The sequence below is a fragment of the Amphiura filiformis genome, chromosome 19 (genome assembly GCF_039555335.1).
Source record: "Amphiura filiformis chromosome 19, Afil_fr2py, whole genome shotgun sequence".
NCBI lineage: Eukaryota > Metazoa > Echinodermata > Ophiuroidea > Amphilepidida > Amphiuridae > Amphiura > Amphiura filiformis.
The window spans coordinates 32,412,048-32,531,135 of NC_092646.1; the positions used below are offsets into that span (position 1 = coordinate 32,412,048).

General features: G+C 37.4%; 2 protein-coding genes and 1 long non-coding RNA gene across 3 annotated transcripts; all 3 read right to left on the reverse strand.

Moving 5' to 3' along the window:
- Nucleotides 1-3,169: 3,169 nt before the first annotated feature.
- LOC140141190 (uncharacterized) lies at nt 3,170-10,212 on the reverse strand. The gene has a single exon (XM_072162986.1). The coding sequence runs from the start codon at nt 9,768-9,770 to the stop codon at nt 7,476-7,478; it is 2,295 nt and encodes a 764-aa protein (XP_072019087.1). The 5' UTR covers nt 9,771-10,212; the 3' UTR covers nt 3,170-7,475.
- Nucleotides 10,213-48,963: 38,751 nt separating this feature from the next.
- Nucleotides 48,964-105,659, reverse strand: LOC140140349 (uncharacterized). The gene is made up of 4 exons (XR_011857263.1): nt 105,590-105,659; nt 74,283-74,353; nt 65,995-66,088; nt 48,964-49,189 (listed from the first exon to the last, which is right to left on the reverse strand). It is a non-coding gene; the product is annotated as an uncharacterized lncRNA (long non-coding RNA).
- Nucleotides 105,660-105,674: 15 nt separating this feature from the next.
- Nucleotides 105,675-113,767, reverse strand: LOC140141614 (testis-expressed protein 11-like). The gene is made up of 10 exons (XM_072163526.1): nt 113,761-113,767; nt 111,731-111,841; nt 111,265-111,335; nt 110,509-110,625; nt 109,970-110,051; nt 109,349-109,504; nt 107,454-107,562; nt 106,255-106,338; nt 105,902-106,025; nt 105,675-105,713 (listed from the first exon to the last, which is right to left on the reverse strand). The coding sequence occupies exons 1-10, from the start codon at nt 113,765-113,767 to the stop codon at nt 105,675-105,677; spliced, it is 900 nt and encodes a 299-aa protein (XP_072019627.1).
- Nucleotides 113,768-119,088: the final 5,321 nt, after the last annotated feature.

The following is a 119,088-nucleotide window of genomic DNA, read 5'->3' on the forward strand; positions in this document are numbered from 1 at the left end:
ATTATTTGCAAACATATTTCCCCAAATATTTTGTTAACATTTAAATACCATTATGTTAGAATATTTGCAGTAACTTTATATACCCGTTATACCGTATGTCATTTATATAGCCGTTTTCTCGCAACCATACTTTTGCGAATTGTGTCGAAAACGTTTTGTGTTTGTAGGGGTGGGATGTTATATTGTCTGCAATATCTCGGTTTGTGCATTTTTTGTAATAGTTTTTGTTATCAATAAGGATATTAAACCACACATTATTTATGCTATAGGCCAACATTGTATACATTGTGTAAAACTTATGTTCAGATTGTTTTTAGATCTATATAATCTGGTTCTATTCTTGAACTTCGGAAATAGGCCTACATGACCACTTCCAATTCCGTCAATTCAACTTGTCTGCTATTCTAGGTGACCCTATTTCAGTTATTTACATGGACTTCATTTGGTATCACAGTGTTGATGACGCAAACGGCAAACGTTGAAAAGGCTATCAGAAATTTTCTGTACAAAATAGATTATACAGATTGTCTATTTTTTATTAAAACAAATGAGCTAAAATAAATACAAACACCTCAGTTTGGCACTGGATTGCCAAAACTGCCGCTCAAGAGCCGCAGAAAACCTTCAGAATCACGAAAAATAAAAATGTTTGACCGATTTTCTCTAAAATGTAGTGATATATTAGTTGGTGTTGTTATTTTTGCTGTTGTTTTTGGCAGTGGTGATGCTCAATGATTTTGTACTGGCGGTGCACAGTGTCATCGCCCCGATATCTTCATGGCAGAAATCGTCATGGTAGGTTGAATCCACAGCCACGCATGGCCATTTTGTTCCGACCTTTGAGACGCATAATGAGCCGAGGGACATCCCGACTAAGGCTACTGACAATAGCCCGGTAATTGATATCTCTGTGTGTGTAAGTAAGCTTGTATACGCCATGTGAGGGGGTGCTCACACTACGCTGTGTGTGACCTCTGTGTGTGAGTCAACATATAGGCCTATACGCAATGTGAGTGAATGCTCACATCAGAAAATCAGATTGTTTTTGTCAATTTTTGAGTTCAAGACGCACGCATCTTTCTCAAGACGCAAGCTAACGACTATTATATCCGTTGAACATATATTCAAGTGCAAGGAACCATATCTGGTTTCTTTAGACGAAATCATTTACGGGAGATATTCATCACTTTCTACCCCGGTATCCAAAGATATATCGTCTGAATATCAATCGTGCATAGCACATTCACGTGTATCGATCCCGGGTATTGATTTCAGTGTCTCTGGCTGTATAATGTAATTATTAACCGGGCGATGTCGGTGTGCGGTGGCGACTGTTCAGCGGTTGTCGGTATTGTTGTTATCGTTGTTGTTGTTAAGCATGGTGTTGGTGGCGGTCCCGGTGGCGGTACGTGGGTTTAGAGGCGATATTGTTGTTGTCGTTTTTATGGTGGTTGTTGGAGGTGTTGGTGGCGGTCGCAATGGTGGTGCCAGAGGGTTTGGCGGCGATATTGTTGTTGGTCGTTTTTATGGTGGTTGTGGGGGTGTTGGGGCGGAGGCAAGTACCGGAGGGTTTGGCGGCGATATTGTAGTTGTCGTTGTGGAGGTGTTGGTGGCGGTGGCGATGGTGGTGTCGGAGGATTTGGCGGCGATATTGTTGTTGTTGTTTTTATGGTGGCTGTGGGGTTGTTGATGGCCATGGTGGTGTTTTCAATCATCACAAAATCTTTATTAGGAGGAACCCTTTCCACAAAAATCAGGAATAATATGTCGAAATTTTATCTTTAATGTGACTCTGAAGATCAGAAAATTATTGGAGATAAGGTACAACTTGTCAAGGGTTCTATCAGATACTAGCGATTCTGAGAAATAATGCAGTGAATTATTCCATTACGATTTTACAATGGAATTTGAAGATGAACTTGCAGTTGAAGTTTTTTTTACAGCATTACAGTAGTAATGTGTTATACAACCATGATGTGTCAGATTCCTTAGGGCTCCAACTTATTTGATGCAGGATGATCTCTTGAGCATTTTGACACCAACAAATGAGGTGGTGCCGGCCAAAACACTTATTCGGACAGGGGGTCTGAGGTCTGCATCAAAAACACTATTCTATGCCTTATTCTATATTGGTGTTGTTTTATGTGTTATTGGAACCAAAGAATCTATTTTTGAAAGTTGAATAAGATTCAGGGCATCCGTATTCTTGGAAACTGTCGTTTTATATCAAAATTAGGGTATGAGGGCTCTTTGCTCTTAGCACGCACACGTTCTTTCAACTGTAAAAAAAAATGATCAAGAAATTTGAATTATGACCTTCAGTTGTAGCCTATGGAAGATATAGGTCTACATGTTTTTCTCAAAAAGACATTAAAAACAATTCAGAATACATCTTAATGTGTCTGATGTGCACTCAGGTCCCACAAAAAATACTGTGCAAATGTGCAGCCTATATTAAGACCCGGGTACCTTAATTTAAGGCAGCCATGAATTTTGTTTTTATTTGTTTAAAACTAATTTGAGTGAACTATTTAAAAATATGATCTTGAAGGGGGCAATTGATGGAATATTGTTGGAAAATATTGCATTTTTGTGATATAAAACCTTTTTGAGTCACTTATATTCGGAAGTTCAAAGTGGCCTATTTAACGTAATTGAGATAATTTTTCGGCAACATGCTGAATAATAATCTACAGCATATACAAAAACAGGTCAACAAGAACAGGAGATCTTGAAGCCTATTTACATGATACATATTCAGCATGTTTTCCCTTTCATTTAATATTCAAATAATTTTTCCTTCAAATTTGTGCATTTAGATCATAAGTTACACAAGAAATATGTGGGTCTGCCGGAATATTCATAGTTTTCGTGGGAGATTGAATCGATTAGTTTGCGTCTACTCTGACGTCAATACAAAAGCGCGACGTGATTGGTCGCTGACCTGCGCAGTACGGCATTTTTGATCTGCTTGACAGAACGTCATACGCAAAGTCGCAAACTAGACTCTTTTTAATTCAATTATAATAAGTAATATCAGAATTAATTTATATTTACACTTCAAAAATATTAACGGTGTTAGGATGAAGCTGTAATTAGCCTCATTTTCATTATCACACTTGTTTATACATAAACCATAATAAAATCACACGATTAAATACATGATAAATTCGTTTCATCAATGAATTGGTTGTCGTATTTATTATAAAATTAATAATTAATATGATATAATACACCTGTGCAATATAAGCAACGGTTTTATAACCGAAAATTCAAATATCCGTCCTTGGCCATTTTTCCGCAGAGGATCGTCAATTTATAACTTTACAAAACAACAACACACAAACAAATAAACTTGGCGCCAAATTTATGATTGATATCGTTTTTGCACCAATGAGAACGATATCTCATGTTGCACACGTGAACAGTAATATAAAACAATTGAATCATATAGGTTACATAATACTATGAAGGCTCGTATCTTTATACATGATTTCAAAGTCGAAATGCTTCCATCAAATTATTTTGATTCTCAAAAACCCTAAAACCTCTACGCACCATATTGTGGGGAATCTGTAACTGCTTGAGGGAATCGCGTAATGATTCTCAATAAGATGGCCATATTACATACAAACTACTATACACCAGGCACAAAAAGAAACTCGTCAGTTATATTCATCCTTGCTGTTCAATAACTTGATAATTTTGGATTATTCTGAAATATACATTTTGTTAATTGGATTTTGCTTTCTCATTTGACACCCTGTTCGTGAAAAACGAACAAGAATTGACCAAGACATTGGCCTCTAAAGCCTCAAACCCCAAAATCAAAAGTTTTTCACGATTTTCTATGGGACGCATCGTTGTATTGCACACAAGCACCAATCAATAAAGCACACAATGTAACAGGCACAATTGAATCGCTAAAATTGCCACTTTTCATTTTGGGGTTTGAGAGTTTGGAGGCGCATATCTTGGTCAATTATTGCTCAATGTTCACGAACATGGTGTCAAATGAGAAAGAAAAGTCCAATTAACAAAATGTATATTTCAGAATAATCCAAAATTATCAAGTTATTGAACAGCAAGAATGAATATAACTGACGAGTTTCTTTTTGTGCCTGGTGTATTTCTCAACACTGGTTTTCAATTTGTCTATAGATGCGGGAATCGACAATACAATAATATATATATTCCGAATTGAGTCATAAAAAGATAAGACATTTTCCGACATAAGCCAGAAATATACATATTATACAGACAGACGTCATTTCATTGACATAAAAATTCATTATAAAGTTGTTAAAAATATTGATGGATACATCCAGAATAGCGCCAAATGATTGGGGTTCTGTCGATAGAAGTCGCCTGCTGTAACATGAAACCAACAGCTAAAAGCACCGAAAATACCAACTACGAGTATAGTTGTTATACTGCCCTCCCTAGTTTCATGGTAATGTTGTCAAAAAATATCGTTGGATATATTCAAAATATTGCGCCAAATTATTGCAATTTTACAGCCGACAGAGTCGTTTGCTGCACGGAATCACTCGAAAATGTATTATACCGCCCTCCCAAGTTCAAATGTAACACACACTGCGTTTTACTTGGGAATGCATGATCTTCTATGTACTACCGTAAAACCGCGTCTACAAGCATATAGAGTGGTTTTGATGAAAGCTAAATTAATCGAGACGCCGTCCATCTAAAAACTTACAATATTATGTAGTCTGAGCAAATTAATCACCGTACAAGTGCTATTGTAAGACCAATCTATTGTAGCCTATTGGCATATATTTACGGCTGTCTCGTATAAATTTACTTTTCATCAAAAACACACTATATGCTTGTAGACGAGGTTTTACGGTATATTTATACCAAAATAAGACTGTATAAAAAACTTTTGATCAAGAAAATCAAATTTAGAATTGCAGTGCAATTACATGAAAATATAAAGCAACGCGGTCATAAAATGACCAAAATCATTAGGCCTTCTGGATTTACTGAAAAAACAATTCGCTGTCGTAGTGCACGTTAGTAACAATTGTTTACTACTCCAAGCCTGGGTTCATACACCTGTTCCGAAATTTGATATGCCATAGGCTTTGTGTTGTGATCACTTCGATCAGTGGTTTGTAACAAGGAAAGCGTGATCCAGTTGACCTAGCAACGGTAATATTCTGACGTGCACAACGACACTGAGCGAATACCGAATCTAGGCAAAGTTCCTTCCAAATTCAGTAATAGTTAATACATCTTTTAATATGATCTATATACTTATGAGAAGTCTGTGAGATGATTTTCTGATCTGCGTATGATAATTCAAATGGAAGCTTCTATTAAATCATAATCAACCAGATACATGGTTTACTTTCGCATACTGACAAATAGCATCCAACTATAATCCGTCCGTACCGCACGCCCCTTTGTATTATATACAGAGGGCGACATATACAGAATTTACAATGGCTTTCGGGAATTACCCAATTGCTAGTGTTATTTAATGGTTTTGATATAACAATAGCAATTGGGTAATTCCTGAAAACCATTGTAAATTCCACCAAGAATACGCCACCGTCGACGCGTCACTGTGACCTCTTCACCAGTTGGACATGCGCAGTGACAATGACGTATTCTCCATAAAATTTGCACAGGCTTTCGGGATATACCATAGGTGAATATCTGACCACGCATTCGGCAATAATTATGAGACACAAACAAATAAGTAAACACGTGGGATGCGGTATTTGTTTACGTCCTAGGATATATGCAAGTTTTGCAATTTGATAGAAATCGCAAACGCTAGTAGTTATACGAGTCGTAAAATGGAGACTATCTTTTAGTGTGTTGTAAAAGTATTGTTACTATTCTGGATTTTACCAAGTTGGACAATACTTAAAAATCGACTGCTCAGTGCCAGAAGTGGGTAAGTGCAATAGCTTCCCTGTGAACATTTGTACACATATTATATTGTAGCCTACTCATCTACACATGGCAGCTATTGCACTTGCCCAATTCTGGCACTGAGCAGTCAAAATGTTCTCATATAGAATAGCAGAAATGAATGTCATATTTAATGCACAGTATTTCTAGCTATCTGTTCAACTGATGACGTGTAAAAGCTAGCGACTATATAGTAAACGATGGTAAATATACGTTGTGGACCAATCAGCTTCTAAAACAGCAAAAAACGCACTACTTGATTGGTCAAAAATCAATCGCTTGTCACACAGCCACAGATAAGTGTATTATAGCTTATATGAATTAGAATCTGAAACGTACACTTCCCTTACATGTGTCATCTTACATTGTGGACGCGATGAAACATCTACTATTACTAAGATCCACAACATGTTCATCTATCAGGGCACAGTTCTTTAACCCCAATACATTTATATTTGCACATTTATTGAATGATCTTAGACAATTTGGGTACAAAAACTCATACTCTGCAACTTGAGGTCAAATTTTGCATTATGAGTGTTTAATTGAGGTTATTGAACTATGCCATTGGGATGAGTGTATAGTATTTATCTTACAGCCCGTGCCTAGTGTCTAGACTAAACCATACCTGATACATGGTTTTATAATAATTTATTTCTCACAATATAAATTACAATTGTGACGATACCAATAATTTCTTTATTTTACATTTTGGTTTTTAGAAAAATAAGGTTTATCATGAATATCACAAAAGGATCACAACGAGTTCTTATGTACTGCAAATTAGGAGAGTATATGACTTTTCGTACTTATCCACGTCAAGTAAAAACACAGCAATGTTATTACGTTGGAACGTATACTCGCACTTGCAACTTATTATCTACCTCCTAAAAGCTCAAACACAGTAACTGAATGTCATTACGACATTTCACGACATATATGTTGAATAATTAACTCGCACTCGCAACTTGTTCCTATTATCTGTCTCCTAAAAAGTTCAACTAGATTAACTGCAATGCCATTAACCTGCCTTTTTAGATTTGGAAACAAAATTTCACGACATATATGTTGAATAATTAACTCGCACTGGTAACGTACGTGTTCCTTTTATTTGCCTCCTAAAAAGTTCAAACTAGATTAACTGCAATGCCATTAACATGCCTTTTTGCTTTGGAAACATAGTTTTACTACATGTATGTTGGATAATTAACTCGCACTTGTAACTTGTTCCTCACGCCACACTGTAGCATAAGCAGGTAGTTGATCTGTAGGCTCTGAATCTCCTCCTTGCGTTTTATCCTTAGCTTTCCCATCTGTCGACCCATGATTTACAACATTTTCCAACCACGATTGCCATGATAATGTTTTACTAACTTTATTTTTAGGTGACTTGGGTGATTTTGGCGATTTAGGTGTCTCAATTCGTGATTTCTTTTTCGACTTATCAACTTTGGCATAAACTGGCATTTTGGGTTTTTTAGAAGAAGTAGTGTGATGAGAGGCATTTTCTTGCTCTGCTTCTAGAATGTCTTCTATTGATACGATAACCATGTCATCTGGGTCGCCACTATCTGCACTGGGGAACTCGGTGGTGCAGGTGGCACATAAATCTGATTTAGACATTGTCTATTTCTTCGTGCTTGTTCATCACTTATTGTTGCATAAGGACATTCATCTGAAGTCAAAGCTTCCATTGAAGAACCACTACCCAAAGCCGAGTCTTCCTGACTTTCTACTGAAGGCGTAGAAGACATTTCACCAATACTTTTTAGCCGCGTTAACTCTCCTGTCGTCTGCTGTGACGATTGTTTGTACACAGACGATTTTTGAGCCATGTCGCTAATTTCGGCATAATCGTCTTCGCCCAATGCCTCCATACATGACACACGTTGAGTGTCCAAAAGACGTGGACTAAGAGGAGGAGATGTATGTACAGGACTCGTATCTGTGTTAAATTCTAACGGTGCCATGTAGGTGTAACGTTTTGGAGTAGTAGATTTTAGCAGTGGAGATTTTGGCTCCGCTGGTAGGGGGCGCTGTAAACTGTTACAGCGTTGTGACGGTCGTGCCGTACGCGGTAATGGCGGGGTATCCATGGTATCGGAGAGAGTTGTAGAAGTTGTGACGTTTGAAATAGCATAAGCAGAAATACTAGAATTCAAACTATCTCTTATACTACTTGAATATGTTCTATACACATTATCATTTTGTTTTTTAGAATCTTGTAAATCACTATTTGCGGCGAGGACTTCGTTACTCATTCGGAAACCGCTCAAAGAATCATCGTCAACATTATTAGGATCAAGTACTGCGTAATCCACATTAGTCTCTTTAATACCCCCTTCTTTACCTTTCACTTGTTTTGGTGAGGTATGTACATATCCTGCATTGGAGTCTACTGAATCTTCAGTAGTGACGACTCCTAATGGCACAGTTTCGCCTTTAGATCCCTCTTTTTCGTCAGCACCGTCACCAAGGTCCGTGCGTCTTTGCCTCGATTGCCGAGCCAAAAACATCAAAAGCACAACGATTAAAATAATCAATAACAATCCTACAAGAACAGAACCAAGTATAAAAGCTGTCATGAAATCACTGTCTTCTGAAGATGAAGATTTTCCAGATCCGTCTTTTCTGGGGTTCTCGATCTCTACATTTACCGGCGTCGGTATCTCGGTGTTACTATCAACACTAGTAGCTTGTGGAATTTTGCTGCCAGGGATCGCTTTAATTTTAGGTCCAGGTCTTGTGCTGGTGTCCATTCTTGAAGTTGACGTTTCCGTTTTCTCTGAATTTGATACCAAACCTATAGCTTTCGTATCTGCGATAGTTGTTGCTTTGTTTGTAGTCGCAGGGCCCGTCGGTGTTGTCGAAGGCCGAGGTACGACTAACAACATGGCGTCATTTTCTCCCGATAGTCCACTTTCAGAATCTCGAACTTTACAAGTAACAATGGTTCCATTATTTGAAGCATGTACACTTAACTCAAGTACATCTGTTGATTCTTGCTGTAGAACCCCATCAACAAACCACGAATAGGTGAGCGAAGTTTTGGCAAATCCTGTGGTACATTGAAATGAGGCAACATCACCGTCATAAGCGGTGGTTAATCGATCTTGCACAATAACAGATATCTGTCTATGAAGGGGTACAATTTGACAGGCTTTTCGTTGATATTCAGTAGCTTGAAGGCACATAAAAGGTACATCGTAGTCTTGTTCAGTCAAGGTGTGTTGTATAACCGACAATGTTGTTGATGATAAATTGGGTAGACTTTGAATTAATCTACCTTTACTTAACCAATGTAGCTGAACGTTTGGATCAGTGCTGTAAGAACGACAGGATAGTCTTATGACGTTCCCGACATCAACAGGGAGGTTTGCTTGTAATGTACATTCAGGTGTCTCACGCACGACATTTAAATTTACCTGACGTGAAAAATGCCACAATGTACCGTCCCAAATTCGGCACGAATATGTCGCGATATCCGCATAAGTCGCAGAACTTATATGAAAGTTAAATTCGCCTTGAGCTGGATCACCAGTAATACTATATCGGTCAATTTGGTCCTGTGATAAATATCTAGCACCAATACGGGTATTGTCATTTATTGCTCTTGATGCGTTTATATTCCACCAAAATACAGACACTCCTTCTAAGTTCCCATCTACGGCACAGTGTAGAGTCACAGATTCGCCAACTGATATTTCTTTACTCATTGGTTCTTCACGAAAACTAGCTCCAAAAGCAGACGATATAAAAATCACTAAAAATGGAAGTAAAGATAGTGTTTGCAGACGATGTATTCGACAATTATAATATCCCGCCATTTTTCAGCTGATGTAGGTAATAAATATTATATTATTAGCAGACTAGTAAAGTTGTACATGTATGTATCATGATATCCGTAAGTCAGTATCGTCTGCATATAAATGCTCTATCTCTGGCAAGTGCATCTGCATAAACTGAAGTCATTATCAGTTGGCATGGTTGGTATGATCCTTTAAACGTGATTGCCAAGTGACTTATTAACATAACATCACGTTTCCGCTTCTGTGCAACTGCTAACAACACACTTACGTCGATTGTTTATAAGTGATTTCCACTGACGAGCGGAGGTGGCATTGAAATTATTAATTAAAAATAACTATAAATGATGTCATAAAGTCTTCATATCATCACAGTCATGGCTACTTTGCGTTTTCCAGTTTACCATGAATTTGTCGGCGCGTCTTGCCCGGTGTGCGGCGGCGTATGGTCACTCGATCAAGATGTTAGTCTGATGTGGAAATGATATGATTTCTAGCTAGTGGTGGCAGGCTAGGTTCATCCCGGGTAAAAATACACAGGCCAAATTTTAAAAAGTCAGTTGTTTGTCGGGCATGGATAGAGTTGTTCTAGGATAATAGTTTTTAGCCTTGGGTGTTTTTCTGGAATACTGTTGGCACACTGGTAGTTGGGACCGACTATCACATAACATAAATAAGGTCCCATCTCATTCCTATCAACTTTGTTCGCCCACTAATATACCTATGTCTCGAATATGAATAATAATAGGGTTAGAACTAGCTTTAGGGTTAGGGTAAGGGTTAGTAGGACAAGCTTTAGGGTTTCGGGTTGGGGTGAGGCTAGGACAATCTTTAAGGTTAGGGTTAGGGTTCATTTAGTATAACCAGTTTTAGGGTTAGGGTTGGGATGAGGTTTAGTATGACTAGTTTTGGGGTTAGCATGGTTAGGGTGAGGGTTAGTATGACTAGTTTTAGTGTTAGCGTTGTGGTTAGGGTGAGGGTTAGTATGACTAGTTTTAGTGTTAGCGTTGGGGTTAGGGTGAGGGTTAGTATGACTAGTTTTAGTGTTAGCGTTGTGGTTAGGGTGAGGGTTAGTATGACTAGTTTTAGTGTTAGCGTTGTGGTTAGGGTGAGGGTTAGTATGACTAGTTTTAGTGTTAGCGTTGGGGTTAGGGTGAGGGTTAGTATGACTAGTTTTAGTGTTAGCGTTGTGGTTAGGGTGAGGGTTAGTATGACTAGTTTTAGTGTTAGCGTTGGGGTTAGGGTGAGGGTTAGTATGACTAGTTTTAGTGTTAGCGTTGGGGTTAGGGTGAGGGTTAGTATGACTAGTTTTAGTGTTAGCGTTGGGGTTAGGGTGAGGGTTAGTATGACTAGTTTTAGTGTTAGCGTTGTGGTTAGGGTGAGGGTTAGTATGACTAGTTTTAGTGTTAGCGTTGTGGTTAGGGTGAGGGTTAGTATGACTAGTTTTAGTGTTAGCGTTGTGGTTAGGGTGAGGGTTAGTATGACTAGTTTTAGTGTTAGCGTTGTGGTTAGGGTGAGGGTTAGTATGACTAGTTTTAGTGTTAGCGTTGGGGTTAGGGTGAGGGTTAGTATGACTAGTTTTAGTGTTAGCGTTGTGGTTAGGGGTGAGGGTTAGTATGACTAGTTTTAGTGTTAGCGTTGTGGTTGGGGTGAGGGTTAGTATGACTAGTTTTAGTGTTAGCGTTGTGGTTAGGGTGAGGGTTAGTATGACTAGTTTTAGTGTTAGCGTTGTGGTTAGGGTGAGGGTTAGTATGACTAGTTTTAGTGTTAGCGTTGTGGTTAGGGTGAGGGTTAGTATGACTAGTTTTAGTGTTAGCGTTGTGGTTAGGGTGAGGGTTAGTATGACTAGTTTTAGTGTTAGCGTTGGGGTTAGGGTGAGGGTTAGTATGACTAGTTTTAGTGTTAGCGTTGTGGTTAGGGTGAGGGTTAGTATGACTAGTTTTAGTGTTAGCGTTGGGGTTAGGGTGAGGGTTAGTATGACTAGTTTTAGTGTTAGCGTTGTGGTTAGGGGTGAGGGTTAGTATGACTAGTTTTAGTGTTAGCGTTGGGGTTAGGGTGAGGGTTAGTATGACTAGTTTTAGTGTTAGCGTTGGGGTTAGGGTGAGGGTTAGTATGACTAGTTTTAGGGTTAGGGTTGGGGTTAGGGTGAGGGTTATTATGACTTGTTTTAGTGTTAGCGTTAGGGTGAGGTTAGTATGACTAGTTTTAGGGTTAGGGTTGGGTTAGAGTAGGGTTTGTACATGTAGGGTACCGTAAACGTTCGCCTAATGGCGGTATGGAATTCATGGAAATGAGAGAGCGCCATCCCTGTAAAAGCCGACTATTATCACTGATCATTAAGGGTACGTGTAGTTAAAGGATGAAACCTATCGACACATACAATTATGAGCAAGATCAAACCAGAGAAGATGTCAAACAAACTTGTTCATGATAATGCGGTAATCATTCACCTGATACGTTGTGGCCCAGTGAGCAGAGCATTAGACTATAGTGCGAGGATAAAGAGAACTTGTGGAGAAGATTGATGGTTCGAATCTCATGCAGTAATTTCTGACAGATTATGATGTCTGTCAATGTTTTTTTCTGATTTGAGGAAATTTTATTCTCTATTTTCTTGATTTTATCTTTAACATTGTTTATATGATTTTATGATTTTATTATTTTATCTTGTATGTGTCTTTTTTCATGATTCTTTGTTTTTTCGTTTCATTGTAGAGTAACTCAGTCCATTCGATCAAATGTTGTAATGAACCTATTTGATTGTATAGGCATTTGTTATGTGTGTGAGACGAACTGTCGCGTGCGCCAAGTCTTTCAATTCGCGCGAGTGTCCTTGCTATGCATCAGTGGTCATAAGAGGTAGGCTATATAATTTTATTCGAAAGGGGGGGTCCCAAATATACGGGGGTCATAAAGTCTTGGAAAGAATAATAGCAGGGGGTCATAACATGTTTTATGACCAAAATGTAGGGAGTCACACGATGACCACAGAAAGTGTGTTATTTTATTCAAAAAGACTGATTTCAATACAATTTTGGGGTTTGGGATCATAAAATTTTTGTTGCCGAAATAAGGGGTGCGCAAGTTTATTGACGCAGACTTTTTGTAAATTTGGGACCCCCCTTCCGAAAAAAATGATATCCCTCTAAGAGGATTCAAAAGATAACCTCTGCCCCAATAATCTCTAGCTCTATTTGTTTGAAACTGTTCCACGAGGATGTATCATAATAGGCTCAGTCTTCAAATGATATAAATAAAATTTGAATGAGTGAACGAACAAAATCATACAACGACCAACTGAATAGAGGCTGTGCATATGACGTATCATCCCGTAAATCTAGTGGCGGACTACTCAAATGCATACAATAAAAGCATAATTGCATCTACCGCGACAGTTCGTCTCACACACATAACAAAATGCACTACGATCAAATAGGTTGATGACAACATTTGATTGAATGGACTACGGGGAAGAAACCGGTTCAAATCTTTTGTTTGGAGCCAATCGATAAACACAAGGCCTCTATAGCTATCATTGAATACTGGCTAGGATTCCACAACACAATGAGAACATGTTATAAGGCGCTTTGGAATGCACACAATACCCCAATGGCTTTCCATATTATGTGCACTCAACAACTATTCAGTATCGAAGCCCGGTATCGAAGTTACGTAATGTTACTATGTCAACGGGATCACGCGCTTAAGTAATGAACCACGATCGAAACAATCAGTACACAAAAAAGGCATGCCAAAATAGCGTGATCGTAAGGCTGCGTTCACATAGAGGTATACTATTCGGGTATGCGGTGCACGTTTTGTAGGTGCACGCGTATAGCTTAAATCGAGCAAGGCAATTCCATAGTACCGGGTCACATAAGGCTACGATCACATAGAAGTATACTATTCGGGTATACGGTGCACGTTTTGCAGGTACACGCGTATAGTTTAAATCGGGCAAGGTAATTTCATAGTACCGGGTCACATAAGCATGATAAGGCACTATTCGAAAAGGCCGTATACCTGCGTAGAGTATAGTATAGTGGGAATCGTGCGTGCTCGATTTTAGTGCAGCGTATACCGTCCTAATTTTAAAACTAAACCATATGTGGGTAAATTCAGTTTTTTGTAATAGATGCACTGTCTAATTCTGCACATTATGACACCTCATTCAATGCAATGTGACCTCAAGAAGTAAAGTTACAAGCATTTGATTAGACGAAGAAAATTGGTAAACTGACCTACAAATGTATACTCGCTATTAGCTATACGAAATACGCTCATCTGACCAGGCTGAGTTCACATAGTATACTCCTATATGAACTCAGCCTGATCGAATGAGCGTATTTCGTATAGCGAATACCGTATACCGTATACTTCTATGTGAACTCAGCCTAATGATCGCCGGCGCCATATAAACAGTGCTGCTTGGTTCCGATACCAACGCGGAGTTACGTAACTACTTCGTGGTTTGATTACTAGATATATGATCAATGTCTGATCTTCTTGGGTTCGATCCTTTTAAGAAAAGAAAAAATAGCTGATCATTTATAATGCATAAATGAATAAAGTAATGTAGTTAACATTTGAAACATTGAGGCCGTTCTATTTTTCAAAGGTCATTTAACTGTTAAATGTAGTGGAATATGTCACGCATTGATAGGTAGCAGGTGGAGCAAATTTTGTCAGCGGTTTTTGTTGCCGTTTGTTCGCAGTGCCTATTTATCTATAAAAAAAAAAGAAAATTAAAATTAAATTAAAAAAAAATCACAATATTCTTTCGTAAAATGGGGACAAAATCCAAAAACATTTCTTGACCCTTCTTCACATAAAAGTGGGGGCAGCAATCAAGAATCGAACAAGTACCATTCACCATTCAAGGCGCACCCTCTACCGACTGAGCTAACGGGTGTAATTTTGAAGAATATTTAAAAAAATAAGAAAATTAAAATTAAATTTATAAAAATTCACAATATTCTTTCGTAAAATGGGGACAAAATCCAAAAACATTTCTTGACCCTTTCTTCATATAAAAGTGGGGGCAGAAATCAGAAGGCAGAAATGAAGAATATTAAAAAAATAAGAAAATTAAAATTAAATTTAAAAAAATTCACAATATTCTTTCGTAAAATGGGGACAAAATCCAAAAACATTTCTTGACCCTTCTTCACATAAAAGTGGGGCAGAAATCAAGATTCGAACAAGTACCATTCACCATTCAAGGCGCACCCTCTACCGACTGAGCTAACGGGTCAGACAATAGAAGGTGTAATTTTGAACTGAAGAATATTAAAAAAATATGAAGACATTACAATGTTATAAAAAGATTTACCAAAATGAGCTAGGTATAACGTATTAAGTCCAATGACACTTTGAGAAAGAATACCTGAAGAAACCCCAAAACATTTGCTGCTCTAGCAACTAACCTAGTGACCTAAAGTATTGGGTCATGTCACGATATTTTTTTCTGAGGCATTATGTCCAGGTTGCTCAATTTAACATACACGTATCCTAAATGCTGTTGAGATTTTACAAGGATGGCGCTCTCACATTTCTAAGAATCCAAAAGCGCCATTAGGCGAACGTTTACGGTATGCTTTTAAGGTTAGGGTTGGGGTCATAAAGGTAAGGGTTCGAAAGACAAGCTTTAAGATGAGGGTTGGGTTAGGGTGAGGCATAACCTTATTTCATATTCGATTTAGCGGAACTAATTTTCAACATAGCGAATCAATATTTTCGATCTATTCTGCAGTAGCCTAAATGTACATTAATTGTATCAGAATCTGTGATTGTATTTAATAATCCCCATGCTTCAGCACAACTATTCTCAATGTCAAAATGAGCATTAACCAAAATTATACATGTGTCTGCTATGTATGGGCAGGTTTATGCTGCAGGAAAAAAGAATTGTTTAGTACTGCATGGTTGTTTTACCGAGAAACGGCATTTAATTTAATTTGGGACTTAACCAGGTTGTATGATTTCCTGTGTAATCCCAAGCTTGTAGGCGGATTGTCAGACTCCGCCCTTAGGGTCACGTGGATAGGGGAGAGTGGGGTAAGTTGAGCCACTTTTTACATTTTCTTTCACTACGCTCAAATAAATAAAGCAGGACCCAAATGCAGTGTTACAAATGAAACATGTGTATGTTTACTTGGTTATGATACCACAAAATTTTAATCAATATTTTGCACTTTCTCACAGTGAGATGCCAAAAATTATTTGCAAATTGGCTCAACTTACCCCAACGGTGGGGCAAGTTGAGCCAGTCGCGGGGGCAAGTTGAGCCGCCATAGAAATGCACAGTATATGCCATAGCTGTTAAATCCAATTTGGCCTTTTTTTTTAATTGTTGTTTTCAGGTATTTATTTCGAAAAATAGTTTGATATAGAAGTAGTTTGATCTAAACATTGCATACAAGTAATTTCTGACAAGATTTTACGTTGAATAAAAAATTTGGGGAAATTCTGCAGGTTTTTCCTATGCTCAACTTGCCCCATGGCCTGTGGCTCAACTTACCCCATGTGACCCTTTTTGTCAACAATCAAGCCTCCCGCCTTACTAAAACTTGTTACTGTTGTAAAAAGTTTTCTAAAATAGTTTTCATATACCACATCCTCAATACCCAGAATGCTATAATTTTATCCTTTTTCTTTCTGGGTGAAACATGAAAAAAATTGTTTTTTGCCAAAAGTTCAACAAAAGTGCGAAAACTGAACTTTCGAATACAGCTTTCTTACCCTATGTGCAAATGATTTCATATTACACTTGAGAAGCCTCTGTTATGTCATATACAAATCAGTGGAACTGCAAAGTAAAATAAGTTTTTACTTTTCTTTCTAGAGGGGGTGGCTCAACTTACCCCTTGGCTCAACTTACCCCACTCTCCCCTATGTCAATCATTACTGGCTTAATTGGTTTTACTTTGATGGATATCTGTAAACCGTGTGTATTTGACTGAAATAAAAAATGAAACGCGGTGAAACGCCGTATATCCAATCATAACGAGAAAAACTGTGAAAGTCACATGAGTATCGGGAAAAGTACCGGATTTCTTGCAATATTTGTCATGTCTTTAATAAGGTGGTACTACACCCTTGATAAATTTGTGACTAATTTTGTATTTTTCTCAAAAAATAATAACACACTGGTAACAAAATGTATGTATATTATAGGGGCAAAGAATCCAAATACTTCACTGAAATTTCCGTGATTCAAGACAAGTGGTTTATATAGAAGTGAGGTACATTCTAGCGTTACCTCTTTTCTTATCATAGATAATGACCGCTTGTCTTGAGTCACTGAAATTCCAGTGTAGTAACTGGATTCCTTGCTCCTATAATATACATAACTTTTGTTACCAGTGTGTTATTATTTTTTGAGAAAAATGCAAAAATAGTCACAAATTTATCAAGGGGTGTAGTACCACCTTAACATGTTTAATGACAATAATAACAGTTTAGATTAATGGTTAATTTACCCTAATTTCATGAGCATTTGTTTGAGATACAGAATCATAGTTTCCAAAAGTAAAGAAACCAAAGGTTAAGACGTACATTAACGGTTCCCAAAAATTTCCTGGAAATGGCTTTCCTGATTTCCCAATATTTTCCCACCAGATGAAGTAATATCAACACAGTAGCAAAAGGTTGACGAATTATAGTTAACTTCGTAAGTAGGTCTATCTTGTATCATCGCACTATCATAGTTTCACCAGTGGAGGATCATCGAGTGCAGTGTTCGGGTACGGTGTGGGCCTGTTGGTGTGAAGGAATGGCAGTGTAATGAAACAAAGCAAACCTATTTCAGAAGTTGTCCATATTCATTGAATTCATGCTGTACTTTATTTAGAACAAATATCAACAGATTTGCACCGAAAACCAAATTATTGTCGAAAATGTTTCTTATGATGCGCCGGTATGATTTAAATGTGTCTAAAATGTAGCTGGTGTGGTGATGTAAATCAATTAACTTCAAGCTCAGTGGCGGCGCTACAGGGGGGGGCAAGGGGACATTTCCCCCACTTTTGAGGCAAAACCCTAAAATACACTTTCCACTTTTTGCGGCAATTTTGCGCAAAATTTGCCAATTTTTCCCCCTGAAATTCACTTTGCCACCCCCCCCCCCCCCCCGAAAAAAATTCCTGGCGCCGCCACTGTTCAAGCTTCATCCTTCACGTTCATGATAAAGCCAGCAAACACAAAAATGTTCTGAAAACGTTTATTCAAATCGATAACATTCAAATGTTGGGTTATATAAAGATTATAAAATTCTTGGGCCAACAATTTTTGCAAAATATTTTGTTAATAACATTCCAGCTGTTAATGTCTTGCATCGCGTTTTCCAAAAACATTTTATAAATGTAATTATTAAAACTTTTTTATATCCTTTATCTAACCCGACTTAAACCTCAAACGTTGTGTGTGAATAAAAACCAATAAATATTGAAAGATAAAAAAAAGTTACAAGACCTCTCATCTTCCTTTATCATGTTTATGTTACAATCTGGTCTTAATAAAAAAATGAGAAATCTGGTATATCCTTCTTTTGTTTTTTCCTTTAAACTATCATAAATAAAAGAAATTTGGGGCTTAGAAATATGTCTCTTGTCAGTGAAAATGTTTATCGCGTTTATGAAAGATTTCACTTGACACGTGCATATTACAAGGAAAATCACTAAAGATACTAGTATGCACTTAAAAAAAAAAATACGGCCAGTAGTTTTTGGTATCGTGCGTGCTGCCAGTAGCGAAACCCATTTCGACACGATGTAGAGCATTATAATTGAGTGCAAATCTAAGACAAATCTGTCATGTTAAGCTTATCACAACTCAGATGTTCCTTAGATTCGAGTTTAACCTTTTAAGGCTTAAGTGTAATCCGCACGGAATGCCCGTGTTTGTGTTATTAATGCTTAAAAATGCCCCCGGATTTATCTGAAGATATGTAAGATTATAAACATGGTAATGATCGAAAGCGAAAGTTACGAACCAAATATGGTTCTATGGAAAAATGGATAACTACTCCTTGTCTGTTCTTCTTTCCTTGGATAGAACGATAGACATGATAAAACTCAAAATGGGTTAGTCCATTTGAAATCCGTACACCCCCTGTGGAATACATGGCCTTGAATCTTCCACACAGGGTGTGTAGATTTCAAATGGAGTCATAACTTAAACATTGAAGATGAAGTCATGTTTTCCCTTACGGGGTGTGTGGATTTCATCTGGAACAGCTCAATGACTCATCCGCCTCTAAGGTTTCAACTTGTACAATTTTATTCCAGGATCTGTGATTTTATTGAGGAAAAGTAAATGGGCAGAGAAGAGTGAACATAATGAAAAAGGGGGTAAAAGTTGTGCCGGAGCAAAGCCATGCAATCGTCCCGTCTACTTTTCCTTCATCATACCAGTTTGGTACTAACTTGTAGGGCTAAAACAAATAATGCTTAATTTTCGAAAATGGCATCTTAAAAGATGTCATTTTCAAGTGTTCAAAGTACGCAGTATTAAATTGTGGTTGATTTGTACAACTGAAGTACAATACAAATATCAGTTATTGTTCTATACCGAAATAATGCGAGTATCGAATCAAGTAAATTTTCTTCAAAATAAAGTCTCAGAATTTCATGATTTTACGACAAAAAAAACTATTAAAAAAATCAATAACAAATGAAATGAACGATTTACTTATTTCCCCAGTAAATTTTAAAATTGACAATGTATGCATCACCTAAAATGGATCCACTTGGTAGGGTTAGCCTTCTGGCTTAGGAAGCCTGACCACTAGCCAAGCTCCGAGAAACCGACCCATAATAATGTCTTAACCTCAATGTACTATCATGAAAAAACATCTGACCGCCACCTTTAAAAGAAAGTCAGAGAGAAAGTAATGTGACGATGTGCTATTTATTGTATTTTATATTGGAAGTACACCGATTAAGGTAAAGTATCTTCCCAGGCAAAACGGCCGTATCTGCTCTGTTATTTCTTCCCAGAAACTGTATTTTACTTTAGAGGACAGAAACAGGGTTATCGCTGAGAGGTTATGTTTACAAGCTGTACAACTCAAACGGAAGATTTAATTAAACTAATTCGGCAACTAATTTTGACAGCTGGAAATGTTGCAACTTGTATATTGGCTCGTGAGACATGTGACCTTAATTAATTACTTCACCAAATGTGTTAAATAGAATCAGGCCTATGATTAACATTTATATATGCTGCTTGAATGGTATAAACTATACAGTGTGTTTCATTACAATATTATAGGCCAAAAGATCTCGTCGAATTAGACTGGATATCCCATAAAATATCACACACATTTTCTAGTCATTCAATTTCGACCAGAAATCGTGCCAAACAGACCTATACCCGCGGATTGAATCAAATTCAACGTGATTTGACTCGAATTTTGTTCAAATTTGACTAGAATACGTGTGAGATCTTATTTTACTTGGAATCTGACTGATTAACATCGACTAGATCTTTGTAAGACTATAACATCATTTCAATGTCTTTTTTATTTTATTTAAAGGGGCATTTCGTGATCCACAGCCTCATCCCCCACTTTTCTCAAAAAAAGTTGAGATTTTCATATCACTGGAAACCTCTGGCTACATAATGTTTATGTACAAAATATTTCTTGCAGATTAATTCGTTTTGCAAAGATATCGTGAAATTTGAATTTCGTTCTGGTGCACCAGAACGAAATTACAACGCATTGTCTATAGAGCAGTGTAATACACATAATCATGCATAACTCGCAAACGCAAAATCGAAATCAACTGAAATTTTGGGAATAGGCTTTTTTCGTGGATATGTACTGAAAAATGTCACAAAAAGAGGATGCTAGGATCACGAAATCCTCCTTTAACTTAAATATAGCAATATATTTTTTTTCTTTTGGATTGCTTTATAACTTCCGTCCACAGGCGATTGTGATGTAATTTCAAAAAGTACAAATTTAAAGGAGGACTTCGTGATATCCTCTTTTCATGACATTTTTCGGTAGAGATCCACGAAAAAGCTTATTCCAAAAATTTCATTTGGTTTCGATTTTGCGTTTGCGAGTTATGCATGATTATAGGTGACTGTTGTAATTTCGTTCTGGTATACTATTTTTGCTAAAGGAATTAATCTGCAAGAAATGTTTGGTACATATGAGTCTAAACATTATGTAGCCAGAGGTTTCCAGTGGTATACAAATCTCAACTTCTTTTGAGAAAAGTGGGGGGATGAGGCTGTGGATCACGAAATGCCCTCTTAACATGTTCAGGTTTTTTAAAGTAACGGGTCACAAATATTGTTTTTTGTTTATTCCAAAAAGAAAACAAATGTGATCAAAAAAACTCGACGGTATTCGTTTTTAGCTTGGGACATTCTGTATGTTATGGATTCCATATTGAAGTTCTCGACCATGAACATGATGAAGGGGTTATTACATTTTGCACTCAGATGAAACATGATCAACACTTTCTTTTATTATTTCATTCATTCATTTATGGTTTATTAACACAATGCATTGTAGCCCGCAGGCTAAATTACAGCAAAGTTTACATTAAAAGACATATATAATATACACAATAAAGAATTATGACAAAATGCAAGTGAACAACAAAATAAATAAACACAATATTGCAGCAAACCCTATAGCACAAACCATACGAAGCAAAACAAGTTAATAATCCACCCCAAGAAATCCAACCCAGACTACTCACAAGCACACAACATTTGCACAGCACAATCCACTTACAGCTAGTCCATACAGGACCAACGTAATATTTAGCACCATAATCAACGCCGTCAGGCGTTGGTCCTTACAAATCCGTTCGCTACCCCCAGCAGTGCACCTCATTATAATAAACAGTGACCAAAACCAAACCAGTCGATAAGTTACGTCATGAATCCAAATATGGAAAATAGCCCCGCCCATCATTCGGGCCATCATTCAACCGCATCTATTACATAACTTGGACTCTTAAGTCATCTCAAGTACTTGGTATCCCAATCGATTGATTTTGATAATGCAATCAAAGCAATACAAACTTTTGAGGTCGCTTACCTGTGCATGGAAATAGTAGATATATACTATTTCCATGACCAGTGTAAATCGGGCTGGTATGAATTAAATGAAAGTTTTTTGTTGCTATATCAGATATCAGTGCAGAGATAATGTAGGCCTAATCAGTGTTAACAAAAAGTCATTTGTATGATTCTAGGTTTGTTTTCTTTTTTTATTTAATATTGTCACATTTGTCGATAGGCCTAACCGTGATACCATTAAAAAGCTAAAAGAACATCAATTCTACACACCGTTTATTTGGAACTGAACTTTGATTTATTAAAGTCATAATGTACGATCTTATAATATGAATTTGGTTAATTTTTTTCAAACCTGATTTTATGGCATATTTGTAATGTATACACATGTCACTTGCATCTAAATGGAATCAGCCAAATTTGCTGTGTTTGTAGGTAAACAGAGCAAAGTTCGACATAAAGTCATAATTCAAGAATTATGACTTTATGTCCTCCTATGTTTACCTGGTTATTTCAGTTCAAAATGGACAGAAGCCATTCCCGATAATTAGGGCCTATTACTGGTATTATTTCAGCATTTTGAATATATAATGACAAATTTAAAATTTGAAGAAATCGTACATTAAGCCTTTAACACCTAACTGGAAGTAACAGAGTGAGTAAAATAAAATAAAAGGCGATGCAACTCGCAAGTAGGCCTACTGTTGAATGTGTTGATATTTCAAATGCATGTGAAAAAAAGGAACGGTCACAATATATTTCTTTAATCCCAAAGGCATGAAAGGGCCTGTGATTACTATTTGAATTTAGGGTTTTGATTTAAACTATTTTAATATCAAATCTTTAAAAAACAACATGGTCTTCTCGTTTTAACCGAGGGGCATGGGATTCACCACTTTTAACTATACGTCATTCACGGACGGAGCTGAGGCAACGGCTCTCCGCTCCGTTGATAGTAATACTTTCCTGGTCTTTGTTTTATTTCAAAGTTACAAACAAGAAAAGGCAAGACAAGACAAAATTTTAAAAAGTGCACTGCTTTCATCGTTTTTCAATTTTTGGCAGCCGTCTGTTTGTATGAGGCGAGGTCCAAAAGAGGAACACTGCAAAATCTAAATGTTTATAGGCCTAATTTGCCATATTTGGTAGAGATACAGTACTTAAAGAGCTAAGGGAACGTTCATAAATACTTGGGGGCTGGAAAATTTGATTTCGGTATGTCAAAACTTTTTTGACCCCCCTACATAATATGTTAAACTTTTAGATCCACTTTTTTATAGACTCAAAACTTTTGGATCCTTTTTTGTATACACCAAAATATTTTGTACCCCACACCAAAATCACTAAAACACCCGTTTTAGACCTACTTATGAATTCCAAGGGGTCATAGGTCAAAAACCATAGGTCGCAGAAAAATGTTATGATTGACGTTTTTGATCCAAACATCCATCTTAGTAAACTAATACACTTTGCAAGATGTATATGCCATTTTTATACCCATAAATTAAATGTATTGAATTAAGCGATGGTCTTTTTTGCTTTATTCCAGGGTCCTAAAATAATGGAGAAAATTTGAACATCATTAAATGAAGAGTTTAGTTCCAAAAGGCATTAAGTCCAAAGACTGTTTTATTTGAAAATATTGAGTAGCAGTAACCTTGCCACTCTAATAACATTGGCGTAGTAGAATATATAGTTATAACAATTTTGGTAAATAATTGCAAATCTCTTTAACTTCCCACGTGCGAAGAAGAAAAAAAGGCATCAAGTGCAATGGCAGCCATTTTAAAACCTTGGATTTGACAATTTTAGGGGACAAATCTATTATTGAACGAGAATAAGCCATATGTGCACACATATCCATTCCAATCGTTAAATGTCACTTAAACTTTAGAATGTAAAAATATTCCAGCAAAATGTTACACAAGGCAGCTATTGAACTAATGCCTTTTGAAACAAACTCTTGAAATATTGTGTTAGTAAAGAAAGTGAATAGGCCTACTTCACTTTAATAGGAATTGGACTAAACTACAAATCAAGTAAATGACTACATTTGGCGCTGACTGGAAAATAAAGCTCTTCCCATATCATGTCGGAAAACCATGTCCATGTAAAAAATTTGTAACCCCCTTCGTCTGTTGGCGGGTAACTTCTTGAATTCCTAGTTTATTCGAAGCATGCAAAATAGCGGCGTCATCCATTTTTATATTATTGTAAAACAAATAATAATAACTGAGGCCTAATGATAAAATAAAACGATGGCCACCCCCCCCCCAAAAAAACCCCATGTATAATGTGCGCAACCTACAAAGTGAAGAACTTGAAAAAGAACATTTCAGCCCGAATCACGGGTCAAATAATCGCCAAGTATCTTCTTAACCATTGATTTATATGGGACAGGAATAGAGGTTATCCATGTTCTATAAGCTGCATGTCCTATCAACGACTGCTATACGTTGTTTAGGACATTCTAAAGAAGTACCTGCATGTGCAACCATGGCTGTTTCAAAATAGCCCCCCCCCAAAGTCATGCCGGTAACTCCGAGGTCGTGCATTGAATTAGTTTGAATGAGGAATACTACGGGAACCAGTGCCTTTTGTTAGAAGTCACACATGAGTGAAGTGGATAACCTCTATTATCAAAAGTCCCGGGGAAAATCTTCAATAGTTGCCCAATTGCCTACCACCTCGCCGGTTTAGTATCCCTGTGAAGAGGTAAAATCAGATCAATGCTCATTCACGTGGATGATGAACATTGATCGCGATTGAAAAGGACATAGATAAATTGAATGAATGAATGAATGAATGGACAGGATTATCGATATTGTTACGCAATAGTGGTGTTAGATCCAAAGCTGGAAGCTAGTAGTTGGCAGGTGGAAGGCAAGTCTAATCTGATTGGCTAAATATCGTCAGTAGCTGTCAGTAGGCGTGGTTAGTCAGTTTGACATTTCCCTTGACTTTCCAAGGGAGGATATGTCGGATCTATAAGGACCAACGCCTGACGGCGTTGATTATAGTACTAAATATTGCGTTGGTCCTGTATGGACTACTTACAGCACACTGGAAGGGCACATAACCACTCACAACAGTTGCTCACACACACCACTCAGCATGACACTAGACACATCCTGAATTATAACACAATCAGAGTCCTCACACTAACAAAACTCACATATCATAGTCTACTCTCCCACCCCACCCCCTATACTTTCAATACAACAATACAATAAGATAATATCAAGAATTTGAAAAATAAACACATCAATATAAAAACAGTTAGCCAGCAACATGATTAAAATTAGAGCACATTATTACATGAGTTCATTGAGCAAATCGACAAAATAAGGAATTGCACTATTTTGAAACCGATTGGTTCTGCACTTGATTTTGTTAAAATGGTTTGCATTTCTCAGAGAATATTGCACTTTATCTTTGACTTTTAAAGGCAACCAGGCACTGAACTCATCTGACTTGTACATATCCATGGCAAATTTAACACACAGCATTTTACGCCTTTCCTGAAGGCTGGTAAGGTTGCACAGTTCAAGAGCATGGTCATACGACAGATAATCTGGACCAAGAATGATCCTGAGGGCTCTTTTTTGCACCCTCTCTAGCATTAAGACCTGAGATTCGGTTATTCCTGCATTCCACACAGGTACGGCATACTCTAATAAAGGCCGCACATAACATCTGTAAATAGTAATCAAATCATCAACAGAAAGGCTGAATTTCTTAAGCACTTTAAGCATGTACAATTTATTGCTAGCCTTACGCTTAACTTGAGACAAATGAAGATCCCATTTCAAGTCGGAAGAAATTGTAACACCTAAAATTTTCACTTTGTCCACAATTGCCAAATTCTCGGAACACATTTGGACAGGTGCACTGTCAGGTGGGTTCTTCATAAAGGTAACATTCATGTTAACACACTTGTCAGGATTTAATTTCATATCATTTTGCTTTGCCCAGTCACAAAAACCATCAAGAACATTTTGCAAAGATTCAGTATCACCAATACGGGTTTTCTCAACAATTGTCATGTCATCAACATACTTTAAACTCAGAACCCGGCCATCGGTGACATTTGTGCGGACAGCTTCATTAAATTTGGCCAGAAAACCAAGAGGGCCAAACTTGGTACCCTGCGGAAGACCACCTTTTAGGGTAACAAACTCAGAACTGTGATTTTGATAACGAACACACTGCATTCGTTCTTCTAAGAAACTGCACACCCAAGGGATCACCGATGGACGAGTTCCCAAGTTAAGAAGGTCCTTTATGACGATATTATGATTGATAAGGTCAAAAGCCTTACTGAAGTCGGTTATGACAACCGAACACTTTGATTTCAATTGGTCCGTATGAGAACACAAATTGTTAACCAGTTTGACTAGATAATGTGAAGTTGAAACACCCTTGCGGTTACCAAATTGATTTGGGTCAAGATTGTGTTCAATATCCGACATAATCCATTCGGTGACAAATCCCTCAGCTAACTTCGCGAAATGGTCAGTTAATGAGACAATAAATTCTAAAATTACCATTTAGGTTTCTCTTAGGAAATATCTACACCATTATTTAGAGGAATGAACACAGTTATATATATACGAAAACTGAAATAGCTGACAAATGTTTTTAGGGGGTACCTAACATAAATAACCATACGGGTGTCATAATGCTCCTAGGAAAATGCCTGTTTTGGGACCGCGCAGCTCTGAAAGGTCCCTGAATTTTATAATTTCAGCTCTAAAACATGCTAAAAGACATCTAAATTACTCATTCCTCACATTTCTGGGTGTTTTTTTTCTAAGCGAATTTCAACCAGAAAACCAAGAAATACCACTGATTTTTACCGTTCGCAACTCCGAAAGGCTCCTTTCATATACCGGTACGCCGTCAGCTCCAAATGACTCACCATTCTCCGTATTTTGGGGGTACATCCCTACCAAAAACATATGCCCCCCCCACTCGGATTTATATAAGACCTAGGCCTAACTTATTTTCTACAGCTACAACAAATTTCTATTCAATTTCACTGTTTGCAGACTTCAAAACACCTTATTTTAGCTTGAAACAATGAAATATAAAAAATAGTTACGGGGTTCAGCGACCTAATTAAAACCGAGTAGGCCTTGTTTGAAGGCCTATGCTAAAACCACACCAACAGGTGCCCCTCCTTGTAGAGCTTATGTTGAAAGCCGGTCAAAATTTATTTTGATAATTACTATAAATAATAGCCGGCCAACCATGATGAATGCAGACTCATCTAGATTGAAAAAAGAAATGCGTATACAAAAGACCCGGGTTCAGACAAACTCATAATAACCCCTAGATACGCTGCCGTCTCAGCAGGAAATGGGTCTCTGGGTAACGAGAGGGCAACATGTCACCCACGGGGGATGATGTGTCACGGAGTTATCTGTGATTGATAGGGTGGGCTAATGTAGCATTATAGAAATACATAGCATTAAATAAATATTGATATATGATGCATGATGAGTCGGTGAAGAGAAAATAGCTTTAAACGAAATTGTGTGTTGGTTTCATTTAACAGATCCCAATTTTGAAAATAAGTTAAAATATCTGAGACAAAGTATAACCGCAGTCTGTGGCTCTCTCACGGACTTAGCAGTCGCGTAGTGCGAGGCCAGCCCGAAGTGCTAGACCGAGCGCAAACTGGCGCAACCTCCATGGATGTAAAGCAGCAGAGTCCAAAACAGGGGCGTAGCCAGAGCCCGGGGCCCCAGATAACATGGCGATATTGGTCCGATGGTGGCCCGATATATGTTCAATAATGCCCAAAATATCATTTGCTCATGGGCCCAAGATTGGTCCAAGATTGGGCTTGGGCCAAATACTGGGCCTATACTGGACCAATATAGGCTGCCATGACTGATTACCGATGCCGATGCCAAGACTGGCGTTCGAAAACCAACGTTGGGCCAATAATTATATGCATGTTATCTGGGGGGGATTTTGAGTATGTTCACCCGGAATTTTGAGGTGGTGGATCTTCGGGAGCTGACGGCGTACCCCGGGCGGCGTACCGGTAAAAGGGGGTCTTTTGGAGCTGCGAACAAGTAAAATGGGAACTTTTGGAGCTGCGAACAACAGTCGAAATCAAAGGTCTTTCTTGGCTTTAAGGGGGTACTACACCCATTGCATTTTTTTTTTGCATTTTTTGCATTTTGTGAAGAAATGAGAAAAGAAATTGGACAAAGTGGTATGCAAAATGAAGGGGCAAATCTTCTCGTTCAATTGGTGGCATCAGTATCAATGACGCGTACATGCTTCTAATGGTATAAGCCAAAAAGTGGTACATCACTGATGTTTTAAATTCATATCATTTTGGAAAGCTTACTATCAACGGATTTCGTTATAATTTTGGATATGTGTTGCTAACACATTAGGGAAATAATGTTGATATGTAAAATGGGAATAAGTGGTCCCTGATTTCTTTTATGACTTCATGAACTTGGTGCTCCACAACTATCAAAAAACGAACAGGTTAAAATGCTTCTATTTTCAATGTCGAGCTATATTTTGTATTTTGAACTTGTGACACTATGTCACTGAAACTTAATTAAGCCATAGGTAACAGGTTACCACAACCACACTACAGCAATGTTGAAAAAGATTGTATTTTTTGTCACCTATACCACCATATTAGGTACTTTTCCGTAAGCTTCATTTTTGTGATTTTGGTAACTATTTTATATTGATTTGCCCAATCCATCTCAACTAGGCAATCTAAATTGTGCTCACCATTTACATCCCAAGGTATTTTAGTATATCCACCTCACACATTTCCATTATATATCCAGTAACAGACAAAATATCAAAATTGATGCCTCATTATGACATGTATGATATCACAGACTATCACATGTATTCAAAATTGATTCCTGAATTTGACCTGAACCAATTGACCTATAACCTGACCTTTGATGACCTTATAGCCTTTTTTAATCTCTTTTCCTAACAACACATTATAGAAGATACATACATGGTATAGTATTAAATTGTCTATGTGGAAGAGATTAGGCCTATTTAATTTATTCAGTGTTATAATCAGTGAGTACATTTCTATAGATAGTATAACAAAGGATTTAATGTATTCTATTCATGTATTCTACTTGGACATGTTCAATAGAATAAATTATGGTTTGTTATGAAACACACATCTCAGTTACCAGGATACAGTAAACAAAAAAATATATAGGGCTAAAATGAGCTGCGAAATCCAAAAAGGGGTGTCTTTCCGGGGGAACATACCCATATGGTCATTTGTGTTAAGTGCCCCTCCCCCCGGTATATACTGTACACTCTAAATTACAAGGATCATTAAGGGATCAGGAATGAGCGTTTATTGCGTTTCGATAGTAGGCCTATTTTTTGTGGGACATGAGAGCACCTCAGACATATCGAATTGCATTCTGAATACGAAGAATGTCTTTCTGATATCAAATAATTTTCATTTTTGAAATTCACGATATAACACAAATTTAATGACAAATTATTAAAATTTGATAATTTTCACATTTTTGATATAACAGTCCTCGAAGTAAATTTTATAAATCTAATGACATATTCTTAAAGTGTACGTAGCTGGGAGGAAAAGCCGACGATCAATTGAAAATTTTGACCTTTCGTATTGAAGATATGGATTTTTTTGGTGTTTTGGGGAAACAAAACCATATCTTCAATACGAAAGGTCAAAATTTTCAATTGATCGTCGGCTTTTCATCCCACCTACGTAGGCCTACACTTTAAGTATAAATCATCAGATTTATAAAGTTTACTTAGCTATATCAAAAATATCAATTTTAACTATTCTGCCATAATATAAGTATTACATTGCGAATTTCAAAAAATCAAAATTATTTGATATCAGAAGGACTTCTTCGTATTCAGAATGCAATTCGATATGTGTGATGTGCTCTAATGTCCCACAATAAATACTGTCCAAACATTCATACCCCACCCCTTAAGGATTGAAATTAGGGACCAATCAATTTTAGATTTAAAATTAATCTTATGAGATTCGAATTTTAAATTTTAAAGATTTAAATCTGTAAGATATAATTTTAAATCTAATACTTGATTGGTCCCAAATCACAATCCTTTAGGATTTATTCAAATCCTTGAAGGGCAAAAAAAAAACCACAAGTTGATTCCAAGCTATGGAATTTGTCACATTTGGACTCTGATCAGGGCACTGTCCGTACGTCTGATGCTATACGTCACTGTTATTTTTATTATGTATGCCTATCAAGACTTTCAAAAATTAAGGGAGGTATTACCATGGCAACGTATTCTGCAAATCCCCAAACAATGACAATTTATGCTCTGACATATCCTTTCTCTATCAGTAAGATAGCCAGCAACTGAACTCACTATACAAGTATTCCATTGTCTCTTTATTGAATCTTAGCCTGATGAATCTAAACTTTTCTTAAAGCTTGACCCGACCACCCTCAGGATTCTGTGGACAGTATACAGAGCTTGGGCGTACAAGAAGACCACGAAGACAGAGATGGATCATTGTATTAATCCGATACGCTCTAATTTCTGCTGATGGACGGAACGCCTGAAGGGACTCATGCACCGCCTTCTTATAATGACCACCCGGACACACGGTTTGGGAATGAATCTATCTTTGTCCGATTATTTTGAGCAACATTATGATGATGAGAGCACCAGATAGGCAGAAAGTGCAACCAATCAGGGTAGATCATATAGGCCCTAGGTCAACAATGGTGATGCTTAAGGGTCCACTATGCTCATCTATCAGGGGCACAGTTCTTTAACCCCAATACATTTAGTACATTCATTGAATGACCTTTGAAAATTTGGGTACTAAAACTCATTCTCTGCAACTTGAGGTCAAACTTTGCACTATGATAGTTTAATTGAGGTTATTGAACTATGCCATTGGGATGAGGCCATTGTGGTCCATTGGTCTGTGTTTAAATTGACAGATGTGGCATGAACTTGAATACAATGAATATGAACCAGAATAGTCTCACAGGCATCGGCGCAGTTCAACAACCTTCATTCAACAACATTGCCTTAAAATTTGACCTCAACTTAAAGAATGAGTTTTTGTACCCAACACATTCAAAGGTCAACTTGTGAGTATACATGCATATGGGGGTTAAGGGACTTTGTCTTGGCACATTGTATTGTTTGGGATCTTCGTGACGTTCATCTTCATTAGACGGGTCATTAGCCTGACATTGGATCGGTTTAGTCGATTAAACTTAACATGCTTGAGGACGTTGAAAGAAGATCAGCCCCTAATATTTTGAATGGAAAAATAGCCCATTTCCCCCCCCTCAATTTTCAGGGATAAAATGGGGACGACAAAGAGTAAACTGCCATTAAAATGACTAAAGCTCCCGTCATACTTTCCTGCCGCTTTCCGCTGCGGCAGGGCGTTTCAACCAAATTTGTGTCCGTTTGTCTGCAATGCGCGTGCGCCACGCCGCTCAACGGCAAGCGGCAGGGTAGTATGAAACCAGCATTAAATGGGACCAATAATTGACAAATGGGACGAAAATCTGGCTCTGTCCCCAACACTAAAATCCTGGCTACACGCCACTGGTTTCAAGGGCATGAAGGGTAGGTCTATTCCCTGAATTTATCAACCATTTTAAGCGACTTCCAAAAATGTTACAGATTTGTTTGAACCTCCCTTTAAATAATTTGAATACATGTATTGCATTAGACTATGCCATAGTCGAATTTTATTAAAAATATGTTATTATTAGTCATGATGAACCCATTTCGTTGAACTCAAAATTATACTGATGTTTATTAAAATTAAAGTATTCAATAGTAAAATGGTCATAAACAGTTAAAAATATCAGACGATTAGTGACAATAAAAGTAATTGAATGCAACATTATCTTGCATAATTATAACGGCTCACCACTTTAATACTGAACAATTCTGATTTTGGAATCTACCAGTTTATTGATAGCGAACCCAGAAATTGGCCTAACTCTCCATAGAGTCCCGTGTTAAAAATCTTAACCGCAAGGCAATGTCAGTAGTCCACTTGGGAAGGTAACAAACAGAGGGAGTAGGGTGACTGATCAGATGTGAAAATCTATCAATTGTGCACACATTAATTAAATCAGAGTTTTAAGCTTAAATACAATATCCAGAGTATGCACAATGGGCAAGTGGACTACGGGGTAGTCTAGTATTGCATAGGTATTATAGAGAAGATACGTGCGCATACACCATTCTCTTATCTTGTCTCTATATCATAATATCACTTATATTGCAATATTAGATTTTAATAATTCGGTCTATGTGCTCTAGACGACAGCTGTCAAAGAAAAATATATAGAGTTCAGTGCTCTTGCTCTTCTTTTCGTTTCCTGTGATTCTCTTTGGCCTGAAAACATGCAAGGATTTCATTTTTTGATCCGTATAAGTCGTGATATGACTCATACGTGTATATTTACAAGGATCAATGTATGGTATCCAGGCATTCCAGGGTAAACACGGTGCATAAAGCCGGTGTATTGAGGAAATCGATATGTGTTCCAAATGTCGAAATGTATCCTTCAAAAACTGTCATTTAAAAGTGCTTTTACTTTAGTAACTAAAATTTAGATACATATGTCACGACTGAAAATTGGCTGATGCACAAAAAGTTTTCGTCTTTTGATCTTAAGGTCGCATGTAAGTATGGCAATGAAGAAAGTAAACTTGGCGATGTCTTTATATAATTCTTTATATTTTCCCAAATCTAATGGTGCGCCTCATAAGGACCTGGTAATAACAAACATGACATTAGTAATAATAAACGTGTACGTTTCCCTTTTGACATCACATTTAAATGCAATTATTCCGGGAATTATTCTTAGAAACGTTTTTATCAAGACGTATAACCAATCAAAGCAAGGAATAATAACAATATTACATGCATGGTTTCATTAGCACGGTGTATTTAGTTTTCTTACATTATGAGACGATATTACCGGACAACATCTGTCTGATGCTCCTAACCGTGACGTTTAACATAATTATATTTTCTGCTCAAAGACAGGCCAGTATATACCGACCGGTGTTTCACATCCGGTAAATTATTACACACACAAAACATTTCAGCTTCAGCATTTCCAGGCACTTATCAATACAACATTATGGGGGAAGTGACAGTGATTAAAGTGGCAGTGATTAATAGTGCGTTACGCAAAGGTATAACGCCCTAGACGTTGATCCACGTTGATCCACAAGCCTCAGCACACTTTACAGGTTGTTGCTGACCACTACGGCCCCATACCATTCCGAAAACCATTTAACAACAACTCAGAGACTTTGCAGCTTAGGAGCGTATACTCTAGACATTCAACCATCGCAGCCAGGATCACTGAGCTTCCCGAGTTTCTTACGGGTAACAACGAGACAATTAGCAGTATAAGTTCCTTGTCCAGAGAATTTCAAGCTAACTCATTTTTTTCATGAGAGCATACTAAATCACCGCCATGGTTCGAACTTGCAACCTCTCTCACACAACGAAACATAATCTTCATTCGTGGTTGTGTCTTTTTTTCGTGGCGACAAACGCCGCCGTTTTCGATTCTCAGCTGTGGTTTTCAGTTCTCTGCTACGAGCTTCGGTCCTCCGCTAAGAGCTACGGTCCTCTGCTAAGAGCTACGGTCCTCTGCTAAGAGCTTAGGTCCTCTGCTCACGAGCTTCGGTCCTCTGCTGCAAGCTTCGGTCCTCTGGTACGAGCTTCGGCCCTCTGCTGCGAGCTTCGGTCCTCCGCTACGCCTTCGGTCCTCTGCTACGAGCTCCGGTCCTCTGCTACGAGCTCCGGTCCTCTGCTACGAGCTCCGGTCCTCTGCTACGAGCTCCGGTCCTCTGCTACGAGCATCGGTCCTTCGCTGTGATTTCTTATCAAATAATTAGCTTCATCAGGTGATGCAGAGACGTCTTTCCGGCGCGGTGCGACAGTTTACTTTTCCACAGTCAACGTCGAATACAAGAACAAAGTCTCAAACAAACCCTACTTTAATATATCTACATGATCTAAGAGGTTATAAGCTATGAATTCTGGTTTCAAGAGAACCCAATGCTCTATTTGGACATGTTGGAAGAAGCAGGCTTTTCATACCTAATGGGCATATTAACAATATTTCCACTTTGAAGGTTGGCTCGTCGACCACATCCTCATTATACCATTACTGATGGTGATTGAGGATGTAAATGTTGTTTTTCATACGATTATATGCGCAATATTGACGTCCCTTTATCATGTTTTGGTTTGCCAAAATAAGTGAAACAATGGTCCATTAGACGAGTTAAAAGGCGTATATATACCGCACATTACATAATTAAGTTCATGTCGGTAAAGAAAGAGCGAGCTTCTCAAAGCAAACGTTGGCCCAGCATTGACCCAACGTGGTCTTGCTTTATCTGGGAGACTGGGAGGCTCAAGTGAAATCAGCAATAAGTGGCATCAAAACTGTACACGTAGCATCTTAGTTCAGCGTCTTAAACCCGGGCGTTTTCTGTGACAGACGCAACGGCAAATTATTCTCTATATAACATCTAAAAGTTGCCGAAAAAGTTGCTGCAAAAATCATAATTAGGGCGCAATATCTGCTACTTGATATAATCAGTAGCTTTTATAACAAATCGAAATAAATGCCGAAGGCTTTAGCTTGCACCGCATTAATTAAGCCATGTATACATAATGCTATTTTATATAATTTTTCATATTAATTTAGATAACATTTTCAATTTCAGTCTTTGCAAGTCAGCCGCGCAGACAACAAAAACATTTGACGTAATCGTGGTAATACAGCAACGTCTCCAGTTGAAAAAAAAAACCATATCGAGAAGGCGAAAAGCCTAAAGCCCCCGAACAAAGCTAATTCGCAGTCCTGAACCGACACTCTACAGCATCAGAGAACAAAAATTACTATGGGGAACCACAAATCACTGCCGGGAACCGAAATCAGTGCGGAGAGCTGAAAATCACTGCGGAAAATCACTGCGGAGAACCGAAAATCATTGCGGAAAACCGAAACCGAACCGAAAATCACTGCGGGGAATAGAAAACCACTCATGAGGAGAATCAACTGTTGGAGAACCAAAAATCGTTGAGGAAAACAGAAAATAATTGAGGAAAACCAACAATTGCTGCAGAGAACCAAGAATCACTGCGGGGAACCGAAAATCTCTGCGGAGAACTGAAAATCACTGTGGAAAACCGAAAATGCAGCGTCTATAGTGGGCACACTTTAAGCGTGGAAATGGCCTATAATTCGAGACCGAATTAAAAGGTTTGCGTATGACGTCCTATCAACAAGACCGAATGCCGATACTTATGAACTCAGCGCCTTTGCCCTGACGTCAGACGCAAACTAGTCTTTTTTTTAATTCGGTCTTGATTATAGCTGTAAAACTAATGGACCACGCATGAGTATGAAGTTCAATGAAAAAAATATCAGGAATATCATGAGGAAAACACATAAAACAAGTGATCTAAAATATAAATAAAAGTGCGTTATTACTTCGAGCAAAAAACACACCAAGAATTCCTCTTTAAACTTCAAGTTCGCATACCTGCATGGGCTATGCGGGACAATTTGGGAGTTAAAATGGTCAAACCTCACTAATTTCTGAACACGCAAGACAAATTAAGCACATATGCCTACACGAATCCAGACTAGACATCGCAATTTCATAGGCCGGATTTGCAATAATGTTAGCCCATAAAACCTTCAGAGGGTGGACGCAACCTATTACGAAAATGACAACATTTCTTGATATTATGGAGTAATACACTTTGGCATCAGTCAAGCATTTCCTAATATGTCGACACCTTAAGTTCCAGGTACTTGAACGCAGACACATTATCATGATGAACATATTATTTCTGAACTGTCTATAATAATATATCCGTAACATAATGATGTCCATATAGACAATGTGCAAGCAATGTAAATAATGTTTTAGATCGGGCCAAGTGAATGTAAAATTACATTGCCGTGACCCAAATTTCTTGAGAAAAATGAAGCACAACCCACAACATACATGACTATAAATACAAAAAACTTATACATTTTCATACCAAAATAGACCAATAATGTAAGTTGTCTTCTTTTTATTTCTTTTTTTTACTTTTCTTTTCTTTTTAGTCCGCGACCCCTGATCATCATGCTGATGAAGTGCGTCGCGACCTACAGTTTAGTTTGGGAACCATGTTTCAAAGACAGTGTTCTTCAAGTTTATTACGGAGTATTTTTGTATTATAAACGATTTTTTTTATCTCAAGACATCTAAATCAAAGTTTCCTATAATTTTCATGATCTGATTTAACCATCATATTAACTTGTCACAGACGGACGGACCTTAGGTTCGGTCGGTCGGAACTTTTGTTTTTTATTTATGAACCAAAAATCAACAAAATCTATAATGTTTAGCATTAACGCCTGATTTCCAAACTTTTTGCATTAAAGGGCACCTACTTTAAAACAATCCAATGCAAATTTGTGAAACTATGATAAACTTAGACAGCACGTATTTTCTTATTATGCTCTTTATCAGTCCGGTCCGACTGCCTGATCAGGAAGTACTGCCGAATCAGGCAGCATGTTGCCGAGTTAGGCAACACAGGCTTTGGTAACCCTTCCGAATTCGACAGACTAAGGACTAAATTGTTCATGGTGATTTTATAAAAGATCGGGGGAAATTTTACTTTGACACACATGAGCTACATGTAAGTTGACAATTTTTCACCGGGCGAAAAAAAAATTCCACCGGGAGAAAAATAATTTAAATAACAAAACAATTTCTAACGGTTTTTTAAACATTTAATTTAAATATGCAAATTAACTTTATTTTAACTAAAATTGATGAAAAATTACTACTAATGGTACATTCATTGATAATTTTATATATTTTACCTACTTCTTTAATCTAAACCAAGAAATAACGGCATATTAAAAGATGCTCTATTTGAAATAGAGCATTGCATTGTGGGATACCATACTGCCTGACTCGGCAACATACTGCCTGATTCGGCAGTACTTCCTGATCAGGCAGTCGGACCGGACTGTTTATAGATCTCAAAGCGGCAGATCGAAAAAATGGATACATCGTTTTTTGCATTTGAACTCTGTGATCATGTTCAGCAAAAATCATAATTAGGGCGCAATATCTGCCATATCTGCTATCACAAATCAAAATACATGCCGAAGGCTTTAGCTTGCACCGCATTAATTAAGCCATGTATACATAATGCTATTTTATATAATTTCATTTTAATTAAAAACATTTCTTTAAATAACATTTTCAATTTCAGTCTTGCAAGTCAGCCGCGCAGACAACAAAAACATTTGACGTAATCGTGGTAATACAGAATACAAGAGATCATCTATAATTATCTATATAGTTTCCTGCATATTTCCGACATTAAACAAGGAATTCTCGCTACGTTGAAATTCAAAAACCATAAACTTGTCACATCCGACAGATTTCACCTTCAAGGCACGTTATGCGATGGTATAAAATAGGAATACAGACCAAATGACATGCCTAATTTACGTTATAATTTGCGGTACAGGTTTTACACATGCACGGACTCTCTTCTAGTAATTTGCTTCTTTGGGAGCCTCCAGTTGATCCTATGGAAGACATGATCGTCTCCAACACAAGGGGGAGTAGATTTCAATGAAGTCACTCGGGCAATCAGGTAACCCCATTTGATATTCACACTTACTGTGTGAGAGATTAAGGTCATATCTTCCATATGGTGTCATCATCATCAGTCGGCTGCGGAGCAGGCAAGCTTTCTCCAACTAATGCGATCTTGGGCAAGCGAAACAATTTTGTTTGGCTGCAGCATCCCTTCAGGCTGGACATACTGTAAGTACAGTGTGCGCGGCCGTCTCGGTTTCCTCTTCCCATGTGGTGGAATATAAAGCGCATATTCTTTCACAGGCTCGCCATCTTCAAGACGCAGTATATGGCCGAGAAATTTGAGTTGATGAATCTTGACTTATTTGGCAACCAGTGGAATGGTGTTGGTCAGGTTGTAGATGGTTTCATTTGGAATCCGATCCACACGCTTGATGTTTAACATGACTCTGTAGTCTGTAGCAAGATGTTGCAAATGCATTGATCCATAGGGTGTATAGATTTTTAAAAACTGCTTAATGTCATTTTGTTTCTATATACAAACACGAGTCGGGCCCCCTCGTCTCTATTCATGGTGTTTGGAACTCTCTTACTTATACACATGGATTCTTTGATGCGGTAAGCCCTCAAATCACATTCCTTGTCGATAATTTTTGCGCCGTCCCAATAACTTATGTTGAACTATGTGGTCTGCGATTGCCGATTTGGATTGTTCGCTTTTAGAAAATATAAAATGACGCCCCATTTTGGTTCCAGAATAGGTTTCCCTCTCTGTGGTCTCTTGCATATATGTTGTAATTTCTGGTAATTTCCTAACGTTGACATATTGCTTAATTTTCCATGCAAGAGAAATATGTAGAGTACAGTGATCTCAATAAAATGATAAAGATATACTTTGATGCTCATCTTTTTCAAGCATCAATTCTTTTCCTTTCTATTAAATACTGATGATATCCATACTCAATTGCATCATCATCATGATTGTCATCATGGTCATTTAAAAGTGCATGACTTGTCTACCATGTCTACTTCAGACAGCCATCAGTGGCTGCCAGTATTGGGCAATTACAGACACTAGCACCATATGCCCGTATTCATGACAGCACACATTCGTTGAACATTTGGTATTTATTTTAATTTAAATTTGCTGTAATTGGTTTACCAAGTTTATACCCAATTTGGCATGTTTTGACATTTTTCTCCATTATGACATTTGACCTTGAATGAACCCACTCACCAAGTTTTAATAGCCCAACCGGACAAACTATAAACTTTGAGACCGTGTTCAAAAAAAGACCCACTAACCGCTAAATATGATTATCCAATTAAGTTGCCCCGCAGGGCAACAAAGAACCATTAACCGCCAAATATGTATACATCCAAGAAGCTAAACTATAAATTAGCCCCCGATAGAGGGCAGGGATTGAAGAATGAGGGAAATTATGGGGTAAAAGTTTTAAAAAGTAAAACATGTAATTATTCTATGGTGTCAAGGTCACTGGACTTTGTTGTCCTGCGGGGCCCTTTTATATTGGAACTTTCTTGGAGTGTTTAGTCGTCGTATGGAAGTTTCCGGCCTCGGGCCTGCCGCCCTGCGGCCTTGATATTTTTTAATTGATACTGGGGGCCAAGTATCAACTAAAAAACATCCAAGGCCGCAAACCCATGGTCATGACGGTTAAGAACCAAATAAGAAAAGTCTTTACATTCCTGTAATTATTTTATTATCAATATAGTGTATGACAAGAATTAAAATTCTTCAAAAATTAAAGACCCAACAGTCGGGTGGTAATAATTAATGCTGAATACATCATCTGACAACATTTAACCGTTTTTTAAACTCATCTTTTTCAGTATTGCTCCCCAAAGTACAATTACCTCGTTAAGAAAATGAGTCAGGCAATGATTACCAGCTATATATGTCTTTGTTAATTAATTTGTTGAGGAGAATTGGAACAATGACTTGTCAAAAGCACATGGAAATCATTAAACTGTCGTAGAATATTGAACCACAGTGTGTATTCACAGATCCAAGAAATAACTTCATTGCAGCTGCTGATTGGTCACCTGGTCACGTTTGTTTTTGTATTCAAAGCGAAGTCCTTCAGGGGCTCCGAATTTTCTCATGATTCTGTTAGCATTGCCTGTAAAAAATGTTTTCTGTCACTGTCACAAGGTACACGAACTAATAATGGCGGGATCCATAACACGCGATAAATTTGAGTGCAAATGTCTGCTATTAAATTTGACCCCAACTGCAGGCATGGGAATGATCATCCATGAAAAAACCTAAAAAGTTTGAAAAAGCGCGTGAAATGAGGCCAAAAAGGCCAAACACGGGCTGAAATTAAAAGAAAGTGCGGAGATTTGGACCACAAAAAACTTCCTGCAAAAGCAGGGAAATTGTCATGCCTGCAACTGCGTCCCGTTTTGTTTGCTAAATAAAATTAAATGGTTTAAGAAGTTATTTGCATGTCGCACTGTATCGAAGCGACACGTCGCGCACCGATCGGTGAGCACAATATGATATACAAAAAGTTTTAAAATTATTTTCAGAAATCTTTCAAAAGTTGTACCACGTCGAGTGGATAAGTACTTCTACAACCTTTAAAATGTGTCATACTCTACGCCGCCAATATTGGTAAATCCATTTTTCTTTATACAAAATTGAATTTCCAGAAAGAAAATCCAGTATGTTTCATCTTACAGATCATAACATCGTCTACAAGGATTTAAAAATCTTCAGCTATAGCATGCAATGCATGGATTAGGGATAGGTCAAAATGCTGTGTACAAATGGAACCATGTATACTGCGCCAAGAAAGTATCCTTACACTTGGAAAAATAATCACAATTTTAAAATTGAACCATATTGGGGTAAATTTGTATTTTTAATAGATGCACTATCTATAATCCGGCACATTTTGACACCCCATTGAATCCAATGTGACTTCAAGAAGCAAAGTTACAAGCATTTGATAAGACGAAGGTCCAGTGACACACTGGCCTATTCAAAACTCCACAGACTAGACATTTGGTTTGAGAGTGGTAAATGGCTAATTTGTGTGTGCCTTTAATTTAAAACAAAAAAGGAACAAAAGAAAACTGAAACAAAAGAGCTGACAAATAAAATGCAAGTTATGAAAAGTACAGAAAAGTAAAAACTGAAATGAATACTGCTTTAAGTTAAGTTTCATTGAAGAAACTGCGTTGTCTCTTTGTTGCACTTTTTGCGCCTTGTATAGAGCAATTTGTCACTTTTAAAACGGGACCTTCGTCTATTCAATTGCTTATAACTTTACTTCTTAAGGTCACATTGGATTCAATGTGGTGTCATAATGTGCAGGATTAGATAGTGCGTCTATTACAAAAACAAATTTACACCAATACGGTCCAGTTTAGAAATTTTTATTATTTTTCCAAGTGTAAGGATACTTTCTTGGCGCAGTATATAATGGGTTGCAGCGTTCGAAATTTTGGTTGTCCGGTTGCCCGGGACAACTAATGATGGGTTGTAACTGAGTTCCTCTTGCCTTCTCCACTCCGATATCCATGATATCGACGTCCCATATTGGACAATATCAGTCTGAGCACTGAGCAACCTCGGACTAAAGGGATTAGAGTGCTCGCTTGGTAGCCTATATCGATATTTTTTTATTCCGTATACTTTTTTAAACCATGTAAGAAATGCGACTATATTTCTGATTTTTGTGATGGTATTTGCTGTGCTCATCAAAATAACAAATTATATACTAGTAACCATGGTAACTTGGCAGAGACAGCTATTGGAGCTGTTTCATGATCGCGATGTTGTCGAATGTCGATTCCAAACCGGTGTGTGGGTATTGCCTATGATGCGTCGACCACCCCCACTGTATCACTCTGGCCTGTTCTAGGCATGAAAATTAGCCGTTACCCCACACCTTTATGGGCAACCTAATGCTTATCCAAGATAACACACTTTGCTATTGAAACTCTTCATGGTAGATCTCTTGAACTCTCTGGTTTGTCTACATACGCCTATATACAATTTCAATAAAATTAGTTTAATATACCAACATAAAATGACTCATACAACATAAATCTATAGCGGAATACTTTATTACGCAGATTATTCCACAATACATGTATATAAAAGCAAAGTATCATTACATGTTATACCACAAAAAGAAAGTGACTTCTAACAACAAATTAAAACCTCAGAACCTGAACCTGAATTGTGATCAGATATTTGAGATCCTGTGACAGAACTAGAACCCGGGTTCTTTGGTTTCCGGGTTGCTGATCGACCTCAGCAATGTGGTATGTATAGCATCTTGCACAGTGGTAAATCTCTAAGGTCCTGGGTTCAAATCTGGAATGGTCTGTACATTTGTCCTGGCTCTCATTCGTTGCTCTATTATTATGATTACTATTACATTATGTATCATGTATATTTCAATTAGTGTTTCAAGAATCATAAACTTTAGAATATTGTGCAAGTTCAGAAACATCGTATTCAAAAGATGCGGTGCCTAACTGTCTGAACATCAAAATATGAACAACTTTCACTTTGGAACTTTTTGAGGGGATTCTTTTCTTCATATAACTCAAGATAAGAACTGCAAACACCAGAAACTGCAAGCGCAACATTTGACTTCCTGGACAAAAAAAAACCCACTATATTTGATTCTTAAAAGGTCAGTCAGTGATTGAAATCAGAACACCCTAAACTAAAAGTCATTACAATTCAGATTTTTCATTTTGGAAAAATAAAATGTTATAAGGGATGCACCATTTGACTTCGATGGGGGGGGGAAAGCCTTGAAATAAGTTGCGCTGGGAGCAAATTTGCTCTGGTAAAGCCACCAATTGCTCCTGGTCCTTGTTAAATTAACATGAACCAGGAGCAATTTTCTGAAAGAAATTGCTCCTGGTTCTAATTTTGCACTTGATTCAATAGTGCTGTATGCTGTATTGTATATGCAGAAAAGGATTTACTATTTCAAAATTGCTCCTGTTTCTTTAGAAATTGCTCCTGGTTCTTGTAAAATCCAGTGAACCAGGAGCAACGTTCAAAAACAAATTGCTCCTGGTTCCAGTTTGCTTATTTCAAGGCTTGGGGGGGCTGGCTCGAAGTTGAAGCAATTTTTTTTGACGCCAAAGTGTTTTTTTAATTTTCATGCATGCATTATTGTATCAGTCTATAGGTGGGGTGTTTTTTATTGACAGTGGGGAAAGTTGTTTTTTGTTTGTTTATTTTTGCTCATAAATTATAGTGGGGAAGTTTTTTTCTTCAAAACTTCCAGGTCCCCCACCTGGAAGTCAAATGGTGCATCTCGAATTATCTATGATTCAGATGATGAAGGTGAATGCAATCTCAGAACAACAAAATCTGACTGAGATTTTATTTAACTTGAAACCAGCAAACACAAAATGTTTTTAAAACATTATAAACATGTTATAAACATGCTTTGGTTTACATCAAAACGTTTTAATAACATTTAAGGGTCACAAAACATTTTGGAAAAAACACCACACTGTTGGCCTGCAACAACATTTTCAGAAGGTTGTCAAAATTGGCAAACATTTTAGCACAGTATTTTGTCAACACCTAGAAACAATATCAAAAACGTTTTTGAATGTTATTAAAACGTTTTATACCCTTTATATTAACCAAACGTTTTCTGCATGTAATGTTTTGTGTTTACTGGGAAGGTAATCATGGTAATTGCATATAAATATATACTTATACTTGCTGTGGTTGCAAGTAGTGATGGATTCTGGCCCAAGATTCTGGACAGTCATTAACACTTACGCAATGAGTTATCTATTATCCATCTATCTTTATGGAACAGTTTATAGAAAAAAATACCCCTTTTATTAAAATTACCTGGCCTTGAAATATTTTGAAATAACACACTACTTCTTTACAAGATGTATAAGGGTGGAACAGTTAGGATGAGCATGCGTGACCTTAAAGTGACCTGATTGACAGCCTCACCCCACTTTACCTTAGGGGGGGGGGTGGTTTTTCATTACAAAAGACCACACAGGGACATGCCACAAACATGGCATGATGCAGTCATGTCTACAGTAGAATTCATCTCGACCTTTGCAGGACTTAACCCCATTAAAAGCTGTTAAACCAAGATAACACTCATTGAAACAGCTCAACTGATTAAATCGGATCTTCTCTGGTTGTGCACAAGTGTCTGTTTTCATGTGCGATATCGCAATAAAGCTGGTATTCATAGCTTCAGTTGGGTAACCGATTATAAAGGAAACAATGGTATGTGTAGCTTTGTTCACGAAATGAGACAATGGCGTGCTTTTTGTAAACCAGCATTCTTGAAAATGAGCAACATAATGATTGTTGACTTAACACGGTTTGGAAATAATTTCTTCATATTTTTGGTGTTATCTGTCGCTTACATGTCCTTCCTAAAACATAAAAGTACGACCCTCTCCAAACACCTAACTTAGCTAAAAATTTAGGACATGTTACAAAACTATATTGTCTAGAATTTTAGAAGAGTACTTTTAATATTGGCGGTTATTTTTCACACAGCGACGTTAACTAGGCAATGTACTATTACCTATAACATTAACTAAAACACCAAAGTACGAATATTTCCAAACATCTAAATTAGCTAAAAAATTAGGACATGTTAAAAAACTATATTTTCTAGAATTTAGAAGAGTACTTTTAATAGAGGGCGGTTATTTTTCACACAGCGACGTTAACTAGTCATATCCCCATACTTTTAACGTAGGGCTATTTGTAGAGGTCACGCGTCAATGGGAAAGAGCACTGTGTATTGTGTATAGGAAAACGGACAGTAACTGCAGTATGGGGAGCATTTTCGGCCATTTGGTATATAAATGACCCCTTTTTCTAGGCCAAATTTGGTATATGGATGGGTCCTTTTTTCAAAATTTTCTCAATTTTTTTGGAAAATAGCCAAATTTTGCCTCACTGTAGCCAATAATTTTAAAATGTCCCCCAAATTTGGGGAAAAGTTGTAAAATTGAAGACAATTTGTGCTAAAATATGGACGATAAATTTTGAGTTTTGGAATTGGTATATCGATGGGTCCACTTCAAATTCTTAGCGGCACAACCCTACCCAAACCAAACTTGGGTAACCCACCCGCTTTAACCCCATCAAATTTAGTGTCACTTGGAAGCTACACCTCCAGTTACATTTTAGATGTGAAATTTGTTTTGTTTAGACAGTATGAACAAACACATGGTAGTTTGGTCACTTTGGTGGTACCATATATTTTAGGCATGAGTCATGCCCATGAACATGCCAAGATCTTGCCATGAACATGCCAAGAACATGCCTTATTTTCGCTAGCAACGGGCATGAATTTTCATGAATTTGGGAAATTTTGATGGGTCATTCATGCTCACCCATGAATATTCATGCCCTTGCATGCTTTTTTTTTTTCATGCGCGCGTGTAGTCTAAGCCTTGACATGTTCAGGGCATGTTCATGGGCAACTCATGGGCATGAATCGCGGTCAATGTCAAATTCTCTCTACTTTCATGCCCATAAGTTCCTTATTCATGGGTAACTCATGGCATGAATCATGGTCAATGTCAAATTTTCTCTACTTCCATGCCCATTAATTTTTAGTCAAGGGCGTCAATTACAATTTTAATGGGTTCAAAATTAACCACTCATGAATCCTTGATAGAGGATTTTCATGCCATATGCAAAACAAACGAATCAGAATGTCTTGCCATGTTCATGGCATGAACATGCCATGTTTATGGCATGATTTGCATAGCAACCAGTAGCGAATTTTGGGAATACCCATGAATTATTTTTGCCTGGGCATGGTGGTATAGGCCACTGTCATCAAGCACATATTTTGCTTCTAGAATCCAACCTGCTGAAGAATTGAAACCTTAGAATTACAATTTTTGGCTGATAGGCCTCTAGTGGGGTGGATACATGTGTTACATAAATTGGGTCAACCCATACACCTTCAAATGTAGGACCTAAACTTTGATCAGCTCATAATCGGCGGGTCTTACAACATTGCGGATTAATATCAAAATATTTTGAGAATTTTCCTATGATATCTCGCCAGAATCAGCACAAATTATTAATTCAAGTCCTAACACAAAAACTCATTGTACTTTGATCAGCTCATAATCGGCGGGTCTTACAACATTGCGGATTAATATCAAAATATTTTGAGAATTTTCCTATGATATCTCGCCAGAATCAGCACAAATTATTAATTCAAGTCCCAACACAAAAACTCAAGACCAGATAGGTCAGCTAATAGCACTCTTAATGTGGGTCTACTTTTCGGCGTAGTAGTAAAAGCCTAACATTTCCCGCCTAATACGAGCTGATCAATATAATGCAAAATTAAGATAATTATGAACATTTAGAAAATAAAGATACTGTTTTTAGCTGCTGTCATGCATCTATCGTCTCATATAACACTGGTGATATCATTATTTTAAGTAAAACAATGAAGTGAAACCGAGTTGGTTTACGCCAAAAATAATGATGTCGCCCGTGTTATATGAGATGATAGATGCACGACAGCAGATAAAAACAAAACCTTAAACACTTCAATTCAAATAAAAATATCATAAGTATTTAATACAAAATCTTAATCAAATTAAATCCTACATTATGCTAGCTACCATATGATATCATGTCATATCACACAGGTAAGAACCAATAAGATTGCAGGAATGTTCTCAAGTGTTTCACATGTTCAGTGATGTTTCACTTTCAGGCTATTAAAGGGAAATGTTTGTCACCAAAACATAGATGAAACTTCCTGGTTTCAAAACAATTTCTTTCCCGTTACTTTACGAAAGCAGGTAGTATTTAAGTTCCTGTCAGGTGAAAAACTGCCGCCGGATAAACATTGAAAGTAATGCATGTGACATAACAAAATACATGTGACATAGCAAAATATTATCTGACAGTAACCTTTACCTTGAAATTGGGTACAAGTTCTTTCTCTGACAGGTCTGCACCTTTGAAGTTGTTCTGAATTATCTTCAATGCAATGCAGATAAAGTATGCAGTATAAGCATGAGATAGAGCAATCATAGCAAGTTTAGCCCGGCTTCGTGTAGTAAGCAATCAAGAGCAGGTTTTGTAGTGTTAGATCTAAATATAGGGGACCATGGTGAAGTTGAGCCTAGGCATGCTAGGAGAGGAGACAGTAGGAGGGGAGAGGAGACAAGAGGGAGAGGGGAGGAGAGGAAAGGCTGGGGAAGAGAGGAGATGAGAGGGAAGAGGGGAGAAGAGCAGAGGCAAGGAGAGGAGAAATGAGGAGAGGAGAGGGGAGGAGGGGAAGGACTGTCTTCCCCCAACAGTTAAGGCCTTATTATTAGCCTTTCTTTTGAATTCATACAGCATACGTATTCAAGTTGACCCATTATAAATTCCATATCTTTAGTGGCCAAAGGGGGGTGGCAGCTGGCCCCCTGTAAAAAGTCTTTCTCCCCTATCTTCTCTATCTTTGAATAAACTTAAAAACAAAGAACAGGATCATTTCAAATTTCTTGAGACATCCATTTGCTGCAGTATAATAGGCTACTATAAAGCTGTCAGCAGAAACCAAAAATACTGCACTAAAAATATATTCCTAACTTACAGTTATGTCAATCCACAAATTTCATAATGTAGTGTCATTACTGCATAATTCCTTATTGCTGCACAGGAAGTGTGAAAAGATGTGAAAAAGATAAGGTGTTACCACTACTAACTAGTGATTCACTGGACATAAAAACCATCAAAAATGATGTTGCAAGTTGCAGGGTTTTTTCTAAAGTATTGATCACACCCCCAGCAAACACAAAATTGTTTTTAAAATGTTATAAATGTGTTACAAATGCACTACTTTGGTTTTGGTCAAAATATGTTATTTGCGACGGTGAACCTGATGAAAAATAATGTTTATTTAAAATATGTTACATCATATGAACCCCCATATGCAGGCCCGTCGCAGGATTTCTTTTTGGGTGCTGATTTTTAAAAGTGGACTTTTTTTCCGGGGGAAATTTTGTGAAAAGTGGACTTTCTTCCCCAAATTTGGACCTTTTTGACCAAAAAGCATAAAAACCTGATTTTTTTTGTTCGCTACGCTCGCAAATTCTGATATTTGGGCACTTTTTGTATACTTTTGCAAATTTGGGGAGGTGCGGTCGCATATGAATGTCAAGAAAACATTTTTACAATGTTTGATAGGAAAAAAACACTGCAACAGCATGTTCAAAATGTTTTCAAAATGTTATATTTTTTTTGGCAAACATTTGTGCAAAGTATTTTATATATGTGACACGATCTGCTCCACGGGGGCCAAAGGAGGCATTTTTGAAAATTGAGTTACTATAATAACCTTGTAGTAACATTAGGCTATCATATACTGAAAACACCAAAGATCTAGCATACTTGGTTCTAAAGTTATGAGGTTCTGTGATGTGTTTTTTCTTATGTATTTTATTGTTTTTTACTCCATATTTTTGCCTTTATCTCGGTTTCAAATTTGCCGCCTTTGGCCCCCATGGACCAGATCGTGTCACATATAATAACATTATGTTAGAATATTTTGCAAAAAATGTATTCGGAATGTTAATAAAACATTTCATTCCCTTTAATTATATAACCCGACATTGTATTCATTTTCTGTAAAACGTTTTATATTTGCAAGAGATGTTGCTGCTTTTCTGTCTGTGCAGACACACACTTTTTCAATTGAAACAGTGGCGCAGCCAGGGGCGAAGGAGGGCAACTTCTTTTTCTTAAAACCAGGGATATGAGACAGACATAATGTCATGAACATTTACTTTGCTCATTCATTAAGTTATACCTCCACTCTTGTAACTTTGCTTCTGTAAATGGCAGCTTAATGTAACATGGTTATGCATTGGAATGCTATATGAAAGAATGAAAGCAAACATATATTAATACCTGTTCAAGATTTTTGTAGGTGATATCCACAGAATTAGAGAAAGAGAACCGGGACTCAACCGCCATTTTGATACAGGCATGGAGCAAATATTGGGGTGCTCGAGGCATTCGTTGTCTAGCAAGCGACTTGGATGATGGGCGCATTTGAGAGACGCACTCAGATGAGACACAGAATTGTTTTTGTTCGTCTCCGCGCACCGTCGGCAAGGACCCGAATACCCCCAATTTTCTCCCCATAGCTGGCGGTGCAATTGTACATGGCGGTATAGGGAGTCCTGGTTCTCCTATAATTCTGTGGTGACATCAGAACCCAAACAAGATTTGATACACCAGAAAGGGTGAAAAAGTCATAAGACATTTTACATGAAATATGTGTGAATCCCTCCTACAAGATTACCTCGAAATGTGAGCAGCAGTTTGGTGGGTTTTTTTTGGGGGAGAAGTTAATTTCAGGGGGCAAAAATTTTGTGCAAAATTGTGGCAAAAAGTGGACATTTTGTAATTTGGGGTCTGGGGTTTTTAATGGGGGAAAGAGTTCTGACTGGGGGTTTTCTCCCTTCCCCCATGGTGCCGCCACTGTATGCAAGTGTTCTTTGTTCAAAATCATCATTTAAATTACACTAATATTAAACTAAGAATCAACACACTAATCTACTCATCCGATGTACTTGGTCTATTTTTTTCATTGCAGTGAAGTCATATTCCAGGCAGTTTATTCTTCCATGTTACTTGTCAGTTTGCTGGTTTCTATTTTAGCCAGGAGTTCGGTGTAGATATTGTTCATCTGTAAAATACATAAGAAAACACACATCATAAATCTTCTATAAATTTTAATAATGGATGCATGCATAGGTATATTCTATAATTAAAGCGTCATTGGGCTAGCTTCAGCAGACAAATTTCGGCTTTGATGGCTACGGCAACGAAACACCCAGTGGGGACGAGCATATTTTTTCCGATTTTACTGGGATTTTCCCCCCTATTTGGGCTCAAAACACATTGCTAGATTTGTTCTTCCATCATAATCTTTATGGGCGACGTCTCCCCCCCCCCCTCGCCTTGCAAAAATTTAGCAGGGATGTGCCCCCTTTCCACCACCTATGGAAAACAAAACAGCAAACCTGTGGTATATGGGCCCATGTATTATTCAAACAATTTTTGTTTGTTGGGCATTTTCTTGTTGCAAATGATCCTAAAAATCACAAACATCCAATTTACTTTTTTTGTTTTTTTACAGTCAAAATCAATCCAGTTTCGGCAAAAATGGCAAAAATAACAACAACAACAACAACAACAACAACAACAACAACAACAACAACAACAACAATAAAAAAACAACAACAACAACAACAATAAAAAACAACAACATAACAACAACAACAACAACAACAACAACAACAACAACAATAAAAAAACAACAACATATTAATACCCCCAAACATAACCCAGGCTGGTTGGGCACCATAGAACAGGGTTTTTATGTCACCCATCCAGCAAACAAATAAAGTTTTACAGAAAACATTTATTATATGTTGTGTTATAAAGGGTATAAAACATTTCAATAACATACAAAAACCGTTTTTGAAAACTTGATGCAAAACATTCAAAGATAAAGCCTTTTTTCAAAAAAATATTTAGCAAAAATATTGGACCCAAATCTAGAATATTTTACAATAACAATTTTTCAAATGTTGTTGAAGTGCTTTTTCATATAAACTGTGTTTTAAAAACGTTTGAAGAACTTTATAATAATCTGACATTTTGTTTATAACACTTTAAAAACATTTTTGTGTTTGCTGGGTAAGGACTCAAGTTCTTAATTCATTTTAACATAAGTACGCCATAAAAATAGATTTATAATTCATAAAGATGTGCTATTCAAAAGTACACAAGCTTTAATATAGCCATCGCATGACACATCTCAATATGAACACAAATAAACAATATCATACATGCATGAGCAAAATTGCAAGCCATGCATTCCGTAACTAAGCATGGGACTTCCCATTTAATTAATAGCCTATATAATTGTATGAAAACCAAAAGAAGTAAAAATACAAACAATAGAAATTTATTAAACTAACTTTGCTTTCCCATAACATGTATTAGGTCAGAGAAGATGAGAAAAGCTTTTCTCATCATCTCTGATTAGGCATATGTTTTCCTTTTTCATATGATGGGTCACTAGTAGGGGATTAATTACTAGACAAAAAGGATGGATACCATACTGCCTAGCTACAGATTATATAGATGACCAGTGATTAGGGTTTGTTTACCAGAACTCATCATCATTGTCATTTGGAGTAATTATACCCCTAATTACTTGCTGCAGGCATCATCATAGTCATCTGTTAACCTTTACTACTGAAGTCATAAAGCGGTTCGTAATTAAGGTGGCCCACGCAAAGATGTGCACAAAACAAAGGTTTGCAAATACAAATAATATGCAATATGCAAAAAAAGCTAAGTAATATTCACTAATATGCAAATAAAATGACACAAAATTATACAGCACACCAGGCCACCATATCCTATCCCCATACCAATTTGAAGTTTTGTTTTGTTTGATTGGTTATTGCGTTGGAGCTGCACAGTGGATTAATGAATTTACTTCTGCCCAGACAGCCAACCAAACAAAGAACTTGACAAACAGCCAGGCAGGCAACCATTTGGATGATAACATAAGCCCTGCATAATGTGTGGGGTAAAAAAATTAAACTGTTTTAAGTAGAAGCTAAAAAAATGTTATTGACTTGTAATAGAACCTTAAAAAAAACAGTTCTGAAAAGATTGGAAAGAATCATGTTGGGGTTCTTTCCATTTTCAAGAACCATTTTCTCTTGAGGGCTCTAAATACAGATAGGACAGGAAAAAGTAAACACTATAATGTTGTGCTTGCTCAAAATCAAATGACTGATTGTACAATGATTAAAGTTGAGAAAATGTTTGTGTGTGTGTGTGGGGGGGTTAGGGGTAAGTGTGTGTGGTTCAAAGTTGAGGGGACATGCCCTCCCCCCTTTGATGCCCCTGGCTCCCCAAGTCTGTGAGGGGTGCAGACTGCAGTAGTGATACCAAACATGGATCCATGTCAGAAAAGGAAAATATGAGTAACAAAGATCTTTGCAAAGATATAAAAGAAACACCTTTGATATGTTCTTAGCTCACATCTTAAGTTAATGCCACAGTTGCCAAAGTGATAATTAGCTAATCCAGCACTTAATGTAAAGACGTCAAATGATTAAGCTCCCGATACCTTCAGCTAATCACCTGATTTCCTCTATTAACAAGTGCACTGAGCCAGAGTTGTTAAAATAATCATGATAGCTTTGATATGCTATCTTTGCACATGTATGGTCAATTTGAAATGCCGAGAATCCCAGTGGGTTCAGTTTGTATTTAAAGGTAGGACGTATGACCGTTCCAGGATTTGAAAATGACCCCTATTTTACGGGGAATCAAGGACATTTGCAGCAATTTTACCCCCTATTTTGCGCGAAATCAAGGAAAATTTGCCTCCAAATACCTCCCCTATTTTTATCATTTTGAGGACACATTTTCATTTCACCCCTTATCACAAGGAATCGAGGACATTTTTCCAAAATAAATAAATACCCCTATTTTATCATTTCAAGGATGCTTTTGAATTTTCCAGGCTATTTCACGGGGAAATGAGGACAATTTTTATGGGAAAAAATACCCTATCAATTTTTGTGTGGAACTACTAAAAAAACGGACAGAAAGAATACAAAAAAACGAAAACTACAGCGGTAAAACACAGACAAAAGTCCTAGAAACACACCCTACTTTTCATTTCAAGGACAATTTTGCTCCAAAACACCCCTAATTTGTACAATCACAAACAATTTTGTCCTCGAAAATTCCGCGGACATTTCTTGAAAAGTACCCCTAATTGGAACATTGTCAGTGAAGACTGAACCCACCGGGCCGAGAATGCTTGCTTGTTGAGCCAATTAAAGTCGTATCTTTGCACATGTATGGTCAATTTGAAATGACGATGCTTGCTTGTTGAGCCAAAGTTGTCACTGTAATGATAACTTTGATACTATCTTTGTAAACTTATGGTCAATTTACATTAGCAGAATATGTGAATACTAGATGACGCCTTGGCAGTGTCTATTCCACTTCCCAATTGGATATCTAAAAATTGTTGCAAAGACGACCCTAGTTTAATAAATTTTCGTACTTCTGCCATCAAAAGTTAAATAAAATTAAAAACTTCGGTCGAAGTTTTGCCACAAGTTTTAAAAAATAACGGTTAGTTCATGAAAAGAAGAAGTGAAATTTAGCAAAACGCGACGAGGTTTATTTGCCCGTAAGAGAGCTCTATTGTTCCGCTATTGTATCCGCTATTGTATCCACTATTGTATTCTATTCATAAAAGCTACTGCAGGAATCGCGGCAATCCCTGATATTGCTGATGTCTACCGGGCGTTTCGCATTTATTAACAATCAAAATTATCCCATACTCTTACATTTATAGTCTTATTCTCACCTTTTATATAATATTCAGAAATTGCAATTTGGAAAACTACTAACTTTTCAAGTGAAAATATATATTCCATCGAAAATATATCAGACTTAATTGTATACATAGAAATCTATTATACCCAACCCATAAGTGCCCAATGCACCCAAATATCCTCGACCCTCTATGACTTGTTCACAAGTTGATGCTTTACAAATTACCCTCACTTGACCAAACACGCATAATACATGATCGAAACACCCAGCAGAGTTTCACATAAGATTATGTGGCTTGTCTTAATGATTCAAAAGATGCTACTTTTTACCCACTGACACTAGCTAATTTGCATGGCAGAAATCTATAGTGCGGACACTCTTTAGTCGCAAACTAACAAAATTCGTGCTATTTTGGCGTTCTTGCAAAAGAAATCTCGTGAATCGAGTGCCCTCTCAACAATATCCCTAGATGTTTGCCAATAATGACACACTCTAGAAACGCCAACATAAATCACCCAACAGCTTCATTTTAAGAATTATTTCAGTATCCAAATCAATAGGAACAGAATGAGTATGGTCTACACATTCCAGGAAAATGTTTTATTTGTTTCTTCCGCCATTCTATATTTCCCTAAAATTATCACATTTTTTCTCCAAAATCCTATGTAAATGATTCTCCACGCCACGCAGAAAATATGTGCGATAAATCATACAAATTTGCCACAATTTTACATCACTTTAGACAGTATTGCAATATCTTGATGATTTTTAGGCATTTTGAACGGCAACTTGAGTATTTTCAGAAATCAAATATCGCGCCAAGTGGATGACACTCTTATTCACGCATTCATTTACAACGCTAACTTGTATCGAATCCCGGTGGTTTGCGACCAATGAAATGTCCGCACCCCTGGATTTATTAATCCCTGGTATGAATTATGTATTAGATTTGTCAAGGCAATAACCACGATCCGTTTTGTAATAATATAAAAGCACTTGCAATAGAATCCCGCTGAGTTCAATGAACTGCGCCCTGAAACCGATGTAGAAGTGCCCCATAAAGAAGCTATCCCATTGAGCTCTATTAACAGGTCAGTGAGCTCTCCATACACAAATGAACAAGTACAATAGGACAAGGCCAGCACCTATTACCTGCTTAGTAACATGTTATTTTGAAGTCTTGAAGATTAGTAATCGTCTGTGCATATGAACTGCGCATTTATGATGCAAAATATTAGTTCTATATAATATTAAATTACAAATACTGGTATTATGATATACAAAACGACTAATAAAATCATGTCATCATGGCGTCATGTCAAAGGTTCATTATATCCCGTATGTTTGTCTAAATTCATATATATATTTGAAAACAATTTCTACACCAATTTAATATGTACTCAGGTGGAACCTTGCTTTTTTTAATTTTCATTTCTTTTTATGTAACAAATTCAGGTTTTTCCATTACGCAGGGCCACTTGGCAATACAAATTTAATGCTAACATTGAATGAACGAGAATCAAGAATGGGCGTTTCTAGTACATACAGCGTCTGACTCTACCTGAGGACCTAGCCTAAGTCCCATGGGCTCCAAGAGTGGCTCTCCATACACACATGAACAAATACAATGACGGGTCGCCATTGCTCTCCATACACAAATGATCAAATACAATGGCGAGTCCGACTGCCATGCAATGAGCCAAATGAGCAGACCCTCTCAAGGGTCTGCTCTGTGATACCACACTGATCATACTGATCTTTATGTTATTACAGCGAGGCCCACATACAATGTTCAACACAAAGTGAACGATGTTATAACTTGGAGGGCTAACAAACCAACACCGCCAAATTCGACTGACGTGTGTACAACGTGGGATGCTATGAGGAAATTGAATACTCGTTGTCTGATCATGCATGACTGTGTGTTTATGGTTCGGATAGCGGTTACTTAGCAACTCTCGTTCCGCCTTGGGTTTATTGAATACACTCTATAAGTCATCAATATGTCGTTTCCAGTCCTTGGCTGAACTATTGGGTTCAGCTATTTTTTAATAATTCTGTTACCCCATAGCATTAAAAAACTAGTATTTTGATAATTAAAATAGCTGGATGCGGTATGCAGCTGACTGGGGTAGTTACAGGTTACTAGAACCACAAACCGCGAAATATGGATATCAGACTAGTTTACCCCGCCGGGCTACAAAGAACCACTAACCGCGAAATATGGATATCCAACTAGTTTGCCCATGAGGGTTACAAAGAACCGCTAACATGAAATATGGATATCCAACTAGTTTGCCCTCGGAGCTTCAAAAACCACTCACCCGAAATATGGATATCCAACTAGTTTGCCCGTAGGGACTACAAAGCACCATTAACCGCGAAATATGGATATCCAACTAGTTCACCTCGCATGGCTACAAAGAACCACTTAGCGCGCAATATTTTTTTACCTCAAAAAAGAATTAATATCTACCAAAAAACGTTTCAAAAGCGTAAAAGCGGCCAAAGTTTAAAAATCTTTCCTGTGTGGCTTTTCACCCTTTTTTAAACTTGGTCCCATTTATGAAAGTTTTAAAGACCCATACTGAAGTCATCTATAGGCTACTTGTTGGTTTTCTTAGTTGTCAATGTTTATTTTGTAGAGCAAATGAATTAATGTTCGTGCGTAATTGAATTTTTTTTCTTTATAGACGTTATGTATTTTGTAGCAAATACTCACTTTGTTAAATTCTTCATCGTCATGTGCGATTCTGCGCCTTATGTACAGATGTAGGGCCTATATGTAGCAGGTTGACACACAGTCAATTTGCTAAGTATATAATACTCTACTACTCTTTATGATCACGCAATATAATAAAACATAAACCTTGAAATGTTTTTGATAATACATATAGTAGCCTAAGTCATATTGCACCGCTTTCGAACAGTCTTAAACCTATAAGAGTACATTGTTGCATGTAAAAAGTAGGACTCATTCTTCATGTTAATACTACTTTACTAAATGGGACCAAGTTTTAAAAAAGGGTGAAAAGCCACACAGGAAAGATTTTTAAACTTTGGCGCTTTTTACGTTTTGAAACGCTTTTTTGGTAGATACCTATTAGCTCATGTGAAAGTTTAGAGGTGGCCGGCTGCGAAGTGGCTATCGCACTGTGTGCCAGAAACGGGGCCAGAAAGAGCTTCCTTATCACCTCAGCACTGAAGTGCTATATACCAGTGGAGAGGTATCATCCCGGGGTATCATGGTAGACATCCGCATGGGGCCTTTGGGATGCTATGGTTTTGTGTACATCACACAATGAAGTTTCACAAAATAAGCTGCCTCATGGTCTTTAGTTGAAAAAAAAATGCAGAAACTTTGGAAAGAAAAAACATTCTTTAGGAGAATGTGGTCTTTAGGTGAAAGCATGTCTTGGATCATAACAGTCTGACTCTGCCAGTGTCCCACACCAGTACCACTAGAGGCACATTATGTATCATTTGGCACACCTTTCTGCATGTTTAAGGGAGTAATGCTGAGGATGATAAGCCACCAGAATTTGAACTTGGTCAGTATGATTTGATAATGAAAGTGTTCCATTACAGAATTCACACAGGATAGGGCGTAAGCATAACACTTATCCTTGTTGTGACCGGATACCCGCAGATCCTAATTAGGTCTGATTGAAGGTGTTAAAAATTGGTACTTGATATCTCTAGTCAATTAGCAGGTTGAGGTGATGTTACTCTACTAGACAAATCCTGCTCTCATAAACAAAGCAAGCGGGTCAAGCGGCATCTGTTTTAGCAGACATCGGGGGTTTGCGGCCGTTTGCCTATGCTATAATACCCTTCAATCCTGGAATTCTCTCCGAAAACTAACAAAAAAGTAATACTTCAGCTAGTTATATCATAAAGATTTATTAAAACTGAAGAGTCAACAGCTCTTTTTTTAGATAGAATCAAACTAAGAAAACTTAAACTCTGTTTTAAACCTTTGGCCCAATTTGGCTCAAGAATCACAAAAACTCTTCATGCAGTTTTCAACTCAAAATTGTTACAATTATTTGACATCCAGCGATGGGGCCACAGGAGATCGCAATTCCCCCCTCCCAGTCAGAACTCATGTACCCCAGTAAGAACCCAAAATTACCAAAATGTTCACTTTTTGCAGCAATTTTGGCAAAATTTGTTGATTTTCCACCCAATCCCCCCAAAAAAAAATTCCTGCCACCACAACTGTTGACATCTCTATGGTACACTGGATACAAGATCCTTTTTGTTCGGACTGCTGTTGGCAAAATACTTTTGTATAGATACCACTAAAAGTTTTTTTTGAAATATAAAATCTTTTCACGTTCCGCTATATGAAATATAAATCAGAACCATGAAAATTTGAATTACCCAGAAAAAACGAAAATCACTATGACACATAGTCTCCGCATATCAACACTACTCATTTATCCCCATGTGATGAAGCCCGCATTACATGGTGCACGTGGGTGACAAGCGCAGCCGATATTGGCATCAAAGGCTTTCAACTTCCTTTTTGTGGTGGCATATGGCCAGTGCTAAAATACAAGTTCTGTCAATATTTGATGACACAATATATTTTATGAGTTGGTAACATTGACTGCTCAGTGCTAGAAGTGGGTAAGTGCATATAGCTGCCATGTGTAGTTGTCATGTGTAGATGAGTACAATATATTGTGTGTAAGTTGCCAAATGTTCACAGGGCAGCTATTGCACTTACCCACTTCTGGCACTGAGCATTTGATATGTGGGAGTTGCAGAAATGATGTCATATTTTATTAGACAGTAAACGGAGCAGAGAAACACTTGCTCTACTAATCACAAATACATGATAATACCATTACCCTATTATAGTCGGTAAAAGTTGAATTAAACCAGACATACGTGACGCCATCCAGCATGATTAGTCGTCTCTGGCTAAAATTATTATGAGATACAATTATTGTAACAAGTGTCAAACTGTTTTCATATTTCATATCATATCACTCCAATCTGCTGTGATTTGGTTGGCTTCCAATATTAGGACTATATGATGTATAAAATTCTACCACTTCCATGCACAGAACTTGGAAGTCTTCAGGCCCGTAATCACCAAAAAGTCCCCCTTTTTGACTCAAAAATTCCCATTAGCAAGCGTAGTGCGCGAAAAATAGGGGTTTTTTATGCCTTTTTTGTCAAAAAGGTCCAAAAGGAAGAAAAGTTTTCATCCTTTTTGTTTCATAATAAAAAATCTCCAAAGTAATGACATGCAATTGTAAAGACTTATCATTCAGTTTTACTCAAGAAAATTTGGTACTCCTTTTGCAGGATCACATCATCACATGTAAGTGTCAATGACATCAAGGAAGTACTGCGTAAGTAGTTCTCATTAAGCATATAACAAGAACACAAAACCTGTTCATATTAAATTAACAAGGTAGATTTAAGGAACTCAAATTAACAGATCTAATTAATTACATGCAGGACATCACAGGCTTCTTGGAACTTCCTTCTCATGTGAGGGCTCAATAGCGAATGTGAAGGGAAATAAACAATACACTGATCGGCGCCTTGATTAAGTTCAGTTTCATAGCAACATAGTTACTGAAATTTTAGTAACTGTAACTCCACAATTTTGTGTTTATTAATTTTTAAATGAATAAAAATCAATATCATTGATTTTAATTGATTTTCGTTTTTAAAATCATTTGCCATAAAATGTGTATTGCATCCCGAATTTCAAAAATCAAAATTATTTGATATAAAAGGAAATGCCTGAATTTGCCAACTAACATTCTGATTTGCGCAAGTCATAATAGCAATTTAGGGTGTGGTCATACAATGTGACGCTTAAGTAGTTCCTAATCTTTTGTAAAATTATTTCATCTTCAAAATCGTTAGAGTAAATTGGCAAAGAGTAAACATGCTGAAGCTTCCTGCAAAAAAAAAGGTTACATGTAGATTTTTGAAAATAATCTAAGTTAATCTTAACAAATAGAAATATTATTACCCTTAGACCGAGAAAGCCAAAAAGGACAAGGACACAAAGATTTTGCTAATCATGGATGGCACTCCATCAAGTTGCCTTTTATTGAGCGTTTGAATTTGTTTCAGAATTAACACCAATTACCTTTGATCTCGCCGAAATAAAATTAACAAAATATATTCTCATAGAGAAAACGTTATTGGACACAATTTCTTTCCGATGTTTACTAGATTGAATGACATTCATAAATGACCAACAAACTCAATCACGCACTACATGTAGATGTTTACAAAATCGATGTCACCTATTGATCCCCATGCCAACACCACAACACACACACAGCAGGGAGCTAGCATGACCGTACCCGGATCGACTAACACAAAAGGGATCGTCCATTTCTCGCCATGGGTAAATTTGTTTTCCTTTCGCTTTGCTCGTAAAACATTATTTTCATTACATACTCTATGTACCCTCTACTAGTACCCCTGTGAATGTCAAGTTCACAACCTTCGTACTTAATCCGCATTCCACGCATTCCTGAGCAAGCTCTTTCCGTCACAGCCACCATGCATTTGGCGGGGCACTTGAGTAGGCCAAGCCATAGCATGGCAGATGCAGTATTTTATTCTGATAAACAAAGAATGAAACTTTTTCATTTTTTATTTCAAGAGTTCAGTCAGAAATGTAAAAACAAACAGCAGCGATTTCAGGTTAACAAAATCCAAAAGATTGTTCATTTCACTATGTTGATGAATACAGCGTGCAGAACTGCTTTCACCAAAAACGCGTTTTTCTCTAATGACCACCTTCCTTTATTTGTAACCACCAAGAGTCAAGAAGTTCTAAAACTGAGTTATATTAAGTGTACAATATTTTATTTTTCAATATTTCTTTTGTTCAATAAGTTCAACAATGAAAAATAAGAGAAACATAGAAGGTAATAAAGAAAAAATCTGAAAACAAAGTTGTGCTTGTGTTTAACTTTCGTTGTGCGATATTTTGATGGTTAGACACTCTTGACACCCCTGTCATCTTGCACTCATAAGTTCAGTTTCTTTAAAGATATGGAATTGAAACTTAGCAAACAGTTACAAGAAGAATGAATAAATAATATCTGAAGAAATGACATTGTTTTGTTGCACCATCACAAAATGCGCTTCATTTTCTACATTTTTAAAAGTTTAAATGACATTTAACAATTGGAATGGATATGTTTGTAACTCTAGCTTATTCGCTAACTATTTTCAATATCATTTTGTCCCCTAAAATTCTCCAATGCCAGGTTTAAAAATGGCTGCCATTAGAACAAAAATTTTTTTTTATTGTTTTCTTCTTTACATGTGGGAGGTTAAAGAGATTTGCAATTATTTTTTTAAAGATAACCAAAAAATAGTTCTAACTATTCTACTGCTTTAAGGGCTGGGGTATGAACGTTTGGACAGTATTTATTGTGGGACATTAGAGCACACCAGACATATCGAATTGCATTCTGAATAATGAAGAATGTCCTTCTGATATCAAATAATTTTGATTTTTTAAAATTCGCAATGTAATACACAATTTATGGCAAAAGATTAAAAATTGATATTTTTGATATTTAACAGTACTTGAAGTAAACTTTATAAATCTGATGATTTATAATTAAAGTGTATGTAGGTGGGATGAAAAGCCGACGATCAATTGAAAATTTTGACATTTCGTATTGAAGATATGAATTTTTTTTCTAAAACACCAACAAAAATTAGGTCTTTTTGGGAAAAAAAATCCATATCTTCAATATGAATGGTTAAAATTTTCAATTGATCGTCGGCTTTTCCTCCCAGCTACATACACTTTAAGAATATATCATTAGATTTACAAAATTTACTTCAAGACTGTTATTTATCAAAATGTGAAAAATATCAAATTTTAATAATTTGTCATAAAATTTGTATTATATCGTGAATTTCAAAAATGAAAATTATTTGATATCAGAAAGACATTCTTCGTATTCAGAATGCAATTCGATATGTCTGATGTGCTCTCATGTCCCACAATAAATACTGTCGAAACACTCAATACGCTCATTCCAGATCCCTTAATGTTATTAGATTGGCAAGGTTACTGCTACTCTTAGGAATATTTACAAATAAAAAATTCCACAAAGCAGCCTTGATGCTTTTTGGAACCAAACACTTCACATTAATTTGAAGTTACAAAACAATGATATTGATTAAGTTGTCTATGTTTGGAGAAGTTCATGCAGTATGCATGGAATAATTTAATAAGGGAAATTTTATTAGATTTGTACAAATAATTTTACTAACTAAAACAAAAACAATTACTCAACAAACCTATCAGACAAAATAAAACTATGCTGGTGAATACACACCTTTATGTCCGTATGTACAAAAGAATAAGATCGGGTCTAAAGTTAGACCTGGCCTAAGTGGAATTAAAATTCCATCAGGAATGGTCTTTCACTATTAGTATTATTACCTTCCAATAGTAGCTAGCAAATTCTAAAGATTTGAATGCAAAGTTTCAAAAATAATACAAAATAACTTAAGCAAATGTAAGGAAAATGTCCTTTCTCCTGAGACTAAATTCCACCTAGACCAGGTCTAACTTTAGACCTGGTCTAACTCTTTTGTGCATACAGACCTTAGGTTTCTCTACCGGATGTCAATTTATTTATATAGATTGTAGGTTTTGGAAACTCAAAAATCTGAACAGATCGAATTTGTGTACCATTGGCAGATATGAGACTAGTGTTTCTGTATTTGTTTAGGTTAAGAAAGGGTGTGGTGATTCCTTCATCAAAATCGGCCCATAGGTAATTATTCATGATTACCCTATTACCTGTCTATGTTTCCTACAATTACAATACAGCATAAACAATATTCGCTTTTTAAGAGCCCTTATGATGACAAGAGTTTGGACATATTTAAAGTGCAGTCTAGTGACTAGGGCACACAAGAACTCTTAGGGTACACCATGCATAAATAAAAAATAAAAATAAATAAATGTAGATATTTATATAGCGCTTTATGCCGTAAACAGCCTCAAAGCGCTTTTACATTTATTCCGCCGTCATTAGAATATGTCGGAACCACGTTTGCAGCTTACAACCCCTAACAGCTCCCCATTGCAAACCCTCTGATTACCCCAGGTCCCGAGACTGCCCCCTAACTCTTATCGCAAAATATTTAGTGACCACTGTCACAGTGTTCAAATATGCCTCAAAGTTACAGGTCAACCGGCTTGACCTTAAAAGTTACCGACCAGCCGGGCCGGCAACTAGATGCCGAGTCAGAAAAGTTACCGGCCAGGCCAAAAAGTTACAGGCCATTGGCCGGCTGACCGGCCCTATTTCGAACGCTGCACTGTCAGCCATATCTAGTGCAGCTCAGAGCGGGTAGGTCATGGTTTTAGCAATAACAAGTCTTTGTTGAGGACTCATCTAGCTGAGCTAAAACAATATCAGAGCTGCCAACAATAGAATATGTAAATGCAGAAGATTTCTGCGAAGTGTAAAAAAGCTTAGGATGTGGCGCTCTCGGGCCAAGGGCAGCGGCCCTTGCGTGGGATCAGCACCCCCGAAAGCTGGATGTTAGCTTTTTGAGACCCCTAAAAATGCCTTTCCAAGGGTACTCAACCTTTTTTTTTGCAAAAGGACAGGACAATGGGTGTATAATTGATTTTGTTTTGATTTTTTTAGCCAGGTGACTGGAAATCGAGAAGATTTAGCCAGATGGCTGCAAATGCAGAAGATTGTCAGCAAATGAGGAAGTCTTCTGCATGATCAAGAAGGGATGGCAGCTCTGCAATATGTAACTTCTTTTTTCCTTCTTCTTTATACTGATAGGGGTGATCTATACTCAATTCAAATCAATGTGGTCCTTCTGTAATCCAGATCTATGTGGACCTGTTTTGCACCCTAGGATCTAATTCTGCATTCAATTGTTTACTCTGAACACCAATAACGCCTCTGCATACTACGCACGGGTGATCAACACAGGATACTTAATCCGCATCGATGTGGTTCTTCTGTAATCCAGATCAACATGGACTATAATTAGTAGAAGGCTTTGGAAAAGCTTTCTGTATAAGTTCTTGGCTGTTTTGGGTCTTTTTCAGACATTTTTGCTGAACCATGAAATGGTATCAGCCTATAAGAGTGAATGTTACTAGCTTACTTACTAGCTTACTAGGTTACTAGCTTACTAACTGACTAACCATTTGGTCTGAAATGGACATCTCTAAATGCCACGAAGGTATGACCCCATGAGTGGTGTCATATGAAAGAGAAAAACATAAAGAATATGAATAAAAATATTTCCAAACGTCGGAGGTCATCCAGGGGTCACAGGGGTCAAAAAAGGTCATTTTAACTGAAAATGCTCCGATTGAGCTTAAATTTAAATGCAATGATCCTTGTGACATTCTAAACATGTTTTGGTGACCAGGCCAGCCAAGCACCATATCTGTCACCAATAGCACCCATAAAATTTGACCTTATTGACCTTTTTTCTATTTCCAAGATTCAAACCCGTTTACAAGTTGTCAAATTCCTTATACTAGATCGTAAAAAATGCCATTATCCAATTATGAACACCTCCCTGGTGTATGTAGTTGGGGTGGTCAATACGGCCCTTTAAGGTCATTAAGGGGTCATAAAGGGGTCAAAGGTCAAGGTTCTCAAAATGCTCCAATTGAGCTGAAATTTAAATGCAATGATCCTTATGACATTCTAAACATTTAAAACATATTTTAAGATTCATTTAAGGTCATTAAGGGGTCATAAAGGGGTCAAAGGTCAAGTTTTCCAAAATGCTCCAATTGAGCTGAAATTTAAACGCAATGATCCTTATGACATTCTAAACATGTTGAAAATATTTTGAAATTCATTTAAGGTCATTGAGAGGGTCATACAGAGGTCAAAATCAAGTTTTCAAAATGCCAGCTTCTCACGATCAAGGTATATTAAAACGGCAATTAATAAAACAGTCTTATTAAAATTAATACTATCCTGCACAGTATTGCTGCTTGATCAGATCGTCACAGTCATCCGCCTAACTTACCTCGTGCCCTTGCAAAGGGCACAGTTGCTCTAGTTTATTTTATATTCTTTACTTTTCCTTTTTCATTAACACCACTTGGGCGATCATACCTTCGTAGCATTTCGAGATTATGTCCATTACAGACTCCGGGTGACAGTGGTATAGGCCTACCACAATATACTGCCAAAGCCACATGGTTCAGCTATGGTGCGGTTATCGCTCTAGTTACTCAAAAAGTGCACCTTATATGAATTATTCTTCCAAATTAGGACCTTTTTGGAGACATTTCAACAGAGTAATATTTTAAAAACAACATGTTGAAGTATGTGCGGCCCAAATGGGTGTTTTTCACAACCAATACCGACACCAAAAATTCTTAGACATTGGTCCATGAGTTGACAAATTGCTCCAAGAGCAAAAAAATCATTGTTTTTGAGTAAAAATTACCCTTGGGTAGGGCTTTCAAACTTGGGCAGTACACACTGTCAAAAAATCATTTACGTACCCTCTGGCCTGTACTGCTGCTAAAGGCCTGCTGATGCAGATTAACATCACTGGTGTAGGCAGCACTTTTTCAGAGAGTGGGCAGGCAAGGGGGGGGGGGAGCAGGGCAACTTTCAAGGGGGGTAAACTTTGACGAAAATGGTCAAAATAGGTCAAAAAGTACAAAAAAAAAGAGCCTAAAAATCTTAAATATCAGGGTGTCAGCATCCCACGAGGGAGGGGGAAGAGGGGGGAAAGACTTCTCACAGGTTGGGAGCTGCCCCCCTTGCCCCCTGGCTACGCTACTGATTAACATGGATCTCCTCCACTGTTTATATTATTCTTAATCATGTTAATATTACTTGATAAGTGAACTTAACAGTTGATTGGTTTAATAGAACTAGGGCACAGAGACTAATCAAATTTGCTGCTAAATTAGGTAGAGGGGAAGTGCAGTGTGTCAATGCAGTCTGGGCCAATCCTGGGAGAATTATACATGGATTTATAATAATATATGATGATGAACGTTATTATTAGGATGATACCATGGTAGACAAAGATATCCTAGATTCAAATCCAACTAATTTTCCCTTCTATGTTTTGAAGAATTGAATAATGTGAAAAAAAAAAAAATCTGTGTGGGAGATTAAGGTCATGTCTTCCACAGGGGGTGTATGGATTTGAACCAAGCCACCATAATTTCCTTCTATTTTGCTTAGAGTTAGCACAGGCGCTGTGCTGTTCTGATACCAATGATCCAAGATATCGCTACGCTCTCTATTCGAGTAGTTTGAGAACGGGGCTAGGACTAGCTTAGAGTCAAAGAAATAAGGTGACAGTTTACTGCAAATACAATAACAACCAGTAATGGCATTTGGACAAACCAAAAGTTGCTATAGACACCAAAGAAACCACATAAACATCCTTTTGTAGGCTTTCAACAGGAAACCTCTGCCACAAGACCAGAATGATATCACTGCTGGTGCTTGACTTGTACAGGGAGTGCTAGAGACTAGTATCTTACCCGATTGAGTTAACCGGACTGCCTTTTACTGTAGTAAGTCGGCATCAAAGTGGTTACGTAATTCTCTTGGTTACCGGGATCACACTATTTTGGTATGCCTTCGAGCACCATATACTTTTGTGTGGTGATTGTTTCGATCGTGGTTCATTACTCAAGCGTGTGATCCTGTTGACATAGTACATTACGTAACTTCGCAGGGGAATTCCATTAGAAACAACAACTTGGCATTGCGGCAAGTCATACGTTGCTAGACACCATAGAAACCATAAACATCCTTTTAGGCTTTATGTAAAGATAACAGGAAACCATGGTACCACCTGTTAAACCATTAGAAAGGTGAACAATTGGCTACTAGGTCATTAAAAGATACAATAATGGTTGCAAATTAAGACCGGTCCACTTGAGCATGTTTTTGCCTGTTAATTGCAATCATGTTGTGTGTGAAAATTAAATTTTGTGCACACTAATTTGCAATTCTGTATTACAATTGGTCAATTTAAGGAATTTTTGAGCCAAAATTGGGGAAAAATGTTTCATCAGGCACATCATACCCCCCCCCCCCCCCATCCGATACTAACCTTTTCTTCATAGTTTGCCTGTAGAGACGTTAAATGTTTCAGTAGACGCATGCTCAGTCCACACCATCTCTCTGCATTGTCAAACTGATCAGCACTGCATGGATAAAATAATTCGAATTAAAATAATGAGAGATAGCATCAATAACCAAAATTAATTTTGAGTTGGTGCTTTGAAAGAATGGTTTATAATGTCAAAAATTGACAATCATCTAAACAGAGGTGGTTCTTTGGGGCTGGCCGGGGCTTGATCTGATTTCCACGATTTGTAACATTAAAGCATTAAAAAAAACTCCCCAAAACAAGTAAATTCATGAAAAAAAAAACCAGAACAAAAAAAACCCTGAATACTGCTTTAAGACCAAACGTGACGGAATGTCTCTTTGAGATATGTGGAATGCTCACTAAGACAAAAATGTGATTGAGTGTCCCTTTAAGACAACAACATGGCATGCCCCTTTAATTAAAAAAATTCAATTGTATGAATACCCCTTTAAAACTAAAATATGACAGAGTGCCCCTTTAAGCTCACATTGTGAGGCAGGATGTAAGTGACATTTGCCCTTGTAGGCTGGACCTCCCCCCTGTTTCCCCCAGTAAAAACCCAAAATTATGAAAATGTCTACTTTTTGTACCAATTTTGCTGTTGATTTTGATCCCCCCTGAAATTCACTTTGCCCCTTCGATGCCCACCCCCACCCCAAAAAAAAATTCCCAGTGCCGCTACTGGTAGTTTGGTGGTTACCATCCCGTAAGTCATATACACTGTTTTATGGACCAGGGGCAGAGTTTTGTCTTAGAATCCAAATCGCTGGAGCAACTAAAAACTAGGAATAAAAATGTTTGGTTGATGGATCTCAATGTGAGGTAAAATCACTATGTGTTCTAACTGTTCTATACAATATAGGATAACATACCTTTTAAGGATAGGGGGAAGAAAGGAAGGAAGACAAAGTTAGTTTCCTACATGTACAACATGTCTCTTATCACAGTCATATATTATTTTTACAGTTGAGTTCCCAAAAAAATGTTAATTCCAAAAATAGAAAACTTGCTTGCAGTACATTGAATTGCATCCGCAGCATGCATCTCATATAAATAAGTAATGAGAGAGAACTAGGAAACTGGGGTGTGTGAAAGGAAACATATCTGCTGACATATCCGACTATCGCAAATCACTTCATAAGAGGCGTTTTCCCCTCTGAAATTCAGTCATCTTGTTAAAATTAACATGTTTCCTGAAACATTTCAAGTTGATCAATCAGTTTAACTTTTCATGTGTCAAAACTTATTGCATGCAGTATTAGACCGATAATCTGGGGGTGGTCACCGTAGGGGACAACTGATCTGCGGCCCTCCCCCTTATTATTTCATTTCATTTCATTTCATTTTATTTAGGATTCAAACCAAGGATAAAAAACACAGAAAAGAATACATTTAAAAGCACACTTATTTCCACTGTGGTCCTTGATGAGCCTAAGACTTAAAGGTACAAAATTAAAGAAATATTTGGATTGCACTTTACATATGATATTACACACATCAAGGTGGTACCACACCCCCTGACAAATCCTGTGACCAGTTTCGCACTCCTCCCAAGAAACAACCACACACCGGCAACAAAAAGCCATGCACACTACAAGGGCAAGGCGCCCAATCGCCCACCGAGAACCCAGCGACTCAAGACCAGCGGCCCATTTCATATGTCAAGAAAAAGAGGTACATTCTAGTGGTACCTCCTTTCCTCAAACAAAACAAATGCACCGCCCCTCCTGAGCCACCGAAAATTCCAGCGCAGCAACCGGACTCCCCGCCCCCACAACACACACGACTCCTCCCACCCATGCACGACTATCCCCCCCGAGAAAACTACAAAAATAGTCACACACCCATCAAGGGGTGTAGTACCACCCTAAATTTAAACTGTTCAGCAAGCATAAGACATAAAATATTACAAATACTATTATCATTACCTACAAATTTTGAAAACAAAAAATAAAATAATATTAAAAACACACAATATATTAATGTTGAAAAAACATGCATCAGGTCCAGCCTTAGTTAAAAAGATAAATTGCACGTTCATTTTTTGAAATTTCCTTAAATAAAAATTCCCTTTAAAAGGGAAAGCCAGCCGCAATGTAGAAGAGGTCTTGTAATTAGTTTTGGTCAATGTGAAAGGCATTTTTAGGATCACGCTTACATCTACATGACAGTCCACCAAACCATCAACGATGAGAACATGCACACTGAAACAGCAGAAAACATTAATTCCTAATCTCATGTCAACTCTTTTAATTCATTACATGTACTCCAAATTGTTCTGGTCTGTTTGTTTTGTTGTTGTTGTTGTTGTTGTTGTTGTCGTTGGTTTTTTTTGTCTTTTCAGCTTTTTACCCACGATATCTCAATTTCCAATTTTGTAATACCAGAACTTACGAACTCAATATCTTCGCTTAGGAATGTCCGATTTCACTGCTTTCGATATATACACTGCCGGTTTGAGTTAACTTACATGTACATTTTATTTTAAAATAACTTAATTAATTCGCAATGTATAGTTTGAGCCTACTATATTATAATAGATAGTGGCCAGCACATTTATAAAGGACTGGTTACTCACTACAATCTTCACTCTTAAACTGTGTTTTTCTGAATGTGCTGATCATGTTGATTGCTAGTCGGAAACTCCTGCGAAGCTATGGACATGGCATCTTACATACTCCATTCTATAACAGTCTGCCTAGTGCCTTGTGTGTTTTCTCTTCAATCATTTTGTTGAATGTAATTTTATGAATCAAATAGTTATGTGTCATTTTATTTATAATAAAGAAGTTATTAAATTAATAAAGTAAGACAATTTATTTATCTATAAGTGCATGTCAAATGGGGTACATTGTTCAATACTATATGCATAAATTATGCCCATATTATAGCTAGGCCCTAAAAACTTTATTTTGCATCGGATTTTTCCGTTGAAAAGACAAAACTGATGTTTATGATAGCAACCATTTCATCAATAACATTTTGAGTCATTTTTATCCATAAAACGACACAGGATATGATAGATAACTACTTTCACATCAATATGGTCCATATGATCACATATTGTTGAGAATCTGTGATATGATCCGGGGATTTGATGAAGATTTTGATTCTATAGATCTGTTATCAACATGATATCACGCTGTTCAGTGGTCAAGGACACTGATATGACATCATAGGTGATGTCAGATTTTCTTCTGCTGACCATATGATGCTATATATATTAACTATTATTGTTACATTTAGGCCTTTAAACTTTTAAAGTCATAATTAATTAGTTCAAACATAACTTTGGTAATACTCACTCGTTTTAGTTCGTTGAAACGGCAAAACATACTTACTTTTCCTAACAAATCGAATTAAAATATTTAAAAAAAAATTTAACCACAAAAAGTAAAAAAGAAAAATCATTCCAATACCACTAAAATATAATCTCTTGAGTAAACTGACCCCAAACCTGAAACAGGTACCAGCCCCGAATGGGCTGGCGAAAAGTGATGTTTGACCTCTTTCCTGAAAATGTCTTGACATAGCTGGGATTGCACAGAATTTGGAAGCGAGTTCCACACATTTATTGCATTATAAATAAAGGTTTTTTGCCCATGGGTGCCCATACGAGGCTTGAATAAAGCATATGTTCCTGACCTGGTTGAATGTTTGTGTACGTTTTTAGACTTAGAAATACCTTCAAGAAAATAAGTAGGACTTTTGCCATTCAGGATCCTAAACATGTGATTTGTCATAATCTGGAAAACCCTAACCCTTATAAGAATATCTCATAACTTTTTCCCACCTACAAGATAAGTCATCAATCAGAATGATATTCATGATCTTGATCTTGCTGAAGAGTGCACGTGCTAGTAACCTCTCCTCTCCTGGGTTATTTCTCGCCTTATGTGCCGGTCACATTCGCTTAAACCCCATGCTTTATATTATTGTTTATTTGTTACTTTATAATGTGCAATTAACACCCAGCCCAACTTACCATTCAATGGGAGCAAGATGCTGTTGCCTTTATCTTGCTGAGAGTGCACGTGCTAGTAACCTCTCCTCTCCTGGGTTATTTCTACCTCATGTGCCGGTCACATTTAAGCTTACTTCCATACTTTGTATTATTGTTCATGTATAATGTTATATTGTGCATTAATTTTAATAACACCCAGCCCAACTTACCATTCAATGGGAGCAAGATGCTGTTGATCTTCGCTGAGAGTGCAAGTGCTGGTAACCTCTCCTCTCCTGGGTTATCATGCTTTTTCATGTGCCGGTCACATCACCAAATGTGTTTTGTATGATATCATATTTTGTATTTTAATTTGTACATTTTATATTACTTGCTACTTGTATTGATTTTAAAAACAATTTGCCTATTCTCATGTTATAGTAATATTATTGTATTTTGTATATATTATCATGTTGTATCATGTGTAAGTTTAAGTTATTTTTGGTAGTTTTTAAGGTTTTGCATTGTTTTATCTGTAAAGCGCCCTGAGGCTTTTTCTGCATAGGGCGCTATATTAAATCTTTGTTTATTATTATTATTATATATTCATGTGTCAAACTTTATTGCATGCAGTATTTGACCCACCCAAGAATCTGGGGGGTATTATCATTTGGATATCCCCCACTTACAAGATAAGCCCATGTGTCAAACTTACTGCATGCAGTATAGACCCACAAATCCGGGCGTGGTGGGGACAATTGACCTGTGGCCCGGGCCTGTGGCCCCCTTATGATATTACCATACTCCCCAGACCCTGGCCCACCTAGGATGACAAATCATATTGCCAAAATCAAAATGTTCAATGACTTTTCATATGTCAAACTTACTGAATGTAGTATTAGACTCACAAATCTGGGGGTGGTAAGGGGACAACTGATCCATGGCCCCCTTATTAGCATGAGGATCTCCCCTGACTGATCCTCCCCCACCAAGAATGACAAATCATATTGCCAAAATTAAAATGTTCAATGAATTTGCATGTATCAACCTTATTGCATGAGTATTTTAGACTCACAAATCTGGGGGTGGTAGGGGACAACAGTTACACTGATCTGTGGCCCCCTTATTATCGTAAGGATATCCCATGACCCTCTCCCAACTAGAGTGATAAGTCACTGACCGATAACTTTTTATGTGTCAAACTTATTGCATGAGCATTAGACCCACACATATGATGGTGGTAGGGATAACTGATCTGGGGCCCCCTTATGATAAAATCAAATCATCAAAATTCAGATTTTGGTACCTTTGTCGTTGTCATTGATGTGCTAACATAGCCGGCTATTGGTTCAACTGAAAGTCATGTATTTAAGACAAAATAAGGGACAAAGTATAGGACTTCAATTAATAATTTGTAATACTTCTGGTGAGATGTCACAAGACAATTTTCCTATATTGATAGTAATCCACCATATTAAAGGCCAATTACAAGCTAATCAAACTATAGGTAGTTGGCACTGTCTCAATTCTTTCACACATTACATCACCATTCGGGGTCATCGTCTTGTTCACCCTTAGTTCCGGACAGACTCCACTGACAAATAAAGTACCTGTAAACATATTTCAATTTTCTCAATTTGACTTTTGACATGTCTTGTGGACCATATCTCCTTAACATTTCTGGCGACTTCCCTTTGTGATCATGGGAAAAGTTTGGTTTTGTGTATTCTATTATATTTATTCATATTCTTTTAAATAGAAAAAGCTGCTTAAAATACAAAATAAAAGTTGTCTTGGATAAGCACATAGCACGCAGGGCCATAGCAGGGGAGGCAGGCTCTTAAAAAGGAGGCCACCTCACTTTTTGAAAAATGTTGTGTCATTTTTTCAAAATTTTCCCAAAGTTTAAAAAATAAGCTTAAGTTTTCCCAACTGTAGCCAAAATTTGGTGCAATTTTCATTATATCTGGTCAAAAAATTGTTGTTAGAGTGATGGATCAAAATTTCTTGAAAAATTGGTATATGGATGGATCCGCTTTCAAATTCTCAGCAGCACATCTCTATACATAACCCAAACTTGAGTACTCCCCAGTCTCGAGCCCCAAAAAACCACTCCAGTCACACACCTGCAACCATGCTCTAAGGCCTGGCAAAGTCGATTTTGAGTTTCCGTCAGCCCGCCAAGCACTTCATTTTTGGGCCCGCACTTGAATTCATTATTGCGAAAAAAGAAAAAAAAAAATAAAATCTTATCATTTTTGCAAAAAACCCGATGAAATCCGTGCATTTTTAGTGGAAAAATCAAATTCAAAACATCGATTTCGCTACCGGCAGTAAACTCATTGCGGCCGGTTGATTGGCATCTGATAGTGATAGCCTAGATCCTGTAGGCCCGGTTCGCAACGCTTTGTAAATATGTTGACGTCGACGTCGCTGTCCTTTTCCACGTGCGTATCATATACTGGACTGACAGATTAATGCTGTCATGCAGATCAATGATTCTACAGTGCTGTTCGCGAAATCGCACAATGAATAGTGATGTTTGTGCGAATTAAAAAAAATATATTGATTCTGTTATTTTTTGGTTTCTTTTCATAAATATCAATCATATATTTTAAAATAGTACTTGGTATCGTTTTACATTAATTTGATTGTACAAAAATGGCAAACTTTATATATTTCAACTCTGCTCTATTGTGACACTGTTGCACGAAATATGCGGTCGAACAAAAATATTTTTTTCAAGAATGGCTGCTCGGCTCTGGCGAACCGAACACATCAAATGCCAATTGTTCAATTAAATTAAGTACATTTTCGACCTAATATTCCATCTCCAGTCGCTACGATATATGGTTTCATTTCTGTGTCAGTTTTGGTCCAAAACATGGTCAGAAACAGGTGCAAAAACATGCATAAACTCGGCCAATTTCTAGCAAATTTTTGTACTTCCGGGTCCGCGCTAAAACACGTGGTGCCACAATAATACAAAAAAAATTATCATTTCGATTTTGCCTTTAAAATTGCTTTTACACAACGTAACAATAATATTAATAAAGGAAACGTGGATTATTTATGATGCAATAAAGTTAAAACATTAAAAACTGGATATTTTCAGGTTGTGATAAATAAGTAAATAAACATTAACCTCATGTTGTCAGGCCGCCACGCCCACGCCTGTAATACACAAAACAAAGTGTGATTTCATCAACTGGTCGCCCGGCTGGGACTGGCTGGGATTTCCCCATCAAACCATCGTTCACGGAAATTAAAGCATCACGGTACACAAAGTGCAAGATTTCCTGACGTTGTATTTACAAATATTGCAGAATTTACTTCAATTCTTAGCAGGTTGGTCAAAATTTTGGGGCTTTTATTATTAAAAAAATATTGATAAGAATTAAGAATGGAAATTTCTAATTTTCATCTTCAACTAGGCCCTAATGATTAAATTTGAAGTTTTGTCTGCGTCCCACATACAACAAATGCATGGGATATGGACGCAGATCGATCTGCCTTCATGTTCAATTGGGAGCACAAATTGAGCTCCTCGGTTCTACCAGGAGTGTAATTTTAAGTGCTCAAAGTTGCGCTCCTGAACAATTCCAGGAGAGCAATTAATTGAGCTCCAATGATTTCTTTAAACGAAGGACTGAATTGGTATCAATTTTGACCTTGCAGCCTCTTTGCAAGTTTATATCTTTGGTTAAACATCCTTTGAGTGAGTGAGCGGTAAATAACAACAGCTAACAACATGTTTTACACTCGCATTTTGTCATATAATGAAAGTCACGAAAATAATGAATAATGAATAATGAAAAAGTTACCTCACTTGTTTTCAAAAATTATGTGACGGAAACTCAAAATCGATTGTTCGGGGCCTAATATGGATGTTGTCATTTTTACAAATCCTACAAAGACATCTATTTAGCCATGCGCCATGAAAGTTCTAAAATGGTTAATATTCTTTTGCTTTGATAGATACGTTACGTAACAGATACAACTGATGCACAATCAATAAACCCCAAAAATGGCCTAGCTAGGGGGCTTAGAGCTTATTTTCTTATTAAATGTTATGGATTGCTGTCATTCTCTCATAAATAAGGATGAGGTGTAATAAAACAAATACTACATGGTATTTCAAGGAAAATATGGTCAGTGTTTTCAGGCTACATGCCTACCACTCCTCACCCTTCAAGTTCAGGGTGGTAGGCCTGTAGCCAGTACCTTGGGAGATATATTTTCCCTTCAAACCATGTAGTATTTGTATAATACATTTCTTTTCACATCATAGTATTAAACTTACCATAAGAGATGTATGCCAGTATTCCATGCCTTGGTCATCAGCCAAACTATCTCCATCTCTGGAAAATTCTCCTAGTTGTACAAAAAAAAAAATGCAAATGAATGAATGAAATTGTTGTCAGGTTTTTTTTCTGGAAGGGGGGGTGAGGGATGGAGTTCACAAATGTTGACTGCTCAGTGTCAGAAGTGGGTAAGTGCTTAGTACAATAGCTGCCATGTGTAGATGAGTTGATAATCTTTTGATATAAAATCTTTGGTTTATAATTAGGGAGTGTTCAGAAATACTTTGGTGTGGGGGGGCTGGTAAAAAGAAAGAAAACCAAAAAAGTTTTGGACCTTAAAAGAGGGGGGGACCAAAAGTTTTAGGTGGTAGGAAAGGGGGGACAAAAAGTTTTCCTCTTCAAAACCCAAAATTTTCGCGTGCTTCGAGAGCCTCTATATCACTTTTAACATGGACAAGTTTGGGTTTCAGTGCTTTGGTTTGAAAAAAATGATGGCACTTAGTGTACACATATCTATTAATTATATAACATTAAAGATAATCAGCAACATGCAACATCTGGGTTGGTTTAAGAAATACTGGCACTTTTATCATAGAATTTTATATCTCTTCAAAGTAGGCTACAAATATGAATATGTACCAATCTGATCAAAATACAACTTAATTGGATTTCTTTGCACGTAAACTGCACACTTCAGTTTACTATTTCTCATTGCAAAATTATTTTGTACACATAGGCCCATGGTTAAATTTACCATAGGGCAGAGTGGGCACAGGCCCAGGTACCACGGTCTTTAGGGGCCAAAACTGATACATGTGTACATGTTACATGACAGTTCACCAAACCATCAATGGTGAGAACATGCACACTGAAACAGCAAAACACATTAACTCCTAAACTCCTGTCAACTCTTTAATTCATTACTCCAAATTGTTCTGTATTTTTGTCTTTACTGCTTTTTACCCATGCTTATTATAAAAATCAAGAAATACACTACAGTTGTTAGTTAATTCGCTATGTTAACTCAACTTACATGCACATTTTATTTTAAAATAATTTTATATTATTTCGCAATGTATAGTTTACTATAAAGTAGATAGTGGCAAGCACATGATAAAGGACTGATCATTCACTACAATCTTCACTTTTAAACTGTATTTTTTAATGTGTTGATTGTTAGTCCGAAACTCCTGCAAAGCTATGGACATGGCATCTTACCTACTCCATTCTGTAGTCTGCATTGTGTGTTTTCTCAGTCTTCAATCATTTTGTTGAATGTAATTTTATGAATCAAATAAAAAAGATAGAAATTGGCCTCACTTTAGTTATGTGTCATTTTACAGTATTTATCATAAGTAAGACAATAATTTATTTATTTTCTATAAGTGCATGTCAAAATATGGGATATATTGTTCAATATTATAGCTAGCCCCTAAAAACTTTATTTTCAATCGGATTTTTCCTGTTGAAAAGACAAAACTGATGTTAAAGATAGCAATAATATCATCAATAACATTTTGAGTCAATTTTATCCATAAAACGATACAGGATAGGATAGATAATTACTTTGACTTCAATGTGGTCCATATAAAGAAGATTTTGATTCCACAACATTATTAGATCTGTTATCAACATATCAATTATGCACTCACGGGCAACCAAACATCAGTAGTCCACTGATATGACCTCGTGATCATTCCCCCGCTTTGACCATGTCATTTTTTTGATATGCTGATTGCTGAACAAGTTTATGTTTATATGGGTAGGCCTAACCTATGATAACTTTTTAAGTCATAATTAATTCAAACATAACTTTGGCAATACTCAATCGTTTTCGTTCGTTGAAACGGCAAAACATACTTTCTTTTCCTTGCAAATCGAATTAGCAGACATCAAAAACATTTCCACCACGAGAAGTAAAAAAATAATTCATACCAATAGAAGAAGGCTATAATCTTAGCTAATCTTTAGTGTACACAAACCCCATCTCAGAATTAGGTACCAGCGCCCTATGCGCTGGCGAAAAGTGGACATATGTTTTTATGGGAGGGGGACTGCAAAGGTGACCTCTCCCCCATGCCCTGGCTCTGCCCTTGCTGCACCTTATAAGTTATATTAAATTGTTGCAAAAGCTCTCTGCTGCAAATAGCCAAGGAGGCAGGCACATCTCCATTCCTCCAAGCAAGGAAAAACTCTCTCTTTTTATCCTTCACTTTGTAGTTCTGTCAATACTTTATCATGTTCAGACACATTTTATACTGAAAACTTTGAATAAAGATCTCCAAAATTTGAACAAATACATGCATGGAAACATTTTTGGATCTCCATTCTTTCAGGGCATATGGGGTGGGCTTGCTTTTTTTTTCAGGTTGACACACACCATTGTTGCCTTAAAATAAACTAGTTTGTCATAACATTGGGTTATTCCAGTTGAAATCCATACACCCTGTGAAAGACATGACCTTAATCCACACAGAGAGAATTTCAAATGGGTTTACCTGAATGGGTGTCTCCATTTGAAATCTACACCCCTTGTGTGGACGATTAAGGTTATGTATTATACAGGGGGTGTATGGATTTCAACTGGAATAGCCCATTTATGTTGTACACTTGGCCTTGTTCCTGTATCCTCTAATAACATAAATGTCTATTTGATATACATGTGTACATCCTATTGAAACAGATTTCCGATACCCATGTCAATTATATTATATGCCTATGTGTCATTTTTAGCATTTTGTTGTTACAAAGTCCAATATAAGTCAATTAACTTTTAGAAATTCAAATAAAGTTTACCCTTTCAACATGAGTCACCTTTGTGAGATAAACAACAAACAAAACAAAACAAACAAAATACATATGCAGTAAGTTTTTAATTTTTCTGTGATCGGGGTGCGCACTTGTGATTGGCTGTCGTGTAGAAGTGGCGAGGTCCCTACTTGCCGATGAACAATGGGTCAACTGTTGTGCTGTCAATCAACGGTCTTGACAACACAACGGTTGACCCATTGGGCTGTTCCAGATAATAATCATGTCCCCCCCTATACGCCGTAGAAGTGACGTAGTTAATCGGATTAACTACCATAGCAATAGATGAATACAATTTTGACTATACCGCCCTGCACTACAACGTTCACGCGATACCGATGCATTGAACCATCGATGTCAAAGAAAGGCTAATCACTTGCACCTGTAAGAAAAGTATCTTTGAAAAGAGCGGTATTGTATTCAATCTATGTTTGCTGACATACCAGGGATGTAAGTAAGCCTGAAGAAAAATACGGAAAATTTGGAAAAAAGCGCGGAAATTCGGGCTAAAAAGCCCCAAAACAGGCTGAAAATAAAAGAAATTGCATAAATCTGGACTACAAAAAATACGGAATTCTGTAAAAATACAGAAAACTTACATCCCTGACATACACAGGTGATTAGTGCAATCTGCTTGTAGTGCAGGGCGGTCTATGCAAAAATTGTATTCATCTATTGCTATGGTAGTTAATCCGATTATGACGTCACTTCTACGGCGTATAGAGGGCACTGGAATTCCATGCTCTTTTTGTATGTATTCTGGTCTGGAGTTCCAGACTTTTTTCACCCAAATTCCTTCACATCATATAATCCAAACCTATAGAGGGCATCGGAATTCCAGGCTTTTTCCCCCAAATGCGTCGGAATTGTTCGTTGGCAAGTAGAAGCAGTGTGATTGTTAATCACTTCTGTGTTAACGCTTGTGTACGTGATATGTACAGCCCAGATCACAGAAGAAGTAAACAAGGCGGTTCTCGAACCACGAGTCTCGCCTGCTTTCGCAACCACCTGCCTTTGTGATTACTTTTGGTAGAGGTAAATGAATTTGGCGGTTATTGGCTAGGCACGATTATCTGGCTGATGGTGACTGTGCCCATCAAGTTTCATGCCCATGCAACAGTTTTTACTAATTTGACCCCTGGTGACCCTGAAATGACCTTCCAAAACTTTGGCTCTAAATGTTGACTGTATCCACTAAGTTTCATACCCACACCACAGTTTTTACTAATTTGACCTCAGATGACCCCTGGTGGCCTCGAAATGATCTTCCAAAAATTTGGCTTTAAATGTTGACTGTACCCACCAAGTTTCATGTCCATCGACAGTTTTTACTAATTTGACCTCAGATGACCCCTGGTGACCTCGAAATGACCTTCCAAAAATTTGGCTTTAAATGTTGACTGTACCCACCAAGTTTCATGCACATCCGATAGTTTTTACTAATTTGACCTCAGATGACCCCTGGTGACCCCAAAATGACCTTCCAAAAATTTAGCTTTAAATGTTGACTGTACCCACCAAGTTTCATGCCCATCCGACAGTTTTTACTAATTTGACCTCAGATGACCCCTGGTGACCCCGAAATGACCTTCCAAAAATTTGGCTTTAAATGTTGACTGTACCCACCAAGTTTCATGCCCATCCGACAGTTTTTACTAATTTGACCTCAGATGACCCCTGGTGACCTTGAAATGACCTTCAAAAAATTTGGCTTGAAATGTTGACTGTACCTACCAAGTTTCATGCCCATAAGACAGTTTTTACTAATTTGACCTCAGATGACCTCTAGAGGTCCTCAGTGACCTTGACCCACTAACCAATACAAACCGGTTTTGTCTCGGGTCAAGATGCACCCACCCACCAAGTATGAGGGCACGGTGGCTCAGTGGTTACGGCCTTGGACTCATAATCTGAGAGCTTGCTTTACGTGCGTGGGTTCGAGTCCCTGTCACGCCACCGTGTTGCGCCCTTGGGCAAGGCGCTTTGTCTCGCTTGCTTCACCCCACCCAGGTGCAATGGGAAGCTGTTAGGGGTAGTCACAGTCGTTGTACTGATGAACCCTGCGCCATTTGTAGGCAGCAAACGTTAAACGTGGTTCCGACATATTCTAATAACGGCGGAATAAATGTAAAGCGCTTTGAGGCTGTTTACGGCATAAAGCGCTATATAAATATCTACATTTATTTATTTTTAAGTTTGAGAAACGTGCGACTCCTAGTCTCCGAGAAAATAGGCGAAAACCAAAACTTTAATCAAATTTGTCACACATGCACACACCCCCACACACACACATACATACGTAAAAGTGATTATATAGTCTCCTGCCTTATCAGGCGAGACAAAAATTAACTTTTAGATAAGATAGGCAATAGCCATAGCACCATTAGGCGAACATTTACGGTATGATGTCACTGTCCTCGGATCGAACCTGACAGTTGCATATCCACACGCTTTGTGCGTAACGCACGTATCTATTATCCATGGTTAGTATCTCATTAGGTTCATAAGCATGCTCATCTATCAGGACAGTTCCATAAGCATAATATGTTTGTACATTGACATAATGACCTTTGAATATGTTGGGTACAAAAACTCATGTTCCATAACTTATAGGTCAAAATGTGTGCTTTGCTTGTTTACTGGAGGTCACTGAGCTTTGCCATTAGGCATGAGATCATTATTGATTATGCCAAAGATCTGTCAAGACAATAGTCTGCAAATCAAGCAGAAAATATACATTCCCAAATGAGCATCAGAAAAAACAAAATGAAGAATATTACTCATTTCATAAGGGAAAACTAAATAAATACAGATAGTTTTGTAAATTGTACCTTATGGATCTTATCTCCCTAACAGTAGGAATCATTATGACTGTAGCCTATATTTTTTTATTTAAGGCTGAACCCAGGCCAAAGAAAGTTGATTTTAAGTTTACTGTCACAAAGACAGGTGGAAGTTTTCTTAAATTTGTGTTAAATTGTCACTTATTTTGAATAAAAATTCAATTTTCCTGAAAAAGGTGAATTCAAAATAGGAATATATGTGCCACAAACAAATCTTCTGATGTGAGCTTTACCATTTTCATTTAGTATAGGGTTATTGTATATTACATAAAAAATAATAATGAAACTGGTATCATTCCCTTGTCTCATGTTTCAAACAGTGCCATAAATCAGTCTTTTAAGACTGAGAATTTTTTTTTTAAACTCGCGCATCAATCAGCCTTAAAAACTCGAACGAGGGCCTCAGTAGATGTTACAATATGGCCAATAAGGGGACAATAATAAATCTATCTATCTATAAAAATGAGAAGGGGGCATTTGGTCCAAATTATCAAAGAATAGCTGGAAAGAGCAAACAATGGCTCATTTGTCAAATAGTGGGGCGATGTCCCCCAATGGCAGCCCTCCCTCCTGCCCCCAGGATTGGCACTCATGGTTTCAAAATGAAACCTTTAAGGGAGGATTAGTGGCAGAAATGTGCCCAATCCAAATGGGCTATTCCAGAAAATAAATGCACACTCCCTATAGAGGAGTAAATTTTCAATAAAAGAAATGTCTGGATTTCCAGGTGTGCTCCCTGAAAACAACTGGAATTCCAGTTGCCAATGTTACTGAAAAAAGCCTGGAAATACAATAAAATGAATAAAAAATCACGGAATTTTCAGAAATGAGCTCTCAAATTGAGGATTTCTGATTTTGTGCAATTTTTATGCTGGATATTTTCGCCTATGGGCACATTATAAGTATGGATTTCCAACACTTACGACCGGACAAAAAGTCCGGAAATCCGAACTCCTCTATAGGGGTGTGCATCTATTTCCTGGAATAGCACAATATAGGCTGCTTTTTCAAGCTTAGTTAAACCCAGGGCTTGGGCATTGGCATACAGATGTCATCCTTTAATAACCCAAGCTAATGTGATTAGAAACTCAAAATCAACTTTGCATGGCCTAAAATTTGTCACTGCAATGACTATATTGATGGTATGGATTTGGGTTGCAAGGGTGGAACCCAAACTTTGAGAAATACCCCCAGGGCTATGGGGGTTGCATTGGGCTGTCATAGCTGCTGCACCTAAATAGAGTCATTTGCGTTGTGTTCCTTTATTTTTCATACTAATACATGTGTGTGACTAATAATATTTTAGTATAATTTTGACAGGTAACTATATTTCTGGCTGCTACTGATCTTGATGACCTATTACTTTGTACCCCCAGACTAGGACTGTACCGCTGACTTTTATTGCCTTTCACAATAGTGGAATATTTACAAGAAGTTATTGTGTAAAACTGATCAAAAGCATGCCCGTAGCAAGCAGAATGGTTAGGGAGGCCATGGCGGCCCCACTTTTTAAGAAATTTGTTTTTCTTTACAGCGTATTTACATTTTGATGGCTGCCCCAAAGTTGTCAAGCTTGCTACAGTCAGGCATGGATGGGGTGCAGTGCCCGCCCCCAAGAAAAAAGGAAAGAAGAGAAGAGAAAGAGAGCAAAAGAGAAAAGGTTAAATTACACATAGTAGGTCCATGCCAGGGGGGCGCTCCCACTTTGGAGGTGACGCTGTTAAGACCCCCTTTTCAGTGTTGCTGTCCCCCAAACACCCCGTATTTGTTTATGAACACATGCTCTGTCACCTGGAGACCTCTTATTTTTCCATTTGATCTGTCACACAAAGACCCTTATTTTTCAATTGAAGAGCAACTTTCATTTCACTGATTTTGTTACTTATTCAAAAAAAAAAAAAGGAAGAAATTTGAAGCCATTTAGGACTAAAAATTCAATATTCGAGGTTTCTATGGAATCAGGTTAATATCTTTGCATCGGTAATATGTCAGTCATTGTGAAAAATCTAAATACTTTGCGTTGGACCTCGGAATATCGGGGTGTTGGGATATTCCTGGTTCCAAAGGCAAAATATTTAGATTTTTCACAATGCCCTCCAAATAACCCATGCACAGTTATTAACCTCCAAGTCTATCATCATGATCATAGTCATGCGATCATGATGCTTCAGTGCAAAACCATAACCATGAAAACACATTTGTATAAAAAAATGTTATGATAAAAACATATTTAACCCATATTCTTCCCACAGGGAAATAGCCCAATTTGTTTCAGCAATTAATGTTAATTTTACATTTCTTGATAACACTACATTCATTTGGTAAACTTAGTTGAACTCACACAGAATAGCACCCAAATGAAGCGTATCATTACAATGCAAATCAATGCAAGATGTTACATCAAATTTCTTTAAAAAAAAATTAATAAAAGTCACTTAAGCATAAATTATTAATTCTACAAAAGTAACCTATATTTTCAAGTTTTACAAAAAAACATGCTAAGGAGAAAAACATGATTGAAAAGCACTTGACTTTAATAGCTATACATCTCTCATGGAATCTTTAATGCATTTACCAGCATTAACAAATTACTACTGGCACCTTCAGTGCACACATGGGTTCGCATGGGTGACCATACCCCGCTTGGTTGCTTTTTGAGGGCTTTGCAGGTCAGAAATGGAGTCAGATGATGTTGTAACTTGCTTGTGATTATCATAGCATGTTGTCAATTTTGAGACTGAAGTGAAAACAGACGCCTCATTTTATAATGACTCACCAAGTGGCAGCATCTTATTTTTTTTTTTTTTTTTTTGTATAGGAGAAGTCAATTTCAAGGGGTGCCTCTAACTTGACATACCATAGATGGGTTAACTGGGATGGGTAGGGGAGATTGGGGTTAATTGGAACGCGGGGTAAGTTGAAACATTGTATTTTTTTCTGACACAAAAAAATAATTTGGTAAAATACTGGCACCTAGTAATAGGTATTAGTAAGGGTCATCCACCAAATTAGCAACAGCACTGATGCCCCACCAGTGTTGGCTTGGGAAAGGAATATCTGTTTTTTGACTTACTGACTAATTTTGATACCCCTCAGAAAAGATGCGTTATCTCCATGTTGTTTGAAGATTCAGGGGATTATTTTTTGAGTATCATAAGCACTAGTAGTAAGTTCCAGAATAATGGTAAATAAAAGTTTTATTGTATTTCTTATTTTGTGTAATGAACTTTGAAATGTAAAAATATGCATCGGGGTTAGTTGAAACTTTTGAGATGGGGTTAGTTGACACGTGAAAATCGCATAGAAAAATATGGTTAAAAATTTGACTTTAAAAAAATGTGTAACATGTTTACCATTTCTTCAATATTGCTTTAACATGGTTAAAAAGCAATAATACAAGCAAAAAGTGCACACAGAAAGTACATTTTATAATATTTTAGGCTTCTCATATTTTGGTCCATGGTGACACTCGTCACCTTGTGTCCAAAGTATTGACCCGCACTCCCACATATTTATTTATTCATTTTTTCACACTGATTGTATGTTAAAGGGTGCCTTCAAGGGAAGTATAACCCTAACAACACAATAATAATTATTTTGACATTTTTACAAGCCGTGTTTCAACTAACCACACCCTATGTTTCAACTTACCCCAGGGGTGGGGTTAGTTGAAACACTTTTTTTCAAATTTTCAAATTGGATTATATGAATAATCATAAGCAGGTCCAATAAAGTTTAAGGTTGTATTTGTAGCATGTATGTATATGTTTATACTGATGTGGTTAGTGTTTCTTGAAAGTAATCGGTTTGCGTTAAAAAGACGATTTTGTGAAAAATGTTTCAAATAACCCCAATCTCCCCTATATATGGTACTCACTAATGTGCAATCACCTAGCTATAGATATCACAGTATCAAAGTGCAGCCCTGTAACCAGGATTTATTGGGGGGGGGGGGCTGAATTTAGCAGAGCAACCCATTGTTTGCTACAAGTCAAAGAAAGTTCACAAAAATCTTGTTATATACATCTTGCAGATTTGTATTAAAGTCTGTATTAAAGTTTGGAAATTGACAAATAGAGGACTATCTAGTAAGTTGACTATTTTTTTAAAATTAAAAGCTCTTGCCATAGTTTGGTGCTGTAAAATTAGCCCAATTGACCTTTTCGGTAAATCCCATAACCCTTTGCGAGCACACCTGAGAACTCGTCATTTTACGTCACATCGACTTGCAATGCGCAGTAACGATGTTCGATAAACGATGTGCGCATCGGCGCAGAGTGGCGTGACGCAAAATGACGAGTTCTTAGGTGTACTCGCAAAGGGTTATGGGATTTACCGAAAAGGTCAATTACTTGGCACTGGATATTTGACATGTGATCAATCAAAGCATACTTCCGAGGTCTAGCAAAAAAAAAATTAACCAACATTTTATACAGTGTAGTAGGATGAAGTTATGAGGAGGCTTTACATCTTGTCAATGTCATGGCTATAAAATTGAATGCTAATAATAGGCATAATCAGGAGAAATGCAACACTAGTCGTGTTCAGACGGTGCCTTATCATCGATGGTTACTAATCATCGATGGTAACTTTTAATCCCTTAATCAACGACAAGCGTCCACACGGCGGCTAACCTTCGACAATTGCAATATTTATCAACAAGCCAGCACCTTGCTCGTTGATAAAAAACCGGAAGTGGACCGTATAATTCGGGAAAATATTAAATGAAACATGATGTTCTACGATGTTGAATTAAATTTCGTTGGCATGGTTGGTGAAAATTCATAGGCCTAATCATGTACTGCTAATAAAAAAATGGTAGAAAAATATTCATGATGAATATACATAATTTATTTCATGCTAAATATTTAACGTGATTTATTTAGCCATGAAATAAATAAATAAATAATAACAAAAACAAGCGCGATGAATCCACCAGTGCAGCTAAAAATAAATCGGCTCCAAGACTCACGGTGGCTTCATTATTTTTTATAGTGAAAAAGATTTTTTTAAAATCATGTTGTTGATCATTGAAAGAAATATTATTTGAAATTAAACAATGAAAGATAAAATTCTGAGACCATAAATAATTTTTATTTCTTGTGCGCAACAATATACTGAATCCTTAGGTCGAACTGCCGGGAGTTCCCCCAATGGCGCGTAATGTGACACGAGAACGAAGGACAACACCAAAAAAAACCATCATAATTTTATTATAATCTTCCGTCTTCTTTTTTCAAGTTTGCTTATTCATTTTAAAACCAAACAATTAATTTAAAAAATACTATAATATCCCAACTAAAAATGCAATGATTTGGAGTTGATCCTGACCTTCTGCCGGCAAACTTTCTTGAAGTTTCGACTCAAGCGAGGCAAGCAGATCAACACTGCACTGTTCGTCGAGATTGCACTGTTCTGATGTGAGCTGTGATTCGGCTTGATCCAGGATTTTGCTACGGAAACTCAGTCTTTCGCTGCTATTTGACGGCGAACAGTTACCAGTAAAATGCAAGAAGATCAAGAAACATGCTATGTATGCACTATCAGGTCATTAGAGGTCACGCTTAACTACGACTTCGAAGATAAGCTTGTCTACACGGGCACTATCATCGACAACTGCTCGTAGTTTAGGTCTAAACCATAAGATTTCCTATGGTTAGTAACTTGAAGTTTACTCGTTGATTACTAAACCACGATTGCGTCCACACAGTCACTAACTACAAGCTAATCATCGAAGTTTATAACTACAAGCTAATCAACGACTAATCATCGACCGTCTGAACGTGCCTACTTTTATTTATCTTACATTTAGTCAGATTAAATTGTCTTCTTCTGATAGTAGGGTTGGGCAAATCACCATACTTTTTTTGAAACGAGTGTTTTCTATGGCCAAATTTAGTGTAGAGTCCAAATCTGCTAACCGCTTTTACGTATGATGACGCTTTGATACCACTAAAGTTCAAAAATTCAAAATGGCCGCCAAAATCACATTTTTAAGCACTAAATCGCTTATTTTCATACTTTACCAACCTGTGACATGCCTTTTCATAGGTTATCAGGGTCAAGAAACACATTTTTATCACTTTTAACATCAATTTCTGTACATGAAGGGTGTTAAGTGGTAATTTTTTTTTTTAAACACCCCCAAAACACCAAAAATTTAGTTTTTCCAACATTTTTACACCATTAATATACCTTGTATGATTTTGTACTGTCTAATATTTAGCTGATTACATTACAAGTCAGCCCCAGCTATTTATCTGGTATTATAGTCCAAACAGCCAATATTATTTTTGGTCAAGATTGGGAAGAAATAAGTGAAAAGGAGGAGTGGGATAGTGAAGATGATAAAACATCAGAAGACGATACAGCAAAGCGTCCGGAAATCTGCTAAGGACTTAACTTATGTCTTTCCAAGTCGCAGAACTGTGATTCGATATCTAGAGGATGCTTCCTGCTGAGTACTTTAAGAGTGATGACGATGTAATTACTGTAGGTCTTGACGACACAACCAAAGCAGCAGGGCATCAAAATAATGTATGATGTGAAAGCTGATCACATTACCATATCAGGTCCTAACATGTCTCGAAAGACCATGACAACAGTCTACAGAAAATATCAGTCACTCAGGAACTGATGGTGCTGTTGCATAATGATCTAAAACTGAACTGCCTTGCAGCGATAGACTTTTGGATGCCAGATCGTGCAGGCGATTGTTCCAAGCTCTTGCAAAGTCTCGGGTGACTAAAGAGAAAATCCTCAAATGCAGTGCACACACTATACTAGGCGCGACTCACGTAGCTGACAAAGTCTTTAAGAACATTGAACAGAAAATCTTCGTTCAAGTGAGAAGGTCTTTACATCACCAGGATCAAGTGTCTGCACGCTGGCCCTCATTGCAATATCAAAGCTATTTTCTCCTAGCCATGTTGCACACTCCATATCACTGTGTAACGAATAAACATCATGGATGGAGATGGAAGACATCGAACATGCCGGTTTCAAGGGCTTCACTGGTAATAAATTCGGTAGAATTGCAGAGATCACAAAGCAATATTTCCTGCAAAATAGAGCTAAGCGGGTCATATTGGTCTGCCAACGAATGCATATGAAGATCATCGTATTCAGCCATTGAGCCACCGCAGGAGAGTTGGAGCAGCCAAGCTCCATCGTATGTTTTACAAAGAGGACCCAAGTTATTATGCTAGCTGATGCCAGACATCCACGTCCATGACCCCAGGTTGCGACGGTCTGTGAGATCCCATGACCTAGCAGTGGCAGATAAAACCTTGTCAGCCATGAAAGATAATTTCTACCATATACAGCCCACTTATGGAATTCTCTAGCTGCCCAAAATTCCAGCCATTAGATTGAGGGCCAGCTTCAGCCGGCAGGTTGCTTTCTTGGTGCTTCCTCGTCAGTAGCTTCTTAATGATTTTTTTTGTCTCTGCTGTTAATGCCCAGTTATGCCATGTCGTAAAGAAACAAAAAAAAAGCTAGCTAAAACGCTAGTTTTGGCAGTGTCGACGTATATTCAGAATAACTGGTTATTGTGTTGTGCTAAAATCTACTCCAAATTGGGATATGCTTTCATTTTCCCTCTCATGGATCTCTTAGGAATAGATGACAGAGGCAGGAATGTTGATAGAAGTGAGTGTACCTGGTTAGGAGTGCGCAAGTTCTTTGAACGAAAGCTACCTGAGCTTAAGCAAGTCAGAGATGAGTCTATGGATAGTGATGATGGCAAGAGTAGACTGTATGGTGCATGCGGTGCTTGATGAAGTGATTGATACGTTAGAGAGACAGTTATCTGAAATGTCATTCTTCCGCAGTGGTGAGGGTATGGATGTAGAGATTGATGAAGACAAGGTGGAATTTTCACCTCTTACAAATCTAGGGTGTGAATCAGAATTCGCCAAACTGGATGTATGCATTGTTGCAAGTGGCGGATCTACATCAGTCCAAACCCATTCACGTAAAAACATCGTAACGATAAATTGGTTACTTTCTGATCCATCTTTTACGACACTTAGCAATGTTGAAAAATGCAACAAATGGAAATGGGCAAGGACTTCTGACAATGTATCTGATGTAAAGGAGATAGAGTCAAACTACCTTCATACAGTCAAAATGACTGGCTCTCATGAAAAAAAGCAGAACTGAAGAAGAAGGAACTGACCAGAACAATGAAACTCCATGATGAATGCAAGGCCCAGCAGGGCCCTGTGACACCAAGCAAAGTAGGAATACTTGAGGACCGAACAGAAAAGGAACTACTCAGTGAAGTAGGTTATCTGAGGGTAACAGTTGCCCCTGATATTCATACGATGGAAAATTCAGAATGGCAAAGTTTTCATGCGATGAACTGAGGCAGTCTATACAAAATGCTGTGAAACCAGAATCTAACTTGGATATTGATATTGATGTTTTATTAAGGAATGTGCTAAAACCCTGAGTTTGACATGGATTAACAGCCAAATAAGGTGTTCACTTTAAAGTAAACTACCATAGTGACAATAGAAAGAACACTGTTACATCACCTTGCTCTGCTGAAAAAGACGATTTTGGCAAAAATTGGATTAAATTTAATACAAACTCCACATAACTTGTTACAGGTACATCTATTCACTTTTTAAGCTTAATAGTTGGGTTTCTTGACACCAAAAACCTATAATAAGACATATTGGATGCCATATAAGTGTAAAATTTACAATTTATTGGCAAAATTATGTAATTTTACGGCCATTTTGAATTTTTGAACTTTAGTGGTATCAAACATCATTGGAGGTCAAAAATTTCACCAGATTTGTGTTCTACGCAAAATTTCGCCATAGAAACAATATGTTTTATATTAATATTGATAAAAAAGTTGATGTATGCCCAACCCTACTGATAGTCTGTACTCCTCATTGGAAGTTTTGAATTACTGTCCATTAGCCAGTGATGTTTCAAGTGTACTATGTGCTGTTTTGACAGTTTGCCATAAACAGAATAGTTCCGGAGTGAAATGAATTGTCTGTTTCGCCGAAATCATAATACTGTATTGTTTGTATTAAATGCCCCCTATAAATAAACACCCCCCTTCTATCAATGAAAAATGGTCAAAAACGCAAAAAATGTCCATGCCTTATCGTGTGAGTAAGCTTAATTAAAACTAGCATCAGTCATGTCAGTGACAATCGCTAAATTGCATGAACAAAACTTATTATGATTCAAACTGTCATCTGATCCAGTTCATTGCCTATGGTAGAATTTCACAATTTCTACTGCCTATTAGTATTAAGAAGTGCCCCTAAAATATGCACCAAGGGTCACGCTCACCCTTTCTTGCCTTGCCAAAAATAATATCTACTTAACTCAGCACCCATTTATACTATATTGCACCTCCCCTGAATAAGCCCCGTACGAAAAATATTTAAAAAGTCCAAAAATAACACAATTTGTGAGTATAGCGATAAAACAAAAAATCTGTTTTTTTAACACTTTTTAGGTCAAAAAAGTTTAGGAAGAATGTCCATTTTTTATAAACTTGCCCCCACCCCCTGTAAAAAAGGTCCACCTTTTCAAAATCTCCACCCCCAAAAAAAAATCCTCCATTCGGCCTTGCCCCTGAACAAACTGTGATGCCAATTGGCCTATTTTTAGATAGTGTTGAGCTGTTCAAGTTCATATAGGTTGTTATTTCAGGAAAGAGACTTGACATTGACAATACTTTGATTGAGTGCAGGCAGGGTGATGAGGTGGTGATGTAAAACCAGTCAAAATAAACAAACATAGCACTTCAAATATGTGTGTCAAGATCATGCTAAGGTCAAGTCATGGGAAAAGTTTTGCTTGGTTTCAGTCCTTGATCCATGTCTGTCAAAGGTAGCCTACACCTACTAGCATTATGGCATCATGGTGGGGAAAACTCACATGTAAAGGTGGTTTAGGTACCTGCGCAGTGGTCAAGGGTCCCCTTTTCAGGCTCTTCAGCAGTTCCTTAAGACCCACATTTTGATCATGCTCCAGTTCTTTGGCCTCAAACTGTGACAACTATAGCTTTTTAACTAAAATTTTGAATTTTTTAGCTTCACTAGACCCCTAAAATGTTGACATTTTGTTCAGCAAGCCCCTATTTTGCCCGAAAATCAGTTCTTTGTTCCCAAAGTTCAGTGCTCCACTGCACACACTCCCCTACAAAAAAGTTGAGTGCCCCTGGGACTGGTTGTCACCTTCAGTAGTAAAGGGATAGTAAAGGGTTGACACCCCATTCTTCAGACAGTCTAATCAAGCTTCAAACTCACCAAATATTATAGTGCTTCAAATAATTATGTGTGTCAAGTTCATGCTAGGGCATGCATGCCACCAGGGTGCACTACACCAAATCCTTCCGCATTTGGTGTAACCCTTCATAGTTCCGGTAAAAAATAGCACCTATGCGAAATATATCGGCGTCCCGAGGGAACCAAGTTTGAGTGACTCTTGGTTGTTTTGATAAAAAAGATAGAATAGGAGCTCAACATTACATATCTGTTCAGAAAATTTTCTGAATCGAATGTGCATGGGTAATAGGCCCTCGGAACAATATCATGGCGGAACTGGTAAGGAGGCGAAGCGTGTCGGCTGAAATTCGGGATGGCGCTGTTCAGGAGTTCGTATCTCTCAAGTTTGTCTTAACTTGTCCCGAAAAATTAAATCTAAATAAAAGTTTAATCTTTATTTAAAACATTGGTTTGATCAAAATATTAAAAATGTTGTTACATGGGGTAGAAAAACAAACTTACTTTCATGTATTTTCCCGTGTATTTCAATGGGACGATTATTTAGTGGTGTGTGCCCTTCGAAGACTCATTTTAAATGCTATGGACATGAATAATACCTGATTTTAAGTGCCAAAAAGTTGAGATTTTTTACTGTAACTGATGTCTTTGCAAAGAAAAAAAGTCTGTTTTTCTATTTCCGCTCTACAAATACGCGATTTCATTCTTAAACGCATACGAGAAATTAGCTTCAAAACGCATAAGTTCCGTCGAATTGACAATTTAAGACCGTGCTTGAAATTGAGCTATTTTGGTCCCAATATCATAGAAGTGGTCACTTTTGGTTATCTCGGTGCTGAAAAAATGAAACATCTTTGGAATTATTTTGATGCAAAATGTAATTATAAGATCAAAACTCAATTATAACCGTTTGGAAAATAATCACTGAACCTTTAATTGGGTCTCAATAGACATTTAAAGTCAAAGCAAGTCAAAGCATACAATATTATGGCCTAATGATGACAAAATAACGGCATTTTTATCTCATGACCAAATGTTGAATTCCCAAGAGAGAAATTTATCAATTAATTCTAATGATGGGGTTTCTTAATTTTAGATCTTGCAAAAATAATACATAACTTGGAAATTTAACATTTTAGAGTGTCAAATTACCGTTCTATCTACCCATAACACCCCCCCCCCCCCCCAACTTAAGGCATATGCCTATTGACACGCCCTTAATCTAAGAGTGGGGGGGGGTGAAATGATCACATGTCGCTTTTCGGTCATGTTAAATTTGTGATTGTACATATATTTTTGTAAACAAAGTCACTTTCCTGATGTTAATGGGATTATAAATACAGTTTAACATGGTCAAAATGTTGCGAAAATTGCGAAAAGTATCATATTTTCACTCAGTCCGAGCTTGTTTGGAGCCCTGTTTTATAACTTTGGAGTGACTAGCGATAAAAAGCAATTACACTTTTTTAGGATGTTGACCACTGATTCCAAAAATAAAGAATATCAAAAATATTTTTTCTTAGAAGAGTGCACTACACCAAATCCTTCCGCATTTGGTGTAACCCTTCATAGTAAAAATAAAAAATAGCACCTATGCGAAATATATCGGCGGCCCGAGGGAACCAAGTTTGAGTGACTCTTGGTTGTTTTGATAAAAAAGATAGAATAGGAGCTCAACATTACATATCTGTTCAGAAAATTTTCTGAATCGAATGTGCATGGGTAATAGGCCCTCGGAACAATATCATGGCAGGAACTGGTAAGGAGGCGAGCGTGTCGGCTGAAATTCGGGATGGCGCTGTTCAGGAGTTCGTATCTCTCAAGTTTGTCTTAACTTGTCCCGAAAAATTAAATCTAAATAAAAGTTTAATCTTTATTTAAAACATTGGTTTGATCAAAATATTAAAAATGTTGTTACATGGGGTAGAAAAACAAACTTACTTTCTTGTATTTTCCCGTGTATTTCAATGGGACGATTATTTAGTGGTGTGTGCCCACCATGAGATACCTGCCAAAAATAGCTGCAGAAGGCCTAAACAGAGCTTGTATTGCCCTTCCAAAGTCAGGGTTGATGTAGCTTTCATATTTTTAATATTAAATAATGCAAGATCACAAAATATGAATAATTTTAAAGGTTTGCCAGGTTTTTGGGTCTGAAGAAAAAGGGCAATATAGTACAAACATTATTTTAGCCCTAACTAACATTCTGGAGCTTTCTGACATGGTCACCTATTTAAAAGGGATACTACCCTGTTACACTTACAGTCTAATAAAGTTCATATTGGTTGAGAACATTGGGCTATTATCCATATATCCCTTATAGAAGACATGACCTTAATCCCGGACCTTAATCTCACACAGGGGTGCAGATTTCAAATGGGGTCATCCATTCAGGTAGCTCCATTTGAAATTCACACTCCCTGTGTGAATGATTAAAGGTCCGTAACCCGATCGACAGCATCATCCCCCCGATTTTTTTCATTGTTGATGAGGTTTTGGTATCACATAATAGATACTATTTTTCTCATTACTATCCTGAAATTTGATGCTCCAAGTCGATGTATTTCTGGAGAAATCATGAAACACAGCGGTTTTTACAGGTTACCAGTTGTTCGCATTTTACACGACACGGGAGTTTTGGGTAGTCATAGAATGAAATCGGAATAAATTCGGAAGACTTCACCCCAGTACCAATAAAAACACAAAAATGCATCAAATAGACCCCCTAATGTCAAACCATAGATGGCGCTATAATGATATAAAACAAAAAACAAAAATAAAGAAATACATAAGAGGCGAAATAAATAAGGAAACATGACCTATATTGTCAAGCATGATACGAGGAATATGAACAAAATTATGAGAGCACCTCCCCCCCATTAAAAAATTAGTTAAAAAATAAAACAAAGAAAAATCATAAATATGTGAAAATGTGCATCATATAGCTAAAAATAAAGAAATAATTAAGCGAAGTAAATACAGCATGGGCTATCTTGTCAAGAATGATAATGAGCGCAGTGATATGTAATGTTTTTTAAGATTAATCAGTATGAATAGAGGGTATAAAAGTGTACAGGGCGAGCCGGTTTTCAGTGCCAAGGCTTAACACTTCCTGTTTCCACCGGGACATGCGCTTCGGCCGTTGTTTCGAATGCCTGACCAGAATGCAATTCACGCGTACCAGTGTATTGGCTTGCTAATATGCTAATTATTCACATCTATGCTGAAATTGTTCCCGTTTTCTCACACAGATTGATAAAGGGGACAATATTTGACATTGTATGTAAGTTTGAAGAGAATCCATATCCTAAACCGATAGGGTTACCCCCCCCCCCCCCTTTAAGGTTCAGTCTTCCATAGGCTGTGTATGGATTTCAACTGGACTAGCCCATTTGATTGGAAGCAGGGTTGTATGTAGAGGCTCAATTCGCCAAAGTTGCTATGAGGCCCTCAAACAGGGAGTGCAAAAAGCACAAGTTCCCACTATAAAAGTCAGAAACAAAAAATAGTTTTGTGTCTAAAGTCCTATCAATCAAACTCCAACCAGGTCAGCCAGGCCAGAACACATGTTTGGGTTTTTTTTTTGGGGGGGGTGCAGGTCTTAGAAAAAGTGGACCATTTTCAAATGAAAAGCACACTTGCACAGATTATTATTAAAAGTGGACCTAACCACCTCCCCTAAATATTGCAGTTTTTAGACTTTTTGTATGCCTTACATGTACCACCAAACAGTGAACCTTTTGTCAATTTTTTCTTCCACTTTTGAATCTTTTTATTGGAAAAAATAGCAAACAGTGGACCTTTGTGGATGGGGGGGGGGGGGGCTGCATACAGGCCTGAGGTCAGCTCAATGTTTCACTAGCAAGCTAATTTGTTCCCAAATCTGCATTTTGTATAAAATATGCTCCAGGAATAATCCCCTCTCGAAAAACCTGTCAGACAAATTAGGATTCTCTTCCTTATAATAATAACCAGGTATTAGAGTGTCCAATCACCTATGAATTAGTTTTACTCATCATAGAAAATGACCAGCAGTCAAGTTCAATGGCACACAAACTGACCATTGTACCATGAAGCCATATATTGATAATACTAGCAAATGACCATGCCATATCATTCAAACATGCTCATAAGTCAGGGTACAGTTCTTTAACCTAATAGGGTTGTACATTCACAGAATGACCTCTGGGTTTTAAAACTGATACCTTACAACTTGAGGTCAACCGTTACACTATGCATGTTGAGTGGATGTTATTGAACTGTGGCACTGGGTATGATACTATTTAGGCTCATACAGCACTGACCAATGTACTATAAAGCCACACGTAAATGACCATTCCATATTGCAGAGCAGAGTTGCCAAAATGCACAATGAGTAAAAACTATCTCATATCTAACTATCTCAATTCAACATGCATGCCTCAAAAGTTGACCTCAAGTTGTGTAGAGTTTTAGTTTTTGTTCCCAACAGACTCAAAGGTCATTCTATTCATGTGGAAGTCTGTTGGCTTAAAGAACTGTGTATTGACAGATGAGCTTGTTTGAGATCCAAGTGAAGGCACCAATGTCCACCTAATTGGGCCACTTTCAAATAGCCTGCCAGGCCTTGCTTATTACAGGGCTTTAAAAAGTTTGTCCTTTCCTGACCAACCCAAAAAATTAAATATGGACATAATTCAACACCAAACTTGAGGGGAAATTTGTTTTTCAAAAGCATATTTCCCTTCATTTGGGCAATTTTCATTTTATTTCATTGTCTCTAAACAGATGAATTGTCCTTTTCTTGGATTAGGCGACAAATAATGCACCTGTCAATTGCAGTCCCCGCCCCGGGACCCGGGCAATAGCGGGGACCTAGCCGAGACTTAGCCTGGGATGTAACAGCTCATTGGATCCCTGCACTGCTGGGACATAGCCGGGACTTATACGGGGATGTAATGCATTGCGAAAGGGCCGGGGATCTACCCAGGACGTTATAAAAGAGTCATTTCAACTGTGCAGGGTCGTAAGCGGGGGAAACACTGATCTGTTCTATCCATTTACCAGGTTCTTTGACATTATGATTTGAGTCTCGGAATTCATGCACATTTTGTGATCTTTTTGGCAGTTGCCCCGGGGTCAGGAGCAGGGACTTGCCCGAGGATGTACAAGAAAATATTGCCCCGCCCCGCACACAGTGTCAACACACCCTGTATTATAAATATTTTTTCCATACAGCTCAATACTCTGTTGAAATCAATATTCTATTATTGACACAGATAAAGAAAGTTTACATATGCATTGTGTTATAGGTAGTGCACCTGGAACTTAACTAAATGGGCTAAACGCGTTCCTTTAAACCTATAAAGTATAATTGTCATTCTCAAAATTAAATATATCTCAATTTTTACTTTGGATTTCAAATTTTTTACATTAAAAATGCAGTAAAAGATATCCACAGTAAGCTGCAAGGCCCCGCTAATTAGTGTACTGCTTTTCGAAAGAGTGTACTGGAAACAAAACCCTGGTTTTACCTGAAAACAAATTTTTTCTTGTAATAGAAACATCATATGGGTACTAGAGCATGCACAAATCGTAATAATGTGTAGAATATAGAAACGCTGTGGTATCTCATATGATAGTCATGGTATGCTTAGCCTGAGTCGCTCGGCCTATCTCGAACAAAATCGCGATGCGTAGCTGTTAAAAAACGAGAGGATTCTCTGTACTATCACGGCAATTTTTAACACGAAGATATAGGGATGATGACGATGTGCCGCAGGTCCCGCTAAGTCCCCACTATACCCGGGTCCCGGGAGTCAGGGACTGCAACTGACAGCCACATAAAACCCTGTTCTATGGGCAAAAAAGCTTTAAGTAGGGGTAGTCGCCGGTCGGGCTTAAACTTTTTTTTCTTGGATATAACACATGACATAACCCCAAAAAATCCCAAAAATTTGAATTTATTTTGCTATTTTGGACATTTTTTTTTTTTTTTTAAATTGTTCCTGAAATTTTTGAACTTTAGGTTGGCATTCATTTGTACAGGAAAAATTTGTTTCCCAAATTTGTTCAAATCTGGGTCTTCTTTTTTCGTTGCCCTATGGTAACTTTACTGATCAATCACTGAGTAAAGAATCATTGTAGCAAAATAGACAGATCTCTACAGTAGTGACATCAGAATTTTTTCCAGAGGAGCCATTGGACAAAGTGAATTTCAAGGGGCGGATCAAAAATCATGAATGTTTAGCCAATGAAAAAAAAAAAAAAAAATCAAAATTTTTTGGTTTTATGGGGGGAGGACTGGAGGGAGATCTCTGACATGGAAGGCATTTACCACCATGCCCCTGATGTGGCACTGTCACTGTTTCTCCCATGTTCTAGAGAAGGTCTATATAGTCACATGTTACAAAAAACAATTTTGGGTGCCTTTGACTGGTATTTGGGCTACTTGAGTGCCATTTGCCGCCACCTTGCTGTGGTGTTTGCTGCACCTTTAGTGGCAATATTCTGGCAATTAACCCCAATGTAGGTTCACTGTCACTAATGATAATAACCAATGTTGATGATGATAGCTATCAGCAGGGAGGGTAGTTAAGAAGAGGTCAATGAAGTGACCCATTTCAGCCCAAAGTGCAGCCAGAAACAAAATGATACTATCACCACATAGGGCCTATATCACAACTATGTAAGCTTATGTATTATGTGGCTGTCAGTTGTAGCCCCTGTCCCAGGGGCTAGCGGCGGACGTATTTTGGAAACTGTAGTAAACATGTGACAGTCCCGGTTAAGTCCCGGCGGGGCGGGGCAATATTTTCTTGTACATCCTCGGGCACGTCCCTGCCCCCAATCCTGGTGCACCCGCCAGAATGATCACGAAACGTACATTAATTCTCAAATCATAATATCAAAAACCCTGGATTACCCTGGTCCGGACAGAGCAGATACGTGTTTTCCCCGTTTACAACTCTGCACAGTTTAGAGTACTCTTTTATAATGTCCTGGGTGGATCCCCGGCCCTTTCAAGATGCATTACATCCCAGTTTATGTAAGCTTATGTATTATGCGGCTGTCAGTTGTAGCCCCTGTCCCAGGGGCTAGCGGCGGACGATTTTGGAAACTGTAGTAAACACGTACGTGACAGTCCCGGTTAAGTCCCGGCGGGGCGGGGCAATATTTTCTTGTACATCCTCGGGCACGTCCCTGCCCCCAATCCTGGTGCACCCACCAGAATGATCACGAAACGTACATTAATTCTCAAATCATAATATCAAAAACCCTGGATTACCCTGGTCCGGACAGAGCAGATTAGTGTTTTCCCCGTTTACAACTCTGCACAGTTTAGAGTACTCTTTTATAACGTCCTGGGTGGATCCCCGGCCCTTTCAAGATGCATTACATCCCAGTTTGAGTCCAGGCTATGTCCCGGCAGTGAGGGGACCCAATGAGCTATTACATCCCAGGCCAAGTCCTCGCTATTGCCTGGGTCAAAACAATAGCTTCCAGAATAGATGGTGAACCTCACAGAAAAATTCTCAAGGAAATATAATAATAGTAAACATCAATCCAAAACTGTGATTACGACCACATAATGCTCCCATTTCAATACAGTGTAATTTGAATGTGTATCCTCTCATATATCCTGACATTGTTTACTATTATTGTAGATGGACCATATGATGTCTGATATTACTCATTCCAGTCGTAGCTGTGGTATATGGAACCATAGAACATTATGAACACAGGAAATCCCTGGCCATAATTGCTGGCTGAAACCAGTGAGCTACTTCCCATCATCAAATTTGAAGACCTTGTGCATGTGTGAAGGACAGCAGTACAATTCTTTTACATCTATATCTACTAGTACCAAATATGGGTTATTCCTTCATTTAATTGTACACAAAATTAGGGTTAGGGTTAGTTTAGGGTTAGTATTAGGGTTAGGATTAGGGTTAGGATTAGGGTTAGGGTTAGGATTAGGGTTAGGATTAGGGTTAGGATTAGGGTTAGCTTACACGAAATAATTACATGAAGGATCGACCCAAATATGCTTGTTTAGGACATCAGACTTGTAATGACTCAACTCACTCGACTTGGAAGCTCACAATGAAGGAAACTGATAGATTCGAATTGCACCATTGACCATGACATCAAGTTTGACATTGTTTTACTTATTACTTCTAACAGGAAAAATGGATTTCATGTGATCATGTACAGAAACTCTAAAATTAATTGAGACACATAGCTTACTCTATTTGGCTAGCAGCCATCAACTCTGGGCATCTAATTTGAACTTCAGTCCCAGTCTATTTTAATATTCAGATAATACACACAACCACCTTTAGACCATGTGACTTTCGATGCTTTTGCAACTATAATCAAATGCAGTAAACCTTTGACGAGCACATATTTTAAGTATACATCTCGTATTTACTGCGTTGGACGCACTTGTCTCTGATTGGCTGCTGAGGCAATCTGCTGTTGCCGAGTGGAAATTTATGAATGAACTGTGCGCCGTACGCGTTGTTACTGTTAGCTCCGAAATTGCAACATTGTGGTAGTCGCGCTCGTCAAAGGTTTGCTGCATTTGATTATAGAGGAAATTGAAAGAACATCTGAATTACAATAATATTTACAGTCTGTTAAAGATGCAAAATGATTTGTCTGGATTGAATACGCCCGAAATTCCCCATAAGGCGAAAAAAAAACCACGTAAAATAATAAATACATGCCAGACTCAAATTTTGCATTCTGGGAGAAGCCTCCTTTTTACTAAATTCATGCAAAATCAGCCATTTTTGGGCCATTTTAGCGTCCAGAAAAAAATACTCCCGACCAACCCACCCTACTTGAAAAGTCCATCCAACCATAAACAGCCTGAAAATAAAAGAAATTGTGTAAATCTGGACTAAAACAACCTGAATTCTGTAAAAATCCTGAAAACTTGCATCCCTGCATAAAACAGGTGGTTTTTTTTGTTAGCTTTTGTTGCCTAATGCACGATTTGGCATCTTTGACCTGATGACCTGAATGCATTTTAAAAAGTACCATATTTGCCACCCCCTGAAATTGAATTTGCCAATGATTTCCCTCAATAGAGATATTGGACCTGATCCCGGGGACCTGATTAATACCCAAAGTGAAATCTCACCCATGAACAGACTGATACTGTCTGCCTTTTATCAGCTCTTATCCCATATCCATCATCCTGAATCTATAGGCCTATGCAGCATCCTGATCATATGCTTGTACATGTGAATGTCAGAAAATAATAAGTGTAATAATTAATGACAAGTGATGATGGCCTTTTGATCTCTATCTTGTCTGTAAAAATCATTAGGGGGCATACTATTATTGCTCCCAGGGGGGACCACTTCGAACATGTGTTGTCATCCTGAATCAGAAATTTAACAGAAAGAGTTAGTTTTTTATACAACTTTGAGGTCCGCACTATCGCATTAACCCACATTTAGGGTCTCAATTTCAGGGCATTTTGAAAACGAAGGGTATGCTTGGTGCAACGTAAATGATCATTGGCTTAGGAAGAAAGTTTGGTGGCCGAGGGGGTTTCCCCGCTTGGAGTCAGAAAATTTTGCAAAACTTATCACTTTTCCCATTTTATCACAATTTTTTAACTTCACTTAGGATTATTGGGTGGGGGAGGGAGCTGAAAGGTATTCCAGCCTCTGCACCAAAATCATTGAGGGGCTGAGCACCCCCCCCAAGCCCACCCACCCCTAAGCCTATGATGATGTTATAAATGATGACATATCCTGCTATGCTGTAAATCTCAGATTTGTTAACTTAAATCTTATTCCAATTCTTGGTTAAGATTTGTGAATGACTGCTAAATTATTCAGTGAAAAGGGGTTTCTTTTTATAGCCTAGTCAAAAAGGTGCCATTTTATGATGTTTATGGTAGGTCACTGAAAAAGGGGCCCCTTCCCTTTAAAATCCACCGTACCTCTGTGGAAGATTTAGCTGAAGGCTTCCACAGAGGGAGTATGAGTTTTGATTAGAATAGACAAATTGGGTAACTTCCATTTGAAATATTCATATAGGTAACCATAATACAGGGGGTGTATGGGTTTCAAAATGATTACCCCTGACCAATTACATTTAAAAAAGATACTCCCCCTGTGAAAGATATTGCCAAAATCTTCCACAGGGGTAGTGTGGATTTCAACTGGAATAGCCCAATTAGGCAGGTAGGTAGACATAAGTCAGCGGTGTGAAATTTGAGGGCCTGGTTGAGGATGACAACACAATATATGAGTGGCCCCCCTGGGTTATTGCTATAACATACTGATGGTGAAAAAACACTTGTACTTGGTCATATTGGTTGGTTATTAAACACATACATGTTGTGTATGAATGTTATGGTTGTTGCACAACTGATGCGTTGGTCATTTTGATAAAAATGAATGACATGTGTTTTGACAGTGCAAGCATAATTATTTCCATTTACGCATGAAACATTTTTGTATTAAAAGTAATACAACATGTTCTTTAAACCGGCTTTATAACCAGCATTCACGGATATGCACAGTGCCGGCGCTACAAATTTTGTGCAAAATTGCCGCAATTTTGTAATTAGGGGTTTTAGGGGGATTTGTCCCCCATGAACCCCCCCCCCTTCCGGCACCGCCACTGATTATGCAGTTGTGTGATTTGCATTTGGTGCAGTAGTAGGGGTGTGAGGGCTAGCATGGGGGTACTTGCCCCCTGGATTACTCCCCAGTTAGAGCAAAAAATTGCAGAAATCCCATAATTTTGGGCAAATTTTTGCCCTAAATTTTGCCCCGGAAACACAACATTGGAAAGTTCATTTATAAGCTCTGTAAACAAGTATGCCAGGGGACTTTGGGATTTCAACATTAGTAAGCTTTAATTAGGTACTGAGCAAATGGTAGTAGTAACACCATTTTCAAAATGTCCAACTTTGGTCTGAGTGCATCAGATCTGTCACAGCAGAAATTAAAGGTAGGTATACAATGTCAAATTGAACTTGCTTGTAAAGTGCACCAGATTTCAGTAAGAAGTGTTAAGGACGATTTAAACATGAGGTGTAAAATTGAAGATATCGTGTGACGGAAAAGGAAGGGATTGGTCCCATCTTGCAGCTATTTTGGAAATGATGACTATTTCAACATCGGGTTCAATCAAGAACTAAAACTACAAAAATGTTGAACAAATTCAACCGCAGATTCTAGACAAAACTGAGTAACTAATGCAACAGTTCATTTGTTATGTAGGCCTAAACATTTGCTATACAAAGTTGACAAAAGTTGGTTCAGGTTAATACAGGATTTACTTGTAACCATGGTAACATCTTTGCTCAAATGTTTGTTACATTTTGCTTAGTGTTGGTTCACTATGGCTGAAAAGTTCACATTTCCGCAAACAGCTATTTTCATGTTAAATGATGTTGAATATTACACTATGGCTAGCCCTAACACCCCGTATGCTTTATGGCAAGAGGAAGGAAAGAAGGAAGAAAGAAAGAAGAGAAAACTTTTTTCTCGGGTGCCGGTTTGAATCCCCGACCCCACGGGTACGGGCCTGCCACTGGGGTCTAGCTTGGCAGGCCAAGCTTTCCATGGCCATGTGACTGTTCCCATCATGACGGAATCACATCACGTAGGATACCCATGGCCCTGTGCACATGCTTTGTGAATTGAGTTTTTTTTTATGTTTGGTTTGGTTAGGGTTAACAAAATATAGTTACAATACAATTCCTATACATATTACAATGTACATGTTGTTTACATGGAGTGGGGAAGTGGCTGTACTACTAAACACTGGTTAATTTTAGAATGTTAAACAATTTATGTTTTGCTGTATGTTGCCATTGCTTGCCAAACTGAAGTTCCTCCAGCTTTAATCTGGATTCGTGGTTTCCAAGAATTAGTCTAATACATTTCCCAGATGTTCCCTTAGTCTCTGCTGTACAAAACTACACCATGTACACTGTCAGCATATACACGATTTGTACTTAAAGCCATATTGATTTTTTAACGAATTTAGTTCATTTTTTTCAAACCTTATTTTACTTTGCATGTTTGTTATATTTAGTTCATTTTTTTTCAAACCATATTTTACTTTGCATGTTTGTTATATGAACATGTCTGAACTTACACTTCTGTTATCATTGGAATCAACCAAATTTGTTGTGTTTGTAGGACAACACAGCAAGTTTTAATTAATGTTGTTATTTCTGACATTAAATAATCCCCAAAAGAGCTCCATTAGCTCAGTCAAATTATGAAATCACCCAACACTAATTGCAACAGAATCCATTTCACATGTCCATTGTCCATCTAACAAAAGCTCACACAAAAACATCACTTAAAAGTCCCGGAAAATCCAAGTAGGAACAGTGACTAATTTGCATAAATACAAAATGGCCACATATGTAAGGGTAAAATTTCAAAGTTGGTCAAATCTTGTTAAAGACCATACCAATGTATTCCTCTCATTTCAGAAAAAGTATAGTTTGACCTATCTCCAATGTACAGCTCTTGAATTATAGGGGGAAATGTCAAAATTTGGATACCACAGGGTACCAAAATGGAAAACACTCTCATTTTGTTATTAATTTGAAACTTTTGGCAAAGACTAACTAAATTAAAATTTAACCAAAATTGTATATTATGACTTTAAGTCACAATGAATTTGAATATTAAAATTGCCCTACGAAACGGTCTTAAAATCATCCTAAATATTATAGAAGGTTATATCAAAAATCTACTGAATTAAGAATTTCATTTGAATGAACACTGTAAGACGTAAGAAATCCAACTCACTCCTGATTGATTGGACACAGCAGATAGGCCTCCTTTATTTAAAAAAAAAATGTTTGAACTTCGTTGTCAGGCCAAATAAATAACCCAATGCTTTTGAAAACAATTTTAGCAACATGTTTAAGTAGTCTAGATATTGAAGTAGTAGTATCACATTTCCTTCCTTATAATTTTGAACTACAATGACCTAATTTCAATGCAGTCTGTCCAATTGCTCATAATTTCAAGGGTGTGATTCAGAGCTTGTGAAATATCCTGTAGTAGTAGAAAATCCTAAAAAACAGTATGAAATTAGGCTAAAATACCTCAAAACAGGCTGAAAATCAACAAAATTGCATAAATTTGGGCCACAAAAAATCTTGTAGAATCACGCCTTGTAACTTTCAAAACAGCAACAATGTCAAAATGGTCCACTTTTTGTGACATATTTTTAAGGTTGACAATAAGAAGTATGACATTGAAGTAATCAGGTGACCCTGCTTTATGAACAAATAGACTCTTTCAAGTTTTTTAAAACTTGCAAAAAAAAAAAATTCAGACAACTGCTACATTAATATGTTTAGAATGGTGACACTGTTAATCTTAAGTGTTTGATGACAAAACATTTTAACAGAAATGTTTTTGTGGCTCAACAATAATATTAGTTGGAAACATTTTGTGGCAACTTACAAAAAATATTGCTAAATTATCATTTGCAACCTAACATAAAACCATCTATCAATCAAACTTGAGCAGGGTTTACAAGTGTCGGGATGATGACTTGCTGAACGTGGCGGTATAAGCGGGCACCTTATTGTTAATTTTGCACCTTCAAACATACAAACCATCTCAAAAGTTAGGTCTCTATGAGTAGAAAACTTTCTTTCCCGAAAGGCACCATGTCAACAATGCCTAGAAAAGTTGGGTTTTACTTTGTAAAAGTACACAATTTGTCGCCATTTTCTGCTAGTGCTATTCCTTTTCTCTGATCGGTACCAGATAAATCGGCCTTCCTTTTGCGCTATCAACCAATCAAGGATCGTAGGGAAGTTGATTGACAGTGACCTCAGATGTGATTTAGTCTTTTTATCTCAGTCTTTCATTATAGCAACCTTTGTGATTGACAAAGCAGACATGCTAACTAGAGATCATCAATTTGTTGAAATACCACTTCCTGTTTTCTGGGATTGGTATTGAGGGTGCCCTTCTGTTCCATTACTTGGTCTATGCATCAGAGGATGTCAGACCCAGACCAATAATTTTATAGTGGCCATTGCACCAATCTTTTTTTCTTTCTTTTCTTGAATTCTCTTTCCTTTTGTGTGGGTGTGTGGGGGTGTGTGTGCATGCATAAAATGTGCAAAACAAGAATACATTTCTGTTCCTATACCTATAAACTTGGGATATGCTTGTGAACGGGAATATCCCAGGTTTACTTACTTAGCTAATGGGGCTATACTACTATTACTACTCAAATAGCATTAGTTAGACATAGACGGGTGAGATCCCCTATTGCAGAATAAGACCATATACATGGCATTTGATTCCGTACCATCTAACTGGGGATACACACATGATTTTTTTTCAGCAAAGTGGGGATATATCCACACATGCAATGCAACATAGCATAAGCTCATTTGGAATAGTCCCAGTTTGATAGCTAAACATCCATATCCCCGATTCACACGTACGTTTTACGAGTAGGTGTATGAGGTGGGGGTGTGTTTGCATGGGAGCTGTGGAGAGGGGATGATATCCATATCAAAACCTTTAGTAACATTTCAGAATCAGTGAATTCACGGCAGACTTGGCCATTCAAAACGCAACAGAAAACTGGCTAAAAATGACCAAATTTTTCTTTAAATCGCCGTCAATTTCGAACTAGTGAACTCAGAATTCTATACCCACGTTTATATTACCTTGAGATATTCTTTAACCCTAAAATTATTTTTTTTGAAGCTGTAGGTGCTTCCATAAACCCGCCTGAATTTTTATTTATTCCATCTTTTCACTCATTTTGTTCCTTTCCCTGCGTGAGATCAAGTTTTTCTGGGTTTTCCTGTCAAACCTGCCCTGTTCCAACAGTCGCTCTACGAAATAGCGCCACGTTATTAAAAATGTTCTCGGGTTAATCGACTGTATAGACATTTTCCCTAATGGTCATCTAAAAATGGTTATGATAGACCTGAATTTAGTCTCGCCAAGCATACAAAAAACTATGGGTACCCCTAATCAGAAGTCAATTCTAGTCCCTTCGATAACTCGCTGGGTCTGCCAGTCTTAGTCACAGCCTATATGGCACAGCATAATTCGCATTACGTGAAATACGACCAAGCGTAGACTTTGCGTACACTATACGATCAATTTTTAGCATGACTCCACACAGCTCGCGTTCATCAAGGTCACTATTGCTTTTCATTGTGTAGTGAATATTATTTTGGGTAAAAAACATGTTACTTTTCACATAGAAAGGTTTTGATATGTACTGCAGTCATGAGTCCACAATTTAGCACAAGATCAACAGTCCTAAACTGGTATCTTAGCCTTCTTAAAAATAGGAAGTCCAGATGAATAGAACTAATATTTTGTTTACTCTAAGTTACAAAATGATAATATCAAATTCAATTCTTACTTTGTGAGTTGACTCCAGTAGTTTGATTGCAATCCCATACTGAGACCATGCATCTTGTACATTGGATGCCACCGACACATCATTGTCACCAAGGATCAGTTGTACAAGACTGTGGATAGCTTTGCTGTAAAAAATCAAACAAGTTTATAAAATTACTTTGTGAGTTGACTCCAGTAGTTTGATTGCAATCCCATACTGAGACCATGCATCTTGTACATTGGATCCGACCGACACATCATTGTCACCAAGGATCAGTTGTACAAGACTGTGGATAGCTTTGCTGTAAAAAATCAAACAAGTTTATAAATTTACTTTGTGAGTTGACTCCAGTAGTTTGATTGCAATCCCATACTGAGACCATGCATCTTGTACATTGGATGCCACCGACACATCATTGTCACCAAGGATCAGTTGTACAAGACTGTGGATAGCTTTGCTGTAAAAAATCAAACAAGTTCATAAAATTACTTTGTGAGTTGACTCCAGTAGTTTGATTGCAATCCCATACTGAGACCATGCATCTTGTACATTGGATGCCACCGACACATCATTGTCACCAAGGATCAGTTGTACAAGACTGTGGATAGCTTTGCTGTAAAAAATCAAAGCAAGTTCATAAAATTATTTTGTGAGTTGACTCCAGTAGTTTGATTGCAATCCCATACTGAGACCATGCATCTTGTACATTGGATGCCACCGACACATCATTGTCACCAAGGATCAGTTGTACAAGACTGTGGATAGCTTTGCTGTAAAAAATCAAACAAGTTCATAAAATTATTGACTCAGTATTAATTTGATAACTGGCCAATGGCATAGCATCATAGGAACATATGGGGCATAAGACGCCCAACCACCATCAAAGTGAAAATTTTGAAAAGGCCCATTGAAAATTGTCCAAAAAAAATTGGTGCTCCCCAATCAAATAACTGACACTATGCTAGTATCCCATATGAGACCGTGTATCTTACTCATTGGACGCTACAGATATAGCGGACAAAGTTGTGTAAAAACGTCTTGACAGCAAGGATCAGTAGTACAAAACTGAGTAGGTTTGCCATAAAAATCAAGCAAGTTCATATATTAAATGTTCATGTGACACACATTCTCCACAGCGAATATTTTATACTTAAGTTTATACTTAATTTACTTATATCTATTAATTTCCCAGTTCGCAGGCTTTTTAGATATAACAGCCGGGTAAAAGGAAAGATCAGAGTGCGTAGATACATTTTTAACATGGCTGTCGTACTGTCATCTTTGTCTAAAAATGTTGCATGAAAATCTAAACTAAAGCAGCTACAATCAACAAAATTAATGTTAGCACACTTGCAACATTATAAACGTCAATTGCATCCTCTTCCCTCCAATATAATGTTGATCAATGCCATATCGGCAACAGACTAGTAAGAGACATTAAAAGATGGGGATGGGGAAGTGTGGCATAAAGGGGGAGTGTCTGCTTCAAATACATGGCAGACTTGAGTACTGGGATGAGTGGTTGTGATATGATGGTCATTTGAAACTGAACATGCAAGTGACTGTGCCAAACTATTAATTTTGTTGATTGTATATGGTATGACCGTATTTAGACAAAACAAGTGTGCTCACCAGATCTGAAACACGCTATTTTTTACATGCCTTATGGACACAAAACATAAATTCACTAGGATCCACAACATGCTCATCTATCAGCACAGTTCTCTAAACCCAAATGTACATTTTTTGAATGACCTTTGAAAATATGGGTACAAAAACTCATACTCTGCAACTTGAGGTCAAATTTTGCACTATGATTGTTTAATTGAGGTTATTGAACTATGTCACTGGGATGAGGCCATTGGGATCCAAGTGATTGACATACCTGCATTTGTTGACATCAATGTCAGTATGCTGAAGATGTTTCTGTATAGAAGCATGCAATGCTCTTTTACTCAATCCTGTATGCTGAGCAGGGGGCTCCATAGACAAGGCTGGAAAATAATCACCCAAACTTGTGTCATTATTTTAGAAAATACTTTAATGAAGGCTAACTCCTTGTTCTAAACCGTAGCTCAGTGGCGTAACCAGTGGGGTGGCCGGGGGCAAGCTGCCCCCGGACACAAAAAAACTGGGAAGAAGTTCAAAAAATTGGGAAGGGAAAAGGGGAAGGAGAGAAAAGAGGGAAGAAAAAGGGAAGGAGAAGAGAAAAAGGGAAAAAGAGGGAAGAAGAGAAAGGGAAAGAAGAAAAGAAAAGAAAGAGGGAAAAAAGGGAAGGAGAAGAGAAAAGGGAAAGAAAGAGGAATTTGAAATTTGTACTCTGAAACACTGATTTTTAGCTTCTAATATGCCAAAACCAGGAGCTTCAGGGGCTCCGCCCCTTGACCCCGTCGGGCTTTGCCCTGGACCCCACTAGGGCCCCCAAGGTGGGCCCCTGGACCCCACCTGTTTTACGCTTCGCAGCAAGCCGCTTGCGACTTTTGGTCAACAATTGGGAAATTTTTCAATCTTGCCCCCCCCGGAAGGTCAGGTCTGGTTACGCCCCTGCCGTAGCTTTTTCAATTTGGCTAGTTATCAACAAAAGTTTGTTTGGCTTATAATAGGCCAAAAAATAAGACTCATAACACTGTGTATTGACATAGAATGGCATGCATGCCAGTTGTGCGTTGTGTAATATGCGACTGGTGCACGCTTATGTGATTTTTCGCGAGCATAAGTTGGTACTTTATTGACGTGCGTAATAATAAAAACCTAACAATGTTTGCCTATTATAAGCTAAACAAACTTTAGAGTCAAGCCTGTGTAGCTTTATCACTATTTGGCAAAGAGGGCCACTTTTTGGCAATTCAGACCAAATGTTCCCCCCCCCCCCTCAATTTTCAAGATAGATTGACGCCACTGGCTTTGGATGAAGAAAAGCACAAGCTATCTCATTTTACCCATGAAACCAAAATGTTATACATGTATTTCTGTTCATACTATCCTGAATTTCATCTTGGCAAGATAGTGACGTCAAGGCTTAGAGACAGTTGTGTGTTGCGCACATCTATGCGGCCTCTTAAAACATAATGCATATATACTCCAGCGTTTTGAGCAAACTTGCAAGATTTGAACTGAGCTGCACTCAATGACTAGGACACTGACTCACCAAGATGAAAAATAGTATACTGGTGCCTATAGGACCAGTGTTGGCCCTCATTTCAGCTATCCTCCTTTGAAGCTGCATGCCCTTGCAATTTGAGGTTGTTACATCTGAGGGGAAACTGTACCAATTCTACAACTAACCTGCCAAAGTGTCCAGGGCTTAATCTTTGTATTTAGATGATTAGCTAATGCTTAATTCATCACAACTTCTATATAGCCTATTTGGCTTCCTTGAGCCAGTAACGTCAGTGCAGTAGGCGCAGTATTAAAAACTGGGGTGTTTACATCAAATTACATGCACAATCACAGGTGGCGCATCAGTACTTTGGCGAAGTAAGTGCACAGAGTACTGACATCGCTGCATCAATAAGGAAGCCGGAATAATTCTGGAATACCCTGCGTAAAAGTATAATCCTAACCCTAATCCTAACCCACCCTAATTATAACCCTAACTCTAATCCTAACCCACCCTAATTATAACCCCAATCCTAACCCTAAAACACAGGGTGCACAGGGTATACCATAATTATACCAGGAAGCCAAATGGACCATAGATCTTTGTTGTAACCAAGTTTAGCTAACACTTCATACTTGTACAGAGGCAAAATGGGGAGTATAAACTGATCTTAAACTGACCTGCCAGAGTGTCCAAAGTCTTGATCTCTGTATTCGGATTAGCTAATGCTTGATTCATCACAGCTTCTAGTTCCTTGTTGTGACCGAGTTTAGCCAAGGCTTCATACTCATATAGAAGCAACAAGACTGGAGATGGGTCATTGGTGCTGCCAATATCTGATACAAGTTAAAATTAGTTGTGGATTATATGTAACAAGATCTGGTCAAATCAATGTACCGTATTCGTGCCATTAACCACCCAGGGCGCTTAATAAAATCATTTTGGTTGGGCACTAATTTTTTACATTGTTTAGACCAACAAGATGTAAAAAAGACCCAAAATATTTATTTATCATCATCAGTGTATCATAAGTTTCAGACCATGATTCAGATTTGCATGGGCAGTTAATAAACTAATATCAGTTTGCTTGTTGCAAAGTCACTGGGTGGGTGCTTATACGGTTAATGGAACAAATACGGTAGGTGATTTCTAAAAAAAAATTTCCCATTCTACTATTATTGTATAATCACAAGCTTTTTAAATGCTAGAATCCATAAATTGCTTGGTTGCGATGTTGTGGACATTAGAAATGCCTGCTTTTGTATGTTTTCTAATGTTTTTGTTCTTTTTCGTCATAATACCTTTCTTTGTGGTCTCTTGTAGTTGTTTCAGTACTTCCTTGCATGATCTGGCATGCTCCAATGCTTGCTGCCAGGCTTGTTTCTGAATCAAAAGAAGAAGAATAAATATGTATACATGACATATGAAGCTCCGTAGGACATGCATGACTTCCTATTAAGTAGGCCAATGACAGAACCGTAACTAGGGGGGAATGATAGAGGTTTTTTATGCCTTTTTTTGTCAAGGGTCCAAATTTTAGAAAAAAAGGACCACTTTTTCAAAATTAGGTTTTTAAATTGTTTTAAACAGGATATATTTTGGGGGTTGGTTTTGGTAAAAACGTTTTAATAGCATTAAATGTCAGGCTATATACAGGTCACAAAAACATTTTAAAAACATTTTGTATGAACGTACACTATAACATTTTAAAAATATTTGTCAAAGTTTTCCACCTTGAAAGTTGTCTCCCCCTCCCCCCCCTATTTCTCACTCTTAAAAAAACCTGGCTACGCTACCGGCCCGCATGCACCAACACACAAAAGTAAATAGTGTATAATACCTTGTCATCAAATTCTGGTTGTTCTCTGGCGATCTCCAATGCTGCCGCTGCTGCCATTAGGAGACACGTTTTCTGCCGCACAAGACTGTTCTCATCCATATCACACAGGCTACTGAACTGATTGTCAGGAATGAAAATACATAAAAAGATTATAATATTTCATCGGGCGATGCTGCGATGTTTTAAAAGCATCGCACCGTGCTGCGATGTGGAGTAAGAATCAAACTTAAGCCAAGTATTTTTTTCAAAACAAGATTTGAGGACTGTAGTCACTTCAAATCATTCCAAAGTCACATGGATGGAATACAGAGAACATTCCAAAACCATGTGACTTGGGGACTTGAGATGAGCTTGGTATTTATTCCAAGCTATTCGCCAGTGAAGTGGTTACATAACTCCCTGGTAAATGGATCACACACCTTTTGACATTGGTAGTACACATCATCAACTTTGTATTGCGATCATTTTGATCATCGGGTGCAGAACTCAAAAGTGTGATTTAGTTGACATAGTGATAATCTGATTACACGTAACACTTCGCTGGCAAATTATGTGAAAAGAAACACATGTAGCAGCTGACAAGTGCATCCTTTTGATATGGATGTACACATGGATTGGATAGACCTAGCAGAGTAGTCAGTACCCCTGTCCAGGCAAGTGACGTAATCCTATTTTGCAAAAGTAAATTCCTTTAATAGCAGAATGAAAATGATCTGCATGCTTAATTTGAACAGTTAGGAAAAGATACTGTCTTACCTTTGCACACAAAGTGAAGAACTGCTCAGTACAACTGCTCACTTTGGAGTTCTCCAATGCTAAATTCCAGGCTAAGAGTAAAACAATAAAATACTTCAGAAATCATAATAGTGTATTCCTTTTATATATTTACTTGGAACAACTTAGCGTTACACTTAAAATAATGGTGTATCTCAGATGTTCTATATTTATAATATATCAGCAGTGGTGGCGCCAGTTAAAGCTCAAAATTATGAAAATTTCTACTTGGTGCGGCATTTTGCACAAGATCAGTTGATTTTTACCCCCACCCCCCCCCCAATTCTCTTTGCCCCCAATGCCCACCCCGGAAAAAATCCTGGCGCTGACACTGTCTATCTGGCTACACGACTGGGTCTAACAATACATTTATTCTCTAAATCATGGATGATACCAATTGTTTATGGAAGTCTTTCCCTCTATGAAGATAGTAGAGTAGTAGACTTACCAATTTTCATAAACCAGAGTGCTTCGTGTCTGATGTTGATTCCATGGTTATCATATTCCTTCTTAAGGAGCTCATTTTCCTTTGAGTGTAACTTTGTTAGAAGCTGCAAGGCTGGAACAACAAAAATCAATATCACATCTTAAAAGCTACTCTTGAGTCTTTAGTCAGTCAACATTAATGGGTCAATTTTCTGGACATGTGACCAATGCGTATCATTCTTAGTCAGTGGGAGTGGTCTAGTTCGTAGACACATTTCTGATTGGACAATCGCATGATTTTGGGTGCCGTCTATCAGGCCGCAGACGACCCCACGTCATCATGCGTCTTGATAATCCGTAACACGCGTGTAGAGGTGCGCGTATGTATCGCGCTGGATGCGTAGATTAGTGCGGAATACGCGAACGCGCTTGCAGTACGCGCAACAGAATACGTAAAGTTGTAAACAAGTTTCGTTCATTTTATAATGAGGGGAGTTTTTATGACGGTAACTTAGTTTTTGCTTTAAAAAACTTGTTTACAGCTATTAAAATAATATTTAACTGACTAAGAATGAGAATAAGCGATAGGAATTTTTATTTTGCCTATCCTCTACCTATGATAGGCGACACAGGCAGGTCCAATATTTTTTATCGTAGTGGATACCGCTGCGCGGCATCCACTACTCAAAATATTGGACCTGCCTGTCGCCTATCACACGATAGAGGATAGGCAAAAAAAATTCCTATCGCTTATTCTCTAAATGTGAGTGTAACCTCGAGTCTGATCCCTGACCCCCGGCGGTGATCTCGCTATTCAAGTCTTAGTAATTTTGAATTGGAATAGTATTCTTGGCCGCAATTTTGAGTGAATTTGTGCATTGCAAATTTATTGAATACTATGCAAGCTTAATTTCTTCACAATATCATCAAAACGTAATTCCAAAAATATTTATCTACGGAAACCATAATATTATTAACTTGCGACAAATAACTTATTTTGCATCAAAGGAGGAATTCTTCCTATTCAAATACATTGGAAGACCACCCGCTGTGCTCGGGGTCACATTCCATAATGCTAATATGTCTGCGCCCATGGTTGTCACATGTTCTGAAAATGTTCCTGTGAAAATTTACCTATTAATTTTGACTGTTAGTTTGATTCAACTTTATGTATATTAGTTAGATTAGATATTGATAACATAATGCCCATATTATATATCTGTCGCAGCGAATTACTGCATAAGTTTTAGATTTTCTTTCAAAGCCAGTGTTGGTTCAGTGGTTCTCGAGACAGCTCTTGATAGTTTGAGAAAATATCTCGAGACTTTTTATCATGTTTATATTTGAAGTGGTATATGGCTAGCACACTGCACAATGAGCAATCAGCTAAAAGCAGGTAGCGATCTTGTTCAGTCAAGGCTAGCAATATTGCTACAAAGTTGTCTTGAAATCAACTGGAATTGATGCTACGTGCTAGCATCTTCTATTTGATATATTGGCAATTAGCTTTTCTGATCCAGCAAAGAAAATAATTCATGACAAATGTTCCCGGGGGTACTCAGTACAAATGACCATACGGGGGCGTGCATAAACATGGGTAGCATTTTCAGCCTTCTGGTATATCAATGACCCCTTTTTCAAAGCCTATTTTGGTATATGAATGGGTCCTTTTTTCAAAATTTTCTCAATTTTTTCGGAAAACAGCTCAATTTTTCCTTAATCTAGCCAAAATTGTCAAAATTTTCCCAAAATTTTGGGAAAATTTGTAAAAACTAAGACAATTTTTGGTAAATTTGACCGAAAATTTTGATTTTTGGTATATCAATGGGTCCAAATTCCTTGAAAAATTGGTATATTTATGGGCCTACTTCCAAAATCTCAGCGGCACGTCCCTACCAAAACCAAACTTGAGTACCCCCGGGCAAATGTTATGCTTCTTGCAATTAACTGTGTATGATATGGGCATTGTACAAAAGAAACAAGTATCATTGAACACCAAACCGAGAACATAATTATAAAACAAAGAAAAGGTCAAAGTGAAAACAAACATACAATACATTATGTGACCCGATCTGATGCTCTAAAAACCAATGCCAGCAACATTAAAAATTGACATACCACAGCTACTTCATTGCTCATTAAATAAGCTTTGCATTTCTGAAAACACCACCCTCATGAGTACGACCTGCTGATTGGTTACAAGACGACTATTATGATTTATTGAGCCAATCAACAGCATGGTAAAAAATGTGGTAGGACTGAAAGGTATTAAGCTTAAATATTTAAAAGCTGTCTTTTAATTGGTCACTGAGATGAATTAATTGTGTATTTAACCAATCAGAAATGATGTAAGAGAGGTAGTAGATCTCAGAGGGTTAATCCTACATGTACCACACTTTGTTGTGAAGTGATTTGATATAATATTTTAAAGTACGTTTTCTTGTGTCTTCTATTGTTTTTCTGGCTCTAGCTTATTTGGCCTTTTCAAATGTCTGACATTGGTTAGAGTAGATCAGATCGTGTTCTAATTGATTTCATGTTGATTTAATTTTTCCCTCGATAACAAATTCAAGAATAACATTAACAACATTTTGACCCTTTAAAACACAATAGAGAATGTCTCCTTCCAACAAATGCAATAAAATAATGAGCACAAAGGCAGGGTTCGGTTTTTGCCGGCAAAAACCTGTTTTTGCCATTGCCAGTGGCAAAAACTGGCAAAAACTGTTTTTGCCAGTTTTTGCCCGGTTTAAACCGGCAAAAACTCTCATATAGTCACTCAAATATTAAAAGGTAACACAGAAAGCTCATAAACAATAGCACACAACTTTAATGAATCAGTCAACATATTTTTTGTCTCATCAAGTCCTTAAAATGAAAAAGTTTTGAATTTGGTATATGCCACATTTCGGTTAAAGTCATAATGTACGATCTTATAATATGAATTTGGTTAATTTTTTTCAAACCTGATTTTTTTGCATATTTGTAATGTTTACACATGTCACAACTTGCACCTAAATGGAATCAGCCGAATTTGTTTTGTTTGTAGGTAAACAGAGCAAAGTTCGACATAAAGTCATAATTATGACTTTATGTCCGCCCATAGAACTGCGTGTTAAACGGCCAAAATAACAAGCAGTGTTTCTTTCACATTACCTTGTTATTTCAGCTCAAAATGGACAGAAACCATTCCCGATCATTATTACTAGTTTTATTTCAGCATTTTGAGTATAAAATGACAAATTTAAAATTTGAAGGAAATCGTACATTAAGCCTTTAAATGCACTTGAGCAATGAAAACACATGCCTTTAATTTCTTAATATGTTACTTATAATTACAAAATCTGGCCTTGTTACACTCAGGAAATTATTTTTGTAACTTAATAATTTGTTTTGAGATGAAAAAAATGAAATATAAATCACTTTTTTGGTTTTTGCCATTTTTGCCGGTGGTTTTAACCGCGGTTAAAACCATGGTTTTTTCCACCTGTGGCAAAAATCTGCGAACCCTGCACAAAGGCAAGGAAATGGGACTGATTCCCCGAATCAAAATAAATTTGAGTTTCAAAAGTCTAAAGAAAACAAGACTAAAAGGTGAGTCAGGAACATAAATAGGCTGAGCTATTTGATAGTCCAGCAAAAAGTAACTGGAAGAAATTAACACAAACAGAGAAATCAAGAATTGCCAAAAAGTCATTGTAATTTGTGATACCTGTTCCAAGATAAGACAACATAGCACTTGTGTCATTCCTATAATAAACAATCAGAGAAGTTATTGATATGTTATTTGGTATTATCACAGATTATGTATCAACAGTCAAAGTCCCCTTGTATGCTGTGAATTCTCACATATTCATGACGGCCGATCATTCGATCATTGCATGCCTTCGTGTATTTGCCTTTGCGTTTACGCGAATGACTGCAAAAATATGTGGTATGTGTGTAGTAGTTTTGCCTGTCGCATTTCATGGAACAATCGGCCCTCATTATCAGGTGATGCTGAGACTTTGACTGCTGCGTCCATATCTTTCGTCCATGGGTATTATAATATATTTGCAGAATTCAGCAGTGAAGCTTTGGATGGTCACACAATCTGCCAAAGTATGCAACAGTATTGAGCTTAACAGAAGAGTCTGTTTCACCCTATTTCACAGTGAAATACTGTTACCAGTTAGCTTAGGCTATTTCATAAAAGGCAACATCTATAATACCCACAAGACCAAATGGGCACTGACATTACAGCTTCCAGAAAGGAAGTCTGAAAAAGTGATCTTTAGCACAGTGAATGGGCTTCTTGTACATTTCAAAGCATACATTACCAGATTTTGCCGCAGCAAAATTGTTCACAAATTTGTAGTGTTTATCCCTGTTATATTGTAAGAAAAGTTCTCATCAGAGTCACCGAATGTACAGTAATTTAGCTACATAATTAGTAACTTTGATGATATCTGAAAAGGTCCTATACTATGATCAGCTCGTATAGGAGAAAATTATTTGAATTTTGTTACTCTGCTAGTCAATAAAGTCCCAATTTACGCCCGCGTTAATTCACAAAAGTGCACGTCGGTCACGCAATACGCAAAGCACAGTTCGCGTAGGTGCTGCGACCAGCTGTATGTACGCCATTCTATAACTATCTACAATGTTATGAGTCCCGCTTATTACGAGCTGATTGCAGAGCTGTGTTGTAGCATATCAACTGATCTTGGTATGGCTATGATGGAGGCACCCATGGGTCAAGTGGAGATTTTATACATTCTCTTTTATAAAACAGCCCATGCTCACTGGTTACAAGAAAGGCATGAAATTTATCTACATTAAAATCAACTGGCTGCTTTTTTCAATATATCGTAAAGGACTCTGATGGATGGATTTTATTGATTTTATTCTTGATTTATCGTACCTTGAATTTTGTGTTTCTTCATATCCTGTTAGTCTCATTCTAATTAGACATCTGAAAAAAAGAAATAAAAGAAAACTTAACAAATTTCATATGATCTGAATGATGGTGATCTACATCATTTTAATATGGCAACAGCCAATATCGAAAGCAAAAGAGACATGTGACGGCAATAATAATAATAATAATAAAGAGAGATTTAATATAGCACCCAACGCAAACAGCCTCTGGGCGCTTTACAAAACATAGTAACCTATATAGGATACAAAATATAAAAGCAAAAGTAACACATAACAACATACCATAACAACAAGTATTTATATCACGCGCCTTTGCCTAGGGATTCAAGGCTCAAGAGAAAAGAAAACAAAAAAATTCCAACATACAAAAAGCAAAGGCAGCAAAAATTATGGAAATAAGTGAGTTTTGATCAACATGATCAATGACTTAAATGAGTCCATGCAGGCTGATGGCATTCTTGATTGTAGATGGTAAGCCATTCCAAAACCTTGGGGCAGTAACTGAAAAGGCTCTATCCCCAGTACATTTCCTAACTTTAAACATACTATTACACATACACAATATTGCAAGAAGTTGACCGGGTACATAGAGATTGGAATCACACAGCAACTCATATGTGGGGAGAAAAGAAAACAGCAACAGGTTACAGGCACAACACAGGCCACTCCACCACCCTGAGTCACTATGCAAGTCCAATCAAGCACTAGTGCAAGAGGGGGCACTATAATACATTGAACCAAACTCAACATATTTTTTTTCACTGACAGGAGCGCCCCACCCTAATGCTATTCACCCAGAGGGGGTCCTCAACTTTGGTTTGGGTAGGGATGTGCGGGGCTGGGAATAAAAAAAAAAACTACCTGACTTTAAACCAAATTTGGAAAAAACACACCCCAAATAATACAAATTTTTGGTAATTTTTTGCAAATTTATCTAAATAACAATGACAAATTGGCATTTTTACGAGAATTTCTAAACCAAATTTAACCAAAAACAGACCCTTTTTGGTAAATGTTTCTAAAAGACAATGACAAATTGACACTTTTACAAGAACATTTTTAAAAACGCCCTTTCTTAAACCAAATTTTCATGAAATTGAGGGCCGTCAATAAACCAAAATGGCTGAAAATGCATTCAAGTCTAAACTAAATTCCTGAAAATGCACCCGAATCTGGGGCACATCCCCAAGCCCTCATTTCTACTAAAACCCTCCCAGGCTATTCAACTTTACAAACTTTATACCTTAATGATGTAAGTACTTGCTGATGATCAGGAGACATTTCAGCTACCTTCTCCAGAGCCTGTATGCCTACATCATGATTTTTACCCTGCAATGATAAAATGCAACCCATGATAACTGGGCTAATCCATATAAAAGTCCACACTCCACCTGTGGATGATTTTGGAAATACCTTCCACAAGGGGAGTATGAATTTCAAATGGAATTGCACATTAAGCAACTCTATTTGAAACTCACCCTCCCTCTGTGTAACATCCAGGTTGAATCTTTCTCAGACATGTCAGAGTGTATGAATTCTGTGGAAGATATTTCAAAAATCTTCCAAGGGGAAAGTGTGGATTTTAAATGGAATAGCCCAATAAATTAGAGACATAAGCATCAAATTTGTCAAATAAACTAAATACAATGGGGAAGCCAAAAAGAAAATAATTGCAGTAGGAGCCGGTTATGAAAACTCAAACTCCACAAATACATACTGCAGTTACTGTCCGTTTCCTATACACAAGACACAGTGCTCTTACCATTGACACGTAACCTCTACAAATAACGCATGTTAGAAGTATGGGTAATTGCCTAGTTAACGTCGCTGTGTGAAAAATAACCGGCCAATATTAAAACTACTCTTCTAAAATTCTAGAAAATATAGTTTTGTAACATGTCCTAAATTTTTAGCTAATTTAGATGTTTGGATATATTCGCACTTTGGTGTTTTAGTGTATGTTATAGGTAATAGCACATTGCCTAGTTAACGTCGCTGTGTGAAAAATAACCGGCCAATATTAAAAGTACTCTTCTGAAATTCTAGAAAATATAGTTTTGTAACATGTCCTAAATTTTTTGCTAATTTAGGGGTTTGGAAATATTCGCACTTTGGTGTTTTAGGAAGGGTATGTAAGCGACAGATAACACCAAAAAATATGAAGAAATTATTTCCAAACCGTGTTACGCCCACAGCCAATATATGTTTCTCATTTTCAAGAATGTGGTTAACAATATGCACAGTATTATTTCGTGAACAAAGGCCACACAGTAATTGTTACCTTGCGTTTGCTTTATAATCGTTCACCCAACTGAAACTATAATACCAGCTCATTGCACAGGTAAAACAGACACATGTGTGTGTGTGGATTTAACCAGAGAAGATCTGATGTAACATAGTTGAGTTGTTTTCAATGAGGGTTATCTTGGTTTAATAGCTTTTAATGGGGTTTAAGTCCTG

What these genes read in the sequence shown, in the direction of transcription:
- LOC140141190 (XM_072162986.1), bottom strand. Translation starts at nt 9,770, where the DNA reads ATGGCGGGATATTATAATTGTCGAATACATCGTCTGCAAACACTATCT.
- LOC140141614 (XM_072163526.1), bottom strand. An exon ending in ACTCTGGTTTATGAAAATTG is followed by an intron (nt 111,336 to 111,730) that starts GTAAGTCTACTA and finishes TTTTACTCTTAG; the next exon opens with CCTGGAATTTAGCATTGGAG. An exon ending in GACTTTGGACACTCTGGCAG is followed by an intron (nt 107,563 to 109,348) that starts GTCAGTTTAAGA and finishes ATTATTTTCCAG; the next exon opens with CCTTGTCTATGGAGCCCCCT.